The 144179-nt window shown below is 37.9% G+C and overlaps 3 protein-coding genes and 1 long non-coding RNA gene across 11 annotated transcripts; 2 read left to right on the top strand and 2 right to left on the bottom strand.

Annotated features, from left to right (window-relative positions):
• Nucleotides 1-25714: 25714 nt before the first annotated feature.
• On the bottom strand, nucleotides 25715-36201 carry LOC148657411 (uncharacterized). Its single transcript, XR_015940963.1, has 2 exons — nucleotides 36018-36201; nucleotides 25715-26983 (listed from the first exon to the last, which is right to left on the bottom strand). It is a non-coding gene; the product is annotated as an uncharacterized LOC148657411 (long non-coding RNA).
• An 8301-nt stretch (nucleotides 36202-44502) lies between these two features.
• Nucleotides 44503-106883, top strand: LOC148657410 (uncharacterized). Of its 7 annotated transcripts, XM_088643655.1 has the most exons (35): nucleotides 44503-46068; nucleotides 46164-46253; nucleotides 58282-58377; nucleotides 59298-59360; nucleotides 59489-59560; nucleotides 64278-64382; nucleotides 68407-68517; nucleotides 69797-69907; nucleotides 70157-70267; nucleotides 70988-71098; nucleotides 72074-72184; nucleotides 73403-73513; nucleotides 74989-75090; nucleotides 75683-75787; nucleotides 76472-76585; nucleotides 78947-79051; nucleotides 80071-80175; nucleotides 80265-80372; nucleotides 81512-81622; nucleotides 84144-84254; nucleotides 84366-84476; nucleotides 85338-85448; nucleotides 86297-86395; nucleotides 86611-86715; nucleotides 87029-87133; nucleotides 91205-91297; nucleotides 92565-92657; nucleotides 94078-94170; nucleotides 94623-94715; nucleotides 95118-95222; nucleotides 95860-96031; nucleotides 97394-97486; nucleotides 97970-98104; nucleotides 100841-100959; nucleotides 102539-106883. In XM_088643655.1, the coding sequence occupies exons 4-35, from the start codon at nucleotides 59319-59321 to the stop codon at nucleotides 102716-102718; spliced, it is 3453 nt and encodes a 1150-aa protein (XP_088499781.1). In that variant the 5' UTR covers nucleotides 44503-46068; nucleotides 46164-46253; nucleotides 58282-58377; nucleotides 59298-59318; the 3' UTR covers nucleotides 102719-106883. The 7 variants fall into 7 exon arrangements, 6 of the variants coding, with proteins under 6 accessions (XP_088499781.1, XP_088499784.1, XP_088499782.1 ...); XR_015940962.1 differs by lacking the exons at nucleotides 44503-46068; nucleotides 46164-46253; nucleotides 58282-58377 and having other exon boundaries at nucleotides 59184-59360; nucleotides 102539-106592; nucleotides 106635-106883; XM_088643658.1 differs by lacking the exons at nucleotides 58282-58377; nucleotides 59298-59360; nucleotides 59489-59560.
• Nucleotides 106884-107984: 1101 nt separating this feature from the next.
• On the bottom strand, nucleotides 107985-128175 carry riok1 (RIO kinase 1 (yeast)). The gene is made up of 17 exons (XM_088643660.1): nucleotides 128008-128175; nucleotides 125320-125524; nucleotides 124961-125051; nucleotides 124292-124361; nucleotides 123816-123858; nucleotides 122887-122979; nucleotides 122314-122426; nucleotides 120820-120900; nucleotides 120299-120385; nucleotides 118475-118612; nucleotides 117298-117401; nucleotides 116135-116241; nucleotides 114113-114178; nucleotides 113198-113317; nucleotides 112376-112429; nucleotides 111595-111729; nucleotides 107985-109785 (listed from the first exon to the last, which is right to left on the bottom strand). Exons 1-17 carry the CDS (start codon nucleotides 128076-128078, stop codon nucleotides 109675-109677), a joined length of 1689 nt encoding a protein of 562 aa, XP_088499786.1. The 5' UTR covers nucleotides 128079-128175; the 3' UTR covers nucleotides 107985-109674.
• A 2462-nt stretch (nucleotides 128176-130637) lies between these two features.
• On the top strand, nucleotides 130638-143324 carry ssr1 (signal sequence receptor, alpha). Of its 2 annotated transcripts, XM_088643651.1 has the most exons (9): nucleotides 130638-130806; nucleotides 132152-132264; nucleotides 133012-133108; nucleotides 134076-134338; nucleotides 135236-135312; nucleotides 135943-136021; nucleotides 137356-137449; nucleotides 138518-138532; nucleotides 141522-143324. In XM_088643651.1, the coding sequence occupies exons 1-9, from the start codon at nucleotides 130731-130733 to the stop codon at nucleotides 141587-141589; spliced, it is 882 nt and encodes a 293-aa protein (XP_088499777.1). In that variant the 5' UTR covers nucleotides 130638-130730; the 3' UTR covers nucleotides 141590-143324. The 2 variants fall into 2 exon arrangements, with proteins under 2 accessions (XP_088499777.1, XP_088499778.1); XM_088643652.1 differs by lacking the exon at nucleotides 138518-138532 and having other exon boundaries at nucleotides 130641-130806.
• Nucleotides 143325-144179: the final 855 nt, after the last annotated feature.

Below are 144179 nucleotides of genomic sequence, written 5' to 3'. Positions count from 1 at the left end.
ATTTTGCACTGTCATATCCCTTGGTACAGTATCACATATTCTGTTTTCAGCACTAGTGTGAGGTCTTCAATAAAACAATGTACTTAAAATTCTAATTACACCCTGGAAATATAACCGATTAAGGTCTAGCATCCTCACTGCGTTAAATCCCGGATGATTTTTGAACATTGTGGTTTATAAGCACTTTTTTCTGTAGTGATTTGAGCAAAGTGCACTTTAATTTCTCGGGTAGAAACTGGCATTGTTCTGTTTACTTCTGTAGGATTTTCACATTAATCTAGTGGTTTACCTTCTGCAGCAGTACAACGTTTTTTTTGGGGGGAGAATCTTTCCTTTTTAATCTTTGTATTTTAAAGGGCACTATCTTGATAAGAGTGGTGGTGTTCTCTCTTATACAGTTACAGTGGATATAAAAAGTCTACACAGCCTTATTGGAATTGCAGGTTTTTGGGATGTAAAGCCAGAAATCAAGATAAATCATGTCAGACGTTTTTCCATCTTTAATGTGACCTTGCAACCCACAAAATTTAAGAGAAAAACAGAGATAATTAGTAGGAAAAATAATTTAAATTAAAAAGCCTACAACACCCTGGTTGCATAAGTGTGCACACCCTTTTATAATGGGGTCTGTAGCTGTGTTAACCAATCCACTGTAAGATTATACAAAAGTGGTGGCTTTTAATGTGGTAGGTATTTTAATTAAAGGAAATGTATAATCTGAGCCTACAACTAATCGTACAATATATCCTGAGCACTACAACCTGTTTCATGCTTTAGCCTTGTTAATTAACCCAGTAATGGGTGGGAAAGGAAGGAAGTGGGTTAGAATCTTGAATTGGAATATGCTGTTGTACCCTTGAAGTTGCAATGAATGTTTATGTAGAGTACACTATGTACTCCACAGAGTACAAAAAGATTATGTTAATAGATAATTAATTTGAAAGAAAAATGGAAAGCCACACAATTAGTCGAGAGGCCTCTGTCTGTGTGTTATAATAGTGGTTCACATGATTTCAGAATAAATACACCTGTGTCTTTAAGGTTCCTGTGTTAAGTTGTGAATTTCAAGCAAAGTTTCAGCCATGAAGACCAAAGAGCTTACAACACAATTCAGGGATGCTGTTATATAAGGGCACAGATCAGGAGAAACGTATAAAAACATTTCAAAGACCCTTTGTATATCTTTCACCATGTTCAAGTCAATCATAAAGATGTGGTACGAGCCTAGACACTGTCTCTCCAAACTAAGCAGCCCGGTAACGACATACTGTAATTGAAAAGGGATGCCACTGAGAGGCCAACAACAACTTTAAATGGGCTACAGAGTTCAGAGACTGAGATGGGAGAGAATGTTCACAGGTTAACAATGTCCCAGTAACTCTAAAAATGTAGCTCCATACAAGAGGGGCTTGCATGGAACTGAAAAAACGCATCTCAAGTTCCTCATGAGGTATGCAACAGCACCAGGGTTTACTGCAAAAATGTGGCAAAAGGCTTTGTGGTAAGGCAAGACATATTTCAAACCTTTTGGTCTCAGTGCAAAGCGTAACATCTGATACAAACTCAGTATAGTGCGCTCAGTTAACGCTAACTCTGCTGTCAAGCATGGTGGTGTCAGCACTAGTTGCTCTTCATCGGCAGGAACTGAATAGTTTATCTGGGCTGATGGGAACACGCTTCCACCAAATATTGACATGTCTGAACAGTTGTGCAATCAACACCTTGTAGTTTTTTCTCTTCGTTTTTTTCTGAAATTTACTGTAACTTATCTTTCCCTTAATAAGTCTTCCATATGAGCTTTCATGTTTCAAATAAAATATTAGACTTTAAAAAATGCATCATTTTCTATTTTGACAAAAGGGGACACGCTAGGAAGGGGGCTGAATATGTGCACAAGGCACTTTATATGTGATAGCCTTAATATTCACCATATTATTCCTCCTGCTGGTCTTATTTTATATTTTGTTGGCCTGTGGTTACATCTCTATTTTCATGTACATTATTAATGTAAATTTATTATGTAAGGTACAATAACAAGTAAAATTGTATGTGTATTGTTAAGCTGTCCTAGATAGGGGTATTTGTTAAGTAAACAAATAGCAATTATTATTAAGATTTTAAGTATACAATTATATAACATGTAGTCTGGGAACATTCTGGGGTTTCCAGGTGCAACTCTTACTATTGAGATAATGGGATAATAATAATACATTGCTTACACTTATATAGTGCTTTTCTGGACACTCCACTCAAAGCACTTTACAGGTAATGGGGGCTGCCTTCCACCACCACCAATGTGCAGCATCCACCTGGATGATGTGATGGTGGCTATAGTGCACCAGTATGCTCACCACACATCAGCTATCAGTGGCAAGGAGAACAGAGTGATGAAGCCATTTCATAGATGAGGGATTATTAGGAGGCCATGATTGGTAAAGGCCAATGGGAATTTTGGGCAGGACACCGGGGTTACACCCCTACTCTTTTCGAGAAATGTTCTGGGATTTTTAATGACCACAGAGAGTCAGGACCAGGTTTTACATCTTATCCGAAGGATGGGATAGTACGTAGAGGTACTCCATAGACACCACCATTTGCAGAACTATTCGCCTCGGGACGCATTGCAATCCCGGCGGTTTCTGGGCGGAGAGCTAGTGCCGGTTGGAGGAGGTGGCAGTTCTTAGTAAAGTGTTTGTAAGTCACAGGGCTAGTTTGCTTGCTGAACTGAAAGCTCTGACTGACTCATGTCGGCCCTAGCCTGTGGGATCTGGGGACTCCCGCACACAGTAGTAGAAGATGACAGTGGTTGCTGTGGTGACACCTTGCAGGCTTGTACTGGCCACAACTGGATCTTAGAGCTCAGTGTGAGAGACTGTACTGGCTGAGTCCAGTCGAAATCTTTAATTTTATACCAGGAATTGTTTGTGGCTTTTTCCCATTTGCTTAGTTTTGTAAAACAGAAACAAACGGTCCTTAATTCCCATTTCCCATTAGGATGTAATGAGATTTAGATTTTAAAACACGACAACCACAAATAAAGTTTGAAATAAATGAAAAGATAACGTATATGGGAAGGTCCTGAAGTGTTGTGTTCAATAACCTGCGGTGCTAATATGTAATATATGTAATCTATTAAGATTGATTGCAGATTACTGTTTAAATAATTATTCTTCTATTGATTTTTATGTGCTGGCATCTCTAGTTTATTTTTTGAGACCCTCCATAAAAGAAAACAATAACAGAGTTAGAAATTAAAGGGTGCTTGAAAATAATGCAAGAACCTTCCCACTTTATGTATATTTAATGTGTTTTTAAATATTAATATCTGTTCTGTTAGACACAGGTGTTAGCTTTGGTGGTACTGAGAATTAATATTCATAGCAGACACATTCCTAATAATGTGTGACCACAAATAAAGATCCGGCAATTACCCAAGTTAAAATAAAGGTCTTTCATTGTTTTAATGCTTACGGAGTTTTGCAAAACATAGATATAATCCTTCATTCAACAGCGTATGCAATGTTGTGAAGGCTGTGTTGGCACTCATAGGTCCACTGCTATAATATGTCCAGATCAAATAATATACAGGTTACAGTGGATGTTTGATGCTTAATTTTAAGGCTCAAAGACAGACAGGACACATTTTAAGCATGTAACTAACTTCTTGAAGTATTAAAGTACCTGTACATTTTTAACAAAATTTTCTGATTAAACTTTCAGATTTTGCCATGCGTCTGACAAAACGTGTGCAAGGTTAACTTGCTTATAAAGGGCAGGGTGAGTTCTCTGGCTGTCTTTTGCAGGCAGCTGGAGAGAGAGGAAATCCTTATCCTTCACTAAAGTCAACACATGTGGTGAAAGACGACAGGCCTGGAAATGACTTCTAGCCTTAACATTATTAAAACTTCACACAGGAAAAGAAACAAGCCTAAAAAAAGAAAGTACAAGGAGTGCCTGTTACGAATATCGTAAATGTAAAACAATACTAGAGGCTATTTACAATGTACTAGAATCAAGGGTCATTGTATGTTTGGTTTTTTATGCTACAATTCATGATCTGTCTTTGTTCAAAATAAAAAAAAATTATATATAACTAACAAATAAATAAAGATATGCTTTAAAACCACTCATATTTATTTCATAGTCTTCACATTATAAAGGACAGTGTTAGTGAAACCACTAAGCCGAAATACCTTCTCATAGGCAAAGAAGAGGTTGGCCAAGAATCCCTAAAGAATGACTGATAAAAACAACATAAAAGTATTTAGAGAAAAAAACACACAACCTTTATGTGTCGAAATAATGGATGGAGACTTTTCTACACATTTTAGTTCCCTCATATACTCTCATGTATTTATGAGTACTCGTAAATATTTATCACGTACTCCTGAGTGTTTAGTCCTGGGAGGATTGCAAGTTAGAATGGCGGAGGTGTCTTGTAGGGAGGTCCCAGGCAATAGTGTACAGCAGGTGAATTTCCACTGGGGCTGAATAGCTGTATATTCATGATCCATGTCTTTGGTTGGGTGGTGCAAGCTAAAAGAGTTAGCAATGAGAATTGCAAGAGACCTTCACCAGGCCCTGTATCTCTGGTGTTACCATTCTCGGAAAAGTGGCCAAGTCAATGGTTTCTAGGCACGTCTACACTTTTACTTGTGACCAGTTCCCATAAATCCCATTTTGGGTTTGGAAAAAGGCATGGTTGTTTTTAAATGAGGGCACTTATTAAAGACAAGGCTTGACAAGACAAGGAGTGCTGAAAAGACATGCCATGGCATTATAAACCCAGTATCTTCATTAGTAACCAGATAACCATGGAGACTTGTTGTTTTACAGGAAACAGTATGTGAGTGACTTGGACTGGGCTCTCTTCGTTGTGATACTAGACGATTGCTTCACACTTCTCTTTAGGTCTTTTCCATTTAATGTCTGGTGGGCAGAAGACTATTAGTAGAAGATGTCATGTCATTTGCCAAACCGCTTTATACCATATGGTGTCGCGGGAAGCCGGAGCCTACCCAGCAAGCAATGAGCGCAAGGCAGGGTACACCCTGGACGAGGGCGCCAGTCCATTGCAGGGCAAGTGCAAGCTAATCATACATGGGGACGATTTGGAGGCCACAGTAAAAGCCGAGGAGGGGAATTTGGCCAAGACACCGGGATAACTCCCTACTCTTATCGAGAAATCTTTAATGACCATTGAGAGTCAGGACCTCGGTTTAATGTCTCATCCGAAAGACAGCGCCCACTACAGTATAGTGTCCCAGCCACTACCGGGGCATTAGGACCCACACAGACTGCAGGGTGGGTGCCCCCTGTTGCTCCCAGTTACACCACTTCCAGCTGCAACCATAACTTCCCAGGAGGTCTCCCATCCAGGTACTGACCAGGCTCAACCATGCTGTGGGTAGCCAGTTGTGAGTTGCAGGTTGATATGGCTGCTGGCATTAGTAGAAGATGTATTCGTTTGCAATTTATTATACTCATTTAGTCCACAGCCAATTGTTGAGTCATGGTATTCAATTCAACAAAGCATCATAAGCTTATTATCATTGTCTTTGATTACTTTAGAATTGCATTTTTTAAAAGTTAATTGGAAGAGATAAAATGAAACATTTTCAATTTTATTTTTAAAGCGCATTAATTTTTAACGTGCAGAAATCTATCAGTATACCTACGTGTAGAAGTCCTAAATGACAAAGCATTATTCTTCTAAGCATTTCAGTTGAATTGTGTTCAGACAATTACTGTATACCAACAAATACTATTAGACTAAATACCTTGTCAAAGATTTGAACAAAAGTGGAACACATTTCTTTACAGTTATCATACAAATTACTAAGTACTTTCCTACAAAACCTTTATTTTTAACAAAGGTTATAAGAGTAACAAGTGTGTTTGTGTTTTGTGTCGGAGTGCTATTGTTTATTTTCCAATTTTTATGTTTTGAAAATTCTTTGCAAAGATCTTTCCCATTTCAGTGTTATTCTGATGCCTTCCAGCATGCTTATTTTATCAGCTGCCTTGCTGTGAACCACATGGCCATATTCTAGCACAACTTCATGACACATTCTAAATTGCTTCTGTGCTTTGAAGAAAAATATTGCGATGAGCTTGAAATTGCATATATACAGTATACCTGACATTATTCTTTTACCTCTGTGTGCTCTTGTATTAATTAATCAATAACTTTATCATTTCACATCCATATTTATACACCTATGCCTCCGTGCAGTACAAGTATATTCTGCCAAATGTTTTTGTTATTTTTCTCTTGGTTGTTGATAAGTTAAGGACAAGAGTAAAGACATTCTTAAACTCCTTTTCTTTTGTAAGAAAGCAAATGAGAGATGGGGGAGAGAAGAAGAGAAACCTAATAGACTGCTCATTATGTCTAGTCAGAGTCAGAGTGCTCATTATGTCAGAGTGAGTTAAAGTGATTTCTGGTGCTAATGGCAATGATACCTGATAATGATCAATCAAGTGATAACACATTACAGTGGTATCTGATGTTTGATCAGTTGAAGTGGTGGATGACAAAGAGCTTGAGACCTGCTGGGCTTGTGGGATGAGACTGTCCCACTACAGAGGCTAAAGATTCACATATCTTTCACTCTTTCCTTTCTGCCAGCCTCCTGGGAGAGAGAGACTTGTTACTAGGATTTGCCTATTTGCCTTAGTTTCTTTAATAATCTTCCCTGTGTTTTAAGATGATAGCAGTCACTTCAAATAATAATAATAATAATAATTGCTTAAACTTATATAGCTCTTTTCTGGACACTCTACTCAAAGCGCTTTAGAGGTAATGGGGACTCCTCTCCCACCACCACCAATGTGCAGCATCCACCTGGTTTATGTGACGGCAGCCATACTGCACCAGAACACTCACCACACATCAGCTATCAGTGGGGAGGAGAGCAGAGTAATGAAGCCAATTTTTAGATGGGGATTTTTAGATTTTTTACGAGGCCATGATTGGTAAGGGCCAATGGGAAATTTGGCCAGGACGCCTGGGTTACACCCCTACACTTTTCGAGAAATGACCACAGAGAGTCAGGACCTCGGTTTTACGACTCATCCGAAGGACGGCGCCTGTTTACAGTATAGTATCCCCGTCACTTTACTGGGGCATTAGAATCCACACAGACCGCAGGGTGAGCGCCCCCTGCTGGCCCCACTAACACCTCTTCCAGCAGCAACCTTAGTTTTTCCCAGGAGGTCTCCCATCCAGGTACTGACCAGGCTCAAACCTGCTTAGCTTCAGTGGGTTGCCAGTTGTGAGTTGCAAGGTGATATTCATTGTGAGATGGGGTTTTTATTTTTTCAGTGCCTGTCAATATCACTGACAAAGTGTCTTCCGAGAATCTGACTGTTCCAAATAATGCATTCCTGTATGAAGTATTAATTGAATCAATAGTAAAGACTAGCATGGAGGCGATTAAAAGAAAATGGATATGAAATGAGCTCCCTTATTATAAGTACATAACTTGGACCTTGTCAGCTTACACTGTTCAATTAGAGGAAACTGAAAATAATGTGCCATCATGTCATTGAACGGTACTGAAAAACAAGTCCATTGATTGTAAAGGAAGCAGAAAAGCGGGGAATCTCAATCTAGTCTTATAAATTTCATAGAAGGTTCTTTTCTGTTTGAAGAAATACCCATGGTTTAATATTGATACACAAGGATTAGTGGAAAAATTTACCCTCACTAGTGCCCATATTTGCCACTAGTATTTCTTCTTTGATGCTCAGTATTCCAATATGACTAGCAGCAGGGGCCACAGGGCACACTCTAATATCAACGAGGATCTCAGCAGACAAGGGCTCAGGAGAAAGTAGATGGGGATTAAAAAAAATTCCATTATTCATTTTCATTACGATTGTAGGGATCCCTTCAAGGAATGGTTGAATTTTGCTTTGCATCCTGCAGCTTTTTTTTTTCTGTGACGAAGAACTTTCATCATTAGAAACAAGTTGGGACCATCTCTCTTATTGATGTTTGTAATGATTGGAAGCAATCACAGCTGGAAGAAAATAGGAAAATTTTAAATGTTATATCATGATTACAGTGCCCTCCAAAAGCATTACGGAAGCCAAGAGTGTTATTTTTGCTTTACTGTTAAACAATTTGTGTTTGTGATCACGAGTTTGATATAAGAGGTAAGTTCAATATAATATACATTTAATGTTCGGTTAATTTCATGTGCTGTATATATTGCATGGAGTTATTTAAAAAGATTAGAATTTGATTGTATTAGAACAAAAACTTTATGTTCAACCCAGTGATTTCAAATGACCATAAATTGGGACACATTCACCTGTTTTAGATTTCAGAGTGTAGGAATCTTTACTGTGAGGCAATAATTTCATGAATACCTGCATACCTGCACGACCAATTGAACTAAACTCGTAGTGTTAACATTTGAAATACTTTATCAAGCCTTTGCTAGAGACCATTGAACTATTTCCTTTCTTGTGGTTTTCTTACTTCAGTTTCTTCTTTACAATGAAATATGCTGCTCAACCTCGACTGGGCTAATCTAATAATCTCCATTCTGTCTTCCGATGAACTCCTTGGTTGTGATTGCTACAGTACTGTATATGTTTCTGAAGTAATGAAAGTTTTGAAAGCACTAATGTCCTCCAGTTTCTCTTTATATTTTTTTCCTGCTCTGCTGTGGTGTTTTGGATGTTTTAGAAGAAACACAAGCTTTATGCTAAAACCCATTATAATGATGCAGGTTTAGGGGATTTTAATCCTTTATCATCATATTTCTGTAATCAGAATAAATACAGTGTATAAAAGACTTTTAAAGGTGGCAATATTGGTCTAACAATGTTTAGACCAAGAAAGCAGGTCCCAGTGTTCTAATATGTCAAGGTTATTTTGTGAAAGCAACACTTGTTCTTCTGTCACCATGAGTTACTCTGATTTCCACAGACAAGTGCTTTAATTCAGCATTGTACATTTGGTGCAGTGCACAAAGCAGAAGTAACAACAGCTGCTTTGTTTGTGGTTCACTGCTGTATCTGGTTACTAATGAAGATACTGGGTTTATAATGCCATGGCATGTCTTTTCAGCACTCCTTGTCTTGTCAAGCCTTGTCTTTAATAAGTGCCCTCATTTAAAAAATTCAAAACTAATTTTATGAAAATCCGATTAGATAGGATGAAATGTGTTTTAGACTAAGGTTGTGGGATAGTACTTGCAACTTGTTTGACAGTTCCATCTTAATAAACTAATGATTTTCTTACTTATTTCAGTTATTTAATTTCTGATTCAGACAAATTGAGCAGCTTCCAGTCTTGGCACTGTCACAGTGGCCATTCCTAGAAATAAATGATACCTAGTGTATCATCCCTTGTTATAGATATTGTTCTTTTCTGTTCCTGATGTCAAAATCCTCTGACTGGTGTAAAAATGTTTTTCATTGGGAGGAAGTCTTTTGATTAATTCCACGTCTTCTCTGGTTTGCATTGCTTCAGTGACTGGCAGATTGTGCATTCAAGAGTAGTACTCGCACACTGCAGACCAGAATAAAAAAGGTTCCTAGTGATGTACAAGGCACGGATATTGACAATTCTGGCTCTAAACAAAAGATTCATTTGAATCTCAGAACACTCAAAACTTGTGCTCACAAAGTCAAATTTGATATGAAACACATGTGGAAGCTAACTGATGAAAAGAGGTTCTGTTCTCCATAATGACAAGATATTAATCTCCATTTGATGTATGAAACTCACTTTCCGAGAGTAGCAATTTGTTAATGGAAATGTGTTGCTTGTGAGTGGTTTCTCCTCGCTGGGATCAAACAAATCCAAAAATATTTATTGTCTAAATTTGAAAACTTAGGATGCCTGTTGGTGTACAAAAATTGTGTTCTGCAATGTGAACAGCTAGACGATATAAAAAGAATGTAACTGTAATCTTGGTTGAGTTTCAAACTGATAAAAATCTCTGATTACCATGTTGTCATCATTCCATAGTCATGGGGGCTAGACCAGCAATGGAAATAATGTCATAATGCTTAGTGAGGGAACTGGTAGTTCATTTGATGTAGGAAACCTAGATTATTAACCTCAGGTCAGTGCTGTCAATGCTGTATTGCAACTTCTGAGATTTACATATTTAAAAGCTCGACACTCATAAAGCATAATTGACAGTGAAAGCTTTTGCAAGTAACTGGATACATTGAAATAGTCATGAATTGTGTTTTTTTTTGGTCATGTTTTCTCATGACCTTAAGACCAATATATCTGTGTATTCATTGTATTCATCAAAATATGTTTGCAGCATAATCCAACAAGGAGCAATATTCAACTCATAGTCAACAACTAAGACTTTCAGGGTTTCTGTTCAGAAAAACTGCTAGCTGTTAAGAGTTAATCTGTGGCGATCAGACATATGCACAATCAATTAAGTAGGGAAAACATTCACATGCCATTTAAATCTGGTACAACCTTTTAAAGGGCAATTTAAAGGGGGAAATTATATTAAATGTCATACTTAATACAGATTGTGATTATTATTTAATACTATGTAGATTTGTATTGTGGTTCTTTCCTAGAATACCAGGACTGAATGCAGTTATTTAAATGTTCCATGTTTTTGTGTTAAGGCACATGTACTGCCTTTGTATTGAGAGGCTTTTAACCACTGTATTCCATTTATTTCTGTACAGTATTTTACATTCTTCTCCTTGTTTTCCATGATGATAAAATAATAATAAGTTTTATGTTTGAATTTTTATCCAACATTGTTGGATCATGCTCTGGATCATGCTCTGCTGGAGACCCAAATAAGCTGTGATTTAGGAGATTTCACCTGTTACACTAATGGTAGAAAATAATAAATTTTAAGTTGCAGGGCAGAGGTGTTTGAGAAACACAGACTGAAATTGTTTGTGCTGCCTTGTTATTCACCTAGGTGAGTATTCCAGTTCAGAGAAGTGTTTTTCTGCGAAGAATTGTCCCTTCAATGCCTTGTGGCTGGAAAAGAGTTTTTTTTAAAAGATAGACTCAAGTAGACACATTTTTAGGGTCTGATGTTGAGAATTATGTGTGGGCCGTCGCCATAGAAACTACAGGGCACTGGGAGGTAGATTTGTGCATTATGTACACGCTTAGTAACATTCTGGCATGTCAACAGTATCTGTGCAACAGGAGAGAAAAGAAAACCTAGAAGATTAACAGGGAAACAAATGTCAAAATTTTCTGCCATTTTAGCTGTTGAATGTTATATAGGGCAAAACAATGCCCTTATCAGCAATTAAAAAATTCTCATGTATACATATTATGTTAGAAGTCTCCTGTGGTCGTTTTTGTTCTATTGTAAAACTGGGTGTTTTCTCTTACATCCTGAAGATCTGCTGGCTTGGTTAAGTGGGGTCTGTAAATTGTTTTTGCGTGTGGGCCCCAGAATGAACTGGTGTCTCATAAGCAGAAGGTTGTGGCATCTTTTATATATACAGTGATGTGAAAAAGTGTTTGCCCCCTTCCTAATTTCTTATTTTTTTGCATGTTTGTCACACTGAAATGTTTCAGATCAAACAAATTGAAATATTAGACAAAGATAACACAAGTAAACACAAAATGCAGTTTTTAAATGAAGCTTTTTATTATTAAGGGAAAATCCCCCCAAAAAAATCCAAACCTACATGGCCCTGTGTGAAAAAGTGATTGCCCCCTAAACCTAATAACTGGTTGGGCCACCCTTAGCAGCAACAACTGCAATCAAGCGTTTGCGATAACTGGCAATGAGTCTTTTACAGCGCTGTGGAGGAATTTCGGCCCACTCATCTTTGCAGAATTGTTGTAATTCAGCCACATTGGAGGGTTTTCGAGCCTTAACCGCTTTTTTAAGGTCATACCACAACATCTCAATCGGATTCAGGTCAGGACTTTGACTAGGCCGCTCCAAAGTCTTCATTTTGTTTTTCTTAAGCCATTCAGAGGTGGACTTGCTGGTGTGTTTTGGATCAGTGTCCTGCTGCAGAACCCACGTGCGCTTCAGCTTGAGGTCACGAACAGATGGCCGGACATTCTCCTTCAGGATTTTTTGGTAGACAGCAGAATTCATGGTTCCATTTACCACAGCAAGTCTTCCAGGTCCTGAAGCAGCAAAACAGCCCCAGACCATCACACTACCACCACCATATTTTACTGTTGGTATGATGTTCCTTTTCTGAAATGCTGTGTTACTTTTACGCCAGATGTAATGGGACACACACCTTCCAAAAAGTTCAACTTTTGTCACGTCAGTCCACAGAGTATTTTCCCAAAAGTCTTGGGGATCATCAAGATGTTTTCTGACAAAACTGAGACGAGCCTTTATGTTCTTTTTGCTCAGCAGTGGTTTTCATCTTGGAACTCTGCCATGCAGGCCATTTTTGCCCAGTCTCTTTCTTATGGTGGAGTCATAAACACTGACCTTAACTGAGGCAAGTGAAGCCTGCAGTTTTTTGGATGTTGTTGTGGGGTTTTTTCTGACCTCTTGCATGAGTCGTCGCTGCGCTCTTGGGGTAATTTTGGTTGGCCGGCCACTCCTGGGAAGGTTCACCACTGTTCCATGTTTTCGCCATTTGTGAATAATGGTTCTCACTGTGGTTCGCTGGAGTCCCAAAGCTTTAGAAATGGCTTTATAACCTTTTCCAGACTGATAAATCTCAATTACTCTGTTTCTCATTTTTTCCTGAATTTCTTTGGATTGCAGCATGATGTCTAGCTTTTGAGGATCTTTTGGTCTACTTCACTTTGTCAGGCAGGTCCTATTTAAGTGATTTCTTGATTGAGAACAGGTGTGGCAGTAATCAGGCCTGGGTGTGGCTAGAGAAATTGAACTCAGCTTTCCAAAGATGTGATAAACCACAGTTGATTTATGTTTTAACAGGGGGGGAAATCACTTTTTCACACAGGGCCATGTAGGTTTGGATTTTTTCCCCCTTAATAATAAAAAGCTTCATTTAAAAACTGCATTTTGTGTTTACTTGTGTTATCTTTGTCTAATATTTCAATTTGTTTGATGATCTGAAACATTTCAGTGTGAAAAACATGCAAAAAAATAAGAAATCAGGAAGGGGGCAAACACTTTTTCACACCACTGTGTGTGTGTGTGTGTGTGTGTGTGAAACATCTGGGTGGGATGCCAGTCCATCATAGTCACACACAGACACAAACATGCACACACTCACACCAGGGCCAATATTTTTTTACCGAAGCAAATTAACGTGCCAGTATGTCTTTTGACTCTGGGAGGAAACCAGAGCTGCGTGAAAAATAGGATAAAATATTCTTGTCAGTGAACCCCATTAATGTTTAATGTATCATTGATATGTTATCATAGTTCTATGTGTTAATTTAAAGATTGCACTTTATTGCCACGTAAAGCTTGTAATGATTGTAATGCTGCGATGGTAAAAAGCTTTGATGCCACGGTTGTGGATGTAGTATTGTTTTAAAAACATATAAGACAACAAATAAGTCTCTGTACCAGGTTACTGCTCGGGAAAAAAAATATGAATAGCCTTAATCTTTATACAAACAGATCACTTCTAAAATACAGTATACTGTAGCTCAGATAAGATTCTTAAACAGCAAAGTAATGATTTGTCATATATTACTGAATAAATTATTATTGGCAGGGAATTGTTTTTCCCCAGATTACATCTTTTTGTGTTAGTTTGATATTAGGGAGAAAATATCTGACAATAGTGTAGCTGTAAACGTTTCATGAATACTGACCCGTAATATATGACCTTAGATAATTTATTTTACTGATAAAATGACCATTTGAAGCTGCCATCGGCTGCCTTTTGCAAGTGTAATCCTGACAAAATGCTTGGCTCTTTGTGTAAATTATGTTTTTGTTTAATTGTCCAGCTGTCTAGTGTAAATCTCCAAGGGACCTTGAGCTTTACTGCCATTGTGTTGTATGGCCAAACACCAATGACAATAGGATTTGTATTAATTGTATCAAATTGGCAATATAAAGAAATTACAATGTCATAAAACTGAGAATTATATATACAGTAATACATTATCTTGCTATGGCAAAAATATTAACCTGCACTAGGATTGTAATGCAAGGATGTTGGGAAAACTCCTGTGCCTCCTTGTGGCTATCACTTTTTATAGTATATACTGTATGTAGAAACTGATGCCATGCACTGACAAACATATGCATACAATGACATGCTAATATAATAGCAGTTATGAAGGCTAATAACTCAGTCAGTTGTTGTATAAATGGTGATAAATTGTTATTGAATCTATATACATCGCAAGCAGACTCTGTGAAGATGAAACCAATTCTTTTTACAACAGGCAAGAGAAAAGAGCATGGCACAAAAATCAAATTATAAAGCCAAACTCAAAAGGTACACAAAACCGGCAGAAATGCAACATTGGCTGAAGACGATCACTCCGAGCCATTAAGCAGCAATTAGTATTGATCATTAGCATATCATGCCAGGAAAAAGTGTCTCAGAACATTATGGAACCACCAGAATACTTTGCCCTCTTGATTACTGAAGCTCTTGCCAAAGGCTTCACAACAACCACCCTGCTTTCAAAGTCATGGATTTTTCCTTTTTCAGTTGTTCTAGCCATAGTTATAGGCAACCAGACCTGTCCATTACTTTCATACATGACCTTAAGCATGCTGAGATGTTATTTGCTTTTAGTAACACATGAGCCACATCTGTGCAGAAGCCCTTGCTGTTAATATAGTTGGTATCCCTTATTTATCCAGATTTTTCTATTTGATCTGCTACAAGTATGCCTGACTATCTTGTAATTCTACGTCAAATATTAATTTCTGTACTTGCTTGATGAATCTCACCTTGCAGAGTTTCAAGCATTTTTTTAGCAACTATCTGAGATGATCAATAAAGTGCTACCCACTACATGTTCCTGCTATTTCATGTGACAGTGGATCGTATTCCTACTTGCAATTCTCTGTCTGGTGTCATATGGCCCATCAGTGAATCATGAAGATCTTGAATTGTTCCTTTGGTCCTTAAACTTGAATTTTGTCAAACCAGCGTAACCTAAATTCTGACATACTTAGTATTTACTAGCCAACATTAAACGTGGACATTTGGTGGCAAAGAATCTAGAATGAGCTTTTGCACTTGATTTAAAAGCACACTTATCTACAAATAAGTGTTTTGGCTTTATTTTAATCTGGGTACAGATCAGTACATGGTACTGAAACAGCTCCTGTTACTAGTGATTTCCTGATAACTGCTGATTCTGTTTTTTCCCCCACTCTTGTGCTGCTGGAGTTCAGTGCTTCTTTTGACACTCTTGCACATATCATCTTACTGAAGAGATTAGAGAGGGGTGTTGGTATGACTGGAAATACTTTGTTGTACTTTAATTCTTATCTAACAAAACAGAACAGTTTTTGCAAATTGGGCTCACTCACCCTTGAAAAACTTGAAAAAAGTAGGCCTTTTTGTCCTTGAAAAGCTGTCACATTTGGCATCCTGCAGTTTGCTTGCAGTCCTGTTCTTTTTAGTATCTAAGTCTTACCACTAGGTCATATTTTTGCAGGTAAAGTAGCATTCTGTGCAAATGCGTCAACATTAGTTTGACTATTTATGGTGTTGGTATCCGTCCAAGGTCAGCAATGTTGGTATAATATTGTAACGCTAACTAGCCACTATATCTGAAGCATCTGATGCTGAAAAGATGCCTTTTTTCATCTTTGAAACATTACACATATCCATTCACAGATGCAGAAAAGTTCATGCATGCTTTTGCTTTTTACAAGCTTGATTTTCTAAATACTGTGCGTGCTGGTGTATATAGGTGCAGTAAATTCCTAACGAGTTGCAGCATATTTAGAACTCGGCTACGTGGATCTTAACTAAACATAAAATGCAGGAGGATCTATCACATGTTGTAGCTTCTTTGTTCTGGCTTCCTGTGGATTTCACAATTACATTTATAAATGGAGAGATTACACTTCCAGTCCTGTTGCTCCAACGCTATGAAGTGTTCACCTAGTCCATATTGGATCTTGCATATCTGTCAGCACTTTTTAATCCATAAACCTGTAATAAAACTTGCTTTAATACTCCATCTTTTAAACCAATTCAATTTCTAATCTATGTATATCTGAATTTTATTATTATACAGCAATCTGCAGGCTCAATTAAATATCTCTTTAAGGGTTACCTTTCATGAGGAGAATGATCTGCATGAATCCAGGTTTCTGAGGAGTAAAAGAATTATCTAGTGAAAAACACAATTAGCTATTGCATTCAAATGACGTTCATTTGCTTGGTGAAATAGAAAACTTTAATAAATATTGATGCATATTATCTGTTTTAGAAGAATAGTCATAAAGGATTATGAATGTTGTTATACTGTCATATTGCCTCAGTGAAGGTGCTAAGCTGCCCACACATAGTCACATTCTTACTGAAAGTCCTTCTGGTAAGACATTATGTACAGCATCACACAGTGTTAAGAAATATTGAATTTTCTAATCTAAATTTAGTATAAAATGTGATGCTTACACTTCCTACACTAGATATGTGCTTTTATGTACTTTTCTGTGAAAGACCAAGTACCTTTAACTGATATGTGCTTGATTAGTAAAGTTTGGCACTGTTTGAAATGTTTCCTTTCACTCCATCACACCTGTTGCAGCTCTTTATTTGCAGTCTGGAATGCATTAACCTCTGCTAGTACAGTAGCCTGTTTTCTGCTGAATTTGTCAGGGTTGTCCCCGTGGCTAAGCTGCAAAGTGAGCTGGCCTTTGTCATGGTCACTGATCACACCCGTCTCATAGTGCCGGTTACCAAGGAAACGTATGCCAACAGGAAATCTGCACCACCTGTGAGCAATTCACATCCGTACCCCGTTTAGGGTAGGCAGTGTGACTGCTCTGACACTGCTCAGGGCTCCGCTATAGACTTCCGACTCGTAGACGCTCGAGATCCGATTCCTGTTTTCCCGAGCTTTGCCTGGTTCCTGTTTTTCCCAGTGACGCCTCTACTGTGGTCTGGATAATCGATCTTGGATTATGCTTTGGCTGGCTACCTGTCTATGGTTACCTGGGTTTGACCCTGCATGAGATTCCAACATGTCTTCTGGATTTGCCCTTTTGCACTCTTGGTCTGTGTGCCTCTCATCTGCCCTGTACTCGACCACGGGCCTGAACTGTGCTCCCTGCCTAATTCACGACCATTTCTGCCTGCTACACCCCCACGCAATAATTTATATATTATTTTATCGCTTATATATTTATAACTGACATATTTTTAAAAGTAAGAAACTGATTACATTATACATCAGTTCGAATAACAACTTTAACTGATGTGTTGGGAGCGTTCTGGTGCACTATGGCTGACGTCGCATCATCCAGGTGGGGCTGCACACTGGTGGTGGTGGAGGGGAGTCCCCATTACCTGTAAAGCACTTTGAATGGAGTGTCCAGAAAAGCGCTATATAGGTGTAAGGAATTATTGTTTAATTATTATTACCTGTGTGCTCAGCACAGCTACCTATGCAGATCCCTGGGTGTCTTGTGTGCCGCCTGCACAGTCCCCTGTTTGCTGCATAGTTCTCCTGTTACTGTTTGCAGTCGCACCCAGCTCTTGGGTTCATCCTTGCCTCTCAAGATCCACTGCCAGTCCCCATCAATAGCAGGATCTGACACAGTTACAGTGCATGGGATAAATGAACTGCTCTGAGTCATTTGCATTCAATCATTGAGGTTATTGGCTGTGCTTCAACTTTGATGTGTCATCTGACTTTTTGAGAATGTAAACAGGTTTTGTTGTACTTTTAACACACCTGTTTCCTAGAATGCCACGCAAAGAAATTCTACACATTGCTGGCATGTCTCTTGTGGGCAAAACCCCTGTGCTGTTTAATCTGGAATACCTATATCATGATTAACACCCTGAAAAATTCACAGATGACCTCACAACCTGGTTTTTAGTCCAGAACCTCAAACGTCACAGAAGCTTGTTTGATGTTATGTCATGATTATCCAATAAGTGACAGAAAGGGAAAGAGAGAAAGGTGAGCAGAGAAAGTGAGAAAGTCTTTTTGTTGTAAATTCTGATCTGTTGCTTTTTCAATGTGACAAGGACAAAATCCAAAAGGTATCCAAAATGAACACATCACAAAACTGAAAAAAGTGTAGTGTGTTTGTTATTTCAGGAAAAATCGCACATTTCACTGTAATGTTATAGCTGTATCAGGTTCCCTAAAAAAATAAAATAACCCTCATGTCCCTTTCCTACTCATTTTATGGTGATTTCAAGTTGCTTTTGGATTTTCAGATTATTTTCATTTTATATTTGATTGATACCTCATTCTAATCAAAACTGTTACTATTACTGTAGTGATAAAATAAAGCCAAAATTGTGATTGTGAAAATAACATTAAATACATTGGTAGAATTTGAGGAGCAGAATGATAAGAGGAACAGAATGATCACATTTAAAAAGCACTCAGTAAAGTGTAGAATTCACTGCACTTCATTCATAGTTACATCATAGTGATCGAGTCTTTAGGCCATAAGTTACATATAATTTTGTAATATTTGTGACATGTTAGTAATGGAATGTGTTTATTATATCTGGACTTAACCTTAGCAAAAATTCCAACATTTAGTTTATTATGAGTTATCATAAGCTATCCTGTTGCCTCCTATTGTTCTACATTGAAACCAATAACAACAAACAGGCCTGATTTTATCATTCAAGCTAAATGTTGCGTTTTTTGCAGGAAAGTAAACGTAAAAGAATGATTAACCTGCACAAAACACACACAGGATCACACAGGAAGTTACACAAATTCACAACCAGTTCAGATAGGAAGTTTGTCATTGTGACCTGACCAAAAAAAAAAACAGGTGTGGGAATATCACTGATGAATGAATCCTTCTTACATGATTAATAAAAGATCAATTAACAGAACCAGGCAATACTATGGCAGGCTGGGTGAAAGGTAAACTTTCAGAACTGCATGTGCCCTCAGACAGTGACTTTCACTGCTCAGGCAAGTTGTGCAATTAGACAACTTGTTGTTGGCTTTCCAACAAAACAGGAATTGTTCAACCCACATCTATAGAATTGTCCACACTGAATTGGTCCTTTTTCATCCCTGTACATTTGCCTAAGTATTTTTAGTCACTTCAAGCTTCTGTATGTTCTTCCTCCCACAGTATAGCCTATACCAAGCCTGCACTTGACAATAGATACTTATGTATCTTTTTAAATCAACATCCAATACAATTGTAACCTTACATATTAGCAAGATGAAGGAGTTGGTTGATTTTCGTAAAGAAGGTATTTCTGCACCAAACTAACAGAATTTTATGGACTTTGGTTAGATTTTTAAAAATTATGCAGAGATTTAGTTTTCAGCTATCAATATTGTCCTTTTTACATATTACCATGTGATCAAAAAACACAATAGGAATAAAAGAGAGTGGAACATGATTAGCTGGGATGCCACACAGCAGCTGTTTTATTACAATTGTTCTCCCCGCTATTATTAGGCTATTATAAAAATATTAAAATGGACAGTGATTTATCACATGTAATATCCCCTAATCTGTAATAGCTGTAATAGCCCATCATTACTCACTCAGCAGAAAATACGTCAGAGCTGGATTGTTTCATACAGACCTGCGTGTACAGACCTCCAATGACGTATTCATCATTAAGCAAGGTGAGACTGAAAAGGAAGCACAGTGGCTCTTACACATGGAGGAGTGGTACAGTCCTCACAGAAAATACCAGAATCATCTATACCCTCATCTGTTAGCTGCCTCAACTCTACCCATGACTGCTGGCACAGGTCCACTTTCACACCACTGTCTTGGATTTCCTGACCATGGCTGGCTGGTGACATAGCTTGGATTTAATCCTGCAACCTGGCAGCTATGGGTCTTATCCTTCTTAGAGTGGAGACTTTGTCTGCATAACCCACTCAAAGACATCCGTACATTTTACCGCAGTGAAGTGTGGTGATTTTCGAAACAGTCGTTGCACTGAGGTGCAAGGCTTCTCGCATTCATTCCTCGGACCTGGGGGTTCATAGTGTTTTGGTTTTGTTTGCTGTGGAGCTCGCCGTAACATAACTAAACCAGCCATATCACTCTGCAACTCCCAGCTGGCAACCCACTGAAGCTCAGCAGGTGTGAGTCTGGTCAGTACCTGGATGGGAGACCTGGGAAAAACTAAGGTTGCTGCTGGAAGAGATGTTAGTTGGGCCAGGAGGGGATGCTCACCCAGCAGTCCATGTGGGTCCTAATGTCCCGGTATAGTGACGGAGACATACTGTTAACTGTTTACTGAATACAGGTGCCATCCTTCGGATGAGATGTAAAAACTGAGGTCCTGACTCTCTGTGGTCATTAAAAATCCCAGGGCATTTCTTGAAAAGAGTAGGGGTGTAACTCTGGCATCCTGGCCAAATTTCCCATTGGCCCTTACCAATCATGGCCTCCAAATAATTGCCATTTATGAACTGGCTTCATCACTATGTTCTCCTCCCCACTGATAGCTGATGTGTGGTGAGCATTCTGGCGCACTATGGCTGCTGTCGCATCATCCAGGTGGATGCTGCACATTGGTGGTGGTGGAGGGGAGTCCCCATGACCTGTAAAGCGCTTTGAGTGGAGTGTCCAGAAAAGTGCAATATACTGTAAGTGTAAGCAATTATTAATTAATTATTAAACCTAACATCTTTTTATCAGTTTCCAGCTCAAAGAATTGTGCAGATTTCCAGTTTGCTTGTGAAGTTCGAGATTTTCTAAATTTCAAAGGTCAGGTGTTCTGAGCTTTTGGAGAATTGGCTATTAGGTGTTTGGTTAATTACATGACCTATCCTAGAACAAAATCAAGTTTATTCCTGAGTTAAACTCCACCCTCCTTCCCGAAACATTGAGTTTACAGGGTTTTGAGAATTATACATATTCCCTGTCATTTGTAATTACAGTATTTAGTTTAACAGTTGGAGCTGTTTCTACAACTTGGTCTCCAATGTCCTCAGTGTGAACTAGACATGATGATTCAAGATGCAGAATTTAGGGATCCATATTTTAGTTTGAAAACAGTGATTGTTTCTCAGTTTTAAATATATTGTAAATAGCCTAAATTATTTCAGAATATATCTTTTCAGGAAGCTGTATACATTTAATGGTATCTCTCTGGGCCTTCTTTATTTCTTTGAAGTTTTAAAATAAAATATATATGTAATCCTTAAAATTTTGTATCACTATGGATCAGAAAAATTTAATATCCGCTGGACCCTAATAATACCTCATTTTGCAAGGATTAGTTTTTGGAGGAAAGATTAAAAAAAGCAATCCTTTTTAATAAGGCCTTCGTTACTTTTGAAAAGGCTTTCTCTGGTAAAATTCTGGAAATTATGTTGTCGTGTAACATGATTTTTAGTTTCTACTTCTTTGTGACAAAATAAATGAAAGAAACAATCTGTAGTGGTGTTTGCTGGATAAAATCTAGATTCATTTTTCCATCTCTTTCTGCCACCTTCTTGTGATTTCAGAGAAGGCAAAATGTATTCAGATGTGTTCGTTCTAAAGTCCACTACATATTTCTTTTAGAAGTGACGTGAGGTATAAATACGCACAACAACAAAACCTTAAACAGAAAATTAACTGAAATATAAGGCCTGTTTTGTCGATCAAGGGTACACTGTATAAATGTGCTTTTGTTCTGAACTCAGAAGACGTGCCTTGGCTGCAACATATCCTAACTATACTCCACAGAGGACCCCAGTGTTCACAATGGGTAAGTTGCTAGTGGAGACACTTTGTGGTTGAAGTGTAACTCTAGGCCTGTAGAGAAATATAGCCTCAGTTTTCAATGGATGCCTGCTCATTTTCCATTTACTTTAGTCCTGGCTTTTTGTAGGAGTTGTCTTAAAAGAAAGCTCAGCGAACTGAACATGCGTATCATAGGTTTAGGAGGGGGACGCACATGTAATTTTTCATTTGTGATAATTTAGTGCTCTTACTTAATTGAAGGTGTTGTTCATCAAATCAAATCTAAACAGGGATTATTCCCTTGTGTTTCTGCATTAACATCATTAACAGTTCCAAGAGTCTACTGTTTGATTCTCATGTTTGAGAAAAGAATGACAGATCACTGACTAATTTTCCTGCCTTTAAAAATGCCCTAGACTGAAATGCAGGGTCAAACTAACTGGCACAGGTAGTAAATAATTAACAAACTGACCTGACACAGTGTATGGCATTGCTGCCCTGCAGCGTTGGGGCCCCAGGTTCGATTCGTGGCGTGTTATCTGCCTGTGTTTGTGTGGGTTTCCTCTAGGTGCTCTGGTCTCCTTCCACAGTCAGAACACCTACTGGTAGGTTAATTGGCCTCTGGGACAACTGGCCCTTCATGTTTATCACTTGTTGTGATAGGCTCTAGCTCCCCTGTATTAGATTATAATACTTATAATCTGTAAGGGTCTGACTGTGGAGTAGCTGTTCTGGTATTTCTTGTAGCTACTCAAAAATGACTTTCAAAAATGAAATATTGTAATCTTGGGGCCTTTTCACACTCTTTCACTCTTTGCTGTGTGAAACTTGTAAAGCAATAAATAAAATAATTGATTTGAATGGCTAATTATATTTAGGTTTCAATTCTAATGTTATAGCAAAGTAGCTCTCTATGCCCCACTGATCTCTGCCTGTGTGACTGATATGAATTTAGACTGGGCCAGTTGACTCCAGACTCTCCCTGTACTGTCCTTCGCGACTCTGATAGAATCCGACAGAACGTCTAACGTCATTTGCAAACGCAATCGATTACTCAGCTTGCTATAGCTCCGGTATGTGCACATGCTGTATGTAACAATCTGGGTCAGACTAAATCAATGTTAAAGCCTTGCTCATTCCAGTTCATCGAGAATTACTAATGGAGTCAGAACCTGCTTTAGCTCATTGGTCTGACCAATTCAGTGTGGTTTTCAACACATCCCATCTTTGATTTGAAGCTTCCTGCTTGCTGTTTTCGCCTTTGCCTAAACTACATGATTCTGGCAAGATAAAATATCTTTTGTACATTGTATTGAAAGTATTATTACAAGGTGTAAATTTTGATATGTGCCTTATTTATAGGTTTTTATAAAGGAAGTGGTTAAAGAAAATTATAATTAGCTCTGTGTATTAACAAAAATGCTTTATACTTTATTGATCAATGTTGTAATAAACATTTATTTGCATATCCGTTTATTCATTCAACTGTTCATTTATATTCAGGCCTATTTATCTGTAGGTTTAAATTAAATAAGTTTAAATTTAAATAAGTCTGTGGCTGATCTGTTGAAAGTGGTACAACACTTTGTTTGGTCCCCAAACAAATCAATGTTAATTCTATTCATTCAGTTTCTTATTTTGTCTCTTTATTCTTTGTTTATCTCTGTGTTTATGCTGTCACAAACACAAAGATCTTCTCTGGGGACTATTTACCCTTGGGAAACAGGCCTCTCACTCACTACAAAACAGTACACTAATGTCAGAAATGTTTATGCACTGTGTTCTTCAGCAGTCATGTTATATTGATAACCTCTAGAGAGGAAGGTTAACATTAAAGCACTCGGTAAAGTAATAAGAAATGACATGTTTTTAAGAGATGTGAAGTTGTGAAGTCTTAACATTGTTGACTAAACCTTCCAGGAATCTAAATTGTAATCTAATTTATACATTGTAATTCAATTTATGCAGATAAATGGGACTGAATATTTGTTTATTGTAAGGAAGAAAGCAATTGTTTGTACAGCAGTGTGCATGTTATGACTATTCACAGAGTACTTAATGTCAGGTTATGAGAGCTAACTTTTGTAAAGAAAGTTAGTCTTTTACAGTCTTTCTAAATGACGACTGAGAGTTAGATTGGATGCTATTTAGTTTCTTCAGTTGAATACTTAAAACCTACCAGTTTTCCACAGTTTTTCCAAGTTCAGCAGGTGGAGAATACGGACATAACGGAAACCAAAAAGTATATTTTGCAAAGAGAAAAAAAACGTAGTAAAAAATCATATTCAAAAAGAAATTCCCCAGCAACACCAAGATGTTAATGTATATGGTACAGCTAGTACAAAAAAACAGCCGAGCACTCTAGCACAAGTGCATTAGGGTCTCATTCACTAAAGCCTGGTAAATTTATGTGATTACTGCATAGTAGATGTAAGCCATTCTGTGTGCAACAATAAGCACATTCTCTCATATTGGCAAAACAAATACGTCCAACTGTCATGTGGCAAATGTATATTATAATGTTGTCATTGCAGAGACAAAAACACACAATTTGCAGACAGCAAAAGCACTCTAAGGCGATGAAAGATAATGTACACATGAATAAAGTGAAGAAACACTGAATACTGCAATCCATTGAGGACAGATAATATCACTGAGTGCCCCAAGAGAACTCCCACAAAATTATAGCATATCTTGGGAAACTGATATTTTATTTAAACCCATAAATGTAAAGAAAACACTGCTGATTAAAATAATACTCAGCACAACTGAAAGGCTTAGGTTCACACTGAATCACCGGACGCACAATTGTGGTGTTTTAGGTAAATATTGAAAAACATCAAAGCAATGCTACTATGCGGCACAGTGGCGCAGTGCTTAGCATTGCTATTCCACAGTGTTGGGTTCAATTCCTGGGGTGCTGTCTGCACGGAGTTTGTATGTTCTCCCTGTGCTCGTGTGGGTTTCCTGGTTTCCTCCCTCAGTCTTAAGATGTGCAGGTAGGTTAATTGGCTATTGTGAAAATTGGCCCTGGTGTGAGTGTGCATGTCTGTGTTTGTCTGCCCTGTGATGGACTGGTGTTCTCTCCTGGGTCTAGCCTGCCTTACGTCCTTAGGGTTAGGCTCCAGCTCCCCACGTGACCAAGTACTGGATAAGTGGATTAGAAGTTGGATGAATAAAGACGCTCAGGTAAATATGGCAGATTTACCATAAACTCTATCCACTTTGGTGGATCATCTGCTGTAGTACTGGAATCATGGAAAATCTGCAATGAAAAACAATCTTATTACGTAATTGTGTAATAAAACTAATAGTTTCAGTCAGTTCTTGGGGTAAGTACTGAGGTAAACTAAGACTAGTGGCTGAGTGAGCTCTAGACAAGTGAATACTGTAAACCAAAGAGAAAATAAGGATTCCACTGCACAACAGTGCTCAGAGATGATCATTCCTTCTCCAGCAATAAGCCCGTGCAGTGGCTACACACTTACAGACTTACTGGGGGGGATATCACTGAAAATCACTGATTTAAAGACATCTATGTGAATATCTGGAAACATCTGAGCTGTTGTGAAAGAGGCCCAGAGTATACAGAGCATACCGGTTATCAAAGACACATGTTTTCTAATTTATGGAAGTTCCCTTTTATAAATTAGGTACAATAGTGCTCCACACATTTCCCAGTGTGTGGAGGAGTATTGTATTGTGTTGTGTTTGCTGACTACAGACAGCATGGTCACCACCCCAGAAATAGATCCCGCAGTCTGGCCATGCCTTAAATACACATTCTCCTGCAGCGCAAAGCAGAGGAAATCATTGTTTTTGCAACCGTAACATAATCAGTAAACTATTTTTATTTATCAGTTTAATTTTCCTCAGATTATTCTGTAATACCCACTCTTTCAGTAATGATTTAGATCACTATATTATTTACCAACATTTTGCAAAACAGCACTTTTTAAATGGAGTATATTATAGTTTTATCGTTTGCAATTTCCACCACACCTCAGTGTTTATTCTGCATATTTTCAATTATTGAACCAATTTTTAAACCATTGTTACCCTCCTTTATATAACAAAAGTTCAATATTCCTTGAACAACCCCCACTCATAAATCAAGTTTTATATATATGCTCTCTTAACTTATTAGGACATGAATTTATACCATCAGCTTACTGGTTATTTTTATTGTAGGATTTCAGTAGAGTTTTTCTCATTTTATGGACTAAAAACAGTATATGAGATCAGCAGTGATCTGTTCATGGGCATACTGGGGTAAAAAAAACAGTCTCATAGATGTCCTTGGGAAGTTTCTTAAAAATTATTATTTGTAACTTTGTAGTAATAAATAAGTAATTTGTGTATTTGCAATAAATGTCAGTAGACGGTACAGTGAGTTGATGATCTTTGACATTTTGGCATGATGCTGTGAACTGTTCTGATTCTGCCTCGTAGAGTGTATAGCTGAGTAAACAAGATGCACCATTACAAAACCAAGTGTGTAACCAAACTGATTTACTCTGTATAGACAGTATAGTATAGTGTGTCCTGAATTTTAGTAAAGGGAACTTCTTTAAGATAAGATATAATATCACTTTATTAGCCATATACAATTTCTTGTATATGGAATTTGTCTTTTCACATACCCAACTTGCTCTCCATGAGACCCACAGACAGGTAGAGAGGCTTGGGGTCAGAGCGCAGGGTCAGCCATTAATACGGCGCCCCTGGAGCAGTTGGGGTTAAGGGCCTAGCTCAGGGGCCCAGCGGAGTAGGGTTCCTCTGCCTGCCGGGGGATTTGAACCAGGAACCTTCCAGCCACAGGCGCAGATCCTTAGCCACAGTGCCTTTAGCAGTAGATACCACTAGATATGAAAATAGAAGAAGATCTAATAAAATTTAAACTACTGCCCGTGTAGGTTAGGTGTTTATACTGTAGTCACTAGCAAAAGGATAATACTAGGAATCTGTAATGAATTTCTTTTTCAGATGTGGAGTTATTACACAGTGGTTGACACAGTGACTGTGGACTTTTTCTCTGAGAATGACTGTGAAGCTTCCTGCTGTTTCTTCAGCATCTGAGTCGAAGGTGTGAAGTCACTGAAGTCTGGCTGAGCTTTTTCATTTTGACCTTCATGGGACAGCAGTTGTCAGTGCATCTTGGAAATTTCCATTGTTGGGTTGTTCAGCTAACTTTGAGATTCACAGTGCCGATAAGATCCCTGAGAATAGAGAAAACTCATTAAGTGTATTGATACAGAAAGATATAGAAGTATATATATTTTTTATTAATCTAAATGTAGAACAGAAAAGGTTAAAAGAGTATTTTTATTAGAATATCACTATCTGCACAAATGAGCCTCTTCCTTATTTTTAAGATGTTCATGGTTCATGTTTTTTAAACGTTAGTGGATTTTGTAAATGTCAGCCAGGGTAAACTGCTAACAGACTGCAGAGGCTGCTGAAAACCTTTTAAGGCCATTTCTGTGTCCTGTGAAACTGCTGTGCATCTTGTGAGATTTGCACAAGCATGCACAGAAAGGTAGCTTGGTTGGAGATTTGAAACCTTCAGCTGGTTTTCTTTACACAATTCATGACAGAACACCTAAGTAAAAGACAATACACCATCATAATACTGTACATGCCATCCCCTAGGGCTTGGTTGGGCTGTATGCAGTGTTTGCCCACAAAAGAAGGTACTAAAGCATAACTGACTATATATTAGCATTAAAAGATTAAACAACTGGTGAAAACAGTGCTGATTACAGTCATGTTCTTCCACACTAAATGTCAAGGGCATGCTGTTGATGACAGAAGAACAGCACATCCGTTTTAACTCTTAACTCACAAGAAAGATTATTTTGTCTTAATCACAATTGAGCACTCTCATTTACTGTATGCCTATGGTATGAGAAAGTGAAGACAACTAAGAGGAAGGACAGAAAAGGTATATTAAACCAAGAACAATGTCTCCATATACCATATTTGTGGATCTGATTTGGTATACATTTTTTAGAACATTTATTAAGTAGACATATTGGCAGTAACAGACTGGTAGTGCCATTCCTGTACTTACACAGGCTGTAACAGCCCTGTGCTAAAAGTGTTTCTGGTGTCAAGCAGACAGCTTGATGAAGGCTTTAATCGACAGGTTGTGGAATATAATGGGATCAAATGAATTGCTGTGATACGTCATCCATGTATTCCAGGCATTTAAATAGGTTGATAACGTGGAGATCAGAAGCCAGAGGCTTACAAAGGCCTTTTTCTTCAGAGCTAGGGAGGCAATTACATTTTTCACTGGAAATAATGGAGTCCTGTACTCTCTATCAGTTACTTGTCTCCCTGGGTGAAGTATGTGAAGAGAAAGTGCACACTTGATATTGTGTTGTAATGTTCTCAATGAGCGTTTTATGACTATGTAACAGTTTTTAAGGTTTTGCTGCACTTAATAATTTTTTATCACTCCTTTTGACTTTATGGCAATTTCATCACATCAGTTTATTTTTATGGCAGTGATAATCCATCCATCCATTTTCTGAACTGTTTAATCCAATACAGGGTAGTGAGGGCATGTTTACCCTTAAAAGGTTTGAATGTATTTGAAAAAGAAGCAAAGCCTTTGAAAATGACTGTCAGGTTTTGTTTCAGACAGAATTAGACAACACAGCTGAGGATCAGAAACAATCTCATCCAATAGAAGATTGGTTTGGATTACGGCTGAAGGGCTTATGACAAAACCTTCATAACAATCAGAGTTACAATATGTTTCTGTTGACTTGATAGTGGAGTGGCGGGAGCTCTGCTGTTTAAGTTGTTAAAGCGCATATGGAAAAACACAAACGTTGTGTTGCAAATGATTATCCTTTTGAATCAAACCCATTTTTTTTTGGTATTCATGTTTCTTACTACTCTTTGAAATTACATATGAAAAATGGGATGCCACTGTGGCATTGTGTTTAACATTGCCTCACCAGTGCTGCGTGTGATTCTAGTCTGTGGCACATTCTGTGTGGAGTTTGCATGATCTCTCCATATTATTATTGTGGTTTTTTTTCAAGTGCCCAGTTTTTCTTTAGCTTCCCAAAGACATGCGGGCTAGGCTAATTAGTGTCTCTAAATGATCCCCGTGCGTGTGCGGTGTGTGATAGATGTGAAGTGTCTTGTTAGGGCTGTAGTTCTGCCTTGATTCCTATGATTTGAAGATATATGTTGGGTTGCTGAGACCATTAAGGAGAATAAGTGGATTTCTGATCATGGCTGGACAGATATATCAAAGCTGTAGGGTAGCTGTTACCCAGGCTACAGTCGTTTCACTTGGATCATTAGTTTTTAAGAGAAACTCACAAATGATTATTTAATTTTATATTATTTAAGTATTAAAGTTATTTAAGTATTGTTACAAAAATACATCTAGCATTTTATTGTTATCAAAACAATGCACTAACAAAAACAAATATAAATACAAAAATGGGAGACACATATTCAAATCAGTGTTATGTACTCTGAAAAGCAGGTACAATAGTGCTAATTTGGTTACTCAGTGTGCTTGTTATTTCATAATAGAGACAGACGCTGCCCAGATCTCTTGGCTGCTGATGTCATCAGGTAAAGCTAGAGATGTCATCAGGCTAGAGAACTTGAATTCATTGTAGGCTTTAACAGATTTGTATGCCCTGGGTTTTCCAGTGACGCTTTTTCAGTCAATATCTTTAAAACCAAGAACAGAAATCGAAATTTGCTAATGTATGTACATGTTTCACACTTCCCTTTCTCCTTGTTCATTTTGGCTTTTTCCTCATTTGTATGCTACCCGTGATTTGTAATACGCAAGTTAATTATCTGTGACTCCATTAGACTTATTTGCCTTAAAAAATTAACTGCAATTAAAGGGAAGGGTCAGAGTATAAGTGGGTGATTAGTTTTTTTACATTCCAGTTTTTCTAGTAAATGTGCTTTATTATCATTAAAATATTATGAAATGTGTCATTGTGTTTGTTTTTTAGACACTACCCAAAGCAGTCTTTCACCATAGTGGCTGACACACCAGAGAACTTGCGTCTGAAGCAGCAGAGTGAATTGCAGAGTCAGGTACCTTTACCTCTATTATTATTATATATTAGTATTAATTCTGTTGTTCGTACTGTTTAAATGGTGTTGATGTCATCACTGTTATGAGATATTAAACCATATTATGCTGTATCATTATACATTAGTATCTTCGTGGAGAATAATCTCTTATGTTCAGAAACACGATACATTTAGTTTAAGAAACACATTATTGAAGTCTAATGAACTTCCTAATAGAGTTATATATTTTAGTCTCAGAATTTGGGTCTTTATATAACATGATTAAAAAAGTATATATGATAGAAAAATTAAAGTACTTGCAGTGTGGTATAGTTACAATGATTGTAGGCTCAAAAGTGGGACGTTGTGGGTCAAAATCCTGGATAAGGCACTATTTTATTATCCATCCAGGAAGGATTTCTTTTCTGCTAGACAGTGTTAGGATAGCTAATAATGTTAGTGATCACCCTGGTTCCAGTGTCCTGTCTGACACCACATTCGACTGTTATAGATGCTGTTGTCAGGCCAATTAGTGATAGAACTGCAATGTCTGGCACAAAGACTGAGGTTTGTGGAGTTTGAGGCCTTTCTGTAGCTAATTACTCACTCCTCAGCATCACGTCTACTTTGGACAGCAAATGGAAGCATGTCACAAGTGAATTACACACACCTCCAAAAAGTGTTATTAAACCAAAGAGTGCAGGTTAAATGTAAATATACAGTAAATTTGTCTTTAGAAAATTGTTTTAATTATTACATCAAAAACATAAAGTTAAGAGTAAACATTTTGATAGGGAAAGAAACAGCAATAAAGGCAACATTCGGTTTTTAGTGAATTTCACCTGCAGTGAGTCAGGTCTTTGAATCAGTGAAAATAGGATTATCTGTTTCATTAGGTCCTGATCCACATCCTCTGTGACCAACATTGACTAATACATTATGTCAATGCTTCCATCTTTCCATTTTGTAACTGCTTACTCCTGGTGAGGGTTGGTGTGGCAACAGGCTGAGCAGGGCATCCCAGAATTCACTTTACCCAGAAACCCTCCCAGCTCCTTCCAAGGGGCTTCCAGACTAGCCAAGAGAGATATAAACCCCCCAGCATGTCCTGGGTCTGCCCTGGTGTCTCTTCCCAGTGGCCTGTGCCCGAGGGGCATCCTCAACAAATGTCACAGCCACTTCAACTGGCCCCTCTCGATCCAGAGGAGCAGCGACTATCACCCTGTCACCCTACGGATGTACATAATACATAATTAATTATGTGTTTATTGTGATAGTAAAAGTGTATTTTTTGTACAAATCAGTAAAAGTCTGCAGGTAAATGCATTGTTCAACAAACGGAACAATTCTTGGTCACAGAATATGGGATTTTCTCTGATAAATCAAAGTTTAATCTGAGCTGTGCTGATAGCCGGCTCCATGTTTATTAATACCAGGATGAGCGATTTGCATAGAACTTTGATTTGGAGTAGGAGGAGTGCTGGTGTTGCTCAGTTTCTTATGATACAGAGTACTCTTAATGCCCAATGCCTTGTGGACAATATCTTGTAACCAATCGTCCTTCCACTTTAGTGCAGCCTAGTGGACACAGAAGCTCATTTTCAACACAAGCTATTTTGCAATAGTCTTTGAGCTGAATAATGTTCTGAGAATTCTGCAGTGATTCAAACTCCTCTTGTTGTGTTCGTGAAACCTTTCCTGTGGGGTGTCAAGCGACTGTCTTGTATTTGTTTTGTGTTATTAAGAGAGATGAGATTTGCTGTAATTGCTCTACATAACGAGATAGAAAATGCTGTGGCAGATTTGGACTGTTATGCACTGCTCTGAGTGAGAGTGCATATGTGTTTGTACAGGGAAGGTTCTAATAAACTTCAGTCTAAACTCACTGCATTGCCGAATAAGAAGATACCCGTTTGAGCAAAGTTACAAATATACATAGATATGCAGTCTAATAATATATATTAAATATTCTAGTAATATATTACTTAGCTGGTTAGAAGGTTTTCACTGATGTACAATTATTGGACAGAATTTGTAAAGTTTAGTATATGAAATCAAACCACTGTAACTGATAAATCTCTAAAACAGCTAAAGGTAAAACCTGGTGTTGACTTTTAATGTTATAAATGATTTCTGTTCCCTGTGCATGTTATGAAGATAACCTTATACTGACTATGACCCCAACTACAGCCTGCCTCAAATTTGTACAACTATATTTTAGTAGACTGCCCTGCTGTTCTGTGGAATGAAATAGAAGAGGACTCATATCACCAAAAGACAAGTGACTTAAAGCACACTTCCAAGAAAAGCCAAAATATGCTTATCAAAACAGACATTGATATGTAATTTTCTTCTGAAACAATTTTAATGCTGTTTAGAAGGTGAGATCGTATTGTGTTCATTTTTCTAGAGAGAATGTAGACTTTGAACCTTAAGTATTGAAGTATTAAGCAAATTGTTTTTATGCAGAAAATCTTACCCCAAACATAAATAGTCCTTAACATTTTTGGCCCAAAGCGTAATTGGTAATTGGTGCTTGAAGCATTTTTACTTGCACAGGGAACCTTTCTGCACCCAGCTAATCCAAGCTGCAGTCAACCAGCCAATAATGACCATCTGTCAAAAAGGCTACATGCTTTGGGGACACATGTTCCATACACAAGATTTGAACACTTGAGCACAGGGGGCAATAAAGTCTGGGAAAAACAACTAATAATTCAAATTCATATCGTCTTAGAAGATGCAAAAGAACAAAGAAACAATCTGTATATTTGCATAATTGTCTACAGTGTTTAGAGTTGCACTCTATCCTGCAAATATAGTTATCCATTCTGAACAACTGCGCATTATCACTGTTGATCACTGACAGGATATAAGCTAGCACTGCTATATTAAGATACTCCTAAATACACAGGACTGCCTAATTTGCTTATAAAAACATCAAAAGCATTTACTGAATCCCAGTAACAAAGGGCACTAGGCAGGACAGGAAGCACATCACTACACTCCATATGGATGGGAAATCAGCTTGTCACTGGATCATGGAGAAATAGGCAGTACAGAATAGAATAACTAATTTCAATGAATACAAATGTATACTCCCCAATATGGAGTTTTTCAAACTTTCCTGTTTTTTCAAGCCTTTTTAAAGAAAATAAAGGCACTCCCAAATAAGTGTTAAATGTAAGTTTGCTATTATTATAACTGCCGGTCAACAAATATACTGTACTGTAAGCACTGTCAGAGCATATCAACACTGTGAGAATTCCGATTTTATACACTGGTAGATTGAAAGTGAAATTTGTATCTTGGTATCCTCTGGACAGCCTCTGAGCACTCCCAGGGGACCCCTGGTTGACATCACTCTTAATACATAATGTGGCAGAAGGGACCATAAAATGGGAAAAATGACAGAGAAATGAGGCAGATCATTTCCTCAGCCAAAACAGGAAATTCATTCTCACAAGGCAATTAAGGAAACCAGCCTCCACACATGGAGTTGCCAGTATCAACCACAAGGGGTGAGGATCAAGAAAGCTGGAATAATAATAGATCTCGATTGATCCAAACTTCCAAACATGACACTCTGGACTCCCAACACTTTTTCTGATATGAAACGAGTCTCAACCAAAAATTCCCATGGAGTTGTGCCTGGTTTTAATGAGAGGTTTATTTTACAGACTGACATGGATCATGGAACATGGAAGATGGATCAGAGCAGAGTGATCCCAAATGAGAGATGGAACTAATTGCTAACTCCTGTATCTCAGCTGTTAGTTTCTGCTAAGACACCACAACTGTACCGAGGTGCAGAAAGAGTGCCAGAGTGATGGGTTCTTGCCCTATAACCTTACAGGTACTTTGTAAAGCACAGGGCTGGGGTGTCCCCTGTGAAAGCAGATGTCTTATTTACAATTCAGTGATGGGTGGTCTAAGCTGTATATGGAGAAGATATGTGACTAGAAAACTGTGAAAATACCTGATGTTTTGTCATTAACAATACTGGCATTTTCCCAAGACAATGAAAGAAACAAGCCTCCATCCATGGTTGAGATCAAGTGCTGAAGATAAAATTGAGAACAGAAGCTAGGAACAGCATCAGGTTGGCCCAGAGGTTTGAAGGTCAAAACGAGTGAGAGAAAGTTTGACCTGCAGATATGATGCAGAAACTCCAGGAAGCCCTCCTGTAAAGCTAAGAGTGTGAATCTAATACTCAGAGGAGACTTTGCATAATGTCATCAAAGTAAATGCATCATACTGTACCTTTTGGACCAGAGATCCTAAATCTGTGGTAGCTTAAAGATAAAAAGGGCACAGGTAAAAGTGTAGGACAAAGTGAAAAAGTAAATAGAAAACTATCTAGCCTACTCTGGTAACTGAACTAAAAAAAGTTTGAGTGTTCACAGTATGCGTTTTCTACATATTGTGGAGAATTCTAGAAATTTTAGTGAAATCTTACTAAGAAGGGAATACCCACTTGAAAAGAAAATATAATATTAGATACATTACTGACATTATAGCTTAGTTACTATTAATATTAGTATAATCTCTTGTAAATAGAGTGTACATTTCACTTTCTGTCAGGAGATTGAAGGCAGCATTCACACAGACAAAACAGATGTCAAAATCTGAGAGAAGACAGCAGCTGTCTTCTCCCAGATTCTAATCAGACTGAAAAAGTGTAGAGGAGTAGCGTACAGTAAACAAGTTACCAAGGAAACAAGGAATGAGTTAATAAGATAGGATCATCATATTTGCCCTTCACAAGGAATGGAATCCAGAGAAGAAAATTGTGAAAAAAACATTTACATCATAGAATGCAGATTCTTCATACTAAGGAAATTATGGTTAGTAAGAACCAAAGTAGCTGACACTGTAAATGAGGAAAGCAACTAAAACTGACTTTCTAAACATCTAAGACTAATCACCTCTAGTTCAACACACAGATAAGTGACAATCTCAATTCTTAAGAATATTACAGACTGATCAGACATGTTTGAACAAAGAAAGCTAGGTAACAGGTGTACAAATGCTGTGTAGTTCCTGCAATATTCCCTGTTGCTGACTTGAGGGTCTAGAATTGTTTTATCAGTGCACAAGCTGGTTATAGAAGCAAAACAGAAGTTGCTTTCGAACAGAAGTACAAATAACAGGAGGCTATTTAACCTATCTAGTTTGTTTTGTTTGCGAATGTCAATTTGTTATTCCATTATTCATTGTCAAGCTGGTGTGAGTCAAGATGACTTGTGGGTAAAGAGTTTGTTTTCAGTTTGCTAATGATGGAGAACACACAGCAAGATTCAGTATAAATTACAAAATCGTATTAAAAAAAATCTTGCATAAAAGAAGGATAAAGTCTTTTGAAACCAATGCACCAATGCAATATGCCCATGGCTAATAGAATCAGGAACTGAGCAGTGCATTTAAAAATACTACAGCCAATATAACTGTCAGGGCAGGTAACATTAACTAAATAAATACAAATTCAAAAAGAATATATGGCATATGTTGCATAGAATATCTAGGATATGTGCATAAGTGCATATACAGTACACACAACCTCTTAATAAGAGTATAGTTTGATGAGAAATCATTTTAGTAAAAACTAGTCATCCTCTCGTGCTTTTAAAAATGTGGAGATTATAAACATTTTTTCATACAGATCAGATTCATAAAGAGAATTGTTTTCTAAGATTAAAATTGGATTTGTATTGATTTGTAAAAGTTTGTTGTATTTATACAGTATAGTATTTTTCATTCTACTGGATATCAAGGTTATGACTGAGGACCCACATCATTCACGACGAATAATGTTCCACCCACGATTTATATTGTATCTTCAACCATCCATTTTCTAACCACTTTTCTGAATCTGAGGAGCCTAATTGAGCACATATAGTATGTATCCTTTTAAAAACATTTCAGGTACAGTTAAATACCATTTGCCTGTCTTTTACAAAATCTCTCCCTTTACCTTTACTGAGCTGCATCAAACATATTATTAAGTTACAGTGCTGATGCTTCAACTACCTAGTTTTAAAGTCTGACAGCAGGATTAATCCAGCAAGACTCCTTAGGCAGAGTTTAGGAAGCAGTAACTGTACTATTTATGTTAAAGCACCATTCTCTGACTCCACTGTAGCATACTGTATATTGACTTAAAATATTAAGGTGTAGATTAGTTACCAAAGACCCTGGAATCCACAGGTCTGGGAAGAACATCATAACATCTGTCCAGCAGAAGTCAGCAACAAAATTTCAGTTTTTAATGAAATAAGACAAAGCACTAAGTGAGCCTGCTGTTTTGTCCTGCACTGCATGGACTGAGGCATCAGTTTTCATGTCATGTCAAGACAACGATCTTCAGATAATTCAATAGCTGGTGGTTAAATAATGAAGTTCACTTACTGTACTTCCCCTCAGAACTGATTCACACACAATAATATACTTTCATTCTAATTCTATATAAATCTGAACCTAGTTGATGTCTTGCTCTCTGAGCCTGCATTCGATCAAGTTTTATTTTACTCCACATCGATCTTATACTGTACATTGCTATTGAAACACTGCAGTGTGGAGAGATTTCATTAATAGATGCTACCTGCAGCCTTTTAACAATTAGAAGCCTTATGCATTATGTAGGTTTGTGTATAAACACTCAGAAAATAGACATTGTCAAAATATGTCTATGGCCTCTTCTCATTTACATTATAACCTGCCTTAAGTTCTTAAATAAATAAAAACAACACCATACATGAGTGCGTAACAGACTGTATGGTCAGTTGAGAAAGGCAGGCAGCTGTCAGCTCTGCAGTATTCACAGAGATCAAGCTGGTTTTAGCGCCTGATAAATGGAATTGGGCTGGTGTGTTAGTGTGAGATTCTTCCCTTGTAGTATAGCCAGGAACCGTGAGAGATCAAAACCTGGCAATAAGGGCAAATTCTGAGCACATAAAACTAGCCTTGAACCAATATTTTGCCCAGTCTTAAAAACTGTCTATGTGCAGCTCATTGTATAAATAACCTGTGTTGCTCCAGGTGGAGTGGGTGTAGAAAGGTGTTTTGCATGGTTTTTATCAAGAGATATCTCCAAAGCTTGTGACATAGTATATAATCAGAATAGTTCGAACAATGGCAGGAGTTTGGAGTCTAGTGTTTAGTTCTGTAGGTGTGTAGCTGGAAGGTTGTGTTTTCAAATCCTGTGGCAACTCCTTTTGTTGTGGCCATGTGCATTGTCCTCTAATTAGAGAGAAGGCCAGCTGCATTAAAACAGGATTAGAGTGTCCACTGCTTTTTATATGCTTAATTCTTTCCTCTTCTTTTAAATTTCCTGTAGTAAAAATAGGTATGATAGTTGCAGTAGCCTCTAGCATTAGTCTAGTGATGTTTTAAATTAAAGCTGTTGAATTAAAGTTGTACCCTTGCGTTATTTTTAACTTACATTATATTAAATATTGTGAAAAGGCTTAATGTGGCATATCTGTGTGGTTTATCTAATACCAGACTCAACTCGGAATGCAGGATGCGCCCTCCATCTTGGTGATTTTTGGATCTAATCTAGTCAGTCATCTTGCAGTGGTACAGTACTATTTTAGCATTGTGTCAGTTCTCATTCAAGTTGTGGTGTTTACATCGAAAACCCGACCTGCATGGTGGAATTGGCTTGCAGAGTAAAAAAAAAATAGAAAAAAGGCTTGGTCTCACTGCCAAATTTTGAATTTGAGTTTTAACATGTTCTATTCCAGTCTCATTCTTACATATTCATTCTTGGTGTTTTGAACTACCTCTGAATTACAGTGTCATTATCAAAGGCAATTAATAACTAAGCTGCTAATTACTACATTACAAAGCTAAAACTAATGTGATGTTTTCTGCAGTTGAAGTAAAATACACATTTTATTGTGCTGTTTGGGGAAAAAAAGATTACTTTAATCCAAAATCAGAATGATGTGGCTAAACTGCCTCCATGCCTTAACTTGGAATGCTGAAGGCTTTCCAGTGCATCTTTTGAGTTGTTTTCTTACTAGGAGCAAAACAATATAACTTTTAAAAAAAAAATTAATTTCTACTTCTCAGATATGTTGTTCTATTTGCAGAATACTTCCTGAAAGCAGACCGTAGCAAATAGTTAATCATATATCCAAAATATAGGTGATGCTTTCTTGTAGCCAAATATACAGGGTTGAACTGGAAAGACAATTAAGAATTAGTCATTGTTCTCCGAGTGAGTTTCTGACCCTGGGCTCTTCAGGCAACTCTTCTCAATAATTACCATTCGTAGGTTCTCTTTTCTTTTGCTCTCATCAATCCCCTGCACAGTCTCAGAGCTCTTTAGAATTTCATTTCCCTGTGGATTGATCGCCTTGGCCGAGGGGCCTGTTCAGTGAGTTTACATGAATGACTTCACTTGTTGTCTGGCTGTCATGGTCCAAGCGTGGCCCTACTGCCCCACAGCCACCATCTGTGCCTATACAGTCTGGATGGATTTGAGCAATCAGGAAATAAATGGCTGCATTATGCTATCAGCTACAACAGTGACTGTTACATGTTATCTTAATAACCCTCAATATTATGCTGAAATATAATTCTTATTAGTTGTCTGACTTGAAACTTTCACATTTCATAGCTGTTTTTCTTTCAGTTTTAGACCTGAACCAGGCCTCTGCTGTGTTTTGTTGTAGAGATATAATAAAATGTTTAAGGGGTCGGAAATTCCAGGCAGAAATTGGCTCTGGAGGGCAGGACCAAAAAGAGGTTAAACCCGATATGCTATGTTCCTATATGACTTGTCAGTGGTGAATCACAGTTACAGACGGTACACCAAAGTATTTTTCAAATGCTAAACAGAAACAGTAGCAAGGGGAATTTTGAATGAAGCCTGAATACTTTCATCATCATCAAGATGTCAAACAGTTACGTTAGTCATGAGTCATTAATTTAGTTAGCAGTGTATCGGGAACTGGGTGGTATGGTGGCACAGTTGTTAGCATTGCTTCCTTGCAGCGCTGGGGCCCTGGGTTCAATTCCAGACCCTTTGGTGTGGAGTTTGTATGTTCTTCTTGTGCTTGTGAGGATTCCTTTTAGATGCTCTGGATTCCTCCAGCAGTTATAATTTAATTTTATTTTTATTGGAGAAACAGAATGATATATTTAATCCTGCCGATATAAATGAGGGGAAACCTGATTCCAGTTGAGCAGAACGTAAGGTCTTGCCATCAGCGCAGTTAAATCCAATGTGCCTGACTGTACCCTGATTAAAGGGATGTCCCACGTGCTGTTAAAAAAGTAATTTTAAGGGAAACTCAATAGATGGGTGGGATCCTTTAAAGAATCAATCAACAATACATTTAAAAATGGAACCAGACAGCAAAAGAAATAATTATATTAAAGTTGGATCTGGTGTCTTTCCTGTTGACTGAGTCTTTTTAAGCCGTCTTGGATACCTTGGTAGTCATCCAAGAGTCCTATATTCTAATATCATGTTGAAATTATATTGTGAAGTACAGTACGTCTCCAATACGTTTTTAAACAGGCGAGTGCTCATTTCTTTCATATTCCTGAAGCAAGAATTGGGTCTGGGGGGAGTCTGACATTTCCTGTTCATTCTGTATTATCTTTGGTCTTTTCTCTTTGTGGAAAAAGGAAGCACTTCTGCAGATATAAAGGTTGTTACGATGGAGGAAATGGAGACCTTAAAAGTGTTAAATCTACTGCACACACTCCATTGCCAATATCCATTCATTCTGAAATTGGTATGAGGCTGAAAGGTTAAGAAATAGACATAATAATCACCTTGCACTTTCAAAAAAATTATTATGCCCCTTGAGTACATTTTGAGCCTGCTGCTTTCAGAAAAGTGATGTGAAAATTACATGGTAAGGAGCCATTGTCCATCGTTTTCTGACAACCTTGGGTGTCTAAATAGGGTCTTTGTCTTTTAGCTTCGACATAAATTCATTTAATAGCAGAGTTATCTTTTGTTTAAAAGTGCTGAAAACTATGGGGCAAAATTAAAAAGAAATTGAGCATTAAGGTGGGATTTCAATTTGTAGTATGGGTTTTATTGAACTTTTAATAATCTAGTCATCTTTGTAGTCTTTGTTACAGAATTGTTAAAACAACTGCCTGTAGCACTGTTTGAATATTTTTAGGGAATTAATTCTGCAGTGTAAGTGATAATAGAAGAGAGTACTGTCTCTCAGTTATGTCCAACAGGAATAACTTCCATGTTTAAGACAATAAAGACTAGTTGAAGGATGACATCTTTCCTTAGCAAGGTCCTCTATGATTTTAACAGTCGCAGAAGGCTTCTGAAATTTAAATGAGTCCTGAACAGAAAAAGGCAGTAAAACTATTTTTACTGTATATTGTGTAGAAAAATCAAAATTGTGTCAGCAAACTTTTACTACAGTTGGACACAGATAAAAAGTGGAGCCGCACACGTCTGATTTTGGTTGGCTCCAGAGACTTGAAATTTTCTTTTCACTTATGTCCTTCTTAATTTAAACAATTATTGGCTTGACTGGACCAATTAATTATCTGTTTCCAGTTCTTACAACTCGAATACACCTGTCAAGCGTTGTGTGTTATAACCCTCCAGCAGCAAGCTGTGATGTCCTTTTATAGAGCATTAGAAATGTCAGTTATTGATAATGTACTGTATATTTAAAGTAGCTTTTCATTTTTGGCCTTGCATTAAAGTATTCAAAGTTTTTAATATTGACTTAAAAGTCCACCATGAGATTAATTTGTTTCGTTCACTGTCTATAATCTCAAGGTCACTGAACATTTATCAAATATAAAAGATTAAAAGGTTTACAGTACAACTGTATGAGATAACGGGTAGGGCTCTGGATTTATAATCAGAACGCTGGGGATTCAAATTTATTTGGGGGCACATCTGTTGTATCCTTGGGCAATGTTCTTTGATAGGATGTCTTTGATAAAATGTGCTCCTGTATTAATGTGAGTTAGTAATAATGAAGAGCTATTGTTCATTGGAATTAAATAACTCATAAATCAATGTCAGTGTAGAGTTTGCTAGCATCCGTTGATGTTGTGATGAAAGAGTTGATGTTTTTCATAACTTAGAAATCACCCACCAAATTTAGAATGGCCAGGGTTATTTCATCTCGGCTCAAAGTGATGACCGCTGTACCCAATGAGCTGTTCCACAGTGATGAACAGGAAGCTCAATTGATCAGCAATGTCTGGAACTCAACCTTGACTCAGATTGAGCGTTTTTACCAATTGAGTCACTTAATAAGATGATCATCTAATATAGATAGGCGCTTAGTTATTTAAAGAACATACTGTACATCGCATGATATTTATAAAGCAACAAGTCATACAAATAAGGCAAGGCTGTGAATTTTATTGTCTTTTTTAATACCTCATTAGGATTAAAGATTAGAATGTCCAATTCTTTTGGGAGTGTAGGGTGAACCTGAAAGTTAACAATTAATTGGCAATTGTGTAAAATGAACTTGGTATGGACTGAAAATAGACAATGGTTTCCACATAACATAAGCTAAGGATAATTACACCCCCAAAATTAATCCAATAGGGCAGTACCTGCTGCATTGTATTGGTCACAATGGATAGTATCAAAGGCTGCCATCTAGCCCATTCATTCCCACAATATTCCGACAGAGTCAAGGATTTAAAATGTGCGTCTTAACCACAAGATCACTAGAAGTGCTTATAAAACAATAAATATAAAAATGCTCGTTTGTGAAGCAGACCTGACTGCATAATACAGTATAATCTATTTTCCTGACCGTACCATTCTTTGTTACAGCAGATTTACTTCAGACCTTCTTAACAGCTAATGAATTGTTGGTCTGTGAATATGTGGGGTTTTTCTCTTTGTTTGGAATCACTGGGTGGAGAATGTGGGGATCAAATTGGCAACTATGTAAACAAATCTATGTTAAATTATTAGATTATAAGTATCCATCCATTCAGCGGCTTCTTATAATTGAGGGTTGCGGGGGAGCTAGAGCCTATCCCAGCAAGCAACGGGCACAAAGCAGAGTCCACCCTGGATGGGACACCACTGTGGAAAAAACACAAGCACTGACATATCCAATTTTCCCAGAAGCCAATTAACCTTTCAGTACGTCTTTGAACAGTTGGGGAAAAACTGCTGCAAACCCATGTGAACACAGGGAGAACATACAAACTCCACACAGATAATTGAACCCAACTGAAATTGAACTGAAGGACCTAGCACTGCAAGGCAGCAATACTGGCCACTGCACCACCATGCTGTTTGTGTTAAAATGATATAATAACAGGATGGGGGAACAGAGATTGTTCCTCCAGTGTGCCCACAGTCAAACCATCTGACTGCAGCTGGAGGAGAGGAGTGTCGTCAGTGCTGCTCTTGCCAGCTTGCAAGTTCCCAGCAGGCCTCTGTGAGTCCTGACATGTGATAAGCTGGCTGTTTCACACAAGCCCAACCCTGGTAGTTCTCAGTCATTTATGCACCTCTTTGGAAATCCCATCACAGTCACTTAAAGTCATGGCTCAAACCTGAACTGATAATATCTGGACTTTAGGGGGAAAAAACACTTTAGATAAGCACATTTACTTGTTGAGCAACTGAGGACCTCTCAATGTAGTGGATTTTAGTGGATTTTAGACTACATAACGAGTGATCTTGAATCTTCAAGATCAAGAAGAAGGGGGTCCTGAGTTGTCTTAAGTAGTGCAAAGTGTTTTTACTATGTGTCCATCAGGACTTGTAGTTGTGTGGACAGTGGTTTTCAGGTTACACATTGCAACCAGGTGACTGTTTTCTCAGGGGCGCATGTCCTGCAAATTTCTATGGCAGTATTCTTTCTATTGATTTTTTTTTATTCAGTGTTCAAAATCAGCCAGTCAGCGCTGAAATGACAGTTCCCAGAGCAGGGCTTTGTGTCTTTGGTTTAAATTAGTGAGCCACCCAATTAATCAATTTCTAGGACCATATATGCCTGCTTTTAGCAATTTAATGGAGAAAAAAATCAAGCACAACATTTCAGGACACATTTTATAAAACTGTTACTGAATTAAACTGTAAATATGTGATATGGTTAAGAAAAAAATATCTTGGAGTGTTTTTGCTTTACAAGCCTGCAAAATGATTTTTCTTTGAACGTGTTCAGAACATGACATATTAAAGAAAAACAGACTTACTCCATTATACATACTAAAACATTTATGCTTCAATTGGATTTTGATGCTAGGGCCAGTAAGAAATACAGGATACAACAGCTTGTTCAGACTGAGTACTTTCATTGGTTCTTAGTATTTACAAGACAAATTTCTTTGCTGTACAGTCCTGGTTGGCTTTAAGCCTCAATTCAGTCATGATGTGCTTCTTATTAATTCTGTTGGCTTGAGCAGTGAGTTATGGTTCTTGAGCAGTAAGTTTCTACAAAGGAGAAAACTGATATATAGCTTGGAGCCCTTGGGTTTTTTGTTTTTCATTTGACATAAACACATTTAAAATATATTAATTGCAACAAATTTATTTACTAATTGTTATACCATACAGCTGTATAGTATGTGTGACTGTATAAATCTACTAAACATTTTTGCTCTAAATTCAAGTCTAATGATAGGAGGTTTGTAAATGTACCCATATTCTATAGGTGGACAGCTGCCTGGGTAGCTGATATTTTGATTCATAATCAATTGTCACTGTTCTGTAAACAGATTTGCGCCCTGCTACCCTTCAGTATTACGCATACCAGTTTATAAATGTTTATGAATGCATTTTAATAAAGCATTAAGAAAAGTGAAAACATAATTACATATTGACCTCATCACACGAAATTTTAAATGCTGTGTAACATATTTGAAGATGTGTGAAATTTATAATAGCATTTTTATTACTCCTAGACATACCGTATAGCAGCAAGCTGCTTAAGAGCTTTAGAAAGCAGAAGAATATGTAGATTTTTTTATTTTAAACAATTTTCTCCAAGTCTTAACCTTTTTTTTTTAGTTTTTTCGAAATATCCCCCTAAATATTAAAACAGAGATATATTTTTTTAAATGATTTCCTAGCCCGTTCAACAGTTTAGTGGTTAATCTGTTGCACATTCTGTACAAAGCATGTACTGGTATGGTCAAACCCATTGAGATGTGAGCCATTCATTAGAATGACATTTAGGTCAGAACCTCTTAGGTTCTGAAAGAGAAAGCCGCATTGTGACAGGATTACTAAAGGCACAGAGGCTGTTGTTGCATGCCACCGCCAGTTTTCTTGAGAGTTGAGTAATATCCACAGCTTTTAACTTGTTTTCCTTTGGCACACAATGGGACTTCCTCATACATTACACATTTTAGTGCAAAAAAAGTGGGCCTACTAAAGGAAACTAAACATTCCCTTGAAATGAATGAGTGGTTCGTTAACTCACTGAAGATTTAAAAGATGTGGCACATTTAGCGTTTGCGTTGCTGTTGATTTAATGTGCATTTGTTCTTGCTTGTTTTATTACAGTAACAAAAGAAAAAGAAGATGGCTCTGTAGAAATGTAATGGTTAATTGTTCTCTCCTTGTCAGGTGAAATATAAGAAAGACTTTGAAGAAAGCAAAGGGAGAGGATTCAGCATTGTCTCAGACACACCAGAGCTCCAAAGACTGCGAAGGACGCAGGAACAGATAAGTAATGTATGCACCGGTTTAATTTTTGCTCGTTTTCTGATTGTGACTGAGAGATATCTTTGTTCATGAAGCAACATGACCGAATATTGCATGATAATGGAGAAAATGCGTGAGTGAGACTGGGTGTCAGCTGAGAGGTGCGTTTGAAGTGGAGTGTAAATTGCATAAATGTGTGTCAAGGGTGCATTTTGATACCCATCTGAGACAAACAGGCTCATCATTTACGTGATACAGAAAGGTGTTTCATTTTTTTTCTTGTCTCATAATTCGCTTTCTCATGCTGTCTTACCAATGTGTACTTCTCTAGCTTTACTTTTCTCTTTTCTCATTTCTGTGTTTATGTATGCTGCCTGCACATTTTTTTTCCCCCACTTGACACATGTTAAACGACACAACATTAAGCCAAAAGGGTGACAACCACGAATAAGTGTCAGATTCAATCAATTTCCCTTGGAGCAAGAAGAAAAATAGAAGGTGAAGTTGGACCCCCATGAACTTTTTGGAACATAAATCTAAAATGAAATTTGCGGTATATTTAAAAAAAAATCAAATCGACCAGATCCTGCAGAGTAAAGCCAATGGCTGGACCATGTCTGAGCTGGGCTCCACAAGAAGACAATGAACATCTTCCAGAAATCCTGTTTTCCTGAAGAGTGCTTTGATACACTGGAGCCTATTCCAGGAGCACAGGGCATGAGGTGTAACTGGGAGCACACAGCAGCTCCCAAATTTCACAATTTGCAAAATTCACTAAAGCAGGGATTATTGATTGTTTACGAGGAAGATGATACAGTGCTTAAAGGTAACTCATTCTGCAAATACATCGTACTATTATTACATAACAAAATAATAGAAATAAAGAGGCTTTCTTTTTTTGATACATTAAGTCCTGTTGCAATCAAATGTTCCTCAATGGACACTTTTGTTTGACAAAGAAATCGTTTTCTGCCCTGGCCGTGTTTGAGCATGTTTTTTTTTAAATCTCTAACCTGCTTTTAAAAGCTATTATTTATATTTTAAATTCAAGAGAAAGGGAAAAATAAACTCTCCAAAAGCTCTCTAATGGGACTTTTTACAACCAGAATTCTGTAGGAACTTTTGGCCACTGTGAATGCAAATAAAGGAAAGCTACATTTCTCATTTACTGGTAACAGGGAGTAGTTCAAAACGCATTTTGAAAGAGAATTTCTAAGTATTTTTGTTTCTCATTTCTTTACCAGACCTCTGAGGTCTGGAAGGCTGCTCAGACACTTTAGGCATGTATCATTTTTTGAAATTATAACAAACATGTTAACAATATTTATAAAAGATAGAATATCGCTGAAAATGTTGGATTCTTTTTAATTAGTTTGAATTATTAATGATCATTCCCCAAAAAATGATAATAACTACCATTATTAAAGGGCACACAGGAGAGAGCAATGGGAAACAGGAGAATTTATACTGTAGACAGTAGCTTTAGCATTGTATTCTTTTTATTTTAGTTTAATTATTATTTACAAACTTTTACCATATGGTACCCGGGAGCTCATTTCCAAAGCAACACATGGATTTGGGAGAGGATTCTCAGACAGGAAGGTAAGAAATTTCATAGTATCCTTATTAACAAATATAATTTCTCTTTCTTTATGTGTACTGTATGTTTTAATTTCTTCAACTGCATCTGTTCCTAGTTGTTCAGCAAATAGTGACCTGCTAACCTTCTGGAGCCAGACAGATCCTTTACCTGCCGAATGAAATGAAATTCCTGTCAATAGCAGGAGGTGAGTGAACCCAGAGAACCCCTTTTGTCTAGAACAGAATCGATCCCCCCTCCTCCCGTGTTAACAATGAGATCGGAGAGCCATTTCGGAGCAAATTCTATCCTGGTATAGGAAATTAATTTGCAACTCAACGGGCAGGAATGATTTTATTAAGAAATCTAGCATTTGACAAAACCGTCAGAGACGTAATTAACAGAAAAAAAAATGGGCCACATGTCCAACATTGAAGTCAATAACAGCTCAGGTTTCTATGAATAAAATATTTCTGAAGTAATTACCCATTGCAGAGTGCAAGGCCGTGTCAATATCATGGTCTGACACTGTCTGGATGAAACATTAAATTTGCAATTCACAAACTGACTCAACAAATGCCCTCCAGAAAAGTATTTTTCAGACAGCTAATCAGTATCTAACTGTTTGGCAATGGGATAGCAGCAGGGATGTCTGCAAATGGCCAAGTAATAACTATGAAGCATGCAGCTATGTACTACGTTTGTGATCTGGGGCCCTTTACAGGAACTGCAGGTTAGCATATTGTGGATTATGATAACACTCAGATACTCTGGTGAATCTTGTATTGGCGCCTCAATCCCCATGTGCTAACTAGATTTATGTTCAGGTGGGTAGCTGCGTCAGCATGCGTAGGCTGCAAAGGAACAAGTAATAGGTTTATTCCATGCTGAAAAAAAGAAGAAAGAGAACACAACGTTTCGGCCGTGGAGCCTTCTTCAGGTGTGAGAGAGACAGGGCAGTAGGCAAAGGTAAAGTAGCGGGAGAACAAAGGTTGGTAGGGAGGAGGAGTGAGAGGCGGGAGCAGGGGACAGAAAGAGAGGCCAGTCAAGAGGTGTGAAGTCAGAATGGGTGCAGAGAGGTGTGAAATGAAACTTCCAATGAAAATTTAAAAGAACAGTAGTCGTTAAGGGAAGGGAGAATGTGTGATCCTAGCTGCAGAATAATTTTAGTTTCGGTGGTCTTTCTGATGTATGAGTTCGGAAAACCGTCTTTGAGAACACAGACGGAGAGATTAGAGTGGTCGTGGCCGTCAGAGGTGAAATGAGAAACAATGGGCTTGGAGAGCCCTGACGTGTTCTCTGAAGCGGTCTCCGAGTCCCCTTCCTGTTTCTCCAATGTAGATAGCTGGGCATTTACTGCAAGAGATACAGTAAATAAGGTTGCTGGAGGTACAAGATGCTGTCTGGGTGATCCGGAATTGTCCTGATGGGCCTTGAATGAGTGTGGTGGTGGCTGTGTACTTGCAAGTGATACAGCGAGCTCTGTTGCAAGGGAAAGTGCCTGGTGTGGATGGTTGTTGAAGGCGGTCAAGGGAGCTGTGAACAAGGAGGTTACGCAGATTAGGTGGTCGGCGATATGAGATGATAGGGCGTTCAGAAAAGAGGGCCCCAATGGAGGGATCATCCTGTAGGATGGAAAAGTTGTGGTTAATGGTCCTGGGGATAGGAAGTGTGTTAGGGTGGTAAGGAAGCACCAAAGGAATGCGGTTGTTACGGCGGGAGTTCCTGATCGGGTTGATGGTCTGGGGGGTGTTTTTGGCTCGGGCAAGGGCCCTGTCAATCACACTGCTGGGGTATCCTCTGTTGATGAAAAATGAGTACATTTCGAGGGCTTGGTTCTCGAAGTCGATGTCGTCGCTGCATAATTGTCGTAACCTAAGGAACTGTGAAAAAGGAAGAGAGTTTTTAGTATGGTTGGGGTGAAATGAGCTGTACAGGAGTTAGCTGTGTGAATCCGTGGGTTTGTAATAAACTGAAGTGGACAGTCGGGGGTAGTTGATAGACAAGTGGATGTCTAGAAACGGACGAGTGGTGGAAGATATGTTAACCGTATATTTGAGGGACGGGTGGAAGTTGGTGAAATGGTGCAGGAAGAATTCAAGCTGTTCGTTGGAGCGTGTGGCGGCACCGACGGAGTCATCAATATATCGTTTGTAGAGGTCAGGGACATAGCCAGTGTAGGAAGCGAAGAAGCGTTCTTCTACCCAGCCGACAAAACTAGGTTTATGCTTGGTACAGTATAACCCTTCAGTGGTCATTTTCATCATGCTGTGCTCTGCCAGACAGACCTATAAGATCACAACATGAAGAGAACTTTGGAACCAGTGCCGGATTTCCCATTAGGCACTGTAGGAACACTGCCTAGGGCCTACGAAGGAGGGAAACGCTGGTGACGAACGAAAAATGAGCTGAGACAACATTCTTATCGATCGGCTTTAGGTGCTCCAAATCAATGATCATACGCTATCTAGCAGCTGTTCTAGAAACTAGAAGTAAAGAAGAGACGGTCGCTCAACTCACTCCATCAATCACGTGGTTTAGCATTAGAATAGTTTAAAGTGCATCACGTCAATCAAAGTAATTCAATTGGCGTTCACCCCTCTTTTTGCACATTTCGGCCCTGCTTGGAACTACTGTTTACTACATTAGGAAGTAACATTCATAGGTACTGATGCCGTTGTGGCTGTCCTTATTTCACATGGACTATGGTTTTAAGAGTTTTGCATCATATGCTGTCTTGAGGTGCAGGATCACTAATTCAGGTGGAAAGAAATACTGTTTCATCCGAGATGTATTCCAGAATTCTGTGTTGGCAATAATGTGAAAACTCAAAAGATAGTCAAGAAATAGAAAATCATTTTTTGATAGTTCTGATCTGATAGTTTTGAGCCTTTTTAGTTTTCTTTGTAAGGTAAAAATGTATTTTATTAGTGAAAATATATAAAAAAACATAAATATGCATTTTGTCTTTCACCATAACAATGAATGTTATTTCACTTTGATTTAGGATATAAACTTTCCAGTTGAATTGACTCTCCTTTTCCACCATTAAAATACAAATCTTATGGAGAGAGAAAACAAAATGCCTGAAATCAAATTAACTATAAGGCGAAAAGCTCTTGTTGTTTTACACAGCAGATTAGCATGGCACTGAGATCATTGCTGTAGATTTCCATTTGTGTTATCAATTGATTTTCATATTAAGTATCGTGATGCTGTTTTGTTCTTCCTATTTGCCACGGTTAGCTAAACAGAAAGGACAGATGGTGGCTTTATTTAGCTAGCATCTTATATCCTAGTAGAGGCTGACAAAATTGCTTTTTATACACCGTACATACGCACATGTTAATAAATAAGATATTTGTTCTAATATGCCATTTATAATTTATTTTGGCACATAACTGATTCCTAATTCTGTCTTTTTCTTGCTGCTGGGATTGGGTTGTCATTTTACACAGTATGTGCTGTTTTGCTTCTTTCATTTATTGTGAGAGACAGAATGAACATAGTTCAGGTTTCTAATGCCCAGAACAATCATCGGCATTTTGGATGATGTTTCAGCTGTCACTGACAAATTGGGTCTCACCAATTTAATGGTGTGCTGTATGGTTATAACATCAAAATACAAAACGGGGAGCTGTTTGATTGGAGGTTTCCTTAAAGGTTATAAAAGCTAATAGATGGGAGAACACCATCTAGGTTGTGCTAATTGCACAGGTATTGGTAGATTGTTGATCCAATGTAGTCATGTAGTCTTTGAGATTCGAAATCTGTCATGACTGATAAAGAGACTTAAAAAGATCTTCTTTCACACACCTGGCTCTCTGCCTGTGACAGGGATCCATGGGCTCAAAGGTGACCCGCCTCATTTCTTTAGAGCCCATTGACCTGCTATATCTGGTAGCTTATCTTCGTGAATCATGCAGAAAGCTGATATTACATTAGAGGCAAAAAAATAATATGGGAAACTGGACCATTAAACTACAGTATGTTTATTGGTGTTTATTTTAATAAGCAGAAATATGTATCTTTTGTTGTATTTTAAGCTAATTTAATTTCTGCATAATACGTATAATCTGGATTTAGGGTACTTATAAGGTAACTTGACTTGTTCAAATAACCATTCCCTCAAAACCACTGTGACACACCCTGGAGCAGGGAGTCATTGATATATTCTGGGAACATTGATTGGTAGACCAAACAGACACACAAAGCATCCATGAGGTAAAGCGCAGGTGCTCTTTTTATTTACAGTGTGCAGAAAAATACTCAAAAACATAAACCAAACAAAAGCTCCATAATGAGTTATTGACTAGACTTCTTCAGTCCCTAACTAACAATGCCCGACCAGCTAAGCAGCTTACTAGCTCTAAATGTTTCTTTATCTTTGGAACTTTTAAACACCTACAGTACATTTTTTTTCCTGTGGCTCAGTCAGTCAGTCCTTCCCTGTGGTGCCAGTTTGCAGAACAGAGGATCTGCTGTCTTTCCTGACAGTAGATATAGACTGAGAGCCTCCACTTCCAGGTGGTTAAATTGTAACCAGAAATACTGTATTCTGCCAGCAGGTCAGGTGACTCAGGGTGGTAGTTCATTTTCCACAGCATGCTGGGAAATGAGCTTTAGGAAAGGTAGCTAATGCCCTCTCACAACCATGCGCCACGAACATCTCGTTGATCTCATAACACAAACAGATTGGACCTGGAGTTGGAAAGCACACACCAGAGTGCACTTACAGTACATCACTTGTGCCCTGGGAATACACCATGTGTGTGTTCTTGTGGACACCAGTGACATTAGTGCCTGCTGTTGTACTGCAATTGCACTATCATTGAACAGTTTGTGTGCATTACATATTTTATTACTCCACAGTTATTTAGAACATGAAGCACCAAATATCCTAGCTTTCAGACTGCAGTTTATTCTATGCTTATTTTGGCTTCAGTGTTTTTTATTTTAGACATGACAGTTCAGACTGTATTCATACACATTTGACACAATACACTTTGGTACTGTGACGCTAGGTTTTTAAACACATTCATCCATTTTTGAATCGCTTGATCCAATTCAGGGTAGCGGGTGGGGCTGGAAGGGGTGCAAGCCAGGGTACACCCTGGACGGGACACCTGTCCATCGCAGGACACACAAAGACACAGGCATACACCCACCAGGGCCAACATTCCTAAAAACAAGTTAACCTACCAGTATGTCTTTGGGCTGTTTGATGAAACCCGAGACACCCAGAAAACATGAAGAATATACAAACTCAACACAGACAGCACCCCAGGTTTGGAATCGAACCCAGGTCCCCAGTGCTGCAAGAGAGCAATGCTGACCACTGTCCCATCACTGCATGACACCCTGAACACATTCCGAATTACCTAAAAATGAAATAAGCTGTTTCTGAAGATTGATGATTCTTTTGGTCTTTCTGAACGTCATGTTGCCACTATATCACCCCTATACACCCATTTTGGGGCATGTTCAGTGGCTGATTGTAGAGCCTTCTGACTGTAGAGCATATCTGTGTATGACCAGAGAGCTCAAACGAATTGTGTTTACTTCTTTACCTTTAAAATGTATCTAAATTTGTGGGAGTACCAATGTCCCTTCAAAATATTAAAAGAAATGTAATAGCTTATTATTGTCTGCGCAGGAAAACTAACTGGAGTTCAATCAATTCCATGAGTTTCTAACTGAGGAGATCAGCATCAATGTTATGTTATTTCTGAACAATTTGTGTGGATAACGCAACCAACAGTTCTGTCTTGCTATTAAGAGATGTAAGGAATGTTTTTGAAAATGTATGAATATGTGAAAAGAAAAAGCCCAACACATTCAGACATTGGGAAATATATCCTCTTTTTTCAGATTATATTTTATAATATTTTTTCCTTTCTTGAAATGCTTTTAATCTATAACCTTAAACATATTGAGTAATATTGACATTAATGTGCATACAGTATATACAATAGTCACATTATTATTATTATTATTATTATTATTATTATTATTATTATTATTATTATTATTATTATTATTATTATTATTATTATTTACCATAGATAGTATGATAGAATCAGGCAGTTTTTTTATTTATTTTTAACATGGTCATTTGTATTTTCCATACATCAACCAATGAGTAATTAATTTTAGTGTAAGATCTTTGCTGTTCAAACTGCTTATATGATTTTCAAGTGGATTACAATCCATGCTTTTTGAAGGCTGTCCTTCCTTTCACTGAACATATGCCACAAATCCTTTCAACTGGTGCATGAAATGGATGCATTGCTTCTTCATTTTCTATTTAATATGTGCAAGAAAAAAGTATTTTAGGCTCTTTTGTGCATTGATTCAGCTAATTTAGGTGCAGAAGTGCAGAAGAACATACTGTATCTATTTATGCAAGGTCACATTGAATTAATTCCAAATAATTTACTGAGCATGAGTTTGAATAGGATAACCAGGTTAATATTGCTTGAATCAAAGAAGTTTTTAATGTTTTTGTTTTGATCTTTCCTGACATGTTATGGTTAATATGTGTGTCTCAGATTTGTGTGTTAAGTTACTTTTTTGGAGGGAGGGATGTTAAATAGATGCTAGAAAAATGTCAGCATCATTTTACAATAGCGTGTTTTGCATTTAGTTTGTATAGACAGTTATTGTTGAAGCACTCGAAAAGGCTGCAAAAAAAAAGCTGGACTGAGAAATGGAAAACTATCTAATCCCTTATCTAGTCTATCTGAACTGTTTGTTTCCTGGCATTGTGACTGTGAAAAGCAGGAAAGCACTTTCAAGATTTCTATTCACTGTTAAACTGGGAGCTGTTCATCTCAGGGTGTATTTTTGGATGAATACTGTACCTTCCGGATTTATTTGGAATTACTGTATGGATTCAGTGAAGTTAAACCAAAAGAAATGTACAGTATGTTCCACAAGTGGATAATTCTAGTGTTTGCATAATTAAAGTGTACAAACATTATTCTTCACATAATAACTGGAGCTCTAGATTTCTGATGGGGACTTACAGTGTAATTGATGCAAACAGTGAATCATTGGAGTGATTATAAGAACTAAGGCATTGATTAACTTCCGGAGGTGTATTGTGTTTGTGTTTTGATTTGTGCATTGTTACCATTTTCCATTACTGCACCAAACCTAGAGTGAAGTACGTTTGTCCATAATAATTATGGACAGAAGTTTGGATAAACAAACTGTTATTCTGAAGTTAAAAGTAAAATTCGTCAGCTTGATTTATTTAGTCTCTTGACCAGCTACTCTTAGTAGTCTGGTGTATGATTACAGAAAAAAAACAAATGTCTTACAGTATGTGAACCACTGAAATAAGAAATAATGCTGTGGATGCGATCCTCCTTTAAAAAGTATGCAAATATATGAATATATTTCACCTTTGCTATTTTCACACTTGAACCACAAAACATCCAAAGGTTTGTGTGAGCATGGTAATTATTTTTGTATAATGTCATATGTTTGATTTTACTACATTGCATAAATCTACAGTATGAATAGTTTGTGCCAAATTCTATTTAGTTATTATTTCTATGAAATGTTTGAGTGAATGAACAAGATAATTATGAATGAAAAATATATTTAGGCCCTTGCTTTGTTCTATGCTGTTATAAATCAGTTAAATAAAAATGTTTTTCTATGTGGTTTGATCACAAATATTTTTTTAGTTTTACTTGGGGGCGTTATGAATGGAGCGCCACTGCCTAGTGTGATTTCCAAAGGTTTTTTCCTCCCGTTGTGCACACAGCCATCCTCGTGTCTATCCTTGGCTTCACCAAGGCACTAATCAGACTCCTGATGAGATGATCAAAGCCCAATAAATATTCCCCTCCTCATTCAATAGTGGTGTGAAGGGCAGTACAGAGCTCGCCTTCGGTGAAAAGCAAGGAGCGCTGTGTTAGGAAATGAATTACTAATGGCAAATTTGCATGATTCACGTCTCTCCCCCTAGAGTGCCGCTTAGACAAGGGAGAGTAGCCTCATGCAGTAAAAAATACAGTGACTGTACAGAAGACAGTTTTCTCTTCAATCAAATTAATGTGCGAAAGCCCCGAGTAAGCATTATACGATCTCAATTTAAATTTAAATTGCAAAGCCATTCCAGATGTCTTTCAAAGCCGAATAGTTTTAGTATAACACTCACCGTGGCTCACTGCGTTCTTACTTTCAGTCTTGAAACAGGAAGGAAAATGAGTAGAACTTACTGAAACACAGTAGGGTATCGACAGGGTGAGGGTTTGGTGCAGAGAACTATTGTCGTTGTGATTAACCAAATTCCCATATAATGAAGTCCACCCCTATACTTTGGCATAATGTATTATTGTGTATAAAATATATGGTTAAAACTTACAGGTAACTTATAATTAAAATACAAATGCATTGGCTTTATGTTAATTTAAATAACATTGATTAAGTAAAACAAACAGCAGTAATCACAAACTTATAAACTCTGATTCCAGTGGATGCCTGCTACAGTATTTCCCTGCTCTGTCATTAGCACAACCCCTCTGTAATAAAACTGTCAGAGAGCCTGTAAAGGCACCTAAACTGGGAGCTCTTGTCACAATACCAAAACAAGACCATGTTGAGGTGCAGACACTGGGTCGCGGGTACTTGGGCAGGGGGCAGAGAGAGGCTTTCTCACTAGCTAGATTCATCGCATTATCCCAGTCTGTTGTGCAGCTAGTCTGAAAGTTGCACTTAACTACCTTCCGCCTGGATTCATCCTGCTCTGCTCTGCTTCCACCTGAAACCCCGTCGGCCAGGCAGAATCGCAAATTTGCGAATGTTAAAATTGCAGATGTCGAAACCGTGCTGTATTCAAAATCCTCAAAGGCATTCACAAAACCAGTCCCATGAAACTGCCTTCAAATTCAAAGGGTAAATACGAACCAGAGGATACTACAGTATGTAACAGTGTATTTGAAACTGAGAAGAGGAGGCGCTTTATGTGAAGAGTTGTGGCAGTATTAAACGAGCTAACGAATCATGCTGTTGAAGCTAGTACCCTGGCTTCTTTGAATAAACAGCAGGGTGTGATGCTATGGTTAATTTGGGTGTTGACATGGTTATGGTTAATTTGTTAATTTGGGTTATGTTTATGGTTAATTTGGGTGATGCACACTTGAAGAAGGCTCCACAGCCAAAATCTTGTGTTACCTTTCTTTTCTTTTCAGCATGAAATAAACCTTGTTTCTTTGTTATGGTTAGTTAACTACTAACTACTAAATGGACTAGATGGGCCAAATTATCTCCTCTCATTTGTAACGTTTCTTATGCTTGTATTATTTTTTTTTCTGAAACATGATACTCCTCTCTGTGATTTGATAGTTGAAACAACAGTCCCATCGTCTTTTTACTCGTAAAATGTCAGAATTAGTCAATTTGGGAGTAAATATCCTGTTTACTTTTCCCTTCTTCCTCGAACACACAAGTGAAGAAAAAGATTATCTAATCTTGTAAACTGTAGCTGAAAGAGGCTGAACCCGTCTTCATGGATACCAAGATAATTACAGAAAAATGTGGGTAAAAGGACAGTATTTGTTGTGTTAAAAAGATTAAGTGAGGCAGCCAGCTAGATGCAGTTAAAGTTTTTAAAAGGGTAATTCACTCCCGTTTTTTTCTTTTTCCCTAAATAGAAGATTCTTAAGCTTTCTTGTTTGAACTTCCCACTGTGCTGTTTCTGTAGTATCCCCCAGGACAGTTTTTTTCTTTATTTGTCCTCATGAAAACCCAGTTGAATGACGAACGCTTCCCGTTACATCACGATTTAAAGGAAAATGGGATTTCTTGCTTTAACGATGTCATAAGGCACATATGTTTCCTTCCTACATGTTTTTAGAAGACATTTTAATGCCAATAAATTGTCAATAAAATGTCAAAGAAAGAAAAGGAATAGGGACTGTTCCGAGCGCAGCTGGCCCTAATTAACTCCCATTACCCAGTTACCACACCACACCCCTTCCCTCACTACTTAAACCCTCTGCTTACTTTGTTCACTGCTCGGCATTAGGAAACCAGCCCGCCTCCTGAGCTCCTGTTGTTTTCAACTAGCTCTTGATCGACCTCTGTGCTTTGACCCAGCTTCAGCCCTTTGACCTGCCTTTTGCCTGCTCCTTCGGATTTGTTCGCCTTGGCCTTTATAAACACTACCCTGCACAGGGTTAACAGGGACAGAATATACAGATGAGGGAACAGATCACAGAATTTCATAAAAAAGTATATATTTTTGGTGTTACGGGACAGTTTGAGGGCAGCATGAGGGTGCAGTCAGTGGTTAGCATTGCTGCTTCACAGTGCTGGGCTTCTGGGATCAGTTCTGGTCCTAGTGCACTGTCTGCTTAGAGTTTGTATCTACTCACTGCGTTTTCCAAGTGCTCCAGTTTCCTCCCTCATTCCAAACACATACTGGTAGATTAATTGGCCTCTGGGAAAACTGGCCGTAGCGTGAGTGTGTATATATATTTATGTCTGTGTGTGCCCTGTGATTGACTGGTGTCTTGTCCACTGTGTGACCTGTCTTGCAGCCATTGCTTCCTGGGATAGGCTCCGGGCCTATGTGACCCTGAATTGGATAAGTTGATATTGAAAGTGATGATGTGATGATGATGTGACTGTACTAAGTACTAGGCTGTACTAAGTAGAATTTAACTTTACATTTTAATGACAATGTGGTCAGGACTGTTTCATATTAAGGAAACAGTGTCCTCTAGTTACTGTACCAGGGCAGTAGTTTTGGAAATTCTGGTCCAGAGAGAAAGGTGCCACCTACTTAACCACCGACACTACTTACAGGATGCGCTATTTTTTCTTAGCAGTCTCCTATCTCAGTACTTGTCGAGTCCAATCTTGCTTAGCTTGTGAGACCTGATAAGATCAGGCCAGAAGGCAATAATTAATTGCATTTATACAGCAATTCCAAAGGATTCCAAAATGCTTTGCAAATTCTGTAAATGTATCTGTGGGCTGCTTCAGTAGAATGCCTAGTATTCTTTCTGGCAGGCATTGTAAGTATGTGAGTGACCTTCTATAGTAACTCTCACTAAGATTGTCACAAACTGCTGTTAGGCCTTTTTATAAAACTACCTGGAAAAAAGAAAGTAGAAAAATCAAGGTGTGATGAAGCAGCAGCAGTCCACTTTGTGAAAGATATTTTAACCTTGCAATGATTCCTAAAAACATTTGAATATATGTTATTGTTTTATATTTATAAAGATGCGCATTGGAAATCTTTTTACATTATAGGGTAGCACCATGAGAAAATAAGATTTCTTTATTTCCTGATCCAGTCTCTCTTTCTCTGTCAGTGAATTGTTCTCATCAAGAATGCAGAAGAAAAGAACAGCGAGTGATTCCATTTAAAGCACAGATGACTGTCTTTGAAATGTCACAGAAGCTTCTTGTGTGACTAAAGAGCTCAGATAGATATGAGCTGTACAGTTTAGTCATGTCGAGATAAAAGCATTCACATACCATGGCAGCTGACATCACTGCCTCTGTGTTCGGTGAAAGTTCTCTGTCCATCACCCTGGAGGGCATCGATTAAGCCTAAGCAAGCTTCTCAGTGAAAAGCAGAATCTAATACATTGGTCTCGGCAGAAGTGCTGCTCTATTATTAGTGATTAGTGATGTGTTGGTTTTAGGTAGTTCCTGATGCTTATTTAGTCAGCTCTATCATTTTTATTGTTGCACATAAGAAAATTTGTGTCTAAATGAAGGCTTTTTCTATGCCATATACACGCTGAAAGCCATTATCAATCAAATAATTAATGCCTGGTGAACTACATTTACAAAAGAAAAGCCATTTGCTGTAGCTTTACAGCATGGAATTGTTTTATGAATTTAAAAAATCAGTGGACCCTGACTGGCTCAACCAACTGGTTGTTCCAGTGGGCAGGAAGGGCTCTATAGTCCAGGCATCACTGGTGTTATTCTGGCCTGTCCTATGAGCCAGCTGAGGCAGAGATTCCCAAGTAGCTTGGCACTGGCCACAATATTTTTGGCCAGCCATGCAGAGTATCCTTGCCTTGTCCATCAGCAGCACCTCTTTGCTCTATGAGATACCTTTGCAGGGGAGTCTTTTGTGTCATTGCAAGCGTTCTAGCAGTGAGTCAAATTGAGAAGGAATTGGGGATTTCAGGCTAGGAGGGTATTAAAGAAGATTTCTTGTGTTTGGTCATCCATCCATCCCTTTTCTAACAATACAGGGTTGCAGGGAGCCTATCCTGGCAAGCAACAACTGCAAGGAAAGGATACATCCTGGATGGGACATCAGTCCATAGCATAGGAAAATTGGCCCTGGTGTGAGTATAGTACTGTTCTTGCATGTCTTTGTTTGTCTCTGTGGGCCTTGTGATGGGCTTGCATCCCATCACAATCCAGAGTATTTCTGGCCTTGATTAAAGTGGTTAGAAAATGGGTGGATATATATGTGGTGCCTCTTTACTTGTGAAATTTAATTCTGGTCTGGAACTCAGGTTAGCGAATGCACGCTGTCATAGAATGATGCATTTAGTAACACTCAAGGGAGATGTTGAAAGGAATTAAGTTGATAACTGTTAGAGTGGGCAGCTATATCGGTCTGGGAACTTCATTCGAACATTTTGAGTTTAATTCCACATTGAGAACATGAAAAGTAAAGCATTTCAGCTGTGGAGCTGTCTTCAAACATCAGTTAATGAGTCCAGTGCATTCTTTGATTTAGCTTTTCAATGTGGACTTAACCTTATGTTCTTCCTAAGATGGTAAATGAAGTTTTTAGCAAATATATAGTATTAACGTTCAGTTTTAAACTCCTTCTAGACAGTCCATGTATTGTTCATTAGAGCTGAGTGACTTATCAAGGCTTATACATACTTATACATACATACATATGTCATACAATGTTGATATGGATAGATTTCATTCAATCTTTTAATGCATTTTTAAAAAATATTTTTTTATTTAAACCTGTAGGGCATAATGTAAAAGATATGTCGTGTTTCAGAATTGTTCCTTGTTGTTTCTGAGGTTTCAGGCAATGTGTTTCTATTGGCATGTAGAGAATTGTGCAGATAAAAGCTGTTGAGTGAGGTCTAAATTAGGAAGGTGGTTTGATAAAGAATACTGAACGAATGGAGTTGGGTTGGGCTGAGGCACTCAGAACTGCTGTCGCAACCCCTAAAGGAGAAGCAGAGCACACAGTCACCCAGAAAGTTCTTTTCTCTTCTGGTTTAAAATTCAGAAGCTGTGTGATTCCAAGGACATGTCTGAGGAAGATACTGGGGTAAACATGAAAAAGGAGGAGGTATGTGTTGTCGGTTCTTATTTTTGTGCAGGGGTGGGGAAGGGGGAGCATAGTTGTTTTTTCTGATGACCTTCGTTGAAATCAATTTTGAAATGCATTTGGAAACGCTTTTCGTTTTTCTTCCTCAGGCTTTCAGTAAGCCCATTGTTGAGGACAGGAACTTAGAATTTGCCAAGAAGTGCAGCGAGTTGATAAGTGATGTAAGTATATTTTGGTATTTACAATGACTAGACATGGCTGCACTAATTTGCATTTTGTATGGGTGTTATTGCCATTTCTAAGCCATCCATTATACACGAGACCTTGATTTGAGAAATCCGAAAGGTTTTAGTGACAAAGCCATTGTGATCAAACCTTTGGCTTTTAGCCATTAATCTGCGTAGTGGGGAAAAACCTATTAAAATTCCCCATTGGTCCAGCTCATGAAAAGAAAGGTTGCTTGTTATGTGTATGGTGTAGTGCTTAGGTGTGAAGTTGGTTGAAATAGTGTTATGAGGGAAGAAGCTGTGCAGAAAAAAGGATAATGTAATTATATCATCACTTGTTGGCGTCATTTACTAGAAAAACCTATCATGGTGCCAGGACACTTGCCAGGAAAAGTAGACTATGAAAGGATGAATCAATGGATATCTTTTATGGCTTTATGGCTAATAAATGGGAATATCCTTAAGTACAACACTGACCTGTAGAAACATTGCAAGCCAGTGCTTAAATCCATAAAAGCATACCTCATTACATAAACTAAGACTTAAAAATGTGAGTTTAATTCACTAATAGAACACTTCTCAGAATCTGTCGGGCACCTACAGTAGTACCAGTGCACTTCAGAGTTCAACACCGAAAGCCTTTATAAGATAGTCAGCACACAGCATTTACTGTATGAACATGTTTTTTACATAACCGAAGTTATATTTAAATAAATGTTCCCTTCGATGGAGAGTTAAATCCTGTTTTCTTTTGTCACTACTTTGTGTTTAGAACCTCATCTTATATTCCTAAAAATAGATAATGACTTCTGGAATATTACTATGGGGGCATTGTTCATACAGTCATACAGTACATTAAATGTTTTTAATGATTGAAACAAGCTAAATGAGAAATACTGTTAAAACATGCAACATTTCCTAAAACATTGTGAAGTGATGTTATTGTATTATCTTTAAAAAGATTATTTAGTTTGGAGAAACGTCTGGACTCCTTTAATGGCCTGCCATTGCATACAACAGCAACATTACAGTGTACTAACCACAGAATTATTCATGCTCATATTTTGCTCATAGCTTTCTATTAGTCAAAACAGGTGGTATGTGAATGTTAAATTAATATGCCCTTAAAAGTTTAAGGATACATTCAAGATGTAATCCATAGAGAGAAACTTTTAAAGGCAAAAATGGGGTAGGTCAATTACTTTTCATCTACCAAGTGAAAAGTTTCTTTTTTTGCACATTTTCATACATTGGAAGTTTCCCTAATTGCTCTCTATGTGATCCAACATTAATACTGAGCGGTTATTAAAAATCCTATAATTAAAATTGTGTTTGCTGCTTTGCAATGCTTAATGACATGCTGTCCTCCTCCAGTGCTGTGTGTGATCAAGTGCTTCAATAATTTTGACACTCCTCATCAGAACTGGTCTCTAAAGCCAGATGACACCCCAAGTGCTAAGTAATTAGCTGCAAATTTGAATCATGGAACGTTCTGTAAAATGAAGGGTTTAGTTTTAGGGCATCTTATTACTGAGCCCCATTTCTATGTTGTCAAATGTTATTGCCTACATGGGGTCTAAGTTTCAAAACCCATATCTTGCAATGAGAAAGAATGGGTTTGCTTTTGAACTATAATGTGACCGAAGCTTTGGACTTCCTGCAAACCTCATATGGGACTGTAGTGATGTGATGGTTTGAGTTTACTTACACAATTAAAAACTGGGACAGTGAACTCAGGGACTGCCATATGGCTACTAGGAATTAATCAATCAGATCAAACAGTGATCTATAAAATACAAAGAATACAATATACAATTTTATTAATAGTTTATTAATAAAGTAATAAAACATGCAAGATAAACTAATGGAAGATTATATATTTATAAATGTATAAAATACAAATGGATGGTTAATCATTCAGATTTAATATAATATGGGGTTAAGAGATGCTATAATTCTTTTATTCTTTTGAATGTAGTCAAAGTCATAATAATCATTCTCTTATAAACACATCAACATTCATTACTGCTTGAAAGACAAGTAAATATTCAGTTACCTTCCTGGATTAATCTTTATCAAACATATTTTTCAATAATAGTTTAATTTGTGAGTGTTATAATGTAAACATTGAATGCATACCCATGGAAATAAAAAACCCTGGGCAGTCCAGATGAGATTTGTATAATTGCAGAAGGGAGAGAAACCGAAAGACCCACGTCATGGCTTGTCCAGTATTCATTGGCTGGCTGTTCTCTTGGCTCAAAATGGGGGACGTTTTCCATCTTAGCATCAAGAAGGCTGCAAGCTGAAACTTAGAGAGAAACATAGAAGGTCTGCTCGCCAATATTTTGTAGCTGCCACACTCAGTATTTGTTTATATTCAAGTGGCGTAGACAAAAGTCCAGCAGTATTATTGAATTGATTTTTTTTTTCATTTATAAAGCTACATTACAACTAGGAGCTCATCACACGGCTTTTCTTGAGGCAGGAAATTCTGGTGTCCGTAGGTCTAGGTCTCTAAGCCCGACATTCACTTTCAGCTGGTTTTGTTTCAGTTGCGGTTTGGGCAATCGGTGCTGGAGATTAGTTTGCCAGTTTAAGGTCTCGGAGAGCATCATAAACTACTGTGCTGAGGCGTTTAAGTCTCCGGAGGTGACTGTCTGTGATGTTAGCAGGTGGAGCAGATGGAGTTGGCAGCCCCATGTGACACACTTCTCAGTGGAGCATCACGCTGGGACTGTCAGTGCAGTTATGACAGGTGCCCTGCAGTTGTTGTTTTTTAAATGCACCTCCCTCTTGGAGCTGTAGACTGAGAACCATCAATTTTAGGCACTTGATTACTGTGTCAAAATGAACATGTCCTGCTTGTCAGAGTCCCCCATCTCAGCAACATTCCTAAGAAGCTCAACTCAAAGGTGTTCCAGGGTACTTTCAGTACAAGGCAACAGAGAGAGATTATTATTATAAACTTTCTGAACACTTAATTCTAGGCGTAATCCGGGCCAGAACATACGGCTCTGTGTTATGGATGTTCTACGTATTTTTTATGGAAGAAACCAAAAGTAAAAATAATTTTGGCATTTTGTCACAAGCACTTACATCTAGAGAGACTTATAGACTTATTTATGAAGAAGAAATGCTAGAAACAAGGGGACACCATCTGATTTGTTTAGTTGCTAATAGCTAAATCAACCCTGAGGATCATTAAGAACGTAAGACTGGATTCGATGATGAACTTTGGGTCAGCAACTTTGACTACAAGTTGTAAGAATCCCTCGGGCCAAACAATGGAGCACAGGGATGTAAAGTGACTTGATTTGAGTAACACACTGAGTCAGTGGTAGAACCAGTGCTTCAACTGGGAAGCTTCTTACTCACTGTATCACTCATAAGTGTGAAAGAAAATGTCGTAAATCCTGACAGGGGGCAAATCATTTCAGAGGACATTTAGAAATGTTCACAAAAAATAACAGAGGTAGGCTGGGTTTTAGCAAAATAAATTTTTAAAATTCAATAACTCAGTTCAGTAATTTTATTTTAAAGTACTCACCTGTAATATGAATTTAGGATTGTACTGCTTATTACAAAGAAAACATGAGGGGAGATATCAAACAGATTAAGAAGGAGCAGGGAATTCCAGTCAGGAAATTGAATAGATTAAGATTAATTGTTGGGGGTTCAGAATTGTGTACAAATAATTTATTTAAAGAATATATTGATTGTAATTTCAATAAGAATTTCTCTAATAGAAAGTTTAAAATGGACTAATGGTCCATGCATCATGCATCTACAATACAATATTTATCATTCATCACTTGTCAAAGCTACAGGTTTCTGAAGTTCCTATCCATTTTATGTGATTGTTCTTTGACACACTGTTGACAGAAATAGACAATGCATATAAAAGTCATTCCAATGATAGACTGGAAATTATACTTGAACAGTCTTGAAATAAGGCTGTTTGAATAATTTAACAACTGTGTTGAGAAGGATAACAATTACACAGCTGTTTTCTACATCTGGTGTTCTCTTATGACATTCAAGCGATTTTCAAAGAGTACAGAATCAAATTTTAACTCTTTCTTTTCTCACAGTTTTTAAGCTAGTAATAGTAATAACAAAACTAGCAATAGAGGGTGGAAACATTTTAATGTTGTTTGTTTATGCCATTATTTGTTGTTTAGAATTGTTTATTAACATTCTGTTCTCTAACTTATATTTGAGCAAGGAAAGATCAAAATTGCTAGACATTAGCTGTTCAATTACTGGAAGAGCTTCTCTTCATATAAAAAAAAGGAATTATCTTGTGTGGAAATGTCCGAAAAACAAAAAAATCTTTTTTCCAAAAAAGAAATCATCATTCTTTCCAAGTAAGGTCCTTGTAAGGAATCTGTCTTTTATGGATTTTAACGCTTAGCTGCTCTAGTGTGATGTGATAACATTTCTTTAATGGCTATAATGCTGTCAAATCAGTCATCAGCATCTCCCGTCTTTCTGACAGTATAAGCTGGGCTATGGCTTAGATGGTACCTCAGGTTCAGAGGTAACACTGTTATCTCCTGGTTCACTTTCAGCAGTAACTTGGTTGTCCTCTGAGCTCTCCTATGAAGCACTAACCAGTTCTTGAATTACTGCATAGGATAAACTTCAGAAGCTCCATGAACACTGGGAATCACTGGTGTTTTACACATTGTTCTGCCTTGCTGTACAGGTCAAATATAAGGAGGAATATGAAAAATCCAAGGGCAAGTGCTGTTTTGTCCCTGACACACCTGAGTTTCAGCATGTGAAGAATCTGGGGGCATTTATTTCAGAGGTAAGGCGTGGTGGGTGTCCTCATCAGTTCAGGTATTTTTAATTGCTGTCACATTGATGAGTGCACCTTTACGAATGCATTCCAAAGACTTTTGTTACCTGGGCGGTGTTTGTTTTTTGTATTGTGATTTATTCATTAACTGAAGCACTGACATGCACTATGATTATTTCATCTGTGCAAATATCATCCCTTCGTGGATGTCATCTTATAATAACACCCAGTAAGACTGCATGCCAAGCTTATATGACCTTAAATGGATATAGTACGTTGACAAGTACATCGCTACAGTACATCATATTAACAGAGTACAGAGTGAAGGAGGAAGATCTGATAATTATACAGACCTCAGGGAATCTTTACCAGGCAATTACACATATGACTCCGAGCAAGAGTGTGGAAATTAGTATGATAAATAATTAGAAGATAACCAAAATGGGGAAAAAAATCAGCCTAGCAGCAGCACCTGTTAGTGTTATCTGAAATTAAACTCTATAAAAATAAGCACTTCCAGACCTTAGGAGACAAAAACTGTAGGTTCTTTGCATACCATTGACAAAGTACTTGTTTTAGGAATGTGAATTATACTTTCTTTTTTGGTTTTAGGTTTAGGTTTTTCTTTCTGTCTTAGTACTTAAACAGTCTTTACAATCTCAAAAAGGAATAAAAGTGAATATGTCTTTCTTTATGTCAAGATAAACCTTTTGGTAGCATTCTCCTCATTCGTGTCAATCTTGATAATGTTACAGCATCATTGTCCAGCTGTTTCCTAACTGCTTCATCCAATTCAGGGTTGCAGGGGAGCTGGAGCTTATCTCAGCAAGAAACTGGCACAAAATGGGATACACCCTGGACAGGACACCACACACACAAACACACCAGGGCCAGTTATCCCAGAAGCTAATTAACCTACCAGTAAATTTTTGGACTGTGGGAGGAAACCAGAGCACCTGGAGGAGACACACAGGGAGAAAATACAAACTCCACACAGGTAGAAACCCACATCTGGAATTGAACCCAGGGCTCTAGTGCTGCAAGGCAGCAATATTACCCACTGTACCACTGTACCACCCACAATTGCATCTTCAATTGCATTTATGTTATTTAAAACAGCCGGTTATTCTGTGATCTATTTAACAATGGATGCCTCTTATGTAACGCATTTCACCTTTGAAACTTTCAAACTGACACAGGAGAGACATGACCAATTTACAAAGCATCCTCTAGATGCACAGTTGTGAGACCAATATTCTGCTTTTTCACCAGAGAGCTAGGGCACCTCAGGGAAGATAAGTGCCATTTTCGCCACTAACCACAAAGGATCCGGGGAAACCTCTGGGATCCATGTTGTGCAGTGTTAAGACCTTACAAAATATGTCTAGGGTTTGACCAAAAGCAGCAACATAAAGATCGGGTTCCCCTGGGAAAACAAATCAATTTTATTATCATGACAAATTCAGGGAACCAGAAGTCAACATTCATATTCAAATCGGGAGGGGAAAGCCCCAAAAAAAAGAAAAGCAATACCCAAGCAAAGCTAATTGACTATAAAAGAAAAATAAACACACTAAAAAAGACTAGAACCGGGACAAAAAAGATGGGCGTGCCTAAAGAATAAGGCCGTACCAAAAAATAAGACTTCCGCATTCTATACCTATCTACACTAACAAAAAAAAACCAAAATGAAACATCCAACATGTCTTCCCCCATCCCAAAAACCATGCATCCCGTATCCAATCTCTCGGGGTCCCTCCCCCTGCAGTCTCGTCTTCCCCTTTTAATTGGTCCCACCTCATCCGCTTAATTAATTGGCAACACCTGGGAAAAGAGGAGAAAGGGCCATTCAAAAACAAAAATAACACTCCAACCAAGTTTGAAGACCGTAACAGCAGTGCTTTGAGGATAACCGAGCTAATATATTAAAGAAGAAATAGCTTGCGTCAGGATGAGTATCCCTGCTCCGAAACTATTGCCCAGGAGAGCTTACAAAACAAAGACTAGGGAGGAAAGGTTTCCAAGCAGCTACGTTCACATTGAGACCATTGATAAAGTGATGACATTTTTCAAGAAACATTCATCACTTTTGAACAAACGTTTTTATCCTGTAAGGTGCAAATTGCATCAATACCCACTTTTTCCCTTTGTTTTGTAGTTATTTCCAATACACTACAGTATGTACTGTATATAACATGAGCTAGGAGCTCTTAAACTGAACACATCTGCCAGACATGTTAAATTAATTTTAAACTATACATGGGTAGTTTTCTGGTAGTACCTAAGGGCATTAAACATTTTATACATATAAACAATAAGATTTATTATCACAAGAATGGTTGATTGTGAAATTGCAAACATTATGCAATATAGACATGGCTTAAGCAAACTAGGTAATTACAGATCTTACTTATTTCTTTTATCTGTCTTAAAAAGGTGAATCTGATATAGATTTCTAGAATTCTTTGACCAAACAGTAACTGTGGATGCAGGTTGAGTCTATGATATGTTGCTGGGGTCTGTAAGTGGGGTTCCTTAGTAAGGTACAGTACTTAAGCTTAATTCTCATCTTGAGTTCTGTAGTAATAAAAGGCAAAGTGTGTATGGAAATCAAAAGTTGTAGGAGGGAACAGTTACTAGGCAACAGCTATTCCAATTGTTTTAAAAAAGTGAATGACGTAGAAACAAGAGGTTTATAATCACCGTATAACAAAGACTACAAAATCAGTAATGGGATTTTAAAAAGACAGCATTCAGGACGGGATGAAAACCTGGTGAAGGAAATGTATTATTGGCAAATCCAAAATAGCATCAGTATGACTTCCTTTTAGTCTGATCGTGTAATTTCTCAGAAACAAAGCAATGTTGGGCCAATTCAGGCCTCGAATTGGAGACCTCTAAGGAAAACCTTAAATAATGCTTCACTTTGTCACATGCATGTTCCAAAACATGTTCCAAAATCTGTATGGAATCGATTAAAAATAGATGGTAAAAATGTAAGGGTACTCTGCTTGAAGCATTGAACAGAAAAATCCCAAAAGCAATTAAATCAGGGGCTAGAAAGAAGCATTTATGACCAACAAATCTCTGGTATTGTTCCATATTTATAAGTGAGGGAACAATTGGTGTTCCTCATAGACCATTAACAAAACTCTTCTGTCACACAAGACAGAGGTCATAGCCATTGACTGGAAATTTGCTAATTGAGCACATAAAAAGGCAACCAGATTCAATCAAGTAATAATAGACCAATAGGATTTGCTTCTCTTACTTATAATATTACGGAATGTTAATTAGAACTAAACTGGAGAATGTTCTGTATGGAAATAGGATTCTATGTGATAGTAAACATTGATTTATTTAAGGCAGGTTTTGCTTCGTTAGAGTTCTTTGAACAGGTAATAGTTGTAATTGAAAAAAAACATAGCAGATGGTACAGTATATTTAGAATTTTAGAATGCTTGAGTAACAAGAATAACTGAAATAGGATAATTCTCACTTTGGGATGATGCAATTAGGTGGATACCATAGGGTTCTGTATTTGGACCAGGTCCAAATTTACTGTATATCAATTAGATTCTGGTATAGTTAACCAATTAGTTAAATTTACAGATCGTATCAAAATAGGAGGAATAGCAAACACTTTAAGCTATAAAGAAAATTACAACAATGTTCAATACCTGACAGGTGACATTTATATGTAGACAGGTGTGGTGTCACATGCAGGTAAAACTATTATGAGAGACATGTATTATTATTACAAACCAGGGTTCCACTGTAGGGATATTCCTGCACACTTTGGCTCAGGTGGTGTAGTAATTTCTCTCAGTATCATCTAAATGAATATTCTAATAAAGCAGTTTGGTGTTCAGGGGAAAAGTCTGAATACATTAAATCCACAGTTTACATACTGATTCAAACTACTCTGAAGCTATTTTATCCTTCTGATTGCCTGTAAACTTTAATCCATGAGGCTGCAGAAGTAGGAAAGTGATTCCAAATCCACTTAAATATTCTTTGTTTTGTTTTACAGAGTAAGTATAAAGAGGCTGGAAAGAAGGACATTTCTAGCTGCCTGTACTCTCAGATGCCTGAAACCAATGAAACCCAGCATGCCAAGGAGCTGTCTCAGATACTGAGTGAGGTAGTGTACATATTTCCACTTTCCACTGAAGAATGATATTTATATTCACATGAAATCGAAGAAATTGAATTGATTTGAGTCAAATAAAGTTCAGACATTATATGAGAACTCTGTGGGTCAGCTAAGGTGGCGAGGGAATTTTAAAACCGCAATATTTCCTGCGCTAGTGGTATTGATTGGACACCCTGCTTAATTGTAAGTAATAGAAAGTGTTAACTATAGATAGCAGTGAACAAACGAACTGCTTGAAAGTCTGCTGAACAATGTGATCTTGAGGTCCAACATAGAACACTAGTAGACAGAGACCTACGATCACATCATCAAGCCACCTTTTACAACCTTTCTTAGCTCAGAGCGAGCTCTGCATCTCCCTGCTATGGTATCTTCACATGATCTTTGTGCCTGTATCCTATAGTATTCGCCTTATTGCTAAATTGGCCCTGCCCTGCTCATGCAGTGAATATTGTCCTTCTCTGTCTCAGTCTTGGGTCAACCATTCACTTTGACATTCAGAAGAGCCTCAAATGAGGCTCACCAGTGCTAAGCACACTTTGCTTGATACAACAGTGTGAATGCATACATTATTTCCAGAAAAAGTAATACCCCTTGAGGAAGATTACTGGATGTGTCTGACCTAACCCTAACCATCCTGCAAAACTCACATGTGTGATCTTTGTGTGCACTGCTCCAGAGGTCTTCAGTCCTTGACAACTGCACTCAGGGTGTTTTTCTGGATCTCTTTAACCTGTTAAGAATGGCTGAGTTAGGCCAAAGAGGTCTATATGAGACTGTTTATTTTCACTTAGTATATAAGAACCATTTTGGTTTTGTTGTGTTTGAGCTTCCTTATGTTCAAATAAAGTAAGAAAAGTGATCACTACCTAAAGAGAGACCTAGGAATGATGCTACTTAGACAATATGTGTCATTATTAAAATCACTGGCTGCTGGGTTTTTAGTTTGCACTTAAAATTCTGATCAATTGTTTGCTCTCCTGAAAATATTTGATTTGATTTTTTACAGTTGAAAACAGAAAATATTTTTGAAAATACAGTTTATTTGAAAGACTAATGTGAATTCCTGCAATTAAGTAACTAACTTACCTTTCCCTCCAGCAACAGAGAGTGACAAACTAGGTTTGAGTCCAGACTAGATTCCATCCAAAAACTCTGGACATTTGCCGTTTACATAAATACTGCTTCTCAGCAGCATTATTTAAAAGAAATTAATGATAGCACAAGTAATTTTACATCTTAAATTCACTTTTTGTTATTTTTTCAGGCTAAGTACAAAGAAAATGGGAAAAGGGAGTTTTCCAATTGCCTTTATGCTAACCTACCAGAAACCTCCGAGATCCAGTTTGCGAAAGAATTGTCAGAGATCCAGAGTGAGGTACAGCATTCACATTTTAGGAGATGAAGTATTATTGCTTGTACAGTATGTGTCCTTGTATATTGTGAATGGACCCAAGTGTGTGCTTACCATACTATAATTCCCTTTGTCATCTGAAGTAAAGAAGACAGATGTCAATAAAAGCATAGAGAATGTATTTGAGTCAGGCATTTAACATATATTTTCTGCATTTAATATGAGGCATTTCATTTTCAACCGGCTAAATTGTCGTTGGGTTTACATTTTCAGAGAAAGTACAAAAAGGATGTGAAAAGAGAATTCTCCAGTTGCCTGTATGCAAAGATGTCCAACACAACTGAAACCCAGTTTGCAAAAGAGATGTCAGAGAATCTAAGTGAGGTAAGCCCAAGGATTTTAGTCACGGAATCTGATCGGTATTAAGTTTCACAGGAAGAGTTGAGTTCACTTGACTGCCTGGTAGTTAGCGGTCTTTGCAGGTCGAAGAAAAAAAATCTAGATTACTTTTAGTTTCAAAGGATAACAAATTAATCATTAAGCAAAATATCTAAGTCAGAAGGAAAAGCATTTGTAATAAACTTGTATAGCATGAAGATCTGTTTCTGAGCTTTTGTATTTTCTAAGTTTTAATTTAGAATTTATCTCACTTTTTAAGTTTATTATTGTTAGAATTAAAGTTAGTAATCTAACGAACTATATTTAAGGACTTCACAGTCTTGCTCCTGAGGAACCACAGTTCTACTGGAACCACATTGAAAAGCTTGGAAGCAGTGTTAATTCAGAGCCATTGAATCAATAATTAATTCATTGAAACAGTTACAGTAGGTTTGGTAGAACTCACAAGATCCTGTGGACCTCCTTATTTGAGAGTGTTAGATAGTGGTACAGAAGAAAGGCTAAAAATTGTGCACAAATCAGTAAATCAATTACCCAGCCTAGACCCAACCTTACAGCTGGTGTTCGTATGAATGAAGACAAAGGCATTTAAGTTTAATCTATTCATTGTATGTACTTGGTGGCATTGAATCAGCTGCAGAATGGTTCTTCTGAAGACACATTTACTGTACATGTAAACTTAAACTGTATTTTAACTGTTTTCAGAGTAAGTATAAGCAAGCTGGGAAAAGAGAGATGTCCACTTGTCTTTACGCCCAGATGCGAGAAACCACTGAAACCCAGCATGCCAAAGAGCTTTCCCAGATTCTGAGTGAGGTACAGAACACATACTTCTTGTTATTTGTGTTTATATATTTATTATATTCAATGTGTATGTAGGCTTCTTCCAATGGTATTATTGCATTGAACAAAGTATAGATTTGTGTTTGTCTAGTTTCATGAATGGGCATGTTGAAATTGAGTGTTTATTTTGGATGTTATTTTTTTACCTTACTGTAGTTCTTTGTGTCTCTGTACGTGCTCTACATCTTCACGGTGCACACATTCAAATATAGGTGAATAAAGCAAAAGTCACTACATATCTTATATCAATTTATCCACCAGTATCTGGTTGTTGTGTGGGTTTGAATTGCCATGGTAACTATAGTAAAATACCTTCTGAAATGGCTGCTTTGGGAATATTGTCAGGAAGCAAGACTGAGACAGATGTTTTCATTAAACACTGTCAGATACAATAGTTGTCATCAGATAGACCCCTGTCCATAGAATAACTTTCTAACAATTAATTCCATGGATCTTAATTTTTGAGGTCACTGAACTCATTTATAATTCAAACCATATACAGTAGCAGATATGGAGCATCTGACATCAAAAGAAATGTTTGTACTGGGAGCTATTGTGTCCCAGTTGTAGAGCAATGCAGATCTGCTTCCTCAATTCACTTCCCCCTATTCAAAGTCTGGAAAACCTTTTCATGAACAGTTTGCACTGCAGTACTGTGGTAGCTAACAAACAGCACAGTTGAAGCAGAAACAACACCCAGAACCTCCCCTTAACAAACAGAGAAATAAGAAATAACAGGAAGGTACACAACCTATAGAATATTAGTCTAAATCTGTTCAAATCAACCTTTCTTTGGAAAAATGTTATTTACCACCAACTATTAACAAACAGTACTCTGTAAACAAAGCATATTTTGTTGCCTGATCGATTTTTAAGACTGAACTTATATGTATTTTCTCTGTGGAGATGTTTACCCATAAAGATTTACTGAATGTTTACTTTTTTTAGAAAAATTATAAAGAAAGTGGGAAGAAAGATATCCCATTTTGCCTTTATGCACAGATGCCACAGACCATTGAAACTGTATTTGCAAAAGAGGTAGCACATAATCAAAGTAAGGTAGGTATTCAACAGGTGAGGGAGGCAGGGGTAGACAATCGATTTCTAAAAGGGGGACCACAATTTAAGATAATTTAAGATACACTAAAATACATATCAGATTTAAACAAGCACACTACCTATCCTCTGTCATTCCATATGACCTTTTATTTATAATATCTGTCAACTGTTTAGATAAATCAAACTGCCAAACAAAATATTGGCCTGTACTTAATATGTAGCATTGGTATTTGGTGACCAGTATGAGCCTAGAAAATAAGACTTAATAAATAACAAAACAAAATGTTCTTGTTCAAATGAGTTCCTTACCACAGATCATAATACAGATTAGAATTCTGGCACATTTTGAAGGATGCCAGGTTGCAATCTCAAAATGAAATTTCTGCTGTTCAACACAACATTGTATTTGAATTTACAGTAAGTATAGTTAGCTCAGTGGAATTATAAAGAATACAATACATACCGTGAGAAGGTAGGAGTTAGAAAATTGAAAGACATTCCACATGCATATTTGGTTACACATTAGCAAGTCGTTAGTGAAATAAATTCAAATTGAACAAATTTACAGTATTTTTCTAATAGTGTTGCAATCACTGGAGCATACGTTTCAATGTAGACCAGTTAGACCAAACAATACCCATTTTAAAATTGTCCATCAGATTTCTTTCCATCCAATAACATGAGTTGAAATCTGGCAGCTCTGTTGTACATGTAAGCTGTACATATTATTCATTAAACAGTATCTTTTCAACAGAGTCTGTAGTGTCAGCTCAGTGACACTTGTATGAATCTGAAATTAATTAAGATTCTCAAAGTTTACTGGGAATGTATCACAAACATCTAACATAATACTAAATAATTTGTATCCTTCAGAACTGCTGGCAATTCTAAGTAGCACCATGTAGAAAATGGTTGCTTCTGCTAATGTTTATTATTATACCAAAAAGCATGTACCAAGATTTTCACTTTAATGTTTTGTTCTCGCATTAGAATTCCAGTGTGTAAAATTCTCTCTTCATCTCATCTTTTTTGGGACATTTACTTTAAGGTGTGTTTTCTGTGTTCTAAAAAAATTTATATCAATATTAAAATATTAAGTGGGTGTTCCATGTAATAGTTGGTATGTAACAGAAACCAATGAATAGAAAGTAATATTCACACACCACAACCAATCATTGCACAGAGGTATTAATGCTGTCTCTTTGCTCCATTGCACAGATACTGTATAAACAGAAGTATGATGCAGAAAAGGGAAAGTCAGATTATTCTAATATGAAAGAACCCCCAGATGTAGCTCATGCCATGGAAGTTAATAAGCATCAAAGCAATGTAAGTACCCGCCCGTTCACAAAGAATTCACCTGAAATATCATGCGAGTAATTCCAAACCATGTATTTCACATTGTTTCTCATCCACTAAATAGAAGTTTTATTTGTGCTCTACTGGGAATGTTTATAAATGAGGAAATTATACCTAGGGTAAGATTACTAGAGATGTTAATTTGCAACTGAACCTCTGGAGAACTTAGTCCAACAAAACATGCTCAACAGTCTGGGTAGTAATGTCAGCCTTGATGTCTTACAATTTCAGTTCTACTCCCAGTCATCCAGATGGATCCAGTTCTTTAAAGAAATAGAGTTTATAATTTCACAAAGGAAAAAAAAATACACCACTTGCTTTACATCCAAACCCTTATTTTAATTTAAAAAGCCAAAGTAAAAGTCAGACGTCCCTCAGTGATTGAAAGAAATGCTCTCTCTATCCTTTACAGTCACTCAGATGACAAACATGAATATTGAACTACTGTTCTATTGCATTTAATCAAGCGCAACAGCAAAAAGAGGTTGGAAAAATTGACAAATTTAAGTTATTTTTACAAATTACAAGTTAATAGAAATCTATCATAAAAATAAATGTGTTGTTGACAAGAAAGAACACTTAGGTACAATAAAAACCAGGTGCAGTAATCAGTCTGCACATGTACACCCTGAAACTGAAAGTAAAATAAAGCTTTGGATTTGAAGTGAATGGAGCACTCTTTTATTTCTTTATTGATTATTTTTTGTTTGCACTTCCCCCCATTGTTGTAGGTTGTCTCCATATCTTTTGTACAGTATATACTGTACTGTACAAAGCCCATAGCTTTGTTTGCTTACACATGTCTGAATTTATATAATTTCTACCCCCATTTCAATATTGCATTACATTAAAAAACAGTAAACAATGCCACTGTTACAGAAAATTTGCCCTTTCATGTATACTACTGAGGCATCCTACTGTATGATAAATGTGGTTATAAAATACCAAAATTATTAACCGAATTACCTTTTGTTCTTTCAAAAGCGGGTTTGGTCCACTTTAGTTATGTGCCGTTTTTATCGATCTAGATGATGTGGTGTTTTTACAACATGATTCTACCCTGAGGACAGGAAGACAATGTTTATTTGCAGCTTATCAAGAACATCAGAAATGAAGGCTATTTGAGGTTTTACAGTTTCCCTGTGAAACAAATGAAAAAATGTGTTTTTATTGTGCCCTGCTGTTTTATTACACTTTGTGGGGCTGTTGTTTAATTCTTCACTTCTCTTTGGAAAAGCCTTTTTTTATTTTCCCCCAAGGTTAATGCTGTCTACTGCCAGTGCTACAGAATTCATAACAGTGTAACATGATGCCTTAACGTTCCTGGTGAACTGATTTCTCCATAGAAAATCATTATCGGTTCCCTTCAAAATGTAGTGTTTTAATTGAGAGATTAACAATTGTTAATCAACAATTGCTGTCTAAGATAACTGTGTTTTTTTAAGGTTCCATACAAGAAGGGAATGCAGGACATTCACAAGTATAAAGATGTAGCTGACAGACTAGACATCAAGAATGCAACAGAGACTACAAAGCTCATCAGTGATGTATGCATCTTTTCTTTTTCAGTTTACCTACTGTATGGAATGAAATACAGTTTACTGCAGTTTATTAATTCCTCTTGATATAATGTTTTACCTTTAAAGAAGACTTTGTCTTACCAGAATATTGCTATAGTCACAAATCTTATTCATTATACAGTAAGTGTGAAATGTCATGTAGTTCTTTAAGGGAGCCATGTCACAATTTCTTATGTGGCAGTTTGAACGTTCCTTCAAAAGTCTCAGGAAGACTACATCCTCAGGAATGTATCCCTGCTATGATGTAAGGAAGTTATCTATCTGACCAGGATTTCCCTGGCTTTATAAATTTGAATTTATACATCAATTATTATTAAATGGGCAATGAAAAAAAATCACTGTTGTACTTTACTGTATCAACATAGTGATCACGCAAATCTGCAGTGTCAGAATGCTGCTAGTTACTTTTGAATAATTAACCATAACAATTACTTTAATGTCAATGTGTTGTGTTACACGATAGTGACACTATTTTCTACTAGCCTGTTCTGGAAATGAGCAATACAAACTCCTCAGGTGTTTACCTACCTGAATTACTTTTACTTTGTATTTGATTCAGGTGGCTTATAAGAGCAAAATGAAAACAGATGTCTATAATCATCAGTCGGTCTTGGGAAGATCTGATATTGAGCATGCCAAAGAGGCATCCAAACTCGTCAGCCAGGTAAATTTGCCATGTGTTGGAAAAGACTCTCCAGCTTATTCCCATTTATAGTGTTGTTAAACAGAAGTTTGAGAGGAAGTCAGATTGTAATTTTGCACATCTGCTGTCTTACGTATAAATTCTTGCCTGCTGTCAACATTTCTGCACGCAACTTTTCTGGCCCTCCTCCCTCTACCTCAGCTGCATCCTCACAGCTGCCTCCCTGGCTCATTCCTCTCAACTGAGGGGGGTTGCTGCCAGAACTGTCATTTTCTTCAGCCAGTGTTAAAGTACGCTTTCCCTTCATACTGTATTTGTCAACTCCTTTCGCCATAATGAGAAATTGACTGAACTATTGAATTATAGCCAGGTGAAGCTTCTTAAGGACTGATTTGGGTATTATTACAGCATGGAATCTTTTTTTTTCAGTTACTGTAGTTAATCATTTTTTATATCTTGAGCATTTTTCCTTTGGGAATCAAAACTGTCTAGTCATGTCAGACATGCCCATTATTCTTTCTATCACCTTTAATAAGGACATTATTTTTCCTTACTTGGCCATTGAGGCTTCACAGCAGCTCAACAGCAAGTGTTTTGACGCAAGCTATAGACAGAAATAGTTTGCCGAAATGTAGATTTGGAGGCGTGTTGGCGTGTGAGTTCTGAGGAAAGCTGTCTGCGTCATGCCAATGTCTTTGGTAACAGGTGAAATACAAAGAGAAGTTTGAGCGGGACCTGAAAGAAAAGAGGCATCAGTACAATCCCGGGGAGAGTGTGTCCTTCAAACAGACACAGGCTGCTACGGCCTTGGCAAGTCAGGTGAGTCATATACTGTAGATCATACTCAACCAGCAGTGCTGACTCAGTCCAAACAAATCTAGGGTGTCAGGACTGCAAATGCAGAGAATTTTCACCGAGGCCCCAAGGCTTTTCAGAGGAAAGATCACAAGGCTCAACTTGAGTGCCCTGTCACTGAAGGCATTTTTTTGTCCTAGAATAATCTGTTATTTTGTGAAAAGCAAAAACTGTTTACAAATGTCCTGTACATAGGAGAGTTGTGGGGTGATGCTAAACCACTTGGATGCTGCTAAATAACCTTGAATTAGCAATAAATGGCATTTAGCATGTTAATTGTAAAGTTAGTGAACTAGTGAAAAGACAGTGCCAACACGCAACAATGTGTTGGGTGTTACAAGATAAATTGCACTTTTCTCAGGTTAATGGTATTACTGAGCTGTTATAATGAAATGCATGATACTGGTGTTATTTACATTGTGCTGTAGAGGTGATTGTTTATTTGTTTATCCATATTTACAGGTGTTAATTATATCACAGAGTTCATGTTAGAGAAAAGCAAAAACAACAGGAAATCATGGTGAAGAGCATTATGAATGAGAAAAGCTTGTTTGTCTGTGACTCTAGGTTTCAAATTGAGAATGCTAATTTACGGCTTCATTCTGTTTTTTCTGTGAACATGTGTCATGCATCCAGAGCATTTTCAAGTGCATGTATTTGAAATCCTGTAGCCAAGCAGCAGTCTCCATGGAAACCTTTTAATGGAAAATTGCGGGCTGTAGGAAGTCTAGAAGTTGTGAGTGTGCACGCAGTTCATTGGCAAAAAGTGTAGTGTATGGCTGAGATAACATAAGCTCCTTGTGGCATCACATATATATTAGTGCTTCTGTATTCAATTGAGTTTTTAAAGCTAACTGGATGCTCACTCAATTTGCAACATCTATTTTTAAGAATGACAGAAAATACTCTAAGAAGATATTTTTTAATATGTATTGTTTTTAAGCAAACTCTTACCTGTCATGCATTAATTTAATGTGATGATTTTCCATTACAAAGAATTTTTGAACATGAAATACAGGAGCTGTAGTGATGAATCTATCACAGCTTAATTTGTGATAAAGAGTGTGTTGTGTATTTTGTCGTCTTTCTTTTCTGCCATATATCACTATTCAAAAGGGAGATAATTATTTAATCTATCCCTCATCTTTTCTGAATGTACTGTAGTTACTTTACAAGGGTCTTAATTTATTTCAGCCAAAAACAAATTTCGATGTCTTGGTTATTGACAGGCTTGAACTGATAACTTTGAAGGAGCACTTTGGATTAAACGACTGGTGTTTATTATGATGTCATGTTTCACGCTGCTGAAGCTCAGCTCTTTGGTTTTGGGTTTCATTCTGGCCCGGTGCTTGTGTCACCCCTTAAGCTGTATAAAAGATGGATGGATTTATGTTTTTTCACTCTGATTACTGCACATTGAAAATATAAATCCTGAAATACAGAGAGCAGTGCAGTAATGCTGGAGATCAAGTCCAGTGACATCAGAAGATCAGTATTACAGTGCAATATTTTAGTGAAGTAATAAGAAAGTTATATTTGTGTCATTACAAATCATTAATTTATGGCGTGGAATGTTGCAATACTGACTAGGCACATTAAAACCCCAAGGGGGTTTGCGCTGACTGTGATTTAAAGAAATCTATGTAAGCTTCCATGTGAACTGATTTGTAGATCACAAAAGAGTTACTGATGAACTAATACAAACTAACTGAACAGTTTTGATTTCCGTGGATTCCAGTTTTGAAAGGCGGATTTGGGGATTTTTCAAATTAAGATGCACAACCTGGAAATTGTAAACAAGGAAGATTCAGACTCTTGTTTTGCAGTAGCATGTCAAATGTCACTGGAAGCTAGACAAAATGTTTTAAGTCTTTTACCCAGAGGTGGTAGTTTAGAATCTATTGTGGTGCTTCCGAGTTGCACAAGGGTGAGCATTGCTGCTTTGCAGCATTTAGGCCCTGGGTTAAGTTCTGGCCCTGGGGTGCTGTGTGACTGGAGTTTGTATGTTTTCCCCATGTTTGTGTGAGTTTTCCCCAGGTGCCCTGGTTTTCTCTCACAGTCCAAAAGCATAGGGGTAGCTTAATTGACTTCTGGGAAAATTGGCCCTGTGTGTGTGTCTGTGTTTGTGGCTGTCTGCCCTACGGACTGGTGTGCCATCCAGGGTGCCCCTCCCTTTGCCTGTTGTATGCTGGGATAGGCTCTGGCTCCCCTTTGACCCTGAACTGCAAAGAAGAGGTTAATAAAAAGGTAGATGGATACAATGACAGTAGCGGCAACTGAAACTAGTGACCTTATTTCAGGTACCTTTATCCCTCTTTCTCTCAGGTGAAATACAAGACCGGTTTGCAGCAGATGCATGAGCCCTCTACAGATCTGCCAAACACTCTCCATCTTGAACATGCGCTACAAGCCACCAAGCTGCAGAGCGCGGTATGATTTCCGATCTCCCTCACTGATAATTGGGACAATGAAATATCCTGTTCGTTGTCCATTGCTTCGCATCTGATCATTAGATTTGTAGATTACCCCTCGGAATCATGCACATTGCCTATCCATCTGCTTTTTTTATCGCACTGCGATGCCTGTGAAATGTCTGCCAGAGCACAGACTCAACTGTCTCTGGTTTGAGGCTTTGTGGTAGCATTTTGGCCAGCACCACCCCCACACAATTGTCGCAGCTTTGAAGCAAACCGGATTGCATACTTCTAACCAGCAATGCTGAGGCTCCAACACTCAGCCCTGCACTCCAAGTGTACAGTTTTCTGAGATGTGCCAATCATGAGTCTAGCTGTTAACCCTGAAAGAGAGAGGCGAGAATTTAATAACTGCCAAATAGCCCAGAAAAATCCAGTTAATACAGTACATCCTTCAGGATGTGTGAAGGTTTACACATAAGAGGAGGCCTATTTACATGCTTTTGGTAGTTAGTAGTTAAATGACCCAAGGATCTCTTTCTGCTGTTCCTTGAAGAACCCAAGGTGTTGGTTTTTATAATATGGCTGGGAAGATTGTGTAAAAAGCTCTTTGTCTTCAAAAGGTGTTACTTAGATCCAGTTTGCTTTGGGATAGACACAGACCTAATTATAGCATGAGTTCACAAACCTCTAATTTGGGTGCTCCAACAATAGCAAAGTTTTTTGAAAACCATTGAATGTGTGGGAATGGATCTACACATCCACCCTTCAGCTGGGAAAGAGCTGAAATATTCATGAGGACGTGTTGGATGTGGTTATTATGCCATTAATGGTAAACTAAGGTGAAAGTGTCACAATGTTAATGTGTAGAGGTTCAAATGAAAAAGGTTTACTTAGCAAAAGATTAGTTAGAAAATGTGTGAAACTACTCAAGATGGATGGAAAAAGATGAAAATGAAGGGAGAAAAAAACAAAAGCACCTCTTCTCCTGCTTTCAAGTGTATTCATTGCATGCAGTTTGCTGTTCCCTTTCAGATTGAATACAAAAAGCAGTATGAAGAATCCAAAGGTCATTACCACATAGCTCTGGACACAGCTGAGCAGCTTCATCATAAAGAAAATGCAGTGCTCCACAGTCAGGTATGTCTTCTATGAGATAAAGTGTGTTTGAGAGCTGGAGACTGTGTGAGGACTGCTAACGTGTGGTTTCTACTGCATTATTTTCACAGGTCAAATATAAAGAAGATTATGAAAAATCTAAAGGCAAGTCAATGCTGGAATTTGTGGACACTCAGACTTATCAGGTTTCAAAGGAGGCTCAGAAAATTCAAAGTGAGGTACTGAAAAAAGATTGCTTTTAAATGGCATAAGGACTTAGTGAAACTTCTCACCCTGAATGCTGGACCTTTCAGTATTACACATAAAAGAGCAATTTATTTAACAGGTCAGAAAAGCACATTAAATTTACACAGGTAAAACCAAGGGACCAAGGGTAGTAAATTATACATTAGAAGCTCAAGTGAAAATGTGTTTTTAAGCAAGTTTTATAACTGTTGACAGTCGCAGAGTCTCAAAGGGGTTTGAGCAATGAGTTCTGCAGAGATGATACTGCACACAGGGCTCTGTTGCACACTATGGCAAACCTGGCATTTGATACACAAAAAAGTCCTGAATGAGCAGATCTTATGTATTAGTGTTGCATATTTATATTATATAGTTATATTTCTACATATATATTATTTAACTAATAAGTTAAATAGCCTGGACCCAGACCATTGATGGACGTATGCTGTACGTATGCTGGGAGACCTAAACATCCTGCCTGAATTTCACAGGGATCCATTACAATTTCAAGAGGATAGGAATTCTGTGCAAATGCACAGAACATTTAGTTTTTTAAGTTTCATTTCACAGTCCAAAGACACACTAGAAGGTTAATGGCATCTGGGAAAACTAGCCCTGGTGTGAGTGTGTGTACCTGTCTGTGTTTGACAATGGACTAGTGTCCCATACAGGGTCACTATCCTATTGCTTGCCAGGATAGGCTCTGGCTCCCCTGCAACACTGATTTGGAAGAAGCAGTTAGGAAACAGATGGATAAATTGTAAATTGGAAATCCTCCAGAATACTACAGATACCCGTAGTTGAAAAAGCAAAACACATTATTCTAGATTTCTTATTTTTGCTGTGTATTTTTCAGCACTCTGTTCTTTATAATGGAAAATAAAATTGAGGACAATGGTGCTCTGTTGCATTTTGTAATGCCAGAAAACATATTCAGTATCCATAAGTATTATTTGATTCTGTGCACCCTAATTTAATAAAATGGGATATTAATGCCTGAAAAAACTTTTGGAATAAAATACCAGTACAGAATGTTTTGGAAAAGATATTTGTGTTTCATTTGTTAAGCGCCTTCACAAAGATGCATTTATGCAGATGCATAGTGTCCAAATGTATCTTGGTTTGGTTACAGAAAGAATACAGAAGAGAATACGTCGACAATATCAAAGGCAAGGCAATGGTGGATCTTGAGTTGACTCCAGGGTACTTACACGCTCGACATGCCAGCACCCTTCTTAGTGAGGTGTGGATCTTTCTTTCCATATTCAACTGACATCCAATTTCTTATTCGGGGTGACAAAAATAACTCTGCTGTGGTCCAACGCATTCAGTGAGAGGCCCGATGAGAGTATCTCGCCCAAGGAGAGGTAGACGTTTGCTCGTCTGACTGTACCTCCCTGATGAAAGTGTGGGATTAACCAGACAGGGCTGTCTGAGCTCTCAGTGACACAGCGACCCCTGTGGTGTCCTAGGGTCCTGCAGTATGCACTGCTGTCGCTGACTGATGCCCCAGGGCAGCCCTTGCAATTGATGAATTCAATATAAAAGAAGACTCATGGTGGAAGCTCCTTGCTTTAGACAGCCTGAAGATCCCCAGTCCACTTTTCAGACATTTTTAGATAAGTTGTTAAACTTTTAACTCTGCTCAAGCGAACAAAAGGTGCATACATATTAGGCAGCTGAATGCTTAGTGTTAATATTTAAAAATATATGTATTTAATATCTCTTTTACATGTACAGTATGTAGTCCTTGGGGATCAAACAAAAAAACGTCAGGGCTCAGAAAATATGGTGTTATACTTTTCCACCTGTTGATGTTTAAGTACCATATAAACCTCCATTACAGGATATTTTTATTGTACAGTAAAATGCTGAAGAGCACCTCAGTTTTACTTCAAAATGTTTTTTCACTTCCACAGAGTTCCCATAGTACAACCCTCTCATGTGACTGTCGATTCCCTCCAGTAAAAATAGTTTTGCAAAATATAAGAAATGCATTTGTCAATTAATATTGTCCATCTACTATATCTAGTACCCCAACTGCAGCAACCCTTGATATTACAGTACAGTATATTGAACAGAAAAAAATATATTACTGTACTTTTTGTCTGGAAGGAGAAGAGTAAAATTACCAGTTTACTAATCAGTGGCAGTGCATAGCAGGAGGACTGAGTGATATCAGCTTCATTGGTATGTACTGTGATTGACAACAAACATTGAGATAACTGGATTTACCTATTTATCAATAATTTTGACTTTGCAACCCTGAGCATAGTACTTTTAAAAAGTGAATTGGGAGTTCAACCTTTAACTATGCTGTAAAAAAAGGTTCTGTTCAACAAAAATACTTTGGTTGGTATAATGGTTTTGGAGAGTTCCATAAAGGTTGTTCTGAACAGCTTCCCTTTGATTATGATGGCTTTTGTCTGAAAAACTGTGCTACTTGAAATTTACATTGAAGAATGGCTCCTTCTAGTGGCTAATTTTAAGAAAACAGGAATTTTCCAATGAGCTACCTCTATTGTGGCAAAGTATCCTGTTCCACTAAATTTGCCCTGCTGTTCAGTTCAGAGCTTAAAGTACAGTAACGACAGTACAAAAAAATCAGTACAGACATAAAATCTGACATCCTTTTAAAACTATTAGGTAAACGGGATGTTAGTAGCACTGTATTTTATTTGAATTTTGTTAGTAATCCTATTTCCACACCAAAGCCACCCCACCTACAGTTTTCCAGTTTATTAGGTTATTAACCTTTTTTCTTTGAAGTAAACCTTTAAAAATATATTTTGTTTCCTGAAAAGTTCCTAAGCCAATTTAGCAGACACAATTATGAGTTTGTATTCTCTTCACTTGATTAATAATTGGGTATATTAATAATTGGTGAATGTTAGAGAGCAGACACCTCTCCTGCAGCTTCAGCATACTGAACTACACTCACAGAAGCTGTATGAAGGGCAGGGCTCCTCCTGATGATTTAATGGAGTTTAAAAAAAATGTTCTGGAGGAAGAGTACAAACCCTAATTTTGTCTCACTTCTTGCATTAAGCAATTAAGCCATTAAGGCATTCATATTTTCACATCCTTCTCTCCACCTCATCTTTACCCTTGCAGCAGCTCCCTGGCTCATTCCTCATTAAAGGAAATTCAAATTACACCTCTTCTCTGCCTTAATAAGGGCTTCGACCAAACTTCTAAATACAGGTTTGGAAGAAAAGTCCAAGAACAGATCATTGCTACAACTGCAATAAGAGCCCACAACAGTATAATACTTGTGCAAAGTACTGTGCATTTAATGAGCCTGTGCTGCAACATTTATTGAATTGGAAGTTCAGGCATCATATTTTGGTGTTAGTTAACTTCGGTAGTGATCCTCCTGGCTAGGAGAATGATAGCCTGACGAGTGTGGCTGAGGCAGCTGGTGGAATGACGCATGGAGCCGTCGGACAGGCAGAGATCTGGAGGAGGGCTGGGTCTTTCGTTGATGATTATGCAAAGCAAGCAACACAGACCCCTTAAGAGTTCACCACTGGCATTTGTGCTTATCTTTAACAAGACAAACTTCATTAAATAATATGTTAAAATAATCTGTGAATGAAAAACGCATTGAGTCATTTGTCATGTAGAGATTGCTCTGGGAGAATTGCACATGAACAGATGGAGCTGTGTTTTCTTTGTGCTAAAATTGTAAAACAAATGGCTCAGTTCATTCTTGGAGGGAATATAATATTATTCTGTATTTTTTCCCCCCTTTCCTTATCTAGAAAGAATATAAAAAGGACCTTGAGACAAGTGTGAAGGGAAAGGGACTGACAGGCTTGGAAGAAACACCAGACTTCATCAGGGTGAAAACTGCAGGGCAGATACTCAGCGAGGTGCTTTTATTCACCCACATTGTGCTATTATGCGTAATGAGTGTACAGGGTTATTGCTGGGGTGGCCAGAACCCTATCAGGGGAGTTAATGCCGAAATCCTTGTATTTCAGAAAGAATACAGGAAGGACCTGGAAAATGAAATTAAAGGGAAGGGAATGGAGGTCAGCACAGAGATTCCTGACATTCAAAGAGCCAAAAAAGCATCTCAGATGGCCAGTCAGGTGGGTTGGTATGGCTGTCATATCCCACACTCTTTTGAACAAGCACTGAAGTCGTAGTGGTCAAGCTGTATGATTGAGTGGGAGCTCCAAAATGTCATACAAATACGGCTGGACAGATATCACTAGGGCTCAAAGTCAGTCAGGGTGCCAAGCTACACCCTTAGTTTTTTGGGTGTCTATGAGTTTTATCAGTGTGAGAAGCAGGTTTTCCACCTGCTGTTAACTCTGCTGCTTATTCTGTGGGCTCACATTGTGAGAAATAACTGTATCTAGATAGTTTAGATATCTATTCCTGGCTTAGACAAGGGTTATCGCAGTGCATTGAATAGTTTTATATTTAGCAGTTCCAAAGTGCATTTAATTATTTTATGACGTATAAAAGAATTTATATGTATGACACAATAAACATGTATGATTTCCTGTTTTATATTATTTTCATATAAGTATCAGAAATTATGCACTAAAGGCTTCACAACAGTGGAGGCATGAAAGTGGGGCACGAAACAGGATGGAAATAGTTTTCTTTAATTTTATATCACACATTTTAAAGTGAGGTGGTTTCTTTCCAACAAAAAATAAAAATTGAAAATATGTTTTTCAGACTCACAGATTCTCCTGAATACCACAGGGAATCACCAGACAAATGACCTCAAAATCATAATATAATACATAAAATCTCAAATAAAATAAGAGGAAGATGCACATCGCATTCACTTCTTCATTACTTACAAGTTTTGACTTCTGTTGGAATTCTCTGATACAATAATTCTCTTGCCAGCAGTACACTTTCAGAGAAATGCCATGTGTCTAGGAAATCAAGTGGCCACTTCACAGGTTTTACCTCTGACACTGTCGTTATAGAAAGAATACAGAAAGGATCTTGAGACTGAAATCAAGGGCAAAGGAATGGAATTGAGCACAGATGTCTTGGAGATCAAGAGAGTAAAGAGAGCATCGGAGATTGCCAGCCAGGTCAGTGACTGCACATCTGTGATGCTCTGCTGTTTGACTGCTCTGTTCCTCTAAGATGTGGCTATGTTATATTGAGAAATGTGCACGCTTCCAAAAGAGAAAAGGAAAATTCTGTTTTATTCCATTTCATTGTAAAATTGCAAATGTAAGTAAAATGGAGATTGCACTGCTTTAATATAAGAAATTAATTGTTGCATTCTTGTTTTTGTTTAGTTATACCTTCATACTGTATGTAGGACACAGTAAGATGTTCTTGTATTTCTTGGTGAAATTAGTCATATTTAATTGGACGTTCTTTTACTGTACAGTGAAGTGCCCTTTAAAGCAGTCCTAAAACCTTTGTGTCTGTGTTTGAACTTGTGTGCCTTGCTTGGCAGGTGTGTGAATCCTGTGAACACATGTAAAAATGATATCCACTTAATAGAGTTTAAAAAAAGGCTTGGGAGGAAAAAATTGTATAAATCTAATCTTGACCACTTCCACCTATCTTTCTATAACTAACTTATTTCTTGCATGTTTCATTTTCACATCGCTCCCTCTGCCCCATCTTCACCCTTACAGCAGCTCCCTGGCTCATTCCTCATTAAAGTGGAGTGGTGTTCTTCTCAGCTGGGAAGGTTACCTCAGTAAAGCTTACTATTCAAATTACACCACTTCTCTTAATTAGGGTTTGACTGGACAATCTAAATTAGTAATTAGAAGTAGAATTACTTGTGCTATTTTTTCAGTTGTTCAGATGCATTCCCTCTGGCAGTCACTTATTATTTGCATTTTTAGGGCTCACTGAGGTCAGGCTGGTAACTATACAGGACATCTTATCTATTCTTTATTCTATGTGCATCTTACAGGCATCCTGTAAGCACCAGCTACGAGAGAACACGTATGGTACAGTAACAGACACCCCTGAGATGTTACATGCTGCATACCTGAAGGATATGTATAGTCAGGTAATTACTTGTACCTGCACAGGGAGACCATGCTAGTCGGTATGGTCAGTGGTATCAATACAAGATGCTTGGAAAGAGCATTAATAACCTACATTAATCATATGCTTTGAGTTTACCAAAGTGCGATGATTTTTCTTCTTTTTTAAAATCACCTTGATAAAGGTCTGTTTCAGCCATGAGTTTGTTAACGCCAATTCTGTGTTTCTATTACATAGAAAAAGTATAAACATGAGGCAGAAAAATTAAAAAGCTCATATGCTGTGGTAGCAGAAACACCAGAAATGCAGAGAGTGAAGACCAGCCAGAAAAACGTCAGTTCAGTAAGTAAAATACATATACTGTATATTCCTGGCTGTAGATCACAGATCCGAGTCATTATACAAGAAATTGTGGTTAATTCTTGTCTTTCCAAGGAAACCTAAATAGTGTAGTTTAGTCTGGAAAATGGCAGTTATTAACTCATAATGATTTTATTTGGAACATTGTTTTGGAAAATTAGCTAATGTGAATATTAATTTCAAACATATTGAAAAAATGACAGCTAAATACTGTAGCTTAGCACTTAAACCTTAATGGTTTGCAGTCATCCTTCAGTCTGCTTTGTGTTAATATCCTAAATCAATGTGTTTGCAGTTGCAGTACAATAAGGACAAAATGTTACTCAAAGGCACATTGTCTTCTGTGGCAGAAACTCCAGAAATTCTCCTTGCCAAGGAAAACTCTAAGAGGATTAGCAATGTAAGTTCTTGTTTCAGTTATTGAGAGACATCCTAAATGATATATCATTAGACTTTTGTATATAACACTGTCAACTTAACCTTGTTTGCTGTTACATTAAATATTTTCTGGGTGCATGTTGAAGTGTTCTAAATAACAAATTGTTGCTGTCCATTGTTGTTCTTTAATGTTCTATAGAAAATAGGCTCATTTGAAATTGTCTAAAGTTGTTGACTCAATCTGAAGCGATTAGAAGCATAAAACACATTTTCCCACAAGTTAGTTCTCTTTAATTGATTTGGAAAACTGTACATTTATAGATCAGGATCATTAATCAGGATTTTAAGTTGCTCGCTGTCATGTGTTAATTGGCAGTGTTGGCACATACTTTAGTTAGACTAAGCAACTAAGCAAAAAACATTTAGTGTCCAAGCACAATTTGTCCAGATAGGAAAAACTGACTATAGTGGAAAGCAACAGAGATGGGATTCATCCTAAAGGAAAAAAGGTAATATGAGTAGACTGTCAGATTTTTTCATGTTTGTTATAAGGTCCCAGCCATCTTTGTAAAGTAGCCTTACAACAGATTTCAAGCATGAACGTTTAAATAAAGTTTGACATGTGTATAGTGCATCACAAAAGTATTCCAACCCTTCCAATGGTGTTATAATCTGTGAAATCACAATGCATACACATTTTTTTAAACTTAAAATTCAAAACCTGAATGCTCAGACTGAAGACTTCTAAAGATAAGATAAGTTATTGTTAAAAGTCATGAAAAACTAAATGACATGTTGGTTGTGTAAGTATTCAAACCGGTGAAATCAATTTCAAGTAGTTTTGGCAGCAATTATAGCTGCAAGTACTTTTCGGTTAGTATCTGCAAGCCCTGCGCACCTTCTTGGTAGACTCTTTGCCCATCCTTTTGGCACATTTACTTAAGTTTGAGACTTTGACTGGGCCACTCAGGAACATTCATTTTCTTCTTTTCCAGTGTAGCTTTGGCCTTGTGCTTTGGCTCATTCTCCTACAGGAAAGGTGAATTTTCTTTCCAGTTGTAGGTCTTTAGCTTACTAAAGTTTTCCTCTACGATTTGGCTGTGTTTTGCTCTATTTTTGCTTTGGTTCTAACAAGCTTTCCAGTCCCTGCTGAGGAGAAGTTTTCCCACAGCATGATGGTGCCACCACCATACATGACTGAAGGGATAATGTTGACTGGGAGATGTGCTGTGGTGAGTTTGCACCAAATGTAACACTTGGCTTTAAGACCGCAAAGTCCCAGTGTGGTCTCAACTGAACACAACATCTTTTGCACATTTTATCAGGATCACTCTGGGGCTTTGTTGCAAACTTCATGTCGGGTTTTTAGATGGCTTGTTTTTAGTAATAGCTTCCATCTTCCCACCTGGCCATATAAGCATATTTTGTGAAGTGTTCTGAATATTAACTGATGCACATTTTCTCCCATGTTGGCCATTTTCAGTGACTTCATAGCTACATCTATAACCAGTTTTCTCCTTGCCCAGCTCCTCACTGTGGAGGGACAGTCTGATCTAGGGTATACAATTCTAGATCTTGCTGATTAAATTGATTGTATTAACAGAGATAGTCAAAGACTTCAGTATTTTTGTACCCTTCTCCTGATCTGTGCTTTTCAGTGACTCTATCCCTGACTTACTTTCAAAGCTCCTTCATGGCTGAGTCTTTGCTTGAAATCCACTATCTGACCGAGGAACCTCACACAAACAGGTTTTTTATTCTGTAATCATGAGAACCACTATTATTGCACACAGCCAGAGGCCCCTCTACTTATTGTGCAGGTCATTAAGGTAATTTTGTACATCTAGATTAAATTAGGTTTGCACATCAAAGGATTTGTATTCTAATGTAATCATGATTTTGCCAGTTTCCTTTCACCTTAATTTACTTTTATTGTATTTTTTGCTTTGAATTTGCAGAGTATTTGTACACCTTACACATTTTAATTACAACTTCAAGGTGCTTTACTTTAAGTAGTTTAAAAGCAGCAAAAACTGTGAAAGGGTCTGAATACTTTTGTGGAGCACTTTATATATAATTGTATTTGCATTGACAAGATCTGAAAGTAGATAATAAGTGTATTACCACTGTAGGGACTCTGGAAATTCAGAAATATTTGAGTGAAATGCATAGTTAATATGGACAATATGGTTAATATGCATAGTGGCTGTTATTGCTGCTGCTTCACAGGAGATGCATCTTGTGCTTGATTCTGGCTTGAGGCATAACATAGTGGCTAAGAAATTCTATGGATATGAACGAAGATGGGTGTGTGTGTGGACACTAAATTATCGTTTCATAGAACTCAGACAAATTCAGTAAAATAAAGCAGTTTTATTAACATCTTGGCTAAATGAGTACTTTTTGCTGGTGTATGTACCACTGTATTGTGGGCACAATAGCTTATTCGAGAAACCTCACATCCAAGCTAATGAGATAATTAATTATTGTAGTTATATCCTAACCTTGCTGCAATGAATATTGCTGCAGTATTCCTTATAACAGTTTCTTTTGCAGAACGGAGGTTTTCAATGATAAAACCAATAAAGGAATTCTTGAGAACATGTGTGACTTAGGACTGCAATTCTAGATTTGGCAATAACAGTTGTTATTGTCATACAGACTTACAGACAGGGTAACTTTTAACCTTGGCAAAGGTTTGTTTATTTTCGCCCAGTACAGTTCATTTCGCTGAACATGGATTATTTAACAAGTTTATTAGTTTAGATTTTGTGCATGTGTGTGTTTGTTGGGGGGAGCAGTCACAAATATTCCTGTTTTGGGCCTCAAAACAGCTAACACCAACTCCGTTTGGAGGTAAACAGTGTTTGAAGATTGTGGAATATTAGTGTGTTTGATGTCCTACTTGGAATGCTATTATCAGTGATTGGCAGAGTCCGTGACTGGATAAATTGAATAAATGGTTAGTGTAATGAAATTAATGAAATTTCATTAATTACAGAATTAAAGAAATTACAGAAAGGTGTTATTTGCTTTTCTGAAATGTTTTTTTTATATTAATACATTTATATAGTGGGCTTATAATTGAATAAACTATGTTTCTGTCCAGCTCCATCAAATTAAACTGTGTACTGTCTGGTGGGGATCTTGTAAACTGATATTTTAGGGCACTCACTTAGCTGAAGCTTTTGATAAACCAATCTGCTCCTGAAAATTAGCATGCTTCCTGCAGAAATGTTTTTGCAAGTTGATGCCTGTTTGAGGGTTGGAAACATCAGGGGTCGTCTTCAGATCTTCAATGTGTTGTTTGTGTAAAAGCTTTCGTCTGCCCTTTGTGTTTGATAACGAGGGAGGCACTTCGCTTAGAACAGCAATCATGTCTCCATAGATTCGCTTTGTAGTGCGTCCTTCCTTTTTACATACTTGTCCCTTGAAATCAATTTAATTGGAGATTACAAGCCTCTGGATCAATTATGTGTTCAGGCTAAATCTTTACATGCCCTGAGTTGTCTAGCTAGTTGTAGCCAGCTCGGGAATAGGATTCATCTCATCCAAGTATTAACCAGGTCCTGACTTGCTAACGGTTAGGGTTTGCAGTGGTGTGATTTGGGGCTATATATCAGAAAATCTCAAAAGAAGACTGCTAGGGAGAGTATCAATTTGTCGCACTAAGGTTTATATTAATAGTATGTTTTCCAGTTCCACTTTAAATCAGAACTAATTATGTTCTATGTACATGCGCATGTAGTTGTGGCCAAGTGGTTAACGCGATGGACATGAAATCCATTGGGGTTTCCACGGTGGCCCTGTGGCTAAGGATCTGTGCCTGTGGCTGGAAGGTTGCTGGTTCAATTCCTGCGGCCGGCATAGGAATCCTACTCCGTTGGCCCCTGAGCAAGGCCCTTAACCCCAACTGCTCCAGGGGGGCCGTATAAATGGCTGACCCTCTGCTCTGACCCCAAGCTTCTCTCTCCCTGTCTGTGTGTGTCTCATGGAGAGCAAGCTGGGGTAAGCAAAAAGACAAATTCCTAATGCAAGAAATTGTATATGGCCACTAAAGTGATCTTATCTTATCGTTGCCTCTGTCATTAAGGTCTGCTATAAGGAAGGAGTGGGCTCTGGTACTGCGGTAAAGGACACTCCAGAAATAGAAAGAGTAAAGAAAAATCAAGAAAACATCAGCACGGTGAGTGAACAAGCAAGCCTCCATTTAGTTTACAAGAAGAGTCAAACCCACTTGTGGAAAATAATGATCATGTGCATTTTCGTGTTCCCTCAACTGTGTTAATGTGGATCTATCCATATTTGTATACGTGTATATCCTATTTCATATTGGTACAGATAATGTACCAAAACAAACACTGCGCATCTTTATTTCTTAAAAAGAAGCATTTGATCTGAAATTTTGAAGCTCATCTAACATGCTTTGACCTTTTCACCTGTACTGAAGGACTATAATGTATTCAATAATCCAAATTATTCAAGAAAAGTCAGTAACAGAACAAAATTTAAATGCTAAATAAATGCTGACAAGTAGTGCCACAGTACCTTTAAATAAATAATTTACTGCATCATTAATATTTTAGGCTGCTTCTGTCCAGATCACGTGTTATTTAAGATTATTACAATGGCTTTAGAAAGCAATGACAGTGCTTCAGCGATGATTCGGGTTCAAAATTGGCTCAGGTATTACGGAGAAGCCGACACAGGAGCAACATCCTTATAAAATTAAATGATATGATTACTGGAAAAGCAGATGTGAGCCTCTGATACTGTGAGATGTTAAAACTCTCCAGTCACACCCTTCAAAAGAAAACTACACATACTGTAAACAGGAAGCTCAGATGTCAATGTGTAAATAAATGATTACTACCTCTGGTAAATCATATCCTGGAGAATTGAAAGGAAAATCTGACCACAAGTTACAAAAAAAGCATTAGAACAAAATAATGTCTACAAACCCCTAAGACTCACTGATCACAGTGTAAAAGATACTAGAGAGTGGTTCTCAAACTGTGGTACACCCCCAGGTGGTATGCCAGATGACACTGGAAATTTATTGTGTTCACTGAACAATTGGAAAATAAAAATGGAATAATTACAAATTATGTCAATTTTTCATTTGTAATTTACTTAATCAGTTTTAGAAAGCTTGAGACTGGTTTTTATTTTAATAAAATAAGTTTGTGTCAAATATGCAACCTACGTAGTTTAGCTGGTGATACAGCAAGCGCTAATACTTGAGTGTTCATACTTCTCTCGAGCTTTCAGAGACACATTCCCCAACAGAACAAATGATGGAAGATGAATACCTCGCAAAAATAAAGTATAATGTCATGGCTGAAGGAATAGGCACCAAGAGAATTGACGCAAGCTCCGATAGATCATGTACACCTGTTGAATGAGGAGGAATATACTGTACTTAATATCTTATCATTGCCTCTGTGATAAAGGTCTGCTATAAGGAAGGAGTGGGCTCTGGTACTGCGGTAAAGGACACTCCAGAAATAGAAAGAGTAAAGAAAAATCAAGAAAACATCAGCACGGTGAGTGAACAATTAAGCCTCCATTTAGTTTACAAGGAGAGTCTAACCCACTTGTAGAAAATACTGATCATCTGCATTTTTAAAATAGAAAATATGAAAACCAGTCTCAAGCTTTCTGAAACTGATTAAGAAGCTTATACTTGTCTCGAGCTTTCAGAGACACAGCTTAGCGCCACATTTCCCAACAGAACAAATGATCGAAAATGAATACCTCGCAAAAATCAAGTATAATGTCATGGCTGAAAGGAATAGGCGCCAAGAGTATTGACGCCAGCTCCGATAGATCACGCACACCTGTTAAAAACGAGGACACTAGCTCTGCTGCTGAACCTGACACAGAGAGCACTGCTAGTGTTAGCAAGCGTCGGAAAATGGCTACAAGGTGGTACGATCCAAATTACCTCAGTGCTCACTACTATTTTTATTATATGTGTGAGTGTGTGCGCTCGCTCTCACGCGCACTCATGTTGGTCATTGAGATTTTCTGGGGTTCCTATGAGAAGATGACTTGTAGGTGGTACTTGGATGCTTTGGTTTGATCAGGGGTGGTACTTGGTACAAACAGTTTGAGAATCACTGTACTAGACAAACATACCACAAAATACTTCTGGCCATGAGGAAGTTGACATGCTGTCACAACATCCAGGTGCTGTAGTAAATCCTACTCAAAGCCTTCAAATGTGTCCTGAGAAGTGGGTATTTCCTTGACTTGTCTGGAAGGACCATGTTTTCTACTAACTACCAACAGAGGTGTCGTGTGTAGCTCCTGGCATCACACAACAGAAAATAGACATCGAGTTCTCGGCTGCAGCAGATCTGATATGGCACTGAATTGTGTTCATTTGCAGACTAGGATTACACCAAGTGTGAGAAACACCCCATAGAAACCCTGCATTGAACATCAATATTGTATTTACATAGAATACCATTATTTGCATGTTCTATGTAACGCAATTTGTGATTGGTGTCTTATTCAAATGTTGACCAAAGATACAGACTTTTTCTAGGAGCCATTTGGTGTAATTGAATCCAACCAGTAATTATTGTAAAGGAACAAGTAATACAGTAGGTTTATTCCATGCTAAAAGAGAAGAGAGAAAACACAACATTTTGGCTGTAAAACCTTCTCCACCTGAAGCCTGTGAAGCCTCCTTCACCTGAATAAGGCTTCACAGCCGAAACATTGTGTTTTCTCTCTTCTCTTTTCAGCACGGAATAAACCTATTACTTGTTCCTTTGCACACTAAGCATGCTGACGCAGCTACCCACCTGAACTCCAGTAATTATTGTACACTTATTCTTATTTTGTTGAAAGTTTGATTGTATCATTTTTATTGTTTTATTGTATCTTAGAAAACATGTTACACCAACGCATAAATACTTGAACTGGAGGTCTATGTAAAGCGGGTTTCTTCTACAGGTCAAATACAAAGCCGGCGTTGGGCAGGCAACAGCAATCCCAGACCCTCCAGAGCTAAAGCGAGTGAAGGAAAACCAAAGGATCCTCAGTAACGTATGTGTAACCTGCTGGTCGTTGCTCCACACTTGCTCTCCTCCCCCACTGTTCGCACTTAGAAATTTTACTGAGAGGCTTTATAAAAAACGTGGGAATTGCTGTTGGTTCCAACTTTCATTTGTTGCATTTTGAATGCCTCTTAGTATTTTAAACATGTTTTAACTTCATCCTCCTTGTTTCACAGTTATGAGCGTGTCCTGCAGCTGAGCGTTGCAGGAGTAAAGAGTTTTTAAACACGACTGGATGTGATTTTTCTAGAAAGCACAGTTACAGCCTAATGAAGTGGGCGGTGTGTTTTGCTTAATAAATGAAGTAGGCAGCTATAAAAAAAACAAAACAGGGTACTAGAAAACAAGTAAAAGGCATAGTTCTGGAACTGTAGCCATGGCTTCTATGTGCGGTTTGTGAGCATTGCTTCAGTGCGGTTTGAATGCTGGCCTTTTCACCAGGTCAACTATAAAGCACCGATGGGAAGAGCAACAGCAGTGGAAATGACTCCGGAGATGGAGAGAGTCAAGAAGAACCAGGAAAACATCAGCTCGGCAAGTCTCCTGCCCTCTGATAACTTTACTGCCAGTACAAGTATTTTTATGTCTGTACATTTTTCAACCTCTGAAATTGTGTAGGTAGGTCTTTCTAAAATTCAGGGAATTTGCAACATAAATGGCAAGCACAGGACGAAGGCAGAACAGTCTCTTTCCAATATTTCTTATGTTTCAGTTACTCAGAAGGAATACTGTTACCTGATGAATTATACTGACTTTCTCCAAATGTCTCTTTTTTATCTATTAAAAGTCTTTACATGTTTTCAAGAAAAAAAGAAATACAGACTCGAACTAGGATATTTATTGATAAACTGCTGTGTTTGCAGCCACTTTCACAAAAATGTGTGAGAGGATGTCATCCCTGAGACATTGCGGTGCTCTGACTGTGTTGTGTTTCAGGTCAAATACCACAGTGACCTGAAGGAACTGAAAGGCACAGCCTGTGCAGTGACAGACACCCCTGAACTGAGGCGTGTCCGCAAGACACAGAGTGACATTTCAATGGTAGTATGAGGGAAGCCCTGCTGCAAGAGCACAGAAACATAACAGCACTTACAGCCTCACTTTTCTGACTGTGGCCACATCTTAGTCTTGATTGAGAACCCAAGTAAACAAGTCACAGCATAATGCAATGGGTCCAGTGTGTTCAGAAGAAGAAAAAGTGATTCTTCAATTGTAGTTTACTGTGAATAATCTGTCAATAAAGTATTTATCAACTTTGTTTCTTGTGTGGAGTTTGTTGCTAATTTTACTTACAAAATGCACCGTGGCAAGACTGGGAGTTGCTTCATTTGATGTGTCAGTGTGTTTGTTGCATGTGCTTGTTCAACATGTTCTGCATTACTGCTTCTTCTTTACTGAACACAGTGTAGCCTGTCTCTTGTTCTTATGACACTGAATTATTGAAAAAAATAATGGAAATTTTGTTATATTGTCGTTTTTTGACGATGAGCTTAGTCTTCTAGTACTCCGCTAGAAACTTTTGCTAAAAGATTTGTCAGAGACCAGGCTTATGTTAAGTCTAGCATTGACCTAAGCTAGTATGACCTTAAAACATTAGCTAGTCTCTTATTTGTAGGTTTTCGAAACCCTAAAAACATCAAAGCATTTTGCAAACCTCTTTTGTTCACATTTTCCTTAGGCAAAATACCATGAGGATTTTGAGAAGACTAGGGGTAAGGGGTTTACACCAGTTATGGATGACCCTACTATGGAACGAGCCCGTCGAAACCACCAGATGGTCAGTGATGCAGCTTATAAGGGAGTCCAGCCACACGTAGTGGAAATGGACCGGAAACCTGGAATTATTGTTGGTGAGTTTTTGAACGAAAAATTGAGACGATGGTTCCCTTAGTCCTTTCTAAGAATTTTCTGGTTGTAATGATTTTTTATTAAAATCAGAATCAAATTTAAATATTACCAATAGAAACAACACACAAGATCAAATTGCTAAATTGTTTTATCCAGTATTATTTGATACCAGATCACACAATGTATACAATGGTATAATGTTACTGGATGCAAACATCTAAATAATTTATTTCAGAGCCTATGTATTTAAGGTATGCTAAAGCATATAGCAGTATACAACACCATATTTTCATTCCTGTGTAGTATGAAGATTTATACTTCCTTTTCCAGCTGTTTTCCAACTGTCCTGAGAGGCACAATCTTTAAGAGCCTCTACTTGCAGGCCCTGCAATCTGAATTGGGCTATTTCTAGCAAACCATATCTGAGATTCCCCAAATGGGGGCACACAATTGACAAGCTCCTCCAGGGTTTGGTGAGAATAAACTAGCTGAGTTCTTGTCACTCGACAGAGATCCCTGTGGCTTGTAGATTTCTTAGAGCTGTGTTATACCTCTTTTGCCACTTATTTTGCCTGTTTGCACAATGGGCTTGCAGTATAATAGAGAATCTGAGAATGGTGACACTGCACATTGCAGAGAGCTTGTGCTCATAGTCTACATCTTTCTGCTGCTTCACTCATAAGCTACTCAATGTATGAAAATACACTTCAGTTACATCTGCCATAGTGTAGGTGTCAATAAGGACTAAAACTAAGCATTTTAAAGAGTCTTAAGCAATTAATACATTTAGGTGTGAATTTCTTCTGTATTTTAAGAAACCAGTAAAGGTGCTTGTACTAAGTGCAGATTGATTTCTGTGGTTGAGACATTATGGTTTCAAGCATGGAGCACATTACTGTGACTGGTGTTCAAAAGTGTATATGTTGATGAATATACAAAAAATGTATAGTGTATGGTTTTACAACACAAAAACACTGCAAGCTTTAAAGGAAATGGTGGCCAAGTATTTAAAATTATTATTTTAGAAATATTCAGTTTCTCTCACAGTACAGTATGTGGCTCTTTTGGTTTTTCTTACTGTTTATAAATAATGGGGGTTCTGGCATACTACAGTTATGAATAATATTTCTGACATTTTTCCAGAATGTTCCATTACAGTGCCACAGTTACATATGCACCACAAAATGAAACTGCCGCAGTAGTATTTTGAAATATGAGGTCTCTTGAAAGGAAATAGGAAGAAATGTAAGACAGCAGTACTATAGATGACCAACAGGGTGTGTGTAGTTGTGTGCATGAGCTGGCATTCATACGTACTGTACAGTCCTTCCCTTCTCATCACGCTTTTTCTTTTTCTGTGAAAGACCTGAAAGTCTGGCGCACTGACCCGGGCTCCATCTTTGACTTTGACCCTGTGGAAGACAATATCCAGTCAAAAAGTCTGCATAAACTCTCTGGTATTACTCAACACTGCTTCCTCCTTTTGATTTTCCAGTTGGCACTTGTTTTCTTCTTCTTTTCCTCCTCTTGTGCCCATGATAAAAAAAAGAGTTTCTGCTGTTACTTTTCATGTAAAAACTTGAAAAGATTAGAAATGATTTGCAGTACTCCAGTTCTGAAAAGGCCATTTTTTTTAGCAGGCGATACTAATGTTGTGTTGTCAGGTTAAAATAAAAACTACTACATTTTGAACAAACACTGCTTCCAGGAAACAGTCTTAGTTCTTATTTTCACCCTCAGAATAAAGAAGTGTACACTTAATTTTGTTTTACCTGGAGAAAACATAGCCCAGAAAATGCCTTCAACCTGATATCTGTTTTTAGATTTCTGTTGCAGGATTACTACCCTCACATTTTTTTTTATAATACCTACATTCCCTGCAGTTCCTCTGTTCTTATTTTTTGCTTTCCTTCCTTGCCTTTTCTCTTTTATGGCTATAGAGAAAGCAAACCGCATTAATAGGCAGCGCTCTCAGTCTGTCAGCACAGTGGAGGACGACAGATCTGAACTGTCAGAAAAGCTCCTGAGTTTTTCGGGTTACAGCACTAGCACAGCCAGGGCGTCTGAGGACAGAGGTACAGACAGCACTGTGATCTGTGCACCGTGGTGTTCCTAACCTCACTGTAGCTCAGAGGATCCAGCATGGCTTCACCAGAGTTCTGACGTGTTTCATTGCATGGCTGTAGTTTCAGAATGAACCATGTACAGAGTGTTAATTCCTGAAACCTGCCTGTTTGACTTCTGTAATGTTACTGCTCTGTCAAAAAAATGCATCACTGGTTCACCTGGCTTCCACACACCAGTCTGCCTCATTCGTTGATTTGATTAGAAAACATGATGCCAGTTTAATAAGCAGCCAGTATTTTGAGATGCGGAGAATCTGGGAAATTCTGAATTATATTGACCTCTCAGTTCTCAGTTGAGGAATGAAATCTGTACATAAGGGAGGCTGGCACTCAATTTCCATTGATGAAATGTGACTATTCGTTTCTAAATCTACTGTGTGAAGCATCCTGGAATTGTGGTACAATGACATGTTGGTAGCCCTACTGTAGCGACAGGTTAAACAACTCTTCACAGTTGGAAGTTAAAACTGACTATAACCTTTTTTTCTCTGGAGATAAATCTGCTTTCTTTAGCAGCTGTGTAGAACAGGACATTTAAAAAGCATGGGTTCCACACTGCCTCTAACCCTTTTGACTCTGGTAAACACTTCACACATTTCAGGGTCTTAAACCTTTTGTTCTAATCACAGCCACGAGAATTTGTAATAACACTTTTTCACCACTGTTTTCTATGCAGATACTGTATATTGTGTTGAGTTTTGGGATTTCAATTTGTGTTGTATCTGGGGGGATGGCAATGGAGGAGGGGTTTGCGAATCACAGTAATTAATTTTTAGATATTTTTATCAAATGTTTTCCCACAGGTGGCATGTTCTTTTACTATGATATCTTTTTTTATTATTTTGGTATCTTTCTACTTCTACGTAAATTTGGACATTTTAGTCCTGGCGTCTGTCATAGAGAGGAAGGCTGCAGTGTTAACAAACAACCGTATAACAGCTGTGTTTCACACAACTCATACTGTAGATGAACTCATTGCATGGGTTAAGTTTGTACAGGTGTTGTCTGAATTCACACAAATTGCAGATTGTGTTTGTCAGTTTTGTTTTCAAAAGTGGATTTAAAGGAAAGAAGAGAAAAAGCAAAAAGTGGATTACAAAAAATTCAACCAGTGCCTGAGGGGCAAGCCAAACTATATAAAAACTGCAGCAGTAATATTGGGTTTGTTAAATCTGTGTCATCTATACTTTCTTATCAAATTGAATTTATTACATTTCCTTTGGTGAAAGAATGCTCAGACGTGAGCAACTTTGCTGTCCACACCAGCTTTTTCAATCCTGTCTTAACTCTTAAAAGCAGAACAGTTTTTGCTGCAGTTTTAACTCTCGTATCAATCAGCCAATTAATCAATTCATAATGAGTAGTGCTTTAAAATGATAAACTAGGACAAAATCACAAATACCAATTTGATTTCAGTTACATAGTTTAAATATCCTTTTGTGCTGTTTATTTATAAAAACATACTTAAAACATAAATCATGTTTAAAACGGTAGATACTGCAACCAGTGAAGTAAGTAAAATAGATGTATTAAGGACATTTGCGAAATATAGTCACCTATAGTACTGAAAATGGTTTCAGTGAAGGTTTACAAAGAATTTAACATAAGAAATGTTACAAACCAGAGCTGGTCCTTCAACCCCAACTAAATCATTTGGCTGTTGGTAGCTATTTCTTTAAAAATGTCAGGGCAGCAGCTTTGACAAAATAACACTAATCATCATTTCCCCTGAAATGTATAGCAACGATGATGTATTAGTTTCACTGAACATGATTAGCTCTGCTGAGTGGTATTTCAAGTTTAATCCTCTCATTGCAGCTGGCTAGGCACCTGTGGCCCTGTTGTGTAAGCAGTGATGAGTATTGCATTAATCCACTTTAATTATTATTTTTTTGCCTGCAGTGTGTGCTGTAGACTTGCAGTGTGGGAAGATGGCAGGTCTCAGAAGACACATTAATGTAGTCTACCTTTATTCCATGTTGATATGAGGGGTTGTAGTGAATGCTTTTAACCTATGGCGGTGTTGAAACTTGGAGAAAAAAATGGCAATTCGAAATTCAGTTGTCCTCTCAGACATTTCTTGAGTTTTGTAAAGTGAATGCAGATCACTGGGTCAAGTTGGGTGTGTTCAACACAGGTAACTTAATCCATGCTGTGACAGAGTTTCAGTTTTGTATTTTAAGACCAAACATTAGACCCTTCCAGGAGAGGGAAAAGGAAATAACCCTTATGAAGCACTTTACCTGTCAGACTCCATACCTTATAAATAAGGACAGAAGTTCATAGTACAAAGGTAACTGGAAAGTTAGTTCGCCTACACATTGAGCTGTTTATTACAAAGGAGAATACATTTGCTGTGAACAATGACAACCTTCACACAGCTATACATGTAAGTGTTTATCTGCACAGGCAAGCCATAATAATCACAAACAGTTGGCACATTGAACATGAAAGTGCTGTCTATTGCTCGTAGGTGCTGTTTTTTTATGAGGCTGTTGTTTGCAGAGTTCCAAATGTATACAGTAAGGACCCTGTGTGTGCTGAATATTTGTATTTGTTCCCTATTATGAAATACAGGCTGTCTCCTGGCTAAGTTGGTCTTTTCTCATCCCGAGTGATCTGAATTCAGTCCATGTGTTCCATCTTTTTGTTTTTGTATTCTGTGTGTGTACTTGTGCTTCGTAGCCCCGGTTCTGCCTGGAGCTTACCACCCTGGAGGGCACTCTCAAGGGTACAAATACATGCACCAGACCAGCGTGTCCTCCATGAAATCAATGCAGTTCCCTCCTCACTCTGCCCCCATGGTGAGTAATTACCGCGAAGAAAGGATTCCTTTGAGCACTGGAATTTAAATTGTGATGTGTTGTCTCCTGGGCTGAGCGAATGGTGAGGCTCTTCAAAATCAATTCCCAATTATTGTTTTTTTTTTTTTCATTTAAAAGCTCTAAAAGAGACCATTAAATGAGCCATCGTTCACAAATTATGCCTGGGAAGGTGTCTGAAAAATTATTGTTGGAAAGAAAAAACAAGGAGAAATTTTCAAATCACTGCAGTTTGCCATCTACTGAACAATATAATGTGATTAACGTGCTGTACTGCATATCTAATATTTATACTCTAAAGGCTCACTTTGCTGGCTGAGGCTTGAATATAAGTTTATTATATGTTGATTTAAAAGTGTAGACATACAGGAAGCCCTCAATTCTCCCTCCCGGAAAAGGAATTTAACCCCCAAAAAACAACAAAACTAAATCAACAAAAACAGAGCGAAGATATTAAATTCAAGATTTCAGTCTTGTACTGGTTGTACCGGGATTCTCAAAGGGAGTATGCAGTTGGCAGACTGACATTAGGGTTAACTGTTGGCAAAACTGCAGCTTCACCCACAGATTTTACAGTAATATGGAGGGATGTGCCTCTCTTCCATTCAGCAACCCTCCAATAATCCTCCTGAAAGTCACTATATACCTTGTTTAAAAGATAAACAATGAGTAGGCAGGTTAGAGGAGCTTGTCTGTGGTCTTCATTCTCTCCGAGCAACCTTGGCAACAATGCAGTGATTCCTAAACAGACGTTCTCAGTCTCCAAACTTACTACAGTAGTGTCTCGACATTAACGAGGGTTTGGTGCAGAGAACTGTCACCAATTGCCAAATTTGCATCTAGCCAAGTCCATCCCTATACAGTTGCATAATGTACCACAGTAGATAGTGTCTGTGGTTGAAAGACATAAGTAACCCTCTCTTATATGATAATTAAAGTACTAATGCATTGACTTTAATTAAATTTAAATAACAGTGATCAACTAAAAGCAACAACAGTAAACACAAACTAATAGTAATCAGTTCAAATAAATTTGAATCCTTCCTCTGTGTCCAACTTTCACTTTCTCTCTCTGCCTCCATGATTATCATGCCGCACTGTAACGAGAAGGGCAGTGAAACTGTCAGTGAGCCCGTAAAAGTGGTCTCCAGCCTGTCACTGCCGACACAGAACCAGGCACGCTTGTCACAATATAAACACGCTGAGATGCAGATTCTGGGTAGTGGGTACTAGTTTCGTCTCAAGATCCTAGTCTGTTATTAATTTGAAAGTTGCACTTAACAGCCTAAAAAGTTTCATCCTACTCTGCTCTTTTATCATCCAAGACCCCATGTTAAATCACGAATAAGTGAATCTGTGGGTATTAAATGTCGACGTCAAGACCCTACTTCATTACCAGTGACTAGTATAGAAAGGAGAAGTGTAGACTCACATCTTGAGCTGAACGTTTTGTAACCGTTTTTTTTCCTCCCAAAGTTGTATGTTGCATCTTAAGGCCTGGAAGAATATGTGGCATATAGCATCTTAAAATCCTCACAAAAACGTTGTTTTTGTTTTTCAGCAGCGAGTCTATAGAGCGATCTACGACTATGCGGCACAGGACCACGACGAAGTGTCCTTCAGGGATGGAGACGTCATCATCAACGTGCAGCCCATTGACGAAGGCTGGATGTATGGCACTGTCCAGAGGACTGGCAAATCAGGGATGCTTCCCGCCAACTACATTGAGACATTCAACTAAAGGCGTATGGCTCCTTCTGTACTTGTACCATTTTTAAAGCGAATTACTGCTAACCTCTCAAAAGAGGGATGACCGTAATGAATATTATGACTACTCAGTACTATACTGTACACATAGCTGGTCTTTGTTATCTCTTAACGCACTGCTTCATCTAATTCCTCATTATCGGACACAAAGGTTTTGTAACGACCCTGAAACAAAAATGATTCAGTCTCAGTGCCTGTGTGAAATATCGTTGTCGCTACATATTAATTCAGCTTTGCACCAGTGGTATTGCAGTTTAATGTCACCAGAAATAGTAGACATCTTACTTTTACAGGACACTCTTGAGAACAAACGAATGGCTACAGTTGTCCTTACACATTGACAACTGGATAACTGCAAGTAGCTGCCAGAGGAAGGGGGTGAGCAATTTATACTTGGCTACAGACTCACAGAATATGCCACACAATGCCCAAGAAATATCTTGTTCAAAATTGCCATTTGATTTTATTTAAATGTGTGGCACGCTAGACAGAAAATGCACAGAAAGGAAACGTGCAAAAAAAGTAAGTTCCAGGCAAATATAAGTTGGTTTTTATTTCATTCACACAAGCTCACAGTACAAAAAGGGTCACAGTATTATTCTCAGTTGCTGGTTTGGAGGGGACACTGCTAGCAAGTCGCAGATATACATTCAAATCAATGTAAATTGCTTCACATCAATGTTTAGAGACAACATTAATTACGGAAGTCTCATTACTCATTACTCATTATTGATTTAAGGGTTCAATTGAATGAAATGGCCTACACTATGGAAAGATTTACAGCGGTTTTGACATATAACTTCACAATGTAGAAGGGTAGACTGTAGAGGGGTTATTTCTCCTCTGGCCTGTGCTATTTCAGTGCGAGCTGTTGTGGAAGTACCACTTGTCATTCACTGTTATCATAGGCCTTAGCAGAAATGACTGTGAGCCAGTAGTGCTCCAATTTTAATTGAGCTCTTGACCTTCAGCCTTACATGTTGTTGCATATTATCCTCTGTATATAAAGAAAGAAACTTAAAATCTCAAACATTTTAGAGTTCCAAGATAATTTAAAGTATAAAGGTGTAACTAGACTAATTAATGGTTAAATTAACTAAGAGAGTTTGGAAACCCAGTCTCATCAGACAATTCCCACAACAAAGTACAGCTCATGGGAAAAAAAAGGTTTGTCTTAGGACATTAGCTGAGAGTTTGGTTATGTGACTACACACAGTGCCAAGAAACAGCAGAGCAGTTACATGCATCAGTCCTTGAAACATTCAAATTTATAGCATATTACAGTACGTCATTTACAAACCTTTTGTGTCTCCAAAATATTCACTTTTCTTCACTTCAAATTAACTATCTTTAAATACCACAAGAGGGTTCTTTCAACGTAGGAACATAATCACTGGTATTGTTTTGCTTGAAAAAATATAGAATTTGCAATTGTTGAGTTTTGATAATGGATTGTTATTAATTGCAGTGTCTTATGCATAGAAAATTGGCAATAGAAAATAGCTTTTCCAACCCAAGATTGTGTTTGGGTAAATCCATATTCTTGTTAATATATTGTATCAACAGCCCATACAGATTTTTTTTTTTACTAATAGAACATTTCCAGCAGATTCTATCTCATTTTGATACTGTGTTTTTAAAGGGGTTTCCATCTTGTTCTGAAATGTGAATTTTAACTTTCTGAGATATTAGCTGAGGGGCACAATGTGCCCTCCTTATTAAAGAGTGAATTTCTACTGCAAAGATAACATCAGAAGGACACAGTGATGTATGACACTTTGTGAGACAAGGAGGTGCTACAGTGCTTACAGCTAATCCACATTTCTGTGTATTATGATAGTGCCATCTGCGTTCTGTGTGATTTTAACAAGTCCTTTAACACATTCATATTTGAAATTTCAACTGTAATGCAACAAGTGAAACACGCTTAGGGGTCTTCACACTCTGCTGTTACATATGGTTCACTAGTTTTGAACAGCAATGCAGAATCAAAGTGCAGTCCAAAAATAAACCATTTCAGCGTGAGAGATTATTCTCATAGTATCTGTGTTAGTTGCTATAATGAAATATAGTCATGTCCTAAGGTCATCAAGATCAATCATCGCTTTACATTGCAGGGTATTGGTGCTGCATTAGCATTGCATCTGAATGGATATTTAAAGGTTGTTTTCTTTTACTCTCAGATTGCTGTACTGTGCTGCAAACACAAATGTAGCCTCCCATTCAAACATGCCAGAAATAAGGATGACCTTTGGTACAATTACAGAAACGACACAAATGATCACTACTTTGATAGAATTACATTTTGCCGATTGCTAATGAATAGAAAATCATCGCTGGTGGTGGTAGAGTGTGGAGAAACAACTTGTAATGCTTTTATGACTTTCACGAATGTTAAAGAAACCCTGGGGCAATGTTCTGTGCAACACAAGACATTGAATTTTTGTTGTTGTTGTTGTTGTTGTTGTTGTCTTTTCCACACAGTCATGAGAATGATTTTTTAGGAAAGCCAGGAGATAATATGCTGTGAGAGGTGTGAAGAACTGGATCGCTTCTTTTAAATGTAATACTGGTGGAGGTACTATATTTTTATATGTAAGAATGTAAATGACTGTTTTGCTATACCTGGCACAGCTATTGATGAATAATTATGACGTGCAGGGTTTGCTGTTGTGAGAGAAGTTTAATTTAGTCCTTACTGATTTTTCCTCATGTGTTAGGGTTTTCGTATGCACTTATAACAGAAGTCAGCCTTATTGAGTAGGTTAAGATGCTCTGATCCTTTAATCATAGCACAGATTATACGGGCACTCACACAGCTGTCAAATGTCTAATTTCAAGGTATTTGTTTTTGCCTTGTTTGATCATTTTATCAGTTTAACAGTGGCAGGGGTCACCCTTGAGAATCCTACTTCTAAATACCGGCCCCAAATGGTGTCTGGGAAAAAATCCATTTGCAAGCAAACATTTTTAAACTAAACCTCAAAATGCTGATGGAGCATTAACTAATTACTGATTTAACTGGACGTATTTAGCAGCTTGTCTCAGCTCCTTTAAAATGTCCTGCAAAGCCTGCAGACACTGTGGACTCACCCAGGACTAGGACTGGATATTCCTGACCTAGAAAGAAGTTTATGTATGCACAGAAATGCTGAAAGGTAAAACCATTCACTCACATATTCGTGGAACAGAAATCTCTTTGTACTGAGATGCACCCAGTTAAAAATAAATAGGCGGCAAGCAATGAAAAAGTAAAATGCATTTTTATACATGGATATCAGCCCTAAAATGTGTCTGGTAGAATGTAGTTGAAGTGCTCTGTTGACAGACTAAAAGCATTTTTGAAATACATTTTGACTCACTGAGCAGTCTAAAACTACACACCCAGTATCTGTTCAAAGGAGATCCACATCAAAACCTGGGTGTTTAAACAAAACAAAATTGTTTTAAAAACATCCACCGGTAACTTCAACTGGAAAGAAAATAAAAACACTGGTAGCCTTAACTGCTCTCCAATAGAAGGAGCTGGTGACCTTGTTGTTAACTGCAAATGTTTCATATGTATTCAGCATAAGCTTCATACTCCCGACCTGCTGCTTGTTGCCTTTGGCATACAGCTGTGACTGACAAGTACTGTAGGTCACTTGTGCCTTGACATTATGGCTAGCATGCATGCCCCCACTGCAATGTACTGTTTAAATTTTGATCCTTGGATAAGTTGTCATAGTTCATGTTTAATAAACGACTATCCACTGTGTGAGGAAATTTCTGAATTTCTCATTTCTTGGTCGGATCTTTCTGAACATGCATTTGGAATGAAGGAAACATTATTCTGAAATGCCAGCTGTGTATTTTGAATGTTTAGTTATGGCCAGGCAATCTTGCGACAGGCAATTTGGAAGTCAAGATTTGTGGGATGGCAAAATCAACAAGGCATACTTATTGCTCTTCCATGAGGAATGGAACAAAGTAAATTTAACTGCCATGCCTAGTTCTTGGTTTGTAAAATACATAGATTGAACATTTACCTTTACCCTGGAAGGAAGTGTATGGGCTCAACAACTGGTAGAAATTATTGCACCCAATGTTATGGCGCAGAAGACATTTTACACATTTTAAATAAAGGTGGAAAAACAAAAGCCTGATTCCTGTTTTATTTAATATATACTATCATAAAACTGGACTGACCTGATTGTTGCCTGTTTGACAATGCTGTTTAATGAGGCAGCAGAAATCCTTTCTAATCTTAGAAGGAATCTTAAGTAGAATAATGGAATTTCTGCATAATTGTATGCCATTTAATGAATCCTTATTTCCCTTGACACATTCATAACTTCTCAAACTGAAGAAAACTATTATAGATAAGGCTGAAGTTTTTTCAAATAACAGTGGCACTTGCTACCACTTTACAGAGCTAGTCTGGTTTAAGATGTATGCAGACAGACTTTAAAAAATATAAAGGATTGTGTTTGTCTTCCCTGTTTAACAGCATCTAAAACACTACATTGTTTAAAACAGAGACCATTTAGATGCATGATCATTTATAGATCATGTATAACCATCCATCCATAAAATGTATATCCAAATAATTTTGATTACTGTATTTAGATTTCAAATATTACAAAGTTTGGAAAAACTTATGAATAAGCAAATGATTAAAACGTCTTCAAATACGTGCAAAAGCAAATCTTTTTTTTTAACAGTTCGCTTTAGAACATTAAATTGTACAAAATTAAAATGACTATTTTCTCATGCTAATAGTCCCAAATGTAGTCTGTAACGAAATCAATTCTGTGAACATTTGCACTTGGGTTTAGACCTATTGCTGTTTAGATCTCTTGGCTCTCAATCACATACTGCAGCGTGTTCTTGACTCTCAGACTGGCTGGTTGCTGTTCATTGTGGTGCAGTGTTCATTAAAGTGTGGTGTCCACACTATTGCATTTTATAACTCACTATTTCAGCACCGGATAGAAGGGAGGGTACACCCTGGACAGGATGCCAGTCTGTGACACAGACACACCAGGGCCAATGTTCCCAGAAGTCACTTACCTATCAGTATGTCTTTCAGATGTGAGAGGAAACCAGAGCTCCTGGCGGAAAACTACATGAATTGGGGAAAACCTACAACTCCACACAGACATCACTTATCACTTACCTATTGTATTGTAAAATCCCCTGGATTGGTCCTCTACTAACCCAGGTATAGTGAAACACAAGATGGACATTGATTCAGAAAATGACAGTACATCAATTTTTTATTATTTTCTTAACTGGAGGGTCCTCATGATAACTTAGCACATTAACTGAGATTCGTACCATTTCAGAATGAGATTTATTAACAATTCAAAATGAGGTGTATTAATAATTCAGAATAAGATTACTTTATTCAGAAAAATCATGATGAGTTAGGAGAGAGTAGTTAATGAAGGAGTTCATATAATTTTTCTCTATTCGATAATGTTAGATTAAAACTGTATTATTATACTTTGAAAGTGGTATTTAGGTTTCAAAAAGGTATTCCAAAATTAATTATGACAAATTCTGAAGGTAATGAAACATTAAATCATTTTAAAAATCTATCATTGAGATTATTTATTAAATACATATTTTAATGTTTCTGGACTCTTATATTGAATAGTAGAACATAACAGCCTTACAACTTCATCAGTTCCTACTGCTAGGTCCACTTCAGGCTTACCTGGGAATTCATTTAAATATGCTTTTTTATTTTAAGCAATAACAAAATGTATCAGAAAAAAATGCTGTCCATGATTTCTCTAAACCACACAATAATGTTTTACAACCAGGACATTTCTGAGCCAAGAAATGCCAGTTTGGAGCAATTAAGGTCCAAATTTAGAAGCAACAAATCTCACATCCCAAAATAACCAGGTATTTTCCATGTTCCATGTTTAAAAATGAAGGGGTCAGAACATATTAGCAACTTTTGTGATATACAGCTGCTTTTTTCACATCATTATGATGCATGAAGCATGCAGCATGTGATAATTTAGGGCAACTCTTGAATAACTACAAAAGGAATTCACAACTAACTCATTTAAATAGTGATAACAGGGCCAGAAATCGGAGAAGCGGATTATATCAAGTTACTGCAAATTTCAAGAATATAAAGTTATTAAACCATTACGCTTTTTACCCCAAAGTGAGGCATAATATGCTTGGGAATTGATATGAAAAGTGGTTCATTGTTAAATATGAAAGGAACTGAATGAACTGGTATTTAATTTGAAGTATATGTAGCAAACGGAGCGTTCCCATAATGCCTTGTGTACAAACTCTAAACCATTAATTTTCTAAGTTGGGGGAAAAAAATCAAACAAAAAACTACAAAAGAGCATAGTGAAAAGATCCCAGTATCTGTTTTTTTAAGGTGTTTGATAGCACATGAGAAAAAGGCCCTGTTTTGCTTACACTCTATCACTGAGATTATTTGGGAAGTACTGCTGACAAAGCATTCAGATGCAGCAGGATGTGTATTGATTAAATGCTCAATTTCTCCTTGAAGAACAATGGATCCTGCAGAGGATAAAACATCCCCATAGGCCCAAGGCAGGCCCTAGTGAGCAGCCACACGATTCCCGAACAACACTTCAAACTGTCTTCTGAAAAGACTGTACACTCCTTCAAGATCTCATTATCTTTTAGGTTCTCATGTCTCAGGATTTGGGAAAGTACCGCATTGCACACGGTATCCTTCTGTGACAGAGAGAGTAAAAAAAACAAGCACATCAAAAGGCTGTATAAATACCTGTGGGTTTAGATCCATAATAGCAACTTTCTAATGCTATAAATGGAGAAGGAGGAAAAACAAGCAGTTGTCTTGGAATGTAAGGTGTTACTATTCCCCCTCTGTGACCTGAATGCTAATCCAATGCACCAGCACCCAGCTGTATCGTGTTGATTCTTCTATCTCCCCTTCTTCATCTTGGCCACCTTCTCTTTCCGTTTCTTGACATGCTTTGGGACCTTGTTCTTCCTCTTCTGTCTCTGAGCGTCCTTCGCCATTTTCTTCCTTTCCTAAAAATGGAAATGGGAAACTGAGCAATTGGAAAATACCTCTGCAGAGCTCTACAGTTCCGAGTAGACAGCGCAAGAGCAGAATGCAGTTTATTCCTCGGCGCTCCGCTCCAGACCTGTCTGTTTACACTGGCTCCCTGTCGGGCTCAAGATGATTTTAAGACCAGTTCATCTGAGTCTTAATCCTAGAAAAACTCAGCTAGAATCTCTCCTGAGGCTGCTGTCTGCTTTTGCTTCAGTTCACATTCGGGGCCTCCTTAGCAGTTAAAAATTCAAATGCTTAAAAGGAAGAACAGGTGCTTTTTCGAATTGCAATATTACACTAGACTATGAGAAAACCAAGGTCATCTCAACTTTTAAATTCAGTTGACTACTTTAAAAAAGGCTGACAAAAAAATCAAAAAGATATTTTAAGACAATTCTTTCTGATTCTGGTGTAATCATTGTGATGATAAGGTGGCGATATCAGTGATGACCTGATTAATGGGATCCCCTAGTGTTTTCAGTCCTGGTCCTGGTGACCCACACACCTGAATTAGATAACTGAAGCCTTCAGTGATATAAGAAATTGCTTCATTGGAATATTTGTATTTTGTTTCTGGTTACAAGTTTGGGATTTTATTTCACTTACAATACAAGGGTTGAAGTTAAAGGCTCCCAGAGCTGGCAACAAACAGTTCAAATTAATCTTCTGACGGTAAGGCAATGCAGGGTTTGATTGTCTAACTGGTGTGTGGGTCACCAGAACCACTGCCCTAGACACTGGGGTTTCACGAAGTTGTAAAAATGAATAGTGTGCCTAACAAAGAAATGTTTTGTTCATTCTTCATCATTGTCTTCAAGTAATCTCTAGCAAGTGTTGCTTTTTCTTTGCCACATCGTGACACTTAATTTAAATTCACTTACTATATATGAAACCATCTTTGTTTTACGCATTCAAACATCATCCACTTGCAGTAGCAATATTCCATTCCACAATTTCAGAATACAGCCATCAAAATGCTGATCACAGCATAGCTGTCAACTTCAATAAATAACAAAACAGCTGCAGCTGTAAAGTACCTTGAATACTAGTACCATGAATGAATCAATAATCACTCAAGGGATGTGCTGTCAACCTGGAACTCTGGGGAGTAGCTTCACCAATTCAACACAATGGATCTGCTCCAATTAGGCCTGTGATGGACCTGGTGAGCTAATGGTAGTATTATTTATAATACCCGTGATGTTTTTTGTGTTTAAATTGGGAATTTGTGTGATGAGAGGTTCCCTGAAACATGGTCTTCCAGCCCAAAAGGTTTCAATTCTAAACAGATGAAATATAGTTTTACACCAATCACATATATTTATTACTTAAAATAGATGAATATGAATGAGTTTCTGCATTTTGGTCAAATATTGATAAGTGGACTATCCACCCAACCTCTTTAGATAGGAACACTAAATGTTTAACTCAGGCTTCAAATCGAACTGGGCATTTCTTTTCTCTATAAAATCTTTATGGACCGTGTGAAAAGATTTTGATGTTCACAAAAAAAAAACTCACTTCTAAAAATATTAATTTGGCACTTTCATTAAAACTTCATAAGAATAGTCCTTCCACTTATGCTAGATGGTAAACCTAAAAGAGCCTGATTGGTGTGACCAGTTTAATCAAACTGTCACTACAAAGGGAGATTACAGAAATTCTAAAAAAAAATCTGGGATTTTACCCCTCCAAAGATAACTCTACCATACAGAGCTATGATAACATTCAACTAAAGCTAAGCAAAGAAAAGCTATCATTTTTCTCGCATGTTTGAAACACACCTTCTTGTCTAAAGGAGGCTGCTGCTCGTGATCTTTAGGATGACTCTCTTCCTCGGATCCAGAATCTTCACTTCCATCATCCTCAGAGTCAGAGCTACTCTGCTGGGGTTCTGTGCTTTCCAAGAGAGCAGGGACCTGGAGGAACAGAGGAGACACATCTTAGGGCGATCACAACTTGGAAGTCGCAAGGACAATAAGAACAAGTGAAAATGTCCTTTCCACATTTTTTCTCAGGTTTTCTGAAATTTTACAATGCATTAGCAAGACCTCATTCAGAATAGTGTGTATAATTGTGGTTACTACAAAACAAAAATATATTTAGTACAGTCCAGTCCATATATATTTACTATACATCAGAGAAGAGCCACGGGGCTCATTCTGGGGCTCAGAGGAATATCCTGTTCTGACAGGCTGAAGGAATAATTTTAGAATCAACACGAGAAGGCTACAAGAGGACCTGATCCAAAAATTCAAAGTCAACTCAATGGGATTTGTCAGAAGCAAAAGTAAAACATCAATCACAGTACACAAGTGAGTGGAAATGCATTTAAATCTCAACAAGCAGAACAGCAGGCACTTTTTATACAAAGGGATATGGGAGTCTGGAACTTACTGCACAGCCTTGTTGCCAAGGCCGATAAAATCGCTTCTTTCAAAAACGTATGGACGAGATCCTCACATCAGTTGGCTACTAGCCGACCAATGAACCAAAGGCCTCCTCTCATTCGTAATCTTTCATACGTTTAAAGAAAGATAAATCAGGCGCAAAGATTTGCGTTACCTTCTGTACTCCAGATAAATCCTTCTTCAATCCTGTCACTGTCTGATATAAGATCTGAAAGAAAACACATCAGCAGTGTCACTGAACCAATTACATCCAGAAAAAAAGTAGCCACAAGAACTAAAGGTTTAAAAAAGAATCAATAACACAGAACAGAGCACTATCATTCATCCTATTTAAAGTTGAAAACACCATTATTGTGTGAAATTTCACTTTGATCATGTTTATCTAAAGAATGTAAGATACTGTTTCATGTATTATATACAATATTGTATTGACTTGCATGACGTTCTATACTTGTGTGGCTTCATAGATGAATATGGTGACTGCTCAATTTTTTCCAATAGGTTCTTATACAAAAATATGACATTTTTTCGTATTATAAAAGAAAAACAATGTGAAGGATACTTTGGGGCAAGTAGAGTGGTACAGAAACATCTAAACTATAAAAAAGAGAGCTCTTCCAACCCTCTCCACCTGCCATGCGTCAAGCTAAAATGCTGCAATGTAAAGCAGAATTCTGGTTAACAAAACTAATGTTCAGCTTCTTCCATCGATTTCAGCACAGCAGCAACACAGTTGCTATTTAGTCGGAAAGGAGACAGATCTCAGCCACCATACCTAGAGATATTAACAGTCGCACTTTTAGATCACTGTGACAACAAGTTATGCAGGGGTAACACTGGTGGTCTTACCAATAATTTGGAACACTACAGTGACTGAAATAAGGCAAGAGATTTGTGGCAATGCAATTGTGACGTGTCCAATTAAAACACACATAAACCTCACACAAATTCTTGAATGCCCTCTCCAAAGACTCACATTGTCATTCTGGACATTGAGAGAGATGTCCTCTTCCTTCATTTTCAGCATGTTATCCACATCTCTCTCATAGTTGCTGACGTCATTGAGTGTTCGAGGAATGTAGGCTTTTTTAAAAACCTGCAGTGTTACAATAAAGGAGAAAAAAAAGACACTGTGTTCAACAGAAATTGCATTTGCTGTATGCATATCTACAGCATTCATATCTATAGAAGTGTTATAGAAGAGCTACATTGTAACAAAACATCCTGATGCGAACTATAGATGGTCTATTAACAGAATATAAAAAAAAGTACAGAATGGATGCACCTCAATTTTGTAATTCAGATCTGGACTGCACCACAAGCCAACACGGAATATAAAATAAATGTACAATATTGCTTGCTGTTAAATATTTTTTTAGAGGCACAACTCCTGTTGTTCAGACTTAATCTTAATTATGTGAATTTTGAAGTGCATGAAGACAGATGCTTCTTTTAATAGCTTGTGTTTTTTAATGATATTTGTGGTGATATTCTGGTCTAGGGTTAGCAACTTTACTAATATAAAACAGATTTCCTGAAGGATCACATAGTTACTTTGCTCCCGAGGAAAAGTACCAGTTCTACGAGAATTCACATTATAAATTTTTCAAGAACCACTGCCCATTACTTTGAGACTATTAAAAACTGCATAAATAGTGCTCTTGAATGGCCTTCATCTTGATCGGTGGTTGAGCCAAACAATCCACAGATCACACATTCAGATCTGGGATTTGTCATTATTTGTGGCAAGGAATTCCCCACTTCACAGCAAAAATCTTCTGTCTTCAAAGCCATCTAAAAATTACCATACCATACAACGTTATTTCCTGTGGCTCACAAAACAAAGAGTCCACTCTATGCACAGAAGAAAATCTCAAAATGGAATGGTAACCTCTTCATCAACTCTGTCCTGGTTGGATCTTTCCTCCGATGTTCTTTCAGAAGCTATCTCCATCGCCTGAAACATCACAAGGCAGACAAATCAAATCACACACGGAGATGAAAAATATATTATACCCAACAACCAAAGCTTCTATTTTAGCCAACCTTTCTGTTGTCATTCAACAGATTTTTCACAAGCCTAAGTTTATAACCCCATTCTCAGTAGTACATACAGCAGAGATGCTGCATGTGCAACAAGTGGAATATGTAAAACCATCTGTTTCAGAAATTAACCTCTGAGAGACACTACCGGTCAATCAGAACTGAAATTGTTCAGCATCTGATCTGAACTGCACTTTCCCCAGGGGTGTTACTCTGCTTAAGGAGAACGCATGAATCAGGATGCAGTGTGTATATACAGTAATTGTGGAACTGTGCAAGTTCTTTGTGTCAAGTGTACACATGTATTATTAAATTGTCTTTATGGTTTTTTTTGCATGAACATGAAGGTACCAGATTAAACTCCTTGTACACAAACATCCTTGGCAAATAAGTGACTCTGATTCTGGGTTGGTAAGAATAAAGAATGAAAAACAAGCACTCTACTCTGAGTAACAGTTTAGCTGAAAAAAAGTCTAAAAATATCAGTTTATTTTAAAGTTACGGTGCTCTATGTCTGTGCAACAAATCTGAAACTGTAAAAAGTCACACACAGTCTGGTTCAATCTGAGATAATGAAGTAATTTGCCTACTGTACACACCAGAAAACCTGCAGTATTTCATTTACCACTATTTTTAAAAAGGAAGACAATTATCCTGTAATCAATAAACCTGTGGAATGAATTTATGAGTCTGGAGAAGCGAATTTACATGGTTACAAAGACCTATATCATAAATCTTTAAACATATACAGCAACAACTCATTTTTCTAATATTAACTGTAAGCAATTAAAACACTTGTTTACTTGATCAAATTTTGAAATTATTTTTTTTAATTCACACTGTGCCCCCAGGTGTAAAACCAACAGACTCTTTCATTCCCACTGCAATTACACTCTTAAACAATGCAAAGTAACTGCCTTGTTTCTTTACTCCTGTAACACTACTGTATTCCCTTCCCTTTTGGTGTTTATTTGTTATTGTGTTGTGTTTGACTGTGCCATAAAACAAATTTCCCTTAGGGGACAATAAAGCTTGAATTAAATTAAATTAAAAATGTAGAAATATAAAATGCCTGGATCTGTGCTTGAGTTGCTTGTGGCAGTGCCTGAGTTTTCCCACAGGTGGCAGCACTCCTGGGAAGTGGCACAAAGCATTTGAACACCCCCACCTCTGCCTTACATTTCTACTGTTCTCTTCGCCTCTGGGTGCAAGTACAAATGTGTGATTCTCTTGAATAACCACTCAGTTGCACGGAAAAAGCAGATCACACACTTTATACACAGCAAGAGAAAGAAAGGGCTGTACCAGGACATTGTGGGAAGGGGGTTAAAATACTGTGTGCAGTTTCCTTACAGTCATTTCATTCAAGATTCTGCCACAAGAAACTAGTATACACACTTTCCAGGTATCAGACATTGTTTATTACATAAACTATACTGTATTCAACAGCCACTTCATTTGTCACTTCTGTTCTTTAACGGCAATTAAGATTATTCTTAGTATCATCAAAATTAGGGCAAATTTATACCAATGCCGTGCTACAAACACTGGTCAGCATTTAATTATATTGGTTTGTTCTGTTAGAGGTTTTACACGTGGCTGTCTGCCTATTGTATAAATTTTACTGAGGAAGATCAAGAGCAAAACTGACCCTCAGTTATATGACATACAGACATACTAAAAAGTTTGTTCCAATATTTTGAGTTACATAAATGCTACATATTTGTAAAACACCGACTTTACAAAACTGTTGACTAACTGAAATACGGTTTCTGTTTTGTAAAACGTGTTTTAGAAATACTAATGAACAAAAGAATGTGTTAAAATGTTGGCCATATTTAAAAATTTGAAAGAAAAACTGTGCTCTCACTTTTTCCAAATAATCATCAATGTTGTCGCTGGTGATGGAAGGGTCCGTGACAAACTCAAAGAGCTCTCGTACAGTCATCACGGCAACACCCCGTTTCAAGAAAAAGTCTGATGGAGAAGAAGAAATAAATGGCAACAATGTTAGTCACAAGAAAATAAAAATATAGGAATGCCAGACAGCACACTACATCAAAGCAAATATTTCATGGTTTGTTACTTATTTACAACCTGACCATTAGCTACCAAACAAACACAAACATTTAGCTATTTGAAAAACATCACATTAAAAAAAAGCTATTAAACCTGCTGAACTGAAGAGAAACATACTTTTTTTAAAGCAGTTTGTTAAACACCCAATTCTGGGCCTATGTGGTCATTATGATAAAAAGGGGAACGCCAACTCAAGAAAGAACTGCTGATTTTATGAAATGTGTGCATGCTATTTATACTAGAAAGGAAACCACAAGATGAATGGTAAGCTCGCAGGGGATATGCTACTATTCCCATACAATAAAGACTAGGAACTATAGTAACAGGCCACAGATGGCCATGTAACACGCCCAGTGCCCAGGCAGGCTGACACTCAGACCAGCTGTGGAAACACTCTGATAAATATGATAATGAATCTTAGACTTCCACAAGCTGCTCTGAGCTGCTATACTTTCTGGATTTCAAACCTCAGCAGGTTTAAGTCTGTTATTACTTACTGGGTCATCAGACAAATACACATATGTGAAATTTAAATTAAGTAGCAATCATGCACATACAGCAATTTAATGAAATACAAAATAAGGCCATATCACTGCACACAAATATGCACATAGCAAGGAGCTATGAAGGCAGCTTGAAGACTGTGTTCCTCTTTCACATTCAACAGACGCACAAGCTGAAGCTGATTATGGTGGCTTGAGAGTCAAGGTAGGTTCTAGTTCAAGCACAGATGGAAGGCCCCCGTCCTGCACTTAAATCTCCTGTTTGTCCCTTGGAACTGCTCAAGAATTAGAAGCCAGCGATGAAGGTCTGCTTTCTAACAGGAGGTGTGTGTGGAGAGGACTATGTTTTTTCTCATGCTGCAGAAATGTATGGCAGTAGTGGGAAGGTCAAATTGATTAACAAGTGGCAACAGCGAAGTGGTGGAGTGCGGAAAAAAAGTGCCTTCCCCACCATTAATATTGGTGCAGTCCTTCCGAAGGAACTCCAAGGCATGCGGGTGATCGTGTTCCACAGACTGAGACACGTCGATAATGTAAGCATCTCCGTTATGGTACCTAAAAAATACAAGACACCAACTTTTCCTGTACGTTCTTCAGTCATGAGGAAAATTCATGGTTTGAAGTACATCATCACAAGAGAGAAAGTCCTCTCCCATCTAGTGTAGAAAGATGTAATGCTTCAATGGACTAGAGTGTCCTTGTGACATCACGTACAAAGGTTAATAAAAATCTGTGTTCTTATGTACAGATCAAAGTTTTCCTGTACGTTCTTCAGTCATGAGGAAAATTCATGGTTTGAAGTACATCATCACAAGAAAGTCCTTTTCCATCTAGTGATGAAAGATGTAAAGCGTCAATGGACTAGAGTGTCCTTGTGACATCAGGTACAAAGGTAAATAAAAATCTTTGTTCTCATGTACAGATCAAACATCAATAGTGTTGTTCATCACTTAAAGGCATGTTTTTCCCTTTCAGACCTTTACCACAAACTACATTTTCCTACAGTATGCCTCTTGCTATGTACAAAATGCAACTGCCTCTCCTTCTCTTCACCTCTTCACTTTTATGCATCTCTCTGGGTAACTAATATTGTATAATACCAATTCCTTACTATCCATGTTTGCAGGATTTCTACATAGCCAAACATTTCAAAAAGAGTTTGTGTGTTTTGACTGTGCAGATTTTTTTTTTAAAAAAGGATTAAATAAGATGAAACAGAAGGTTTTGATTCAAGTCGTTAATCCGTTAACCTTCTTGGATGATTCATTGTCAGCCTAATCTGGCCCTTTCTCAGAATTATACATAATATAACAGAAAGGTGTGTCTGAGACGTAGCTGGAGAAGATTTCCGCTATCCCTCAGCTCCATGCGACCATTTCAGCACAGAGAGACAGTTTTTCCTTTGGCTCAGAGTAAACAAACATGGATGCACGGCTGGAAATACAATTTCTAAGTAGATACAATCTTGTAAATTAGGCAAAAAAGCAGAGAGAGAAGAGAAAAACTACAGTAGTACTAGGAAATTCTGTAAGTGCTAGTACAGGAAGGTGAAACACAGATCCAGGAACTTGCCTTTAAATGGTGAACAGATGCCTGAAAAGGAAGAAGGATGAAACAAAGAGACTTACAGAATGTTGAATTCACTCAGGTCAGCGTGGACAAGTCTGGCCTCCTGGTACATCCTCCTCATGTGCTGGATGACTTGCAGGTACAGCTCCCTTGCTTTGGATTCCGACAGCTGTACGTTCTTCAACAAAGGTGCTGGCCTGTAATTTTACAAACATCACCACGGTTCCAGTCTGCAGATATCACCTGTTTCCCATTTACAGTCCAGCTTATTTGTGTAATGTCCAAATATAATACCACCCACTATAAAATTCGCTTTAAGAAAAAAAGATGCAGACCACAGGTACAAAGGTAATGGACTGTTACTATTTTATATTAACAGTTACAGTGGCCCTGGAGAATTAGCATACCTCATCCAAGTTACTCTGCATGTCCATGTCTCAGAACACAAGAAGACAACCTCATCTTATTTCTCGAAAACAAAGCTTGACAGTTGTAACTTTCAAAAGTTATTTTTGCCATTTTATGTGCACTGGTCATGGAATAGATGACCATAGATTGGCTTGTATGGCTTGGTAACAACAGGAAAATGTTACTAGCCAGCTTTGGATTTATAGCAAAAGATACTTTCATAAGATAAAATCACTTTACTGGCTATATACAATTTCTTGTATTAGGAATCTGTCTTTTCGCATACCCCAACTTGCTCTCCATGAGACACACAGATAGGGAGAGAAGCTTGGGGTCAGAGCACAGGGTCGGCCATTTATACTAAAACATTGTTAAAAAGTTTACAAGTCTTTAGTTTCATGCTTTCACATATATTACAATACAAATTTAAAAAGAAAAATAAATCTCTCTAAAACAGTATGGAATTTTCTTCTTTAAGCAGACTCAACAGCTAAAGCACTTTCTTCTTCGGTTCTTTCTAGGTTAACAGGCGATTCTAAACTGCTCGTGCGTGCCTGACAGTCTGGGACTTGCTTCAGTCCTGCCTTGTTCCCTGAACGTCCTTAGTAGGCTCTGGGTTGCCAATTCCCTTGAAGCAGCTTTCTGATCATGGATGAACAGAAGATGAAAGATAACTTAACTTAAAGATCTGACTGTGTTTGGTAACAACTTGAAGATCTTAAAGACTACAAAACTTTGTCTCCAAAACTGTTGCAATGAAAACAAGAACCAAATTAATGTCACTCAGTACCTTTCTACAGTCTTTTATAAACAAGGCATTTTATCACAATTCAGTATTACTAGAATTTTGAAAATAACTGCTGAGTTTTCTGTTTAAATCTAAAGTTTTAACCAATGACCATTTCCATACAAACCCAATGTAATGTCTTTTTTCATACAGTTCAATATATCAGTCAACACTCAGAACCAGCACAACCTTGGGATATTTGGGGGAGCCCGAAAACCCCTTTTCTTGAATGCAGCTAAAATGAAATGCCGCCCTGGTCTAACACAAATCTATCCTTTCCACTTGTCTAATATTAATAAACCACACTTAACATCAAGTTCGGTCAAAATTCACAAACGCAAAACCCTGATTTTAAAGTAGTAACTATACATGAAGAATTGTACCAATAATGTGGTAGGGAATTAAATATCCATCTTGTTTACATTTCAGTACTGATTCTGTCACCTCTTCCCATCATGTTGTTTTACCATTCAATTCCATTTTACATGACAAACTGCAGCAGATCAAAGTTTAAATTGGTGTTTAAGTCACATGTAAAAAGGCGCTAGAATGCCTTCATTCTCAATTGTTAAAACGCCAACATAAAATTAAGGTTTTTGAGGGTAAGCCAAAGGTCAGCCTAGTAAGTGTCCTTATAGGTAAGGAGGCAGAGAAATCATGAAAAATGTAAAAAAAGGAGAGGACTTACATTTCATTTTTGCCTATGAAGCCCATAACAAGAACGTGGCTTCTCAGCATTATTGGTTCTGGACTGGGTATCTGTGCCACCTGCAATCTATAATTTGTAAGTGATCATTTTACAGTTAGTATCAGAAAACACATCTTGTTCTCTAAAACAGGTCAATTACACTTTAACTTTTGGGATTTACACATTCTAATGAAGTAAGTGTCTTTACTGAAGTGGAAAAAAATGCCAGGTGTTAGTCTTCATTCACTCATCACATTATTGTTCCACAAATATATCATATCTGAGTTACAACTGCTTACTTAATTAATGCTATCCACAAATTTCTGAAACTACTGAAGTTCTATGAATTGTGAGCCTGTAAAAGTTAACATAACAATTAATTTTTTTAATAAATATTTTTAAACCACTACTAGAAAATCAAACTTAAAACATACCAGGAGAAGAACATATCCATCACACCAATGGTTAATGGACAAGAGAACTCAGTGGGACAAAGGCTTTGTTCTTTTAAGGATACTCACCTTATTAAGTTTCGCATTTCTTTTTCAGCCCAAGTCCTCACCATTTTTCTAGGATTACCTTTACAATAGCCGTGACGAAACCTAGAGAAATGCAATAGTATAATCGGTAACACATGCACGAAGGTCTTGATTCTAGATTCACTAATATATTCAGCGCAATTTTTACTTATTTATGATTGATTCCCTCTTTTTAGTTTGAGCATTAACCCAACATTAACCAGCAAAAATCAAAGACTAAAGTGAATAAACTAATTTTATTATAGTGGTATAAAATGAAAAACATTAGTTATTCATATTCCTTTGCTGACATTACAAAAACACATTGTACTTCATATTTAAATAACACTTACAATAAAAAAGCCAAATAAAAATTAGGTTGTCCTAGTAAGTTAACAAGCAACTGTAAAATGTACACTGTTTCGGTCACCCCTTTATATCATATCACTACAAACCTGACAATCATTTGATGCACATTCCAGTTAGATTGGCTGACATGAAATATGTAGAAATGTTATTCTAGTATTTGCACATTCACAGAAGAAAATACAGATTTGGAGGTGTATGCAGGAGTAACAGGTTTCCTTCTTCACACCACTCAGACTGAAAAAGGGTTCATCCCAGAAAAGGGAGTGAAACATGAATTAAGAAGTCAGAAGTGGAAACTACATGGAAGTGCCTTTAAACTCTGAGAACAGAAAGCACTTCTTAACACAAAGTTATGTGGCAGTATGGAATAAAATACCCAACCAAGTTGCAAAAGCTGAAACTCTGTCAACAAAAGGCTGGATGAGTTCTTCTTATGGCAGATGATTACAGTACTCTTTATATCCTAACTCTCCTAGACCTAGGCACTGCTTTTGACACTTTTGATCATGACATTTTACTCTCCCTTTTTGAGTTTTTGACATCGCTCTTAAACGGTTCAACTCTTATCTGAGTAATTAACGACACCTTGTTTCTCTTGGGGGTTTTAGTTCCGAAACTGGGTTCACTGGGTTTCTTATTCTTGAAGTACCACTGTATGAGCTAGTATTCTATGTCTAGACAATATTTTGTTCAAGTAGCTGTTGAGGTAGCTGTTCCACAGACTTTACAGACTGCATGTGGTACACCATCACGTCCTGAATTCCTGATGAGGACCCAGGAAGAGGTTCGGAGGTTCATTTCAGTTATCTTTCAGCTCATACACAGGAATACTAGTATGTAAATGACTTATAAAAAGGAAAATAAATTCTCTAACAATGAGACCTTATTTCATTGCTCATTGAATGTTATACATTACTCTCCTATGTGGGAATTGGTGCTGAGCAAAGACAAAATTGTACAGGTGCTGGCAGGAGCTGAAGTGATCTCTCGGAGACATCTCAGTCAACACTGGAAGTGTCTGCACATTTATGATCAATTTAACTCCATATCATGAAAATTGAGGAAACACTATTATCTTGTAGAGTGCTTTCTTGTCAATGAATATGGAAGATTTGTAAAACAAATTACCTGAATTCTCCACTGACATATTTGTCACGATCTTTGAACAATAAAATGGAGGTTTTGAAGATCTTTATGGCTCTGCTGTCTCCCTGGGAAGTTGTGGCGTGGTACACGTTAGCCTGAATGACAAATTCTGGAGTTAAAGATGATCAGGAAGACCCATGCCTCTGTATGAATGAAAGCTTTTTTATAAAAAAAAAAGTTGCACACTAACATAAAAATACCAAGCAACAAACACTTCTGGGTTGGTTTTGCTCGTTAAATGAACCCTGTAACTTGCATAAGAGGAAACCATTCAAAGTCACCTGAGTTTTGGATGCTGTCTACAAAATCATTAAAACTTTAAATGTTGCTGCTCATGCAATATGTACAAATTATATGAAAAAATGATGCAGTTCAGAAGAGATCGACAGCAATCTGCTAAAAGTTATAAATAATGTGACTTTTTTGAGACTTATGCGAAGGTTTAATCACTAATGAAGACACACGGTGGGGAGTAAGTTACAGTTCCTTAATGTATTAACAGTGCGCTCTCCCTTTGCAGAGGGACAAGCCTCTGGACAAGAATCAGAATCTCACCTCCTTGCCTGTGCTGATGCAGCCATTGATTTCAGAGAACACGCCTCTGCTCAGCATTTTGAAGAGAATCATGCGAGTTCTTGGATCTAAAACCTGGGAAAAACAACCGATGGGAGAGTCAGGAATTCGTTTTATGCCCAAAACCAGTATACCTCCTGAATCCACAACATTTCTGTTCACAAGCTGGAAAAACGCATAGTACCGGCAGACTAGTCAAAGAAACTCAAAAGGTCAAATGAATGAAAAATATCCAAATGAATAAAGAATGCATAGAGAATGGCCGTAATGAGTCCTGATTCATACAAAAGCCCTACATAGAACTCAGAAGGCTAGAACAGGCAGGCAGAGATCAAAGTGATACTTCAATCATTCAGGCCATTTTAATAAAGACCAACACTTTGCAATGTCCATTGAAAAAGGGCGGAAAAACAGCCTAAAAAAGTAAAAGAAGACAGGTAAAGTGTAGGGCTGAAAGTAGTCTTAAAGGCCTGCATCCTTGCATTTGACTTTCACAGTATACTGCATAGTTTCAGAAAACAACATGGTTACAGGTAGCTGTTTGTGAGATTAACTAATCAACCCAATAAGATCTAAAACTTTCAGGAAATCTTATTTGATGGCTCTATAGGTTAGAGAACATAACTTACATTAGGTTCCCAAGTGGATCATTATTTCATTAACATTATTTCAAAATATCCATACATTTCTAAGATGTAAGGCTCATTTTAGAAGGCTAGCGCTTTTCCGATTTTAGCATCTAGCTACTGAAGACAGAGAAAATGCTCTCTTTTTCTCAGTCTCAGATGTACTTTAAAGCTTAAAACAGCAAAGATCGGTGGGAAAACATACTCCCACTGTTGATATATTCCGAACAATGTACAAGGATTATTAAGGGGCTTACACAAATGATCACTTTGGAAAAAAAATACCTGTTCAACTGTAGCTCTGTCAGATTTGTCCTTAACGCGCCGCCTGCAAAATCATTCAGGAAAATAACATATTTATTCAGCTTACTGATATTTGTTTGCTTACAGTTACACTGTATAAAATTCTTTAGACGGATTCCCTTCTCCAGACACAAATGAATTCTGGTCTACACATGTACTTTCAAATGCTTTTTTATAAAGAGTATGTGACAGTCAAGCCCCTAAACTTTACGCAAAGTTTAATTGTAATGCAACAGTTCAATTGTAATGCAAAGTTGTTTCAGTTATGTCCTTACTAACACAAATCTTAAAATGCAGTTCTGTTCCCTTGTTACTTATTTTACAGTTTTTTAAAACATGAAGCTTACTATAATCTTCGCAACAGTAAATGAGATCCTTAATTTTGAGTTAACTGTAATTTTTGTTATTTCCTAATAAATACTTCCAACATCAGTATAAATAATCAATGGTCCACTTACGTGTCAGCTTCTTTTTGTCTCTGCATTTCTGTAACTTTGTTTATGACAGAATCAGCATAGTTGAGTTTATCTGGTTACATAAGAAAAGAACAAAAGCAATAATAAATGTTAATGCTGCACAACAGACAGAATGTTGTACTTTCTCAATATCAGATTATATCAAATGCAAAATCTTAATGTGAGCTAAACAAAAATACAGGTATTTCTATCATAAGGCAGAATTATCTGCCTAGAGATTAAGATGCATTATATTAACTAATTACTGAAAATAATATTTGTACCCCCTTTACAAGAAAAGCAGAATTAAAGGTAAAATAATGACAAGATTTTTTTATTCACTGTGTACTTAAAGCTAACATTGAAATGCTCAATTTCAGCTCATTTAACTTTACTTTCTAAAAACAAAGTATAGCGTGATAGTTTTTAAAATACCTTAATAAACAAAATTAGTTTAAAATATTTTCTTATCAAGTTAGTATTTTTGTAATATTAATTTGAAAATTAATATCTTGTAATATAGGGCAATTTTTTTTGCTAAAATTATCTAACTGTACACAGACCATTATACAATATAAATATAACCTGCCCATATTACCTTGGACTTCAATAATGAGGACTGTAATCACATATTCATTGTAGGTTTATAAAACAACAGAAGGTCTTTCTTACCTAGGTTGATTTTATGTTCATATTTTCTCAGTGCCTTGTCTGTTGGAGTTGACATCTTCAGTGATTTATTACTTGGAATCTGTCTGTTTGCCTTTCAAAATCAAACAATCGATAATACAAATTATTTGATTTACTGACTCAATGTAGAAGTTTTATTATATAATATATACCTTATTAACCCACACACACAAGGCAGCTTGTAGAGTCAATTTTACATGTTTCAGTTTATGCCCTGTCAGGATACATTAACAAATGACTTAGGACAAAATTCAATTTGATCAGGCCTATGTTTTACAGATCCCTGGTTATCAATATTTAATACATTTTATACATTGTCTCCACGGCAGCGTATCAACTACCTGTTGGTTGTTCATGCAAAAGGCCGTGTAACGTTTGGTGAGGTCTCCCCCAGCACTATTCCAGTCCCACTCGTCGTCCTCATCCTCTTCATCATCATCCTCTTCCTCGCTGCACTCCTCTGTTGTTGAACTCAGCCCCACTCTGCTTAGCTCATTCTCCAGCACTGGTACTGCCTTAACTTCTGAGGCATCACTTCCATTCTCACTGTATAAGCAAAGCACAGTCTGCTTTCAGAACAATACGCACAGATAGGTATGGAAGTTCCAACCTCTGCTTAAGTTTTACAGTACAAAAAAAGCAGTATTTCCCGATTCATTTTCTCTTTGAGTTTTTGCAAGTGAAACTGGGCTGATGTTCAATAAAAGGGCAACAGGTTAGATTTTACATCAACAGTTTGCTAGGAAGTGTCACAAAATACCAGGTGCTTCACCATTTTGGATTAAAATGTTGAATAGTGATTAAAAACCGGTTTTAATGGTATTTCAAAGGACGGAGTTTAATGAATACAAAGATGACAGGTAAGACCATGTTGCACTTAATAATGAAGATCTCCTGGTTGTTTTTAGTGCGAATGAATGCACCTTTAGAGAGCTTATCACAGAATGACATGCGCTGCTTCAAAAATGAGAAGATTCATCCAGGCCACTGGCTCTGTAAGTGACAGGCTAAACCTTGGAATTCAAGATGGTCAAAACACTGAGCTGTCACATCTATTTGATCCAGGTGGTCAACTGCTTTCAGAATACAATGGCTGCATCACACAACATTTCAGGAAGCGTGCAAATTGACTATGTGCTTGCAGGCTGTTCAGGGGTAACACTGGCAGCTAATAGACAAAGTCACTGTTTTCGATGCAATAGAATTATGATGATGTGGTGAAGACTTTCCTCTAACACAAGAATGCCACTGGTTCAATAGTTCTGCAGTTCCTACAACTCCACCTGAAAGTTTCCATTTTCCAGCAGGGCCATGTAAGAGAACTATTTTGAGCTTTTGGTGAGGCCAGACTCTTCTCCTGACCTCAGCATGGCAAAACATTTGCAGGACCAATATTGCCAGTGCCACTGACAAGAAACTAGTGTGACCACCCTGCCTTTACCAGCTGCATTCACAGTAGGTGCACAAAAACAGCAGTGCAACATGTCTGGGTCCAAAAGGCTGACCATATCTATGAGCCAATGCTGCTGGGACTGTGTTGATGTCATTTCTATATTGCTGAGAACACTTCATATATTGGAGGAGAATCATACACGTGCATCTGCCTATTATATAGCAGATCTGGAGAAATGAGAATTTGAACAAGCTCAAAGTGATAGTGAACATTGCGTTTAACACCCCTACTCTTTCGAACAGTACTTCCTAGGTAGTTTTTTTAATGAAAGAATAACCAGGATCTCCACTTAACAGCACCGTGTCCCCTGTCACCATACAAAGGCATTGGAAGTTGTGGTCCAGAGGGCAGAGTGTCCACCAGCACCAGTTACAACACAAACCTGGTTTTCCTTGAAGTCTCTATTCCATGGACTGGCCAGGCCCAGACTTGCTCGGCCTCTGAAAGGACCAGACTAATGGTCACACAGCAGTGCTATCAAATCCCCAAGAAGGTCATTCCCGACATCCATCCATTTTCTAACTGCTCTACCCAGTACAGGGTCATGGGGGAGCCAGAGACTATACCGGCAAGCAATAAGTGCAAGGAAGGATACACCCTGGACAGGACGTCAGCCTATCACAGGGCAGCCGGACACAAACACAGACACACACCAGGGCCAATTTTCCCAGAAGACAATTAATCTCCCAGTATTTCTTTAGACTGTGGTAGGAAACCAGAGCTCCCAGAGCCAACCCACAAGAACAAGGGGAGAACATACAAACTCCATACAGACAGCACCCAAGGCTCCAGTGCTGTGAGGCTGCAATAGTGACAGTGTCTCGTACCTAACACGAACATTGACATGGTTTCATTCCGACACTGTGATGTTTCATACCGAGAAATGTATCACAAGAACATAAGAAAGTTCCCAAATGAGAGGAGGTCACCCCTCGCATGTAGTCCGTTTGGTCGTCAGTAGTTAACTGAATCAAGGATCTCAACCAGCCGTTTCTTGAAAGAAACCTAGGTATCAATAACTTTGAGGAATAGATTGTTTAACACCCCTACACAATTAGGCATAATTTCTATACAACACACAGACTGTATAAAGTAATTGTTATTCAACGTTCGCAGTATATCCTACAAATGGATATAAAACGCCAGTGGGAGTCACGTTTTAAAGTGGAAAAAAAAAAAAACGTGTGCAAGAATGGAGTACTTTCTGGTATTTATTGAAATAATTAAATACCAGTTTTGAAAAAACACGAACACGTTAATTCGGGAGAATTCAACCTTATAATTTGCTGAACGACTCAATGTAATGTAGTTGCAATTTCAATACGCAAATATGCTAAGCACACTGTAACTGTAGAACGTCATCATTCATAACAATTCGTTAGAAATATGAATCTCTTTTAACTGTTGAATATTCTGTTTCACTTATTTAGTCAAATAGTCGTTTGAGCTATTTAATTTGTCTTCAAGCATGTTTGTGTTATGTGGAAGGCCGGGCAGAACTACTGTTGTTCTCGGCAATCATGACGACTACTGCTCAACAGCAGAAATATTTAATTTTACAGAATAGATTACATACCCTTCCGATATTTCGGCATCGTCAAACTGACCCGGAACAACCGTTGTTAATATGTCCGCTGGCTTTGACATGACAAACTAGTCTGTAAGCTACAAAGTACAAATACAGTATTTCACCAGCCACAACCCTAAAACACGTTCCTTCCACAGGGCTAGCAAGAAACACATGTTGTACGAGAACCGGAAAGGATCAAACCTTCTCAAGGACAAACAAAACGCGTTTTTACTCGAGTCGTTCATCTGTTCGGATAAAGACATAGGCATATTTTTGTAATATAAGTAAGGCTCCCTTATTACATAAAAAAGAGACCTTACAACAAAAGCTTTAATATTCCATTATTGTAATAGTTTATTTGGTTTGTGATTCAGCCTTCACAGTAAATGTTTTGGCATTTTTTTAACGTTTCCCTTTGGAATGTTTAAATCTTCCTTAATCAAAATGCTGCGTCATTTAAAAATGCTTTATTTCAAGGAAATTATAGGCAAAGCCAAGTCCAATGGTACATTTCAAGAGTTTTTCTCTATTTTGTTTACATTGGCTCTGAATTTTACAGCTTTTACAGTTTTTAACTGTTAAAAAAATGCCTGGAACTATAATTACAGTATTCATTATATTATAATCTATGCAATGAAGGTTTCATTCTGTTTTTAAAAATGTATTCTATTTATTAGTATTCAACTTATTCTATTTATGAACAATGGAAGTATTATTGTTTCTAAGAAAAAAGTGGTGTTAACTGCTGACACAGGACGATGTATTTGTATTACAGCTTTCCTAGCTGAAGCTTAATTCATGGAGAAAATCTCCCTGCCCTTCAGGGCTGGTTGGCTGCCAAGGGACTGCTATTTTGTAAAATAGTCTCGTGATTATGGTTAACACTGCTAGAGGAACACCGCACTAAGCACCCTTCATCTAGGACCAGTTGTAAATGCGATGAGAAAGTGAAAGAGTTAGATAAGACAAGATCACATTATTTATTAGCCATGTACAATTTCTTGCATTACACATTTGTCTTTTCACATACCCCACCTTGCTCTCAATGAGACACACAGACTCATTGAGAGAGGCTTGGGGTTAGTTCAGAGGATCAGCCATTTATACGGCACCCCTGAAGTAGTTGAGGGGCAAGGGCCTTGCTCAGGGGCCCAATGGAGTTAGATTCCTCTGCTGGCTGCGGGATTTGAACCAGCAACCTTCCTGCCACAGGTGCTGATCCTTAGCCATAGTGCCACCACTCCACCCGTTGCTTGAGGTTAAACTCCTGCATCATCTTTTCCAATCAGGGGAACGAAGATCTCATTTACTTCAACTTATATCAGCCTCATTCTTAGAATTATTATATGCCAATGCTATAGACAATTTTCACCTCAGAACATTTTTTCATTTGTTCTTAATGGATGAATTATATACAGTATACATGCTACAGTTGTTAAAATTCCTGCCTTGCGGCAGTGGGGTTCAGGGTTCAATTCCAGACTTGGGGTGCCATCTCTGTGGAGCTTTATGTTTTTGCACGGATTCCTATCAGGGGCTCTGGTTTCCTCCCACAATCCAAAAACATACTGGTAGGCTAACTGGCTTCTGGGAAATCGGCCATGCTGTTTGTGTGTGTGGCTGTGTTTGTGTCTGTGTGTCTGCCCTGCAATGGCACCCTGTCTAGAGTGTACCCCGCCTTAGCCCAGTGTTTGCTGGGATAGGCTCTGGCTTCCCCATGACCCTGAAGTGGAGTGAGCAGTTAGAGAATGGATTTGATGGGTGTTTTATCATGTTTTTTTCCCCCTGCTTACGTGCCTCTCAGATTGAGGGAGTCTGCGTCCAGTAGAATGCAGAGGTTGGAGAAAAGGCCCTGCCGTGAAATGAAAACAATGGTCGTATCAAAGTTAGGTATTGCTGTCTAAGAAGAATAAGTCCTTGCCTTCTATAGTGACAACATGGGGCAGGCTGGCCTTCAAAAAGACATAACAAAAGGCTCTGTAAGATACTGCAGCTCAAGGCTGTATTGTGACACAAAACAAAGTGCTGTTAGTCAAGGCGGCTAACATTGGATATGAAAAAAATCAGCAAGTCCAGGGCTTGTGAGAAAAGACAAAGGACCAACATCACTGAAACTCCACAGGATTACTGTTAGTAATAAGTTGGGGTAAAGGACAGTACCCTGAGATGTCATCTCTCTGGGCAGCACTCAAACAAAGAGCTTTAATACGGTAACTCTGATCTAAGGGCTTTTAGTAAGGCCTTTGAAAGACAAGTATAGCTACAAGGAGAAAATAACAAAGAGTGTTACCCCATTTTCATGGTCAAATTTCCCCCCTGTCCTTTACCAGTCATGGCCTCCTAATAATCCCCACTATTAATTGACTTCATCCCTCTGTTCTCCTCCGCACTGATAGCTGATGTGTGGTGAGCGAACTGGCGCACTTTGACTGCCTTCGTATCATCCAGGTGGGGGCAACACATAGGTGGTAGTGGAGGAGAGACCTCATTGAATGTATTGCGCGTCGAGTGGAGTGTGCAGAAAAGCGCCGTGTAAGTGTAAGGGTTTTCGGGACGGTGTGACACAATGGCTCAATGACCCAGCGTAGAGGTGTGGCTGACAGAAAGCAGTGACGCCAGAGGCCATGGCTCACTTACCCGGATGAGAGCTGTGCGCCATTACTGAGTGAAAGAAACAAGGGGGTGGAGGCAGGAGCGTAGTGCGCACAACCGGCCTGGAATCGGCAATCATGATGAAATTTCTGCCCAAATTATTTTTGATCGCGTTGCTAGCTTTTCCTGCAACAATCCTCATCAACTGCAAAGGTAAGCCGCCTGTGCTTTTGTTTGTGGGCATACATGATAAATGATTTTTGTTTTAACTCCTCCGCGGTGGTCTGTAGGTCCTGATTGCTTGTGCTTTTCTTCCAGAAAGCTAACACACACAGCGAGAGGGGTCATGGGCATATATCGTAGCACTTTTTTGCATTTAAAATGTTTTAATTGTAACCCGTTAATGTTCGAATGTTTATTTAGGAGTCACAACGTCTTGGTCGTTCATTTGGAAAATTGCAAGAGTGGGAACTAAAATCAAAGCGGAGCACGTTGTAGGGAGGACGGGGAAAGTGGTCGTTTTCTTTGGAGCCTAAAAAGGATCAAAATTGTCGAATTATATTCTGTACTGTGAAAACGATGCAGACTTTTCTTATGTCTGTGTTTTTTTTTTATACGTGTTGTGCATGCAGTCAATATACGTTATTTACAGTTAGGTCTACGCACAAACCCATTGTATAGCTGACGTGTCCTTACTATGCTACCCGTCTCGGTGATTTCATTTTGTCTACCTGTTTTAAATGAGTGTCTGTTTCTGTAAATTGCAGTGTGTAACTAGTGTACTGGAATATTTTGTTGTGAACAGTGTTGTCGATTTTGAAACGATTTTGAAAGATTCAGTCCATCCTCCAGTAATCCGAAAGTAGTTTAGAAACATTAAAACAAAATGTGTTGAAATCTACGGATTGTGGTTTGTAACATCCTAATGTTTTCGCACAAACCACGCTGAGAAGGAAACTTAGCCAACAGGCCTGGAAGTCAGCGCCAAGCTATGTGTAGCTATTGTAACTTTGAAATACAAAGTTACTGTGGCATTATTTAACAAGGGCAGAAAACATAACGTTCGTGGATTATAGAGGTTTCGGTATTCTAGGTGATTAAACTTCCAGGCAAGTCTTCAAGATCTTCAAGATCTACTGAAAAAGTCGGTGTCTCGTTTAAAATGGGAAAAGTTTGAAAATTGATTTTCTCTTAATAGCTATTGAATAAATACTCTAGTGAGATTTTATTTCTGTTCTCCGTTTTCATGTTTAGTCAATTTCGTTGCTCAATGGAAAATTTCGCGAAATAGTAATATATTATGCTATTGAGCATGTGCATTTAATCAGTTAAGCTCCGGTTTTTTTCTTTCAAAGTTATTGTGAAATCAGGACAGAACAGCTTCCTGACCCAGCCGTCTTATTACTAACAGTTTATTCTGATCGCTGTATTTCTGTCTTTTCAACAAAGGTGTTTCTGAGATCACCTGATTCTGTCTGAGAAGACAGGAGAGATGGTGGAATTTTAAGCAAGAACAATTACAGCGGTTTTTTTTTTCCCTGATGAAAAACATTTGCAGGGCCTTTAGTGGCAGCTCAAGATGCAACAGAAGATGAAGAGGCAGTGGACGATGTGATCGCGGAGGACGAGGATGATGAAGCTGAAGTGGAAGATGATGAAACAACAGAATTGGTAGGATTGCACTGCTGTTGGGCTGGGAGAGATAACATATTCATGCCCCAATGTCCACACCAGCATGGTAGTGAGACCTCACTGAGGCTCTTGAACTGTTTTTCAAATGTCTATTAAATATCCTATAATTGAAAACTCGGTTCATGTGCAGTAAACCTATTTTTTTTTTACTATTTTTCTTTTCTGTTAACTTTATTGGCTTCAGAGTCAATTGCAGCCAAAAAAAATATCAGGCATAAATTGTTGTAATATCTTCACTGAATTGGCTTCTGAGTGTATCATTGCTTTTTTTAAAGTGAATGTATAAAAACATGCTAAAATTATTGGGTCTAAACTGTAATTCCTGCCAAAACCTGCAGAAACAATTTGTTAACACAACGTTAAATTAAGTGTTAACTTTAAGGTTTTCAGGTCCCAGAAAAACTTGAACCAGATTGGTCTGTGACAATCTACTGGAAACCATTTCCATGGACAAGTCCAGAAGTGAGATACTTTACAGAATGATTGTATGTACTCCACTTAGACATTCAGTGAACTGCAGAAATTAACACTGTTTTGCTGAGATAACAGAAATGTGGAGTGTATGAGGAAAATGGTTGACTCATCTTGAAAATCAGATGGCAATTAAGCCTACTGGGAATAAGATGGTTGAAGCACTGTTCTGTTGCGAAAATGTATGCCTTTTCCTCACTTCGTGGTAACCAACTGTAGTGTTGCTCTCTGAAATTTACTGCCATCGTCTTCCAGACAGAAGAGAAGGATGAAGAGGAAGAAGATGTCACCTCAGGGGAAGCAAAGGCATCTCCCAACGCTGATACCACCATCCTGTTTGTCAAAGGAGAAGGTACAGTTAGCGCAATAATGACGACTGTTCCATCTCCTGAGTGACTTGTGGGTAAAAGCCCTGTGAGAGGACAGATGCCTAGCCAGTGGGTTGCTGTTTTGGTCCTGGATTATGTAGTCCATCCTTTATCAGTAAGCCAAGAAGAAGCTGGAGTCTGTACAAGTTGCAACATTAGGGGTTATTTTGAAATTGACAAAAATACCTTCATTTAAAGGTTACAAGTGGAGAGGAGGCTGGTTTGCCCTTCAGGCCTGTTTGGTTGCTGGTAGCTAATTAATCTTAGGATTTTATCCAGCCGTTTTGTGACAGTGCTGAGGTATGGGCTTCAAAAGCATACGTTAGTTATTTGTTCTAAACCCTGACACCTGTTTGTGTAATCGCCAGCTCTTGAGGTGATTAATGCTTGTACAGTAGTCACTTGAGCAAAGCAAGATACCTTACTGGGGTTATTAAGGCTATGATCGTAATATGGTCATGAATGAGCAGTTATTCACAATGACCAGTTTAATAAATATCATTAACTGTGCACTTTTTTTCTCAAAACATACCTTTAACGTCAAAAGGAAATGTGTGTGTATATGTATGTATTTCAGTTTCAGATTTTGTTGATGTTATTCCGTAAAATGCAAATTGGGCAGGGCATTCGTTAAAAGTGGTTACATAGCTTCACAGAAGAAACTGCTGCTCCAAGACATCTGCATGTTTAAGGAAGGGGATGCTTTATCAGGTTACATCAGATGGCCTCCCCAGTTTAGCAGCTGTCCTAGTAACAAGGAAGACAGTACAGATGTGCCCATGAGATATCTTTAAAAAGATACTGCAGAAGGGATCTCTTTAGAGATGCAAAAGTATGGCTCAGGCTGGCCAAGAGTTTTAAATGCTGCATTGGCTTGACTTATCCTACATCTTACACCATGTTTGCCTTTCACGCAAACCGAAAAGCAGATTTGCCTTTTGCTTCAATCAGATTTCCCCGCGAACAACATTGTGAAATTCCTGGCCGGCTTCACCAACAAGGGCAGCGAAGACTTTGTGGTCGAGTCCCTGGATGCCTCCTTCCGCTACCCCCAGGACTACCAGTTCTACATCCAGAACTTCACTGCCCTGCAGCTGAACACCGTGGTGCAGCCCCTGCGCCAGGCCACCTTCGAGTACTCCTTCATCCCGGCAGAGCCCATGGGGGGGCGCCCCTTCGGCCTGGTCATCAACCTGAACTACAAGGACAACAGCGTGAGTGTGGCAGCTCCTGACCTTCTCCTCCTCCTCCTCCTCCTCCGTGGGGGAAATCTGACTCCGGCTCCACTGACGTTGAGCTGTGGTTGGGTTTTTCCCCCCCCCCAGCGTTACTGAGACATCTGCACAGATCTCTCAGTCAGTTGGTCTGTTCAAACCTTGTAAAACGACACTGTGGAGAAATCCAGCACTTGTATAAGAGGAACTGAAAGGAATATATTCTGTCGGCCATAGACATTGGACACCAAACTGCCTTTTCGTCATTCATACTGAGCTGAATGTATGAGGCTGGGTGCTTTTGATGTGGTCAAATTGAGCTCATGTAGCAGTCTCTGGTATGTACTCTGGATGCCTAGATTGAACCTTCACAGCAGCAGTAATAACCCGGACATAATCATATCCATATTGATGAGGTTTGTGCACTTAAAAGGCACCTTTATAGAACCATCTGTGGTAGCATAAGAATATTTGAAAGACTTAAACACTGGTTTGCAGAGAACTGAATTTGAATGCCCTTAATTATGTGTATGGGAGAGGCAAAGGCAAAAAGCTGTTGATTTAAACTATTTAGAATCCAAAGGAAGTTTTGTGTGTGAATGTGTCTGTGCTTGTTGCTTAAGGCCCCCATAAGGGGGTGGGGACAACCCGGTTCTATCCTGGGATCATTCCATTCCATCACTGGATATCGGCATCCCCCCAAGGACTAATTTCCTGTCCTGGGGTCAGCCAGTCTACCCCAGTGTGTCTCCTGGCACATTGTTTCGTGGGGAAAAAATGACCACATATTGTGGTTGGCAGACTTTCAGCAGGAACAACCTGTTCTGTAGTGATTAATTTTGCATTAGCACTGCAGATGGAATTTTTATGCTGTTTTTTTGTTGTTGTTGTTGTCAGGGCAATGTTTTCCAAGATGCGGTATTCAACCAGACTGTTACCATCACTGAGAGAGAGGATGGCCTGGATGGTGAAACGTAAGTGGTCACTTAACATCCTGAGGAACTGCTCTAATCAAAATTGTTCATGCCATTTGGAGCAGGACTCTGAAACTGGACATCTGAGAGATTCTCGGAACAAAACACTGTTAATGTCTGAACACAAGTAAAATTTAAAGAAGGTCTAAAGCTGTTTAGTATTTTCGGTTTGAATCTCGGTTGAAATTACTGACACAGATTTCAAGGGTCTAGTTTTTTAATTATTTTGACTTGGGATTTGTGAGACATTCAAATTGAGACGTACAGTGAGCTCATTCCGAAGCCTTTAATTTTAACGACTTTAGCTATACTGTTGTTTCAATTTGGCAGTCGTGGGTAAAACTTCTCGGCCACATTAAATGGCTCAAGAGGTTGAGAATTTCATTTGTGTAATTTCTTAAGTGTGTAGTTTGTTCAGAAAAATCTGAAGACCATCAGATAAACTCCTAGGAATTAATGATTTTCTTTTGAATTTTGCTCTTGTCATTTGTTTGCCATCTGATTTGAAATGGGGGGGGGGAATGAATGAATGCATGCAGTAGCTTTAGGTTTGTTTTTAATAATCAGCTCAGGTTTGTTTTTCTTGGTCTCTTGCATGAAAGTCCCTCATGGTGAATTTCCCCTTTGCAGGATCTTCATGTACGTCTTTCTGTCGGGTCTGGGATTGCTTGTTGCCGTTGGGCTGCACCAGCTCCTGGAGTCTAGAAAGGTAAGCAAGCAAGACAAACCCAGCTGACAGAACTTCTGCACCTCCAGGTACTTTGGGCAGCCGTGTGGCAGCACAGAAAGTTAGTTTTAATTTTTGTCAATTTTAAGATGGTATACATGGCAAAGGAGCAAGAACTCTGTGACTAGCTCATTAAAGAGTGAGGTATGATTTCTTTCAGCAGTTTGATGAATTATCGGGTGCTCTGTCATCGAGGAGCACGGACCCAGTGTCCCTGAAGGCAGAAACAGAGCTTGTTAAACTGTCTTGGGGACAGTCATAATGGGGGTTTCCAGTCCTGGTCCTGGAGAGTCACTCTCTCACAGGTCACCATTGAATGATCTCTTTTACAGCCTTGAAGCTTGAGAAGTAATCCGTTTTAGGAAGGTAGTTGGTCCAATTAAGTCAAGAATGCACAAATGTGGACCTTGAGATCTCCATGGTCTTGGTATTTTTATAGATCACGTGCTCTGAGTCTTTAAATGCTCATGTGGTGTCGGCGGTGTATTAATAGGGCGGTCATGGGTACGTAGAAGCAAGGTTGAACATTTGATTGCAGCCACACTGTAAAGTGTGCAGTAAAGGGTACCCTTAGTAAACACAGTTGGAGTTTATGTGTTGATAAAATGTTGCAAAAATTAATTTGATCCATTATACTGAAGAATACCGCACTTGTGTGCTTTATACAAGTAACAAAAACGCTGAAATGCTGTTGAGGAATATAGCTTCTGACTGATCTCTTATCTTGCAAGGTCAGTTCAGCCAGGGCAGGGATAGCATGTGTGTAAAGGCTGAGCATCTGGAAACTGCTGATTGAAGCTTTTGGCCCGTTTTCCTCTGTAGTCCAGTATTTTCAGTTCTTGTTGCTAGGATTATTAGTGTATATTGCTATTTGTATGACATGAAAAGTCTCACTATAGAGTACAGTCATTAGGAAATTTTGTCCAACGAGCTTTTAAAAATCCAGTGTTTTATGGTTAGTGCCAGGTTTTATTAGTAAACAGAATCTTACCAATAAGAGGAGGGAAGTCTTGAAGCCTGGAGCGATGGCTTGGGATTTCTGGTCCAGGAGGAAGACTGCCACCTACTGCACCACCAACACCACTAACAGCTGTCCAGTTTTCTTTAAAGCTCTCCCAACCCAGTACTGACCAGTTTTAGTCTGGCCTACCTCATATTGAAAATCGCCAGTCTGCCAAATATCCAAAACCATATCCAAAAATGTCCTTGAAAAGGTGGGATGATTTTGTCAGACGTCCTGCTCGCAGTGAGAAATGCTAGACTTTAAGTGCAAATTAGTAACTTGGGTTTCAGTCATTTTCGTCTGATTTTTACAGAGAAGGAGACCTGCTCCCAAGGTGGAAATGGGAACGTCGAGCCACAATGATGTGGATATGAGCTGGATCCCACAAGAGACCCTGAACCAGATCAGTGAGTTCGACTGCTATCTTTTGCACCGTTCTACAAAAACGTTTCTACGGTTGTCTTTGCCATCGAATAGTAATCTCAGTATTAACAGATTTGGAATTAAGTTAATCAAGGCAGATTTTAAGAGACTGTTGCTTTCGTTGGAAAGCTATGCCTGTGGGGTCACCCATAAGTAAATTTGTTTCTGAACAAAGGGTACTGTTTGTAAAGACGAGGATTCAAAATCTGAATCGTATTCAATTATCACACTGATTCTTGTCTGTGCCAAGAACCCACAGATGCAGTCTTAAGGGTGCTGTCTTTCAGACATCACTTTCACTAGTTTTGTAACTGTCCCTCACAGACGTCTCCATCACATTGGGTGTGCAAAAACTCCTTTGCTGCCACTATAGGGAATGCGAGACAGGAGTCTAAATTTGCCACTGTTGTATGAATGCTGGGTTATAGTGATGCATGGGTCGGGTTGTTTTTGACCTGCACCCACCTGCGGTTATGAGAAACGAACCCACACGCGCCCGACCTGATTTCAAATCTTTTTTTTTAAACCCGAGCCCACCTGACCCGCGGGTGTAAGTCAGCCCGCACATCACTACTGGGCTACATCTTGAAAAAGAATCCACCACACAGGCAGATTCAGAAATTTGTAATGGATGTAAACAGTATACTGAAAGTCTCCACGCGCTCTATATGAAGTGCATCTGCACATGGTTGTTGTGCTTTATGTGGAATCTCTTTAAAAGCCTCCAAGTTAGTTGGATTCTTCCCCTAAAGGGTTTTACTTGACACTTAGAAGCCTGACCTCTTGTGATCCTGTGTCTTTGTGTACTTTTTCTCTACCTAACATCTTTATTTTCCCCTTGCATATTTTGTGTTGCCTTTACCAATCATTGTAGATCAGGATCAGAAAATTTTAGCTTTACTGTACAAAACCTTAATATCTGGGTTTCTTCAATGCGGTGTCCTACTTAATGCTTAATATTTCTGTGTAATGTTAAGCTCATTTTCTTGGTTTCCAGTATTCTAACCTCTTTGTGCTCTTCTTACTTTGCTCGTCTTTCCTTGTGCCTTCAGTGCAGAGCAGACGAGGTGAGATTCCAGCCTTTCTCTGAGGGGTGCTATGTACTATAGTGTTTAAAAGTCATTGCGAACACAATTTTGTGCAAAGGTTTGCGGTTAACTCCTCCGTTCCTCACTGGAGTGACCGGATTTTTTGTTGGCCCTATAGTGTGCTGTTTACAACGATGCCTGGATTTATCGCACCATTGTTTCAAAATCTGATTTGCATGTCTGATATTTTAGTCTGTTTTTTGCTTTATTCTGTGCTTTGCGTTTAGCATAATGCAAGTTTTTTTGGTTAATTTCCAAAATTGCATGATCCCCCCCCATAAAAAAGGTTTTGTTTATTTAAAGCTTTGACTTGTAAATTAAGTGTCCATCTTGTTTTGGCATTGGGCTTTCATCTTTTTCAGTTTCCTATAAAAAGCAGATGATACACTTTTGAATACAATTGCAATCCTAAAATTTCAAACTAAGATTGAATTGAATATGAAGTAAACACTGACTCACTCACTGTTTTTAGGTTGTAAATGTTAACCAGTTAGTACTTTGGCAGATGGTTTACTTGGTGCAATGTACAGTACTTCCACCTGCCTGAAGAGAAGAAGTGAAATCACTTTTTTTAATTAGTGGAACACATTTTTTTAACTAGGTGGCAGAACGTGTTCTCTTCCAATTTAAATAAACCAAAAACATTAACAGTTGCAACGGATGCTTCCATTTTCTGGCCTCAAAGGTCTTAGATGGGCTTCTATTGCAATTTATTAATTAAATTTAACTTAACCCCATACACACGTCTAGACTTTATTCCGTTTTCGACATGTCGCATCCTTGTCTCTCATCCAGATTTCCTATAGGTTTTATTTTGGTTGATTGGAGGACATCAGGTGAGTCTTGTGAATGTGTTTACACAACTAATACAATTAAAGGTTTTATTTGTAATTAGGCATACTCTCCCTTTAATATCTGCAGTGAACTGCAGCAGCAGTATGGATTTTGTTTTAATTTAATTTATCAAGGTTGTCCATTAACACGAATGACTAAAACAGTATTGATTTTCCAATTTAGCCAAGTTGAGCAGGTTCCTGCCTGTTAGTTCTCTGACTGCTGTTTTCTTGTTCAATACTTAAGAGCCCACTGATAAATACTAAATCAGTGAACCTCAGAATGTAGATTCTGATATTGAATTCTTGATTCTGGTAGATTTCATCAGCATCAGGCCAAATATTTGGTCTGATCGGGTTTGATCAGATCAAAAATCTACATTTGGGTGATTTTGTTTTATGAAAAAAACATTTACCTAAAATAAATAATGCATTGCCCTCTCTTTGGGTAACTTTCCAAAAAGGAGTTAGGCGCTGGTGGTGGTCTTTTTTAAATAAATACTTGTTCATGAAGTGTCGAAGTTGGTGCTACGCAAAATGGTATCTGTGTTGAGCCCAGGGTGTCTTTTGTGGTCAAAGGTTCTTATTCATTTGGCTGAACTTTTGAAGTTTGAAGGGAGTTTTTTCTTTTAAAAAAAAATATTTAAATGAAGCTGGAAAAGCACCAGTAAATTCTTCTAGGATTAATTGGACATGATCCAGCAATAACTCTAGTAGAGCTGGTTTAAAATGACCCATTTTTAATTTTGAAAGTACTTGCTTGACTTTTAATTCTTGTCTTTCTTGTTCTTTAGTGTTATTCGGGGCACATTTCAGGTTCCAGCTGCAGCAGTTCAGTTCAGCTGCTAAGTAACAAGAGTATACCTAATTGCAAATAAAACCTTTGATTGTATTAGTTGTATAATCACGTCATTCACACATGATGCTCTACAGAATGAAACTTGCATTAAATGTAAGTTAGGATTCAAGAAACAACACATTGCAAAAAGAAAGTTTGTGTTATAAGCTATTAGGCAATTGATCACGGAAAGAAAGCCCTTGCTCAGAAAGTAACGATATTTACAAAAAAATCACAGGCAGACCAGCAAGTAAAGTTCTGGGCTTGATTTAATGTGGAATGACCTGCCTTTAAAACGGTAATTGGCAAGGGGTCAAGTCAGTACAGACTGAATATCCCTTTTGTGGTGCTTATTCAGTGTTTAGTGATGAAAACGAAAGCCTAGAAGCCCTAATTATAAATACAGAGACATAACTGTAACCCTACTGGATCTCCAATGTTTTTAAATGGTTCATATGTTCGAAAGTGTTGCATGTATGTTTACACTGTAAAATAGTAAATCAAGCATATGTTCTGTAGCTGGTATTCATAATGGCTTGTATGCAGCACTGTCACAGCAGCTGAGATTGTATAAGGTGATCATTATTTTCAGGCTGCTGACCTTAATTGTAAAGTCTAATGACATTCAATGGTAATATGTTTTGTAAAGGGCCTTTAAAAATTCTTAATTTATGCGAGATGGTTAATTCATCTGAATCTGAATGTTCAAGAGTGTGGTTAACATTGTGGAGGTTTGGTGTGTTAACTGTGCTTACTGATTTTTTTTCTTGTTGTGCAATGAGCTGCACACCAGCCGAGAGTAATATTTAAACAAGTCTTGGACAGTTTTCTTACAGCAGTTTGTTACTACATGCTTGGCATGACAAGTTCAAATTTCAGCATTTGACATTAAATAAACTACACAGTAAGACCAAAAGGGATACTCGGGATCAGACACTTGGTACTTGTCCATGCACTAGGTAGTCACTAGAAACAACAGCTACTTTAACACTGTGAATGATGGTGGCAGAGCCAGAAACCTAAACCCTGCAGTGACCACCTACAGCATCTTGGAATAAATGCCTGAAGCATGCAACACTGAGCACGCACATCTCTGCTTTGTAGAGCTGTGAGGAAATGAGACACAAGCTGTTTGAGGTGTACACATCTTAATAAGGCATGAATGATGTGGCCCCTGACAAGACCGTGCCAGTGTTATATTTAAGGATGTGCCGCCTTCTTTTAAAAAAAAAATCAGTTTGTTGTTCAGCGCCATTGCCGGTTAAACCTGTTCCAATTTTTTTTTTCCTTCCTGCAGACAAAGCCTCCCCACGAAGGTCACCCCGCAAGAGAGCGCAGAAGAGATCAGCTGGGTCAGACGAGTAACTGCGCCGTGACGACAATGCCCATCTGTCATGTGTCCTGTCCGTTGTGTGAAAGAGCGCCGGTGAGGCAACTAAGCCATACGATCCATGTCCGTTAAATACATTTCCGGAAGCTGGACACTGTGACTGCAGTTGCCCATAAAGGCTAGATTCCAGTCCGCAAAAAAAAAGTTGTTTTACACTTTAGATTGATGCCCCTTTTTTAACAGTTTTATTTCCTTTATTAAGTCCTAAATATTGGTACTCCTGGAGATCTAACAAGACTGACTTTGTAGTATCGGTTGTAGTGAGAAGAGGAGGAGGAGGCGGGAGGTAATCTTTTAAATTTGCAGTTGCCTTTTTGGAAAAAGGGGTGTCCACTGAGATTCATGATTGTAAGCAGACGCATCTGCAAGAGCCCTGTATTCATGCGTTTATTGTTTTGCACTGGTGTGTGTTCAGAGGATTCCTCCTTGCAGATTCAGCAGAGAGGTGCCTCACTATACTGTGGATTGTTCTTGCTGAAGCAGCCACAAGCTACAAATAGCCCCCCTCCCAAGTGGTGTACACTGAAGTAAAAGGAAAAGACTCGAGACTTCTGAAAAATAATTGAAATCGAAAGATTTTGAAAGGAATCAGGCTTCTGTTTCTCTTGCCAAAAAAAAAGTCCTTTTACTCATTTGTTCACTTTAGTGTAGTTTTTGGAGCAGCTTCATAATCCTTAATTTTGTCTTGAAATATTAAAGGTTCTACTTTTTTAGTTTCACTTGGGTTTTTTTTCATTGCGAACAGCACTGTGTACAGACTGAGAAGGGTAGTGAAATTGTGAAACTGTTCAGGCAAAAACGATGCTTGTTCAGGGGGTGTGTTAGCTTTTACTGTGACCTCTAACCCAAAGTCTTTTTTGAGACTGAAAACAAAATGACATGGAGAAAATAGTTAGCTTCAAGTGCCATTTAATACCAAAAAATCATGATATTTTAGAATATTGTGATGTGGAATAGTAAGTCTGTCTGTCTCTTGTTCCGTAACCTGTATATTTAAACTCATTTTGGTTTGAACACCATTAACACGGCATCTTTTCTTTGCGAAATGTATATTTTTCTTATTGATGTTTTTTCCACTTACGATGCTGGTTGGTTTCAATTGAACACTGTAAACCGCATGTTCATGTCCAACCTTTGGGGGGAGAAAATGTACTGGAATTCCAAAGATGGTTGGAACTTGGAACTGTGCGCATTTAGAAGTGTGTTCACAGGACTTTGCAAAAGAGAATGGTCATGATTATCACCCAGGTTCACAGGCTCAATCTTCCAAGTCTAGGGCTAGTAAATTGGTCTTGCAATATCCAGTGTTGTGGGGATTGAGGCAGTAGTTGAACAATTCTCATTGTGTTAAAAGATATCCAGGTATTCAACATCTCTGGTATGTTAGGTACACTGAGTAGTTACAGTTCCCCACTAAATTGACCTAATGGCATTTGAAGCTTTCTGCTTTTTAACCTAATGTGCTGTTATTGTAATGGCCAACGCAGGAAATGTCATGGCCTGGGAAATGCATTTGTTGTCCCTCTTCTAACAAATTGCAGAGGAATAAAATCCTGACTCTTGAAGAAAATGATTAACTGGACTGATTGATTTTCCTGAACATTGTACAGTCTGATTTAAAACAAATGTGCATTTTTGAATTTTGTGGTGGGTGTGCAATGGTTTGATTACGAACAGATAGTAAAGATTAAATTAACTTTTTCCACTTTGGTTTGGTTTTTTTTTGTGTGTTTTAGAAAAAGTACCAGGAGAACTAAAAGCAATGGAATTCTTCACATACCACATGCACTCCATTCACTATATAGCGAAATAACATGGGGTGGAATAGTTGGTCTTGAAGTACTGAGTCTAGGTAGTCAGAATACTAAGAGTTGACTGTTAACAGTAATCTCTGATGTCATGTTATCTAAAATATTAAGTTCTTTTCTTTGCATATGGCTTTCAGTGGCCAATCTTCTGATCTCTTTCTGGGACAATAATATCAGTTATAGATATTCATCTCCTTTGAATTTGATAATTTTGTTTATGCTTTTTTTGTTCATTTTACATAGATCAAATTAAAAAAACATCACCTTTACCAGCTTCTAAGATCACCTTACTGGTCTATATACAGTTTCTGGTATTAGGAGTTTCTTTTCATATACCCCAGCTTGCTCTCCATGAGACGCACAGACAGGGAGAGAAGCTTGGGGTCAGAGCCCAGGGTTAGCCATTTATACAGCGCCCCTGGAGCAAGTATTGCTCACGGGCCCAACGTTGGAGGTTTTCTCTGCCGGTCGCGGGATACGAACCTTCCAGGCGCAGATCCTTAGCCACAAACCCACCGCTTCTAGCCTGATCCTGTCAGATCTCCTGCTTGCCGAGTTAGGCTTCCGCTCTCCCGCGACTCTACTGGATAAAGCAGTTAGAAGATGCCTGGTCTCATCTCAAATATGTTGTGGCAGGGAGTCAGTGGGCCTTTGCCCAGTCTGTTCTCAGTAAGACCTGTTAATCTCTGACCTTGATTAAGGAGATTACATATAGAAGGAGTACTTTGAAGAACCCCTTAATTGAGTGGACAAGGAG

Source organism: Lepisosteus platostomus, chromosome 8, assembly GCF_059453375.1.
Source record: "Lepisosteus platostomus isolate fLepPlt1 chromosome 8, fLepPlt1.hap1, whole genome shotgun sequence".
NCBI classification, from domain to species: Eukaryota; Metazoa; Chordata; class Actinopteri; order Semionotiformes; family Lepisosteidae; genus Lepisosteus; species Lepisosteus platostomus.
Note: the sequence above shows the minus strand (reverse complement) of the source record. Positions and strands in the feature narration are given on the sequence as shown.

Coding starts and splice junctions, on each gene's coding strand:
- LOC148657410 (XM_088643655.1), top strand. CDS start 59,319: ATGTCTGAGGAAGATACTGGGGTAAACATGAAAAAGGAGGAG. Junction 70,268..70,987: donor TGTCAGAGAATCTAAGTGAG/GTAAGCCCAAGG, acceptor AACTGTTTTCAG/AGTAAGTATAAGCAAGCTGG. Junction 79,052..80,070: donor CCACCAAGCTGCAGAGCGCG/GTATGATTTCCG, acceptor GTTCCCTTTCAG/ATTGAATACAAAAAGCAGTA.
- ssr1 (XM_088643651.1), top strand. CDS start 130,731: ATGATGAAATTTCTGCCCAAATTATTTTTGATCGCGTTGCTAGCTTTT. Junction 134,339..135,235: donor TGAACTACAAGGACAACAGC/GTGAGTGTGGCA, acceptor TGTTGTTGTCAG/GGCAATGTTTTCCAAGATGC. Junction 136,022..137,355: donor AGCTCCTGGAGTCTAGAAAG/GTAAGCAAGCAA, acceptor TGATTTTTACAG/AGAAGGAGACCTGCTCCCAA.
- riok1 (XM_088643660.1), bottom strand. CDS start 128,078: ATGTCAAAGCCAGCGGACATATTAACAACGGTTGTTCCGGGTCAGTTT. Junction 125,052..125,319: donor TTTGCATGAACAACCAACAG/GTAGTTGATACG, acceptor TGATTTTGAAAG/GCAAACAGACAGATTCCAAG. Junction 109,786..111,594: donor AGCCTCCTTTAGACAAGAAG/GTGTGTTTCAAA, acceptor TTCCATTTTTAG/GAAAGGAAGAAAATGGCGAA.